Source organism: Molossus molossus, unplaced genomic scaffold (assembly GCF_014108415.1).
Source record: "Molossus molossus isolate mMolMol1 unplaced genomic scaffold, mMolMol1.p scaffold_m16_p_1, whole genome shotgun sequence".
NCBI classification, from domain to species: Eukaryota; Metazoa; Chordata; class Mammalia; order Chiroptera; family Molossidae; genus Molossus; species Molossus molossus.
The window spans coordinates 90,194,772-90,303,399 of NW_023425344.1; the positions used below are offsets into that span (position 1 = coordinate 90,194,772).

The 108,628-nt window shown below is 44.9% G+C and overlaps 2 protein-coding genes and 1 non-coding gene across 5 annotated transcripts; 1 reads left to right on the plus strand and 2 right to left on the minus strand.

Annotated features, from left to right (window-relative positions):
• Window positions 1-44,716: 44,716 nt before the first annotated feature.
• LOC118622311 lies at window positions 44,717-44,875 on the minus strand. Its single transcript, XR_004958044.1, has one exon. It is a non-coding gene; the product is annotated as a small nucleolar RNA SNORA57 (small nucleolar RNA).
• Window positions 44,876-46,048: 1,173 nt separating this feature from the next.
• On the plus strand, window positions 46,049-104,513 carry GTPBP4 (GTP binding protein 4). Of its 3 annotated transcripts, none has more exons than XM_036270056.1 (18): window positions 46,049-46,119; window positions 47,781-47,951; window positions 50,075-50,178; window positions 50,259-50,395; window positions 51,411-51,511; window positions 54,018-54,110; window positions 54,788-54,979; window positions 55,061-55,126; window positions 57,464-57,553; window positions 58,394-58,504; window positions 62,042-62,119; window positions 62,480-62,531; window positions 63,848-63,948; window positions 65,691-65,888; window positions 66,934-66,999; window positions 68,838-68,981; window positions 69,758-69,890; window positions 104,456-104,513. In XM_036270056.1, exons 1-18 carry the CDS (start codon window positions 46,072-46,074, stop codon window positions 104,497-104,499), a joined length of 1,929 nt encoding a protein of 642 aa, XP_036125949.1. In that variant the 5' UTR covers window positions 46,049-46,071; the 3' UTR covers window positions 104,500-104,513. The 3 variants fall into 3 exon arrangements, with proteins under 3 accessions (XP_036125949.1, XP_036125952.1, XP_036125956.1); XM_036270059.1 differs by lacking the exon at window positions 104,456-104,513 and adding an exon at window positions 73,460-73,535; XM_036270063.1 differs by lacking the exon at window positions 104,456-104,513 and having other exon boundaries at window positions 69,758-70,376.
• Window positions 82,154-86,223, minus strand: LOC118635307 (isopentenyl-diphosphate Delta-isomerase 1-like). Its single transcript, XM_036270066.1, is given in 6 exon segments — window positions 82,154-82,628; window positions 82,631-82,715; window positions 84,165-84,214; window positions 84,217-84,294; window positions 85,343-85,435; window positions 86,031-86,223. Coding segments are annotated over 6 exon segments (693 nt in total). The 5' UTR covers window positions 86,173-86,223; the 3' UTR covers window positions 82,154-82,383.
• Window positions 104,514-108,628: the final 4,115 nt, after the last annotated feature.

A 108,628-nucleotide genomic window follows, 5' to 3' on the forward strand; every position in this document is an offset into this window, starting at 1 on the left:
AGCCCAACAGAGACTGCATCCTGGCTGTGAGGCCTTGGGGGACCCAGAGGCTGTATGACTGGTTTTGGGTGCTGTTGACCTCCAGAACACAGACAGCTCCTTTGCTCTGTGTCATTCGTGGTCACTTTGCATATTGAGAAATATCTGAGAAGCTGCAGCATAAGTATCTTCTTTGCAATATTTATTTATTAATTTTTTTCCTACATGTGGCAACTATACATGAAGGACCCATTACACCTGTTCAAAGTGAAAATAGAACACAGATGAAGAATTAAGCTGCTAAAGAAACTGCTTCCAGAATACTGTGGTAGGATATGAGCAGGTTCACTACTGATTGTCTTGGTAGTTTTAGTCCTATCACAGTGAATTAAATATTTACTATGTGCCAGAAATTTAAAGGATGGCAAAGAACTGCTAACTCAGCAGCCAGTAGTCGCCAGCGAGTCAGAAGCTAAAGAAGATCCCATCTCAGTCCAGCAGAACCCTGCTGAGCATGCCTGCCCCATCCTAAATCACTCCTTTCTTTTCAAATAAAAATTATATGTATTTAAGGTGTACACTATCTTGTTTGATATATGTACACACTGGGAAATGATCAACATAGCAACCTAATTAACACTTTCATTGCCGTGTGTGTGTTTGTGTGTGTGTGTGTGTGTGTGTGTGTGTGTGTGTGTTAAGAACACTTAAGATTCAACCTTTGGGAAAATTTCTAGTACAAAATATTGTTAACTATAGTTACATTGTGGTATATTGGATCTCCAGGACCTATTCATCTTGCATAACTGAAACTTTGTACCCTTTGACCAACATCTCCCCATTTCCCCTTCCCTCTATCCCCTGGCAAGCACCTTTCTATTTTCTGATACTGTAAGTTTGACTTTTTTATTTATTTATTTATTTTGTTTTTTTTATCCTCATCCGAGGACACTTTTCCATTTTTTGTTCAGATAGAGTGGGAGGGAGAGAGGAAGAGAGAGAGAGAGAAACATCGACATGAAAGGGACACATCGAGTGGCTGCCACCCGCACAAACCGCAGCCGAGGCATGCACCCTTAACGGGAACTGAACCCGGGTCTCTCTGGACCACAGGCCAATGCTCTAACCGCTGAACCAAACCGGCGAGGGCGTAAGTTTGACTTTTTTAGATTCTATATGTAAATGAGAGAATGATGTATATATCTGACTTATTTCATTTAGCATAATTTCCTCCATGTCCATTTATGTTGTTGTAAATGGCTAGATTCCTTCTTTTTTTTTTTTTATTGATTTCAGAGACAGAGGAAGTGAGAGGGAGACAGAGATAGAAACATCAGTAAGAGAGAACATCGATTGGCTGCCCCTTGCATGCCTCCCACTGGGGATCGGGCCCACAACTTGGGCGTGTGCCCTGGCCAGGAATCGAACCGGGGACCTCTCTGTGCATGGGTCAACGCTCAACCACTGAGCCACACTGGTCAGGCTGGATTCCTTCTTTTTTTTTTTTTTTTTTTTTTTTTTATCCTCACCCGAGGACATTTTTCCATTTTTTGCTCAGGTAGAGTGGGAGGGAGGGAGAGAGAGGAACAGAGAGAGAGAGAGAAACATCGACGTGAAAGGGACACATCGAGCGGCCGCCACCCGCACAACCGACCAGGGCCGGGGACAAACTGCAACCGAGGTACGTGCCCTTAGCGGGAACCGAACCCGGGTCTCTCAGGACCGCAGGCTGACGCTCTAACCGCTGAGCCAAACCGGCCAGGGCTGGATTCCTTCTTTTTTAAGGCTGAATAATATTCTATCATATGTATATACCATACTACATTTTCATTTTTTGTTTTTGTTTTTGTTTTTTTTGTTAATCCTCACTTGAGGATATTTTTCCATTGATTTTTAGACGGAGTGGAAGGGAGGGAGGGAGAGAGAAAGAGAAACATTAATGTGAGAAAGACACATCAATTTGTTGCTTCCTGAACAATCCCAACTGGGGTCGGGGATTGAACTTGCAACCCAGGCACATGCCCTAGACCAGGAATCGAACCCGAGACCCTTCCATCCATAGGCCAAAGCTCTAATGGCTGAGCCAAACCAGCCAGGGCCATATTACATTTTCTTCATTCATTTGCTCTCAGTGGACATTTAGATTATTTCCATGTCTTGGCCATTATGAATAAAGCTATCATGAACATGAAAGTGTGGATATCTCTTCAATATGCTGATTTTATTTCCATTGGATATATACCCAGAAGTGGGATTGCTGGATCATATGGTAGTTCTTTAAAAAAAAAAAAAAAATGTTTAGGAACCTTCATACTGTTTTCCATAATGGTTGTATCAATTTACATTCCCACCAACAGGGCATAAAGATTCCCTTTTCTCCACATCCTCACCAACACTTGTTATCTTTTGTATTTTTTATAAAAGCTATCCTAACTGGTGTGAGGTGATATCTCATTGGGGTGTGGATTTTCACTTCCTTCATGGTTAGTGATGTTCGACATTTTTTCATGTATCTGTTGGCATTTGTTTATCAACTTTCATGAAATGTCTATTCAGATTATTTTCCCATAAAAAAAAAAAAACTTTTTAAAGATTTTTTTTTATTGATTTTTAGAGAAACGAAGAGAGAGAGAGTAAAACATCAATCAACCGCCTCCTGCACACCCCCTTCCAGGGACTGAGCCCGAAACTTGGGCATGTGTCCTGACTGGGAATTGAACCGGCAACCTTTCAGTACATGAGACAACACCCAACCAACTGAGCCACACCAGCCAGGGTGAGTCCTTTGACCATTTTAAAATTAGACTATTTGAGGGTGGGGGAACTGAATTCGTTTATCAGTTCTAACAATTTTTTTGTGAAGTTTTAGGGTTTTCCACCTATATGATCATGTCAACTACAATTAGATTATTTTATGTCTTCCTTTCCAATTTGGACATTTTTTATTTATTTTTCTTGTCTGATTGTTCTGGCTAGAACTTTCAGTACCATGTTGAATAGAAGCACCAAGAGTGGGCATCCTTGTGTTGTATAGAATCTTAGAGGAAAAGCTTTGTTTTTCTTCATGATGTTAACTGTGGTGTGGGCTCTGGTTGTGTCTGGCAGCTGGAGTTTGTGTCCGCCAAGGCTGTGGGGGTGTTTGGTAGTGCACAGGCTGCAGGGTCCTCGGTGATAAAATCTGCTGAGGTCTTCCTCATCGCCTTTTCCCTGTGGGGGAACTCTCAGTGGAGGGGATTCCTTTTGGCACTGAGATGGTCAGTCTGGGAGTCAGTGACATAGGTAAAATGATCCTGTGACTTTTCTATGTGGTCATCCTCAGTTTTTTGGTTTTTGTTTTTATCCTCACCCGAGGACATTTTTCCGTTTTTTGTTCTGGTAGAGTGGAAAGGAGAGAGAGAGAGAGAAACATCGATGTGAAAGGGACACATCAAGTGGCTGCCACCCGCGCGACCAACCAGGGCCGGGGACAAACTGCAACTGAAGTATACGCCCTTAGCGGGTACCGAACCCAGGTCTCTCTGGACCACAGGCTGACGCTCTAACCGCTGAGCCAAACCGGCCAGGACTCATCCGCAGTTTTTGCTGCAGTTTCTTAATTATACCCCATAACTTTCTCAGAACTATTATTGTCTATGGGTAGTTGCTAAATTGTTTGGGGCGGGGGGAGGACAAGGGCTGAGACCACCTAGTCCACCATCCTGCTGACATCACCTACATCCCTACTCTCAGATCAACCTGCCAGTAGCGTAGCCAGCTGGAGAGTCCCACACCACAGGCAACAGGTGCGCTGCGTGATGGAAGATTAGGCTGGTGCCAAACATACCAGTCTTATGATTAAATAAGAGCTTTGGCTTAGGTCACTGCCTTTTCAATAAAATATTTTACTGCCTAGGCAGCATGTCTCTTTACCTGTTGCCTAGGATGTACAGCTTATGCTTTCTACTCCACGGATTTAAAAGAGCTTTTCTAGCCTGCCTGACATACTGCAAAACCTGAAGAGCTTAATACTCTTTCTGCTTTAAGTCGTAGCAGGAAATAAGCAAAGTAAACACGAACCTGTTAACTGGAATAACTTGAAACTGCACAGTTATTTTTTAAAAATATAATCCTTTGAAAACCCTGGCAAGAAGGGAAAATATGTGAGAGTGTTTGGAACCTTGGGTCTTAATTTCACCCTCTTAATCCTGCCTGACACAGCGTGTTTCTGGCTGAGCTAAGAAACCTCTCCCCCTTCACTCGGGCCCCCACAATATGCCTCTCATGCTTTTCGTGCACATGGTGCCTGCTGGCAGCCCTGCAGAGAAGGGGGTCACACACACTGCTCTGCAGAAGAGGCCCAAGTCATGTTTCTGGTCTACCCACCAAACCAGAGCCTTCTTGGTACAGCTGCCCTAAGAGCGGACTCGGACCAATTGTCTACTCCCAAACTTCTGAACCCATGAACCTTGACAGATGAATGACATCCTAACTCTGCTATACTTACACTCAGGATGAATGACATTATATATGCACCAGCAAGGTGTAATGGCAGCTAGGAACTTGATTTGCATCACAAATTACAAACTATGTAGCTGCATTACCAGAGTACGGATAGGGCTCTCCTCTATATGTCCAAGGCTGTACTTACTTCCAGGAGGCACTAAGGAGCATAGTCTAATGCAGAAAATTTTTAACTTACCCTTTTGTTCAGCCTAAAATGACAAGAACCAGTCAGGTTCCAAACGGACTGCTTCCCTGTCGGTGGTAGGCTGTGAGCTGCAGGTAGTCTTGCTGTGTCCCGGAGCTGCAGGTAGAACCGTGACCCCTGTAGCCAACAGGAAAGTCCCTCACGGGCCTGTGGAGTGTGACATGGAGCTAGACATGGAGGATAAATTCTAAACGTTAAGATGCTCTTTATTTTTTTTTATTTTTTTATTTTTTTATCCTCACCCGAGGACATTTTTCCATTTTTTGTACAGATAGAGTGGGAGGGAGAGAGAGGAAGAGAGAGAGGGAAACATCGATGTGAAAGGGACACATTGAGTGGCTGCCACCCACATGACCAACCAGGGCCGGGGACAAACCGCAACCGAGGTACATGCCCTTAGCGGGAACCGAACCCGGGTCACTCCAGACCGCAGGCCAACGCTCTAACCGCTGAGCCAAACCGGCCAGGGCAAGATGCTCTTTAATTGGGAGAGGGATCAAGGAAGGTGATGGAATGAGACTATCATGTAGACAAATATTGAAAGAAGAGCTTGACATTTTCAGGATCCTGGTATTTACTTCTGCCTCATCTGTAGTCTGAGCTGTTGTCCACATTTTGCTCCTTTAGAGTCTCGTTTTGTGAAGAAAATAAACTCCAAAACAAAATACATCTAAGCCTAAAATCCCAAGCCTAACAACCCTCCAGACTGTTAGTAAACATTTTGACAATGGAATAGTAGAAGTTAGTCTTTCTGGTGAGTCCAAAAATGTTTTTTCTCCCAACTGTTATCTGGTCCTGTCCCCTTTCCTCTCTTAGCCACAGATCAATCCTCTTGATCTCCAGCATAAATCAATACATTTCTTCTTTTCTCTTGAAATAATGTTATTGGATTTTTCTGATTACAAAAGCAGTACACATTTATTACCATTCATATGGAAAATGCAGAAAAGCCCAACACAGAAAATAAAAACTTCCTATATCCCCACCAGCAAAAATTAAGCACTCTTCAGTTATGGATATAAGCCCTTTTAATGGTGTGTGTGTTTATAAAAGTGGCACTTACTGTGTGTATAACACTTGTAAAGTGGCTTTCCCACTGTCATAACCAAAGGCACAAAGGTGGGACAAGTTGTGTGGCAGTTTATGGAGTCTTTTTTGTTTTGTTTTGTTTTGCTTTTTCCTCACCTGAGGACATTTTTCCATTTTTTGTTCAGATAGAGTGGGAGGGAGAGAGAGGAAGAAAGAGAGAGAGAGAGAGAAACATCGACGTGAAAGGGACACATTGAGTGGCTGCCAGCCGCACGACCAACCAGGGCAGGGGACAAACTGCAAATGAGGTACACGCCCTTAGCCCGAACCAAACCCAGGTCTCTCTGGACTGCAGGCCAATGCTCTAACCGCTGAGCCAAACCAGCCAGGGCTTATGGAGCTTTTTTACAAGTCCACCTTGGACCAGGAAGACAAGGCCACTGGTAAGGATGGAGGGCCATCAAGGCAGCCTGGCTCCCTGAGCATTTCTGGAGCAGCAGCACGATCAGCCTGAACTGCCCACCTCCCTACTGCTCAAGGTGAGAGAAACACTCTAGATAAGTCAGACCACCGTTCTGCATTTCTTACATCTCACCTAATCCTAACTCTGCTATACTTACACTCAGGAACACCTGTCCTCAACCCCTCAAAAATCTATTAGCCTCTTCTTCTTTTCACTTATCCAGGAGACTTTTATTTAGCACCCACTTTTGTTCATTGCTGTTCAAGGCCCGGGGTACACTGTAGTGAGGTTCTTGTCCTCACAGGTTTACATTCTAGAGCAGGAGACACTACATAGGTGAATCAATAAAATTTTTTGATAGTAATGAGTGCTGTGAAGTAACCAAAATGGGTGAGTGTTATTCTCCTATTACTACTGTCACAGATTATTGCAAACTTAGGTATTTAGACAACATAAATTTATTATCTCACAATTCTGGAGATCAGAAGTCCCAAACGGGTACCATTGGGCTAAAATCAAGGTGTCGTTTCTGCCCTGGCCGGTTTGGCTCAGCGGTTAGAGCGTCGGCCTGCGGTCCGGAGAGACCCGGGTTCGGTTTCCGCTAAGGGCACGTACTTCGGTTGCAATTTGTCCCCGGCCCTGGTTGGTCGTGCGGGTGGCAGCCACTCGATGTGTCCCTTTCACATCGATGTTTCTCTCTCTCTGTCTCTTCCTCTCTCTCCCTCCCACTCTATCTGAACAAAAAATGGAAAAATGTCCTCGGATGAGGATAAAAATAAATAAATAAATAAAATAAAATAAAGGTGTCGTTTCTGGAGGATCCTAAGGGACAGTCCTTTCCTTGCTTTTTCCAGATGTGTTAGAGTCATTGACTCGTGACCCCTTTCTCCTTCACAGCCAGCAATGGCAGACATAGCCTTTCTCATGTCCCATCCCTCTGAGACTGGCTCTCCTACCTCCCTCTTCCACTTTTAAGGGCCCTTGTGATCACATTGGGCCCACCCAGGTAATCCAGAAATAATCTATTTTAATGGCAGCTGGTTAGCAACCTTAATCCATCTGCTACTTAAATTACCCTTTGCAATAATGTACAATAACTTATTCAGGAGTTGCAGGAATTAGGAGGTAGACATCTTTGGGAGTAAGTATTCTGCCTGCCATAGGATAAGTGATGAAGAGATGTGGCACATCCATTTGGTGGCTTGGTGAAGGGAGGCCTCTTTGAGGAGCTGCATCCTGTTCCGTATGAATGAGGAGGAGCTGCAGATATCTGGAGAAAGAGCATTCTAGGTATAGGGAACAGAAAAAAAAAAAAAAAAACAGAGGCCCTGAGGCTGGAATGAAATACTCCTATGTTGAGGAACAGAATGGAGCTTGTGGGTCCAGGGAGCATTCAAGGTGAGGTGGGAGATGGTGAGTGTAAGAACGAGGTGGAACGAGGCGGTGCAGGGTCTCCAGAAGTGCAGGTTTATTGGGAATCAGCCTGCCAGATTGCCTCTAAGGAGAGAGTAGCAACTGGCTTGTACAGACTAGGGATTTTTTTATTTTATTTTATTTTATTTTTTTTATCCTCACCCGAGGACATTTTTCCATTTTTTGTTCAGGTAGAGTAGGAGGGGGAGAGAGGAACAGAGAGAGAGAGAAACATCGACGTGAAGGGACACATCGAGTGGCTGCCACCACACGACTGACCAGAGCCGGGGACAAACTGCAACCGAGGTACATGCCCTTAGCAGGAACCGAACCCAGGTCTCTCCGGACCGCAGGCTGACGCTCTAACCGCTGAGCCAAACCGGCCAGGGCCAGACTAGGGATTTTTAAACTCAGGGTTGGGTGGTGGTTGTTCAGCCAAGGAGACGTGGTCGTCTTTGATTGGTTTGCCTGGGGTCTCCCCAGTTCTTGATTGGTCGGGGGCTGGGGTCTCCCAAGTTCTTGATTGGTAGGGGGTTGGGGTCTCCTGAAACTTGTTTTTCTTGTCGAGCGAACATTTGCAGTTTTGGGTGGGATAGGGTGGTTCCATCATTCTGTTCCTCCTGACTGGAGTGATGGGTTTTAGTTTTATGGAATGAGAGGCTTAGAGAAAGGTTAAATGATAAGAGTGATGTATTTGGTTTCTTGGAATGAGAGGCTTAGGGTACTAATATGGAAGTTAAGAGCTAACAACATGGAGACTGGTAGGAGGGGTGGAGGAGAGGATGGGCTGGTCCCACATCTAGATGTAGTGGATAAAAATCAAAAGGAGCCCTGGCCGGTTTGGCTCAGTGGTAGAGCATCAGCACTCGGACCAATGAGCTGCAGGTTTGATTCCAGTCAAGGGCATGTATCTTAGTTGAGGTTAGTCCCTGGCCCTGGTAGTGGTCCTGCAGGAGGCAGCCAGTCGATGTGTCTCTCTCACATGGATGTTTCTCTCTCTCTCTCTTCTCCTCCCTCCCACTCTATCTGAAGATAAATTGAAAAATATCCTCAGATGAGGATTTTTTTAAAAAGTAAAAATCAGGAGGATAACTCAGCTGGCAAGGTCCTCCCAGAGGAGTGAGGGGTCCCCATCCCACACCAGGCTCCCAGCTCAGCGTTGCAGTACCAGGAAGAGAAGTCCCCATAACATCTGGCTGTAAAAACAAGAGGGAATTGAGGCTGAGGGAGGCTGAAGCTTCTGGAGCCCCAGGCAGTTTCTCTTAAAGAACCTGAGCACAGACTTACTAAGACTTGCTCCCTCTGAGTTCAGAGAGGAGGCAGCTTGAAAGGCACCAGAGACATACAAGGAAGAACTGAGGTGTTTGGCCTCTGGACGGGGGCTGGAGAGGCAGCTTTCTCCTGGACACATGTGCTGCACTACCGGAGGCCAACATTCCTTTGGTGAGCCCTTCCCCCAAGGGCCGGCAGATGGCCTCCTTATCTGGGAGGCCTGCAACCTGGCTCTCACTGTTTGCCCCGCACCCCCGCAATTCCCTGAGGCCCTGCCCCACCCAACCTTTGGGCCCACCCAAGCTGTTTCCAGTGGCTTTACCATAGGATTGGCCTGTCTTGGATCCTGCTTCAAATTTTCATAAAATCTCTCAAGCAAGCAACATCTCGTCTCATCGAGCCCCATACCTCTCGTTAAGTGGCCCCAGGCCTGGCACTAGAAGCATCCAGCCTTGGTTCACAACTTGGCTTTTCCTGGGCACCTCCAAGCCCAGCACAAGAAGCAGCCATTGGCAGATCACTCTGTAGCTTATGCCTGGTGGCCCTGGGTAGAACACCGGCAGTGGCTAACCCTGCCCCAGAGCCAGCACACCAAGTGGACAGCTTCAGATCATGTTGAAGCACCACCACCTCCATAAGTGACACACTCAATGAGTGTATTCAGTGGATACCAGAACCCTGATGAAGTAAGTCTTGCTTTATGTATTGGGCCCTACACAGCTGATCCTCCAAGGTAGTAGGATGCCAGTGGTCAGTGGGCACAGCCAGTCCTTGCAGCTACTCAGCCTGAGTAAATCCCTCCCATTGACATGACAACAGCAATCAAGACTCAATTACAACAGAAGGGTGTACAGTACCTCGAGGGTGCAGCTAGAGTGATCGGGGAGGCTGTACCACTGGATCCTACAGGACACCTACAACAGTAGGCCACCCTACAAAGCCAATAGACATAGCAACTCTACCTAATACATAGAAACAAACACAGGGAAGCAGCCAAAATGAGGAGACAAAGAAACATGTCCCAAATGAAAGAAAAGAACAAAACTCCAGGAAAAGAACTAAACAAAATAGAGATAAGCAATCAATCAGATGTAGAGTTCAAAGCACTGGTTATAAGGATGCTCAAGGAACTTGGTGAGAACTTCAAGGAACTTAGTGAGAACATCAACAACATAAAAAAGGACCAGTCGGAAATGAAGGATGCATTAACTGAGATAAAGAATAATTTACAGATAATGTAAAGGATAAACACATGACCTTGCCCCCTGGATTTTAAGGAAATGGCAAGAACTATCTGCTAATAGATAATCACTGCATTGTATAGATAACCATTGCTTTGTGTACACAGAAACTGATTGTTCCCTCAGGCATAACAGCTAACTGCAGATATCTGCTTTTGTATGTGCTTGCTAGCTCGCATATCCTTAACTCAAATTCCTTAACAGAGGCTAAGACAACTATATAAGCAACCCACCCTCTGAGCTCGGGGCTGCTCTCTCCTCTGAGTAGGATGGAACAGTCGACGCGCGGCTAATAAAGCTTTCTCAATTTGAACGCAGTTCGGAGTCTGAGTCTGGTCTGTCTCGTTGGTCTACAACATTAATCAATAGTAGAGTAGGTAAATCCAAGAAGCAAACCATTGATTTGAAATATAAGGAAGCAAAAAGCACCCAATCAGAACAGCAAAAATAAAAAAATGCAAAACAAGGAGGATAGCCCTGGCCGGCTTGCTCAGTGGTTAGAGCGTCAGCCCGCAGGCCAGAGAGTCCTGGGTTCAGCTGGGGTTGTGTGGGTGGCAACCATTCGATGTTTCTCTCTCTCTCCCTCCCACTGTATCTGAAGATAAATGCAAAAAATGTCCTTTGGTGAGGATAAAAAAAAAAAAGGAGGATAGTGAAAGGACCCTATGGGACAACTTCAAGTGTGCCAACATTCACATCATAGGGGTGCCAGAACAAGAGAGAGAGAGCAAGAAATTGAAAACCTATTTGAGAAAATAATGACAGAAAACTTCCCTAACTTGGTGAAGGAAACAGACATACAAGTCCAGGAAGCTGAGAGAGTCTGAAACAAGATGAACCCAAAGAGGCCCACACCAAGACACATCATCATCAAAATACCAAAGGTTAAATACAAAAAGAGAATCTTAAAAGCAACAAGAGAAAAGCAGTCCCGCCCTGGCCTGTTTGGCTCAGCGGTTAGAGCGTTGGCCTGCGGTACAGAGAGAAAAGCAGTCCCTTACCTACAAAGGAGCTCCCATAAGACTGTCAGCTGATTTCTCAAAAGAAACTTTGAAGGCCAGAAAGAAGCGGTAAGAGATATCCAAGGTGATGGAAAACAACAACCTACAACCAAGATTACTCTATCCTGTAAAGCTGTCATTTAGAATTGATGGCCTTAGAAAGAGTTTCCCAGACAAGAAAAAACTAAAGGGGTTCATCACCACCAAACCAGTATTGTATGAAATGTTGAAGGGTCTTCTTGAAGGAGAAGAACAAAAATATGAACGATAAAATGGCAATAAGTGCATATCTATCAACAACTGAATCTACAAACAAAATGAACAAGCAGTACAGAAATAGACTCATAGATACAGAGAACTTTTTGTTGCTTGCCAGATGGGAGGGGGCTGGCGGGATGAATGAATTAAGAAGTACAAATTGGTTGTTAGACTGATGAACCACAAAGGGAAGCGGGGAGAGAGGGTGGGATGAGATAAACCAAAAAACTATGCATATATGCATAACCAATGGATACCAACAATAGTGTGGGGAAGGGAGGAAGGGGGCCGGATTGGGGAGGAAGGGGTCAATGGGGAAAAAAGGGGGGGTACATCTGCAATACATTCAATAATGAAGGTAAGTTAAATAAATAAATACTTTTTTTTAAAAAGAGTTCTGCTTTGGTGTGTTAAGTGTACGGTGTCTAACACAGTTCTGACCGAGGTAATGAGACCTGTGTGTTTGGTCGGTGTGATTCCGCTCATGCTGCCACAGGTACCACAGAAGGCAGCTTGAACAACAGGCATTTGTTTTCTCACAGCTCTGGATGTTGGAAGTCCATGATCAAGCTTCCAGGGCTGGTTTCTGGTTTCTGGTTTCTGGCCTCTTTCCTGGCTTGTAGACAGCACTTTCTCACTACTATGTCCTCACATGGCGCTTCCTCTGTGTGAGTGGAGAGAGATCTCTGATGTCTCTTCCTCTTCTTTTTTTTTTTTCAATCCTCACCAGAGGACATTTTCCATTTTTTGTTCAGATAGAGTGGGAGGGAGAGAGAGGGAGAGAGAGAGAGAGAGAGAGAAACATCAACATGAAAGGGACACATCGAGTGGCTGCCACCTGCACGACCAACCAGGGCCAGGGACAAACTGCAACCGAGGTACGCTCTCTTAGCGGGAACCGAACCCCGTGTCTCTCTGGACCGAGGCCGATGCTCTAACCGCTGAGCCAAACCGGCCTGGGCTCCTCCTCTTCTTATAAGGACACCAGTCCTATCAGATTAAAGTCCCACCCTTATCTCCATTAATGTTAAGTTCCTCCTTTAGATGCCCTGTTTCCAGATACAACTGCATTGGGACTTAGGACTTCAACAGATGAATTTGGAGAGACACACTTGAGTCCATAACAATGAGAAGTCAGGCTTTGAGGTATAAATGTGGACTTCCTTTGCCCATAGATGACTTTACCTTCCTCCTCTCTCACTGAGTGTGGGTAGAACCTGTGAATATAACAAGTTAAACTATGATTATGTTGCATCATATGGTAGGAATTTTATAGATGTAATCAAGGACCCAAATCAGGTGCCTTTGAGCTAATCAAAAGAAAGATTACCTTGGGTGGGTCTGACCTAATCTGGTGAACTCTTTTAAGAGCAGAGAGTTTTTTCTGGCTGGCCTCAGAGAAAGAAAGCAAAGACCTGTGGAGAGAGGTATCTTCCTGTGGAGAGTCATCTCTTCTAGGAGATGAGAGGCATCCAAGAGCCAGCAGACCTCCAGGTCCTCAATCATACAATCACAAGCAGCCTGAATGAGCTCAGAAGAGTGTTCCGAGATCTAGGTGAGACCACAGGCTCTGCCGACAGTTTGACTGCAGCTTTGTGAGACTCTGAGGAAAGGACCCAGCTAAGCCATCCTCAGGCCTCTGACCTACCAAAACTGATATAATGAACGGATTTAATTTTCAACACTTTAGAGGTAAATTGTTATGTAGTGATGGAAAATTAATACACGCCCTCTCAGCCATATTACAAGCTACATTATTTCTGCTCTTCTTACAGAATCTTCTACTCCCCTGCCCTGCATCCCTGTATGACCCCTGCCTAGAGAGAACCCAGCCCAGGACTAATCCCACTACTTCCTGCCCGTCCCACTCCAGGGCTCCTGAAGGTATTGCTGGTGGAAGCCGGTGGCCTCTGAGACTCTAGGGTCCACTCAGCCCTGATCTGCAGCCTGTCACTCCCCACCCCTGATGCTCCATGACACTGGTCCAGACCTTCCCCCTTCCTCTTCAAATCACTAAGCCCCGCCACCCACTCCACCACTCTTCAATGTCACAGTGAAATAACAGCCACCACACAGCAACTCTTTGTTCCCTGATACATATGCTACTACATTTGTGCCTCCCGTTTCCTAGGAATTGGCGAGGTCTTCCTGGGTCAGGCTGACCACGTTCTGTAAAGAATTTTCTACACTTGTCACCCTTCTCTCCCCTCTTCCTAGTCATCCTCTCAGCCCACTGCCAGCTGGCCCACGCCTGCCTCCGTCTATACAGACTGCACCTGCTGAGTTGCTGACGGCATCCCGAAGAACAGACTTCTGTGCTCAACACTTTGCCTCAGTTGGCCACAGCCTCCGTTCTGAGCAGTGTCTCCCCTTGGCTTCTGATCTCCTTCTCCTTCTCTCCCTCTGGCAGCCCTTCTTTGTTTCTTTCATAGGGCCCTCTTCCTCTCTTTTCTAACTTCTTGCCCCTCTTGGGTTCCTGCTGTGCATCCTCACTCTGCCCACTCGCACAAGGTGGCTGGCCTAGTCATCTCTGTTTCAGTTATTCCCAAACCAGCCTTTGTTCATAGATACCCTGAACTTAAACTCTGTGTCCCCAACTGCCTATTCAACACTTCCCAGAGGGCTGAAGAAAAGCTCATGTTCAAATGAACAGAACTGAATTCTGCCTCTCCCCTACCCCATTGCCCTGTGCCCAAGAGTGGCCCTCTTTTTGTAACTAGTCTCTGTGAGAGGCGCTAGTGACCTGCTCTGCTCCTCACGACCTCTCAATCCCACCATGTCTCTCCACTGGATGCTACTAGTTACTAGTCCACTTTTCTCCCCCACCTGATCACTACAGCATCTATTTGTTCTCCCAACGGTACAGTGTCCCTCAGCAGAGAGGGACAATGTCAACATACAAACATGTTTACAACTCCCATTGCATTGGAGGAGGGGCATCCAAGTCCTTCCCAGGCACCCAAACCCCTTTCTTTTTTTTTTTTTATCCTCACCCGAGGACATTTTTCCATTTTTTGCTCAGGTAGAGTGGGAGGGAGAGAGAGGAACAGAGAGAGAGAAACATCGACGTGAAAGGAACACATCGAGTGGCTGCCACCCACACGACCGAACAGGGCCGGGGACAAACTGCAACCGAGGTACGTGCCCTTAGCGGGAACCGAACCCGGGTCTCTCTGGACCGCAGGCCGACGCTCTAACCGCTGAGCCAAACCGGCCAGGGCCCAAACCCCTTTCTTATCGGGCTCTTATTCTTTCCTTCTTTCTTTCTTTTTTAAAATAATTTTTCTTTATTGATTTTAGAGAGAGAGGAAGGGAGAGGGAGAGAGATAGAGACATCAATGAGAGAGAACATCGGTTGGCTGCCTCCTGCCTGCACCCCACTGGGGATCAGGCTCATAACCTGGGTATGTGCCCTGACCGGGAATCAAACGGGTGACCTCTTGGTGCTTGGGTAGATGCTCAACTGCTGAGCCACACCAGCCAGGCTGGGCTCCTTTTCTTTCTGACACTCACCCCTTCCCACCCCCCTCCTCAAATGTTACATTCCATCCATACTGGGTGCTAACCATTTCCTAAGTGTTCACACCATAGCTCAACTTCAGACTTTCACAAGTGCTTTCCCTCCATCAATGATGCATTGTTGCACCTGGAGCTCAGACAGGAGCCAACAAGGGCAGATCAGAGCCTCCCAGTCTCGACCCAGCAATGGGTGGGGTGGGGAGAAAAAAACAGAGTTGGTTGCAGTAAAGGTGGAAGATTGCTCAGAGGAGAACAAGAACAATATCATGGACAGATTGGATGATGCCGTCCATGCTAAGAATTGGTCTTGACAGGTGAACATTAGAAAGAGGGCAGTCAGCCCAGCTGGTGTGGCTCAGTGGTTGAGCATCGACCCATGCACCAAGAGGTCGCCAGTTTGATTCCCAGTCAGGGCACATGCCCAGGTTGTGGGCCAAATCCCCAGTGGGGGGGTGTGCAAGATGCAGCCAATCGATGTTCTCTCTCATCGATGTTTCTATCTCTCTCTCCCTCTCCCTTCCTTTCTCTCTGGAATCAATAAAGAAAAAAAAATTTTTTTTAAAGAAAGAAGGGCATTCATTCATCTGCAGTGATGTAAAGAGGAGGGGGTGGCAGACACCACACTGAAAGCCTGCTGATCACTCTGGCTAGAAGGTAGACTCCCTCCAAGAAGCAGTGAGAGATGTCAGGCAAGAAGTCACTTTTCCTCTTGAACCCACCTCCACTGTGTCTCCGTCCGTGGTATAAATGATACCGACTGCTTTTATTTCACATTAATCTTTCTCTTGTAGGAAACAGCATTTGTGCTCCAAACCAGAAAACACAGCTTTAAATTATATTTTTTGTTATTGTTGTTGTTCTTTGATTCTTCCATATGCCTTAGTCTTAATCCTCAAAATTCAGTCATTCAATAGCACTTTTTGAGCATCTACAATGTGCCAAACACTGTGCCTAATGAGGTTTAATAAGTAGGTTATGGCCCGAGGTATTGTGTCTGAGTCAGTGAGGAAGACAGAGACAGGACACATGCTCTGGATTTAACAACCAGGGTTCTTGGTGCTGCTGATTGATTGATGGAGTGATGTCAGATATGGGATGAGTGGAAAAAAAATGAAAACCATGACCTTGATACAAATGCATATCCCTAGACCTGCCTCAGACATACACACAGAATTATCTGAAAAGGGTCCTAAGGGTTGCATATTTTATAGGTTATCCAGGTGACTCTTGGATGTATCTGAACAGAAGTGTAGGAAACATAAAGATGACGAGTCATGGTCTCCACCCTCTGGGAGTCCACAAATCCACCCTGATCATGTGCAAAGTGGCAATGTGGGGAGAACACAGTATGTCCCATGAAAGAAGCTCTAAGAAAACAAAAGCGAAGGTGCCCACATTTAGAAACTTGTCCACTAGCTAAGAGGAACTTGGTTAGTTTTTTTTTGTTTCTTTTTATTCCTCATCCTAGTATATTTTTCCATTTATCATTAGATAGAGTGGGAGGGGGAGAGAGAGAGAGAGAGACAGAGAGAAACTGAAGTGATAGAGCCACATTGACTGGTTGCCTCCTGCACAACCAGACCAGGGCTGAGGATGAACCACAACCAAGGTAGGTGCTCTTGACCGGAATCAAAGCCACAACTCATTGGTCTGTGGGCCAATGCTCTAACCGCTAAGCCAAACTGGCCAGGGCGGACTTGGTTAGTTTTTTAAAATACAGCCCAGCCAGTGTGGCTCAGTGGTTGAGCATCGACCCATGAACCAAGAGGTTGAAAGTTCAATTCCTGGTCAGGGCACATGACCAGGTTGTGGGCCAAATCCCCAGTGGGGGGCATGCAGGAGGCAGTCAATCAATGTTCTCTGTCATTGATGTTTCTATCTCTCTCTCCCTTCCTTTCTCTCTAAAAATCAATAAAGGGGAAAAAATATTTTTAAAAAAAATGCAACCTCAGGCCCTGGACAGTTTGTTTCAGCAGTTGGAGCATCAGACCTCGGACCAGAAGGTCGCAGGTTCGATTCTGGTCAAGGGTTTGGTCCCCAGCCTTAGTCAGGAGTCATGTGGGAGGCAACTGATCAATGTCTCTCTCACATCGATGTTTCTCTCTCTCTCTCTCCCCCTCTCCCACTTTATCTGAAGATAAAAAATAAATAAAATACAACCTCAGTAACATTTGTGACATGCTATGTTTTTGTTATGGGCTAGGACACAAGTCCTGGAAATCTGTGGATGAGGGCCAAGGACTACAAAATAACCTGAAACCAGATGTCAAATATTTTTGCAGCAAATCATCAATTTGGGCTATATAAAAACTGACTGGCCCTGGCCAGTTTGGCTCAGCGGTTAGAGCATCAGCTTGCGGTCCGGAGAGACCCGGGTTCGGTTCCCGCTAAGGGCATGTACCTCTGTTGCAGTTTGTCCCCGGCCCTGGTGGGGTCGTGTGGGTGGTAACCACTCGATGTGTCCCTTTCATGTCGATGTTTCTCTCTCTCTCTCTCTCCCTCCCACTCTATCTGAACAAAATATAAAAAAAAAAAACAAAAACAAAAAACTGACTGGCCCTGAAGTGAACCAGAGACCTGGCTCAGCAGACATGACAGAAGTCAAAAGCCAAGTCAAGGTTAAAGGTCAGAGGCCACCAAATGCAGGGCTTAAGGTCCAAGCCCCAGTGACTCCCAGTTTCCAGGCCCCACTGAGGCAGTGCTGGATAATGACGGCATTTCCACGCACAGGTGATGTTGGCCTCGATGATGGAGGCTGCGCAGCTGGGGAGAGAGCAGCTTCTCTCGGCCTGGAGCCCAGCCAGAGCAGGAGCTCAGAAAGTTCAGATCTTGGAGAGGAATAGGAAGCACGAGTGACTACTGTGGGAGAGGGAGCGCTGGAAGCTCTGGAATTGAGGGATGTGAAGCCCGCACACACCTGGTGTGGATGTCCTGACCAGAAAAGGACGCCAAGCAGACCTTCCATCCCTGATCCCCGCCTTCCATGCTGAGCCTCTAAGACAGCCGCTACTGGGGCGCCCGCAGTGAGGAGGGCACCAGGCAAGTTGAATGGATGTTTGTGTGACTGTATATTACCCATTACCCCCGTTCTACACCCATTGGCTTCCTTGGGGCAACTACTCCCTCCTTGGTCTTGTCTTGGTAGGAGTGCCAGGGCAGTTCAGATGCTGTGGCCGAGGGGCATGGGAGGCCCAAGCTCGCTGTCTCTCTGACTCAGTGGGAGTCTCTCAGGCACAGAAGACAGTGGTGCCAAATGATTTCTGTGGCAGATCAAAGGTCAGGTCTCGTCTTGATCCTGAGCCTGAGTTGGTCTGGGCTCTGTCTTCCTCTGACCTCCTTTCCTACAACCTCCATCTTCTTCCCATGGCTCAGGCATACAGGCCTCAGGATGACCTCAGAGGTGCTCAGCATGCTCCTCCTGTTTCAGAGTCTGTAACTCTGAGACCATCCATATCTTCAAACAGCCGATAATCCAGCCAGAGAGACAACGATGCAGCAGAAAATATGAGGGAAGTAGCGAAGTAAATATTTGTATGTAAGCAAAGCAAACTAAAGAAGAAAAAGGGAATAATTGTGTCATTTTGGGTCATTTCTACACAAATCAGTCATTGAATAGTCAAATAATCAATGAGGCCATTGATTATTCACCAAGTTGCTCAGCGGATGTTTGTCAAGCACCCACGAGAGGCTGAACCCTAAAGATAAAAAGGAAATACGGAGACAGTACTGGGTTGAAGGATGACTCTCTTTTGGAAGAGACAGTTATATCCATCGTGAATGTCATAAGGTATCACAGGAGTGTGACAGATGAAATTCTGGCTCAGTCTTATACCAAATAAGCAACAGAAGGAATTCGTGCAAACACTCCAGCCCCTCCCGTCTGCCCAGGAAAAGGCTTTGTGGTGGATCATTTGTTATTTTCACATGTCCCTGAGTTTTGGGCGTGATGTTGTTTAAAAAGTAGAAAGGATCTCAGGGGGCTTAGTGATTGAATACATGGTTTTTCTTTGTTCCCATCTGAAATCTCTCTGAAATCTCTCTGAAATGCCCATAGAGGCAGAGAAGGAAGAGAAGAAAAGGAGAAAGGACATGGGGCAGGAAGTGGAGGGAAGAGTGGGAAGACTGTGGGAGCTAGAAAGCGGGTGAGTGTGGCACCATCACACTGAGGACAGCCCAGCCCAGAGGGAAACCCACAGGTGGCCTGTGTGCCTGAAGCACCCCAGCGGGCACAGAGATAGGAAGTATCAGGGACCTGTGAACTGGGGAGCAGGTGGACCTGAAAAATGAAAGGCTCTTTCGAAGCTTGAAAAGAAGCCCCTCCCTCTACTGCCCACAATAAGGCAGCTGGGGCCTGGAGAAGGCTTGGTCCCTGGACAGGGTCAGAGAGAAGGTCTCTGCTGAGTGGGTTAGGTGAGCAACCACACACTGAGGGGTGAGGCCATCACAAACCCTTTTCCTTTTGCACATGAGTCTCGCAACACTGGAGGCTGCAGGACAGCATCTCCTAGACAAGATGTGGACACACTTTTTTTTAATAGTCTCATTAGTCCTTGAGAGAAGCCCCACAGGTTCTAATGTGAGCACCCTGATGACACCCTCCTGCCCGCCACTCCACACAGTACATTCACAGCGACCATGGCCCCATTACAGCCCTACCCACAGACAGCCCAACCCACCTGACTCTGGAGGAAAGTGGCCAATGTTGAATTCTAACCAGAACAAAGAGAAGGCCATTCAGAGGAAATGGGCACATGCAAGGAGACATACAGATGCTAAGGATTTGCACCCTCAGAGAAAGGAGAATAGATACTGTACCCAAGAAACAAGAACAAAGATATATCTGTGGCTTGGCGAGTAGATGCAACAATTGAGGGAACAGTTGTGGATTGAGGGATGACCCAGACCTTCCACGAGGCATGCCGTCCCAGCATTCCAGAACTTGGGGGTAAGAAACGGTCCTGAGAGCCGCAGTCACAGAGGGAGAGCATGGCCACGCGAAGAACTGCGAACAAATGCCAACAATGACTGTACGAGGTGACGGGGCAAGGCCCCTCACACTCTCAGGGCAGAGCACCTCCCACTCAAGTCCTTATCCAGCCCAATCATCGACCTGGTCACAGGGAGAGTCGAGATTTTAGACGTTCAGGAATCTCGGGAAGCTAGTGGAGATGTGTTCCTATCAAATGAGAAAGTCACCCGGCCAGTGTGGTTCAGTGGCTGAGCGTCAACCCATGCACCAAGAGGTCACCAGTTCGATTTTTGGTCAAGGCACATGTCCAGACTGTGGGCCCAAATCCCCAGTGGGGGGTATGCAGGAGGTGCCAAATCGATGTTCTCTCTCATCAATGTTTCTATCTCTCTCTGCCTCTCCCTTTTTCTCTCTAAAATCAATAAAGAAAAAAAAATTTTTTTAATGAGGAAGCCGACAAGAAACACAGGGACACTGGATCCAGAAGGAAAATCCAACACAAGAGAGAGGGGAAAAGACCCAGAGTCCCTCAGCGGACCCTGAGCAAACCCAGCACAGACCGGAGAGAAAGACCATGGCTTTGGGAGCTCAGCACCAGGAGATGGGACAGATGGGACACAGATGTGATGTGCATGTTGGGAAGATGTGTATGTCCAGGGCCAAGATATGCAGTTGACCAAGGCAGTTGTTCACTTTAGGAGGGAGAAGTGTAGAAGAAAGGAAATGGAATCATAGTTTTCTATGCAAACAGTGTTTACATGGATACAAGTCAAATCACCCAATGTTTACGATAGAGCATGTTGAGAATACAATGGCTGGGGGTGTGTGCGTGTGTGCATGTGTGTGTTTGGTGGTGAACAGCATCCAGGAGTGAATAGCTAACACCCGGGAACACAAGATGAAAGTCAATGGATGACCCTAGAACAAAAAGAGCAGGAGGCAGCAGTGTGAACACTTTCGGAGATGAATCAGTGAGTCAGGCTAATGGGTCCTGGAGTGGCCTGGGCATCACATGATTTAGTGTGCAACCAGAATTAAGATCCTGTGAACAGAAATTTCTGGACAGGCCATGAGGCCCATGAACATGGCTGTAGTTAGTCTGGGCTATCATTTCTGGGTTGCACCTATTTCTCCCTTAACTCCTTCATGGAGAAGCAGACATCAGGATCTTGTGTGTGGGTGTCCCTCTGTCCTTTGTGTTGGTTGGGAAAGGAAGGGGACAGAGAAAATCAATAGTTATTGTTCTACTTTGTGTGTCAAGCACTGTGTTAGGTATTTTGCACATAGCACTACGCTTAGGAGACGTTAAGGAGAGTAAGGGACGGGGCTGCCTAGAGACTGGGTCAAGGCCAGGGAGTCAAAGCTGTGGTCGGCGGGTGCTCAGTGGTGCTCACCTTGCTGCCGTGTTCTGTGGACACCGTGTGCTGTGTGCATGGGGTGCCACCATATAGTGGGCTAAGGAGAGGGAGCAGCAGGCAGATCTGGGGCCCTATTCCTGTCCAGGTAACTAGTGTTATATAGTCTGCGGCAAAAAAAATCATCAGAAGAGATGATTTGTTTCAGAAAGCAAATCTAAAACAGAGAGGTGGAAATTAAGCAGAGGATTTTGGTTCATTTAAAAGAAATTTATGCCCGGCTGGTGTGGCTCAGTGGTTGAGCATGGACCCATACACCAAGAGGACATGGGTTCGATTCCTGGTCAGGGCACATGCCTAGGTTGTGAGTCAAATCCCCAGTGGGGGGCATGCAGGAGGCAGCCAATCAATGTTCTCTGTCATCAGTGTTTCTATTTTTCTCTCCCTCTCCCTTCCTCTCTCTCTAAAAATCAATAAAAATAAAATAAAACATGCCATGGCTTACTTCTCCTTTAAAAAATAAATAAATAAATAAATAAATAAATAAATAAATAAATTCTCTCTCTCCCTCCAGATAATGTATATACATAGCATATTATATTACGTAGCCCACGATCCGGAGAAATATTCAAGCAGAGGCTTTCAGCAATGGATGGAAGTTAAAAGTCAACATTCACTGAGGTTCTGTCTCCAAGATCCTATAATCGTTATAGCATGAAAAACTCATTAAGTTGGAACCTGGTAATTTGCAATAATCATCCAGGGCGCAAGCTACAGTAGACCTGTGAGCTAATAAAAGGGCTTTCTAAAGCAAGTCATGCAACTTGAGAGCATGTGGAGGTTAAACATCACAGACATGCCATACAATTTGTATGCTAATTAAAAGATTTCTTAGAGATAGTTTCCAAAGAATTTTTTTCTACTCAGCAACCCTTCATTAGCATATTTAAATTACCAAATGTACTTCACTAATTCCATTGGCCTTTCCTCCAATTAGCCTACATTGATGGGGTTTTGCTCCATGTGGGCATCTTAACTACGGATGCTGAAGGGAGGTTTTAATGAGGTTCCTCCAATCAAGCAAACATATAGGGAAGACACTTGGGATGGACACTTCCACTTCCTAGATAGCCGGGGTCAAGGGACTCTTCTTTTTTTTTTTTTATCCTCACCCGAGGACATTTTGCCATTTTTTGTACAGATAGAGTGGGAGGGAGAGAGAGGAAGAGAGAGAGAGAGAAACATCGACGTGAAAGGGACACATCGAGTGGCTGCCACCCACACGACCAACCAGAGCCGGGGACAAACTGCAACCGAAGTACATGCCCTTAGCGGGAACCGAACCTGGGTCTCTCCGGACCGCAGGTCGACGCTCTAACCGCTGAGCCAAACCGGCCAGGGCAAGGGACTCTTCTGAAAGCTCAGTACCTGAGTTTCATTTGCTTTGTTGGTAATCTCTCAACAAGCAGGAGTTCCTGTGAGCCACAAAGAAGAGCTTGGCTGAGGAAGTGACGTGACGGGACAGCACTGGGAGGAAGGCACCTTCTCTCAGACCGGCCGCAGACTGTGTCTGAGTCCGCAGCATGCTCTGGAGAAGGCGCTGGGGAGAGCCTGCGCTTCTGTCTCTACTGCAGATTCAGGACAGGCCCACAGTGTGGTGTTTGGGGAGAAAACTGATGTTACCTTAAGCTTTTTGTGCATTGTCTGGACCAAGGACGGTGCCAGCACTACAATCCTCTGCCGAGGTCAGGCCACACCTGGACACTGTGTTAAGGTCACAGCTCCATATTTTTAGAAAGACTTGGGCAAACAATAGCAGGTTGGGATGGGGATTTAAAAACTCCTGAAGGCCCAGCCAGTATGGCTCAGTGTATTTAGGGTTGTCCCATGGACTGAGAGGTCCTCGTTTGATTTCTGGTCGGGCCACATGGCCGGGTTGCAGGCTCGATCCCCGGTGGGGGGTGTGCAGGAGGCAGCCAATCGATGCTTCTCTCACACATTGATGTTTCTATCTCTCTCTCCCTTCCTCTCTTTCTCTGAAAAAATCAATAAAAACATATTTAAAAAAACAACAAGATCCCTGGAAACTATATTTTATGGTGAAGAATTGAATGAAATGGGAATAGTTTCTGAACTGGATAGGATTTTGAGCAAACATCATAGATATTTTCAAATATTTGGAAGGAAATTAAGAAAATGATTCATTTTCACTAGGTGTGGCTGTTAAAACTTGCATTTGGTCTTCCCATGTTTACCTTCCCTATTTGTCTTTCCTGCCACCCCGCCCATTGCAGGTAAGAGTTCAGGCTACATTTTATTGCTCAGGGTCTTGCAGGGAAGTTTGATGACAAGGGCTCCTCCCGACTTTTACAAAATCTTGTGAGAAGTTAAAGGTTTCAAGTGGTAAGAGAGAGAGAAGAGTGATACTTTTGTTAAGAGAAAAAGAGATATTCTGGGAGTTAGGGAGTGGAAGTGGGGGTGCCTTGCTCTGTGATTAAAGGCAACTTGATTCCCTTTCTATGAAGGTGCCCCTGGAAGGTGTGTCAAGGGGCAGCCCACCCCACAACAGCCCCCCCGCACAACAGGAAGTTAAAGGGCCACGACTGATTAAAATAGGAATGTCCCTGATGTTTGACTCTGCACAGGCCCTGGTTATTGATTAGTGACTGGGAACTTTATTATCACTGAGATGGAATATCACCGTCAACACCGCCAGAGGCCCAGATGTGGGTATAAGTTGATTTAAAGAAATGGCAATTTTCTGCACATCTGCATTTGTGGATTGATAACTATACATTGGTATAGCTCAATGACAAAGCAAGGACCACTGGATAGCAGGTTCTATAAGGAGTATTTTAGTTAACATAAGAAAGACCTTTCTAAGCATTGGCACAGCCCGGCAGTGGAACGGACTGACACGAGAAACCAGGAGCTCTGGTCACAGGTGAGAGCTGGTATCTATCTTTCAGGGGTGTTTTACAGGAAAATCTCATGGTAGGTAGGTGGTACAAAATGGGTTAAGTGATCTCTTCCACCCCTTTCAACTCTGGGATTTTCTGGTTTTATGAATCATTGGAATCCCTGGTTCAAAAGTGAGAGCAGGACTGAGAGTCTAAGCAGCGTGTACCTGTTTACACAGGAGGCCGTTGACAGCAATGCTCACATTCTCTGTATCATGACCAGGGACTTTGCACTGGAAACAACTGAAGTGTTTATTTTACTCTGGCACCTAGGATAAGTGATGAAACTCATTTTCTTTTTTTTATTATTATTATTTTATTTTATTTTTGTTACAGATGTTTCTCCTCCCCATCACCCCCGCCCCATCCCCAGCTTTGTCCATGTTCATTGGTTACGCATACATGCATATAAGTTCTGTGGTTTATCTCTTCCCACCCCCCGCCCCCACCCTCTCTTCTGAGGGTTGTTAGTCTGTACCCTACTTCCATGTTTCTGGGTCTACCCTATTCCTCAGACTATTAGATTCATTTTATTCCATATATAAGTGAGATCATGTGGTATTTGTCTTTTTCTGCTTGGCTTGTTTCACTTAGGATAATACGTTCCAGGTCCCTCCATGTCATCTCAAAGGATAAAAGATCTTTCTTTCTTACAGCTGCATAGTACTCCATTGTGTATATGTACCACTGCTTTTTTATCCATTCGTCTACTGATGGACACTTGGGCTGTTTCCAGATCTTAGCTATTGTAAATAGTGCTGCTATAAACATGGGGGTACATATATTCTTTCTGATTGGTGTTTCAGGCTTCTTAGGGTATATTCCTAGAAGTGGGACCACTGGGTCAAATGGAAGTTCAATTTTTAATTTTTTGAGGTAACACCATATTGTTTTCCATACTGGCTGCACCAGTCTGCATTCCCCCCAGCAGTGTACTAGAATCCCCTTTTCTCCACACCCTCGCCAACACTTGTTGTTTGATGATTTGTTGATGGCAGCCATTCTGACATGTGTGAGGTGATACCTCATTGTTGTTTTAATCTGCATCTTTGATGATTAGTGATGTTGAGCATTTCTTCATGTCTCTTTGCCATTTGTATGTCCTGTTTGGAGAGGTGTCTATTCAGTTCCTCTGCCCATTTTTCAATTGGGTTCTTTGTCTTCCTTTTGTTGAGTTGTATGAGTACTCTATATATTTTAGAAATTAACCCCTTATCTGATGTATCATTGGCAATGATGTTCTCCCATACAGTGGGTTGCCTTTCCATTTTGATGATTGTTTCTTTTGCTGTGAAGAAGCTTTTTAGTTTGATGTAGTCCCATGTGTTCATTTTTTTCCTTTGTTTCTGTTGCCTTAGGTGATGTATCAGTGAAAATTCTGCTGCGTATGATGTCTGAAATTTTGATGCCTACATTTTCTCCTAGAATTTTTATGGATTCATGAGTCACATTTAAGTCTTTTATCCATTTTGAGTTTATTTTTGTGTATGGTGTAAGTTGATGGTCTAGTTTCATATTTTTGCGTGTAGCTATCCAATTTTCCCAACACCATGTTTTAAAGAAGCTGTCTTTACTCCGCTGTATGCTCTTGCCATCTTTGTCAAATATTAATTGAGTATATTGCCTTGGGTCCATTTCTGGATTCTCTGTTCTGTTCCACTGGTCTATATGCCTGTTTTTGTGCCAGTACCAGGCTGTTTTGATTACAGTCGCTTTGTAGTATAACCTGATATCTGGTATTGTGATCCCACCTACTTTGTCCTTCTTTTTCAATATTGCTGTGGCTATTCGGGGACTTTTTTGGTTCCATATGAACTTTTGAAGCATTTGTTCTAGTTCTAAAAGTATGTCGTTGGTATTTTGATGGGGATTGCATTGAATCTATAGATTGCTTTGGGTAGTATGAACATTTTAATGATGTTAATTCTTCCAATCCATGAACAAGGTATGTGCTTCCACTTTTTTATATCTTCCTCTATTTCTTTTTTCAATGTCCTGTAGTTTTCTGCAAATAGGTCCCTTACTTCTTTGGTTAAGTTTATTCCTAGGCCCTGGCCGGTTTGGCTCAGCGGTTAGAGGGTTGGCCTGTGGTCTACAGAGACCCGGGTTTGGTTCCCGCTAGGGGCGTGTACTTCGGCTGCAGTTTGTACCCGGCCCTGGTCAGGTCGTGCGGGTGGCAGCCACTCAATGTGTCCCTTTCACGTCGATGTTTCTCTCTCTCTCTTCCTTTCTCTCCCTCCCACTCTATCTGAACAAAATATCGAAGAATGTCCTCGGGTAAGGATTAAAAAAAAAAAAAAAAGTTTATTCCTAGGTATCTTAATTTTTTTGCGTCAATGGTAAATGAGATTGTTTTTTCAGTTTCTCTTTCTGTGAGTTCATCATTGGTGTATAAGAATGCCGTCGATTTCTTGACGTTAATTTTGTATCCTGCTACTTTGCCAAATGCATTTATTAAGTTTAGTCGATTTTTGATGGAGTCTTTAGGATTTTCTATGTATAATATCATGTCATCTGCAAAAAATGACAGTTTCATCTCCTACTTTCCAATTTGGATCCCTTTTATTTTTTCTTCATGTCTGATTCTGTGGCTAAGACTTCCAGTACTATGTTAAATAAGAGTGGCGAAGGTGGACATCCCTGTCTTGTTCCTGTTCTTAAGGGAAATGTTTTCAGTTTCTGCCCAGTGAGTATGATGTTGGCTGTAGGTCTTTCATATATGGCCTTTATTATGTCGAGATATGATCCCTCTATTCCCAGATTGCTGAGCATTTTTATTAAAAATGGATGCCGGATTTTGTCGAATGCTTTCTCAGCATCTATTGATATGATCATATGGTTTTTATTCGTTGTTTTGTTTATGTGGTGTATCACATTTATTGATTTGCGAATATTGTACCAGCCTTGCATCCCTGGAATGAATCCCACTTGGTCATGGTGAATAATTTTTTTGATGTATTGCTGGATCCGATTTGCTAGTGAAACTCATTTTCAAAGAGAGAAAAGATAGCTTTGACTGCTCTCAAAGTTGGGGGTGTATTTTTTCTTCCTTGATGTTTATTGTGGTAGTTATAAGACTGTACTGAGCCCTGGCAGGTTTTGTTCAGTGGTTAGAGCGTTGGCCTGCGGTCCCGAGAGACCCGGGTTTGGTTCCTGCTAAGGGCATGTATCTCGGTTGCAGTTTGTCCCCGGCCCCCATTGGGGTCGTGTGGGTGGCAACCACTCGATGTGTCTCTCTCACATTGATGTTTCTTTCTCTCTTTCTTCCTCTCTCTCCCTCCCAGTCTATCTGAACAAAAAATGGAAAAATATCCTCGGATGAGGACCAAAAAAACAAAGAAAAAAAAAAGAAAAGACTGTACTGAGCATCCAGAGAGAAGAGAGTTAAGTGTAGATTAGAAGTACAACTGGTAAAATTAGGGGCAAAAAAGAAAAGACTGTACTGAGCATCCAGAGAGAAGAGAGTTAAGTGTAGACTAGAAGTACAACTGGTAAAATTAGGGGCAAAAAATGACAGATTGAGAAGGAAGAGTAGAGACATTGCTAATACCATTTCCAAGCCATGTTCAAAGTTTATTACAGGATGGGCTGGTGCTCTTGGTGTTGGGCTTGGCTCAGCTGTTCTCCGGTGATCACTCTGCTGTGTGTCAGAGGAAGCTGTCGGTGTTTGCAAAACCAGTTCAAGTGGCAAAATCACACATGTGCACATACGCACACATGCTAGGCTGCCCACGCAGGGTTCATGCCCAGCTCCTTGGCATTTGTTTAGAAAAGTTATTTGGGTAAACTTTTGGAACAAAAATTTGTTCTTTAATTTTAATTACTCTTCATTTTATTGAAAACTTCAAGAATTCCGTCAGTTCAAATAACAAAGTGTGGAAAAGTACCTTTTCCTTCCCATTGACAAGCTTATAATAATTATTTTTGTCCCTCTCAAGTGAACTATAAATTTGAAAATGGCATATATATTAAACAGGGGCAAAGGAAGATTGTAAATGAGGAAGAAATTACTCTGATTTATTGCTCTTTAAATATAGACTGTGTTAACTAAATTACAACTGTTTGTATTACATAATTTAGGGATATTAAAAAGTTGAAGTAACCAAAGTTATTTTGTAATAACAGTGGGAAAATAATTTTGTCTCAAATTATAAGGATTTATGATCTTGATTCCACATTACCTGACAATCTGAACACACTTCCTCATCAAGAAAATACATGGGCCCTGGCCAGTTTGGCTCAGCGGTTAAAGCGTCGGCCTGCGGTCCGGAGAGACCCGGGTTCAGTTCCCGCTAAGGGCACGTACTTCAGTTGCTGTTTGTCCCCGGTCCTGGTTGGTTGTGCCGGTGGCAGCCACTCGATGTGTCCCTTCACGTCGATGTTTCTCTCTCTCTCCCTTCCTCTCTCCCTCCCACTCTATCTGTACAAAACATGGAAAAATAGCCTCGGGTGAGGATAAAAAAAAAAAAAGAAAATAATGGGCCCAGCCGGTGTAGCTCAGTGATTGAGCATCAACCCATGCACCAAGAGGTCACTGGTTCAATTCCTGGTCAGGGCACATGCCCAGGTTGTGGGCTTGAACCCCAGTGAGGGCATGCAGGAGACAGCCAGTCCATGTTCTCTCTCATGGATGTTTCTATCTCTCTCTTTCTCTCCCTTCTTCTCTTTCTAAAATCAATTAAAAAAAAATTTTTTTTTCAAGAAAATATTTGGGAAAATCTGTTAGGCCATGGCAGATTTGCTTTTATTGGACTAACTCTCCTGCTAATAACAATCATAAACTCTATTAAATATTAAGAGGAATATTTTGAAGGCATCAGAGATGAACAAAAGCAGACAGAAACTAGAAAAACAATCCTGAAAATAGGGTAAGCGCACTAGCAAGTGTAATTTAGCCACATCCATTGGACGTTTCCCCCTCGAGAACATTTCCTGTTCTGTCGGGGCACCTGACAACAGAGTTCAAGCAAAATCCTTGGGAGGAGCAGGACTGCTAAGGGCCAGCTAGCTGCAACCCCTGGCCAGTCAGAGCTGGAGTGGACTCGGGAAGCAGCTGTAAACACCAGGCAAGGTCACCCTTGGCCCTCGTGGGCTGAGTGAGGCAGTGCGTCTGGGTGGGTCTGAGAATCTTCCCACCCTTTGCTATGCTTGCCAGGGGATGCTGATGGTGTGGACCTGGTTTAAGAGCCACTGGTCTCTCTATTCTCACACCCCAGGCTGTGTTAATGCCCCAGAAAGGCGGACATCGAGTTAGCTCCCTGCTCCAGGAGGCAGGCAAAGTAAGAATGGCTAGAAATTCTCACAGGTTCCTCCCCCTGCCTGTGGACCTTGCCAATGAGGAGACCACACAGCGAGGCAGGTGAAACCCTTTCAGTCATCCAGAGACTGTGGACGCTCAATCACGGTGACAGCACGCATGTAAAAGAGTCATGTAATACAGGCTGTGAGCAGATGCTCTAGGCATAGACCATGAACGTTGGTATCGAATTTCTCTCGTCATAGCAGGAGTCCATGTTTAAGTGACACTGGATAGCCAACTAACTAATGGTTAGATGCCAGTTAACCTTTTTTTTTTTTTTTTTATCCTCACCCGAGGACATTCTTCCATTTTTTGTTCAGGTAGAGTGGGAGGGAGAGAGAGGAACAGAGAGAGAGAGAGAAGCATCGATGTGAAAGGAACACATCGAGTGGCTGCCACCCACACAACCGACCAGGGCCGGGGACAAACTGCAACCGAGGTACGCGCCCTTAGCGGGAACTGAACCCGGGTCTCTCCGGACCGCAGGCCGAAGCTCTAACCGCTGAACCAAATCGGCCAGGGCAAGATGCCAGTTAACCTTTTAAGAAGAGAATTTAATCCGGCTGAGGATGGTTGTCCATGAACCACCCCACCAGAGTCTCTAGCACCGTGATTTATTTTAGCACCCACTGAACAAAGTTGCCAGGGCTCTTGGTGACACTCTGAATTCCTGCCCTTGTTAGGGTGGGCCAGGTGGTAAAGAGGCTCCACTGTTCTGGAACTCAGTGGGGGAAGAGGAGGCCCCGGAAGCAGAACTCCCCTCCCCCGGCTGGGAGGACAGGGAGACTCACATCAAGTCCAGGCTGACATGGCCTAAATCAAGTCAGGGCCTAAGTGTATCCACACTGCCCACTCAGACACTCACAGATCAATAGCACAGGCTTGATTAGGGTTAGTCTTGTGTTGCTTCCTTTATATGATTTTACTGAAAAGTGATAAATTCAGTCATTTCGTCTTCTCTCTGTAACACTGGCCGTGGGTTCAATAATATCCCTTTTCCTTGCAACTCTCAGGATAAAGACACTTATCCACCCTGGCATGGGGGATGTTTTCCACCACTGGAGAATGAGTATTGCTTAATGCACCGGATGTTGACTTTGGATTATAAGTTGAGATCTGGCACCAATGTTCCAAATAAGGAAAAAGCAGCCTTTGACATAGAAGAATAAGGAGGGAGAAGCAAGTCCCAAAACACGGAGATCATAAGACCTGTTTGCGCATTGTTGCCAAAAATCAGAGCACTTAATGACATAATTGACTGAGTAGAGAGAAGGAAGGAACAAACTTTAAGGTGCTTTAGGCCCAATGGTATTGTCATAAAATAGCCTGATTTCATAGTTGGTCCTAAGTTCTTTAGAGTTTCCTGACAAGGATATATGGAAATGAGTTAACTAGACACGTTAAATGTAAATACAATTTTTACATTTAACTTGTCTATTTAAAATATAAATTCATCTCACAAAACAATGAACATTTAACCTTGTCAACCTTTTATAGGGCACTTCTCCCGAGGAGATCTCCCTGCTACCTGGTGCCATCCTCCAGGGAAGGGCATGGTCCATCCCTCCCATGGCCTGAATCACAGACCATCCTGGCCAGTTGTGACAGTGGTCCATTTACTTCACAGTGGAAGACTGGAATTTTTTTAGACTCTATTTGTCCTGGGCAGACTCTTGTGAGTGTGCCCCAGGGTATCCTCTCCAGGGTGTCAAACCTGATGGAAGGAACTTATAAGTGCGACGTACACTGAGAGGTTGTGAACATTTCACAGCTGGTAAATTCTCATTCACAGTCTTGTACAGTTGAAAATAAACCACACCAACAAATGGGGGAATAAGGCCCCTGACCAAGAGAGGAACCACCAATCCTATTAACACACTTGCTGCTTCTGCTGAAAACCAAGGAAACTGCTGAGCAGACTGGACCTGGGGAACAAGAACGAAAAAAGGCTAGAATTGTCCAGAGATGGAGAGTAAGATATAAAAAAGATTTTAGCAATGGTCGCCGACAGGTATTGACATTATGAATGATTTTAGTTTTCTTAATTATTTTTCTGTACTTCTATAATAAATGCATGTATTTCGTATTCAGAAAAAGAAAATGATGTTATTAAATTGTCTATCAGATTGTGAGCTCTTCAAATGCACAGTAATTTTTGTATACGTATTTGTATTCCTGACGCTAAGGAGGTCCTGGAACATAGAGGGTGCACCGTAGGGTCTGCTTAGTGCATGAAGTGTGGGCAGTTTCTGCAAGGATTATGACTTGTTTTCGGCATCCCTGACCATGGGCGGGTGGTGGGGAGCTAAGCGGGTAGGACCAGCAGCCTACGGGTATTTGGCAGGCTGCCCACAGAGCTCCCACTGGGTGGGGTCACTCTGTCAGGGCTTTCCAAGGGGAGTCAGCACTTGAGGCCAGTATGCCAGTGAGCAGAAGAAAGGGGATGAGGAATCCGGCTGCGGTTTTTGAGAAGTGCCAACAGCTCTTCCATGTTTCATGGTGATTCCTCTTTATATATCATGCCAACAAGACAGTAGGATTGGCTTTCAGATGGGACCCATGAGCATGAGAATCTTTGCTTTTGAGGGGTGGAAGGAGGATTTGAGGACCCTGACTCCACAGAAAGAGGCGTTGGCTTCCTTGGCCCTCAGATCCCATCACTTAGACTCCCCCGGAGCACACTCATTGTCTGTGACATGTATTTCACACTTTATTCCTTGGACTGGAAAAGGCAAACTATTCAGATTTCCCTGAAATACAAACATTTTAGAGGATAAAGTCTTGTGATGGGGTTGAAGAACACTGGCAACACTCTCTAGGATGAGGCCCAAGACAAAATCATCTCACTTCTAGGGGCTTCGATTCCTTATTTTCCTTTTCACTTTCAGAAGGGATCTTGAGCATTTAAAAATAGAATCAATGCCCGTGGTCTCACCATCCATCTTGAGAACTAACACGTGACAGGGGCACTGAAACATCCTCCCTTTCTGCCGCGGGCACGGGCTCATCCTCCCAAGCCTGCCCCCTCTGCGGCACAACTGCAGATGCGATGCCCGGCATGTGGGCACATCCACCTTCCTGCCAGTCACTGCCGCTGTGTCCAGGTGAGCTCCGGGCTCCCGCCTACCTCTCCTCTCAGCGTGGCAGCCAGAGGTATCCCTGTGAGGTAGGGGCCAGGTCAGACCACTTTTCCGGAGCCCCGCAGGGTTTCCCATCTCACTGGGGCTGTGAATCTCCCAGCCCAATGCTCCAGCCGCAGGACTCCCCAGTTCACAGGCGCGCACCTCACTTGTGCTGTCTGTGGAAACCAGCTCCTCGGTATCCATGTGGTTTGCACCCTCCTTACTGTCAGGTCTTTACTCAAACATCATTTGTCCGAGGGGCCCTCCCCGACCATTGCCCCTGCTCCCCTTCCTACTCCGCATTTCTCTCCACAGCAGTGATGACTGTCAGACATGCCCTCCCCTGGAAGGTTGTCAGCTTTGCTCACTCTTGTATCCCCAGAGCCTTCGATGGTGCATGGCATGTTGTGTTAAATGAACGTGCTGAATGAGTGCAGCTCAGTTGGGAGTTTGAGCTCTGAGCTCCCTGCCCCCAGAACTGGGCTCTACTACAAGTCAGGAATGAAAATCCTGTTTCAGGACCCCAGAGGAGCCAGCCCTGACACCAGAGCCTAGGAGAGAAATATGGCCACAGCAGGCTCGTCCTGTGGCCGGACTATAAATGGAACAGGAAGCTTGAATCACTCAGATGACTCTAAGGAACCAGAAGGAGACTCCTCCGATACCCAGGGACAGGAAGCCATGTGGCCCAGTGAGTCACCACTGCCCCTGGCCTCATTCCTCGGGCTCCCCTGCACCAGGCACCCACTCTGGAGTGGAGAGGTTAGTGCTGCCGGCATCTGGTAGGGAGAGGCCATGGACGCTGCTAAGCATCCTGCAGTGCAAATACTTCCCCCAACGAGGAAGTATTGCCCCAAAGTGTCAGCAGCGCCAAGTCTGAGCAACCCACGTGTGTCCATAAATACGTGTGTGTGAGTGAGTGTGCATCTGAAACACTTACTGCTTACTTGGCACCTGTGACCTCATCTAATTAAACAGTCCTTTGGGGAAGATGTATGTTTCCTGTGGCTCTGCAACAAATTGCCAAGGACTTAGTGGCAGGTTAGCAGCCCAAAGTGAGTCTCACTGGGCTAAAATCCAGGTGTCAGCAGGGTTGGTTCCTTCTCCAGGCTCTAGGGGAAGACCTGTTTTTGCCTTTTCCAGCTTCTAGAAGCATCTGCATTCCTTGGCTCGTGGCCTCTCCCTCCATCCTCGCACCAGCAGTGTCTCATCTCTCAAATCCTACTTTCATGGTCATATGTCTCTCTCTGAACACAGCCGGGAATGATTTCCCACTTCTAAGAACTCGTGTAATTAGACAGGGCCCAGATAAATGGGAATAATCTCCCCATCTCAAGGTTCTGTATAATCTTAATCACATCTATAAAGCCCTTTGTGCGATGGGAGGGCACACTCCCAGGTTCCAAGATTTAGGATGTGGACATCTTTGGGCTCCATATGCTTCCTTCCACTGTAGATGTTACTGTTATGCCCAATTTTATGAAGAGAAAATTGAGGTACAGAGATGCAAACAAGTCATCTAAGCCTCTACTGAATGGGGAGCTGAGTCCAAATCCAGCCCTTTGGCTCCAGAAGGGCTTCTGTCACTAAGTCGGAATGTCAGATGAACAGATGGACAGACAAAACAAAGCAAACTATAGAGTTTTATTTGCCCTGAGTCTCCTCAGGCAGTTCCTAGATAGAAACGCCAGTAAGAAGGTAAACAGTCACAGGAAAACAGAAGGAGATTCACAGTGGGTTTCAAAGTTTGCCCGAATGTCTCCAGCCTGCCTTTCTGCCCCTGCTTCTCCCCATGCCTCTCCCATCCTGAAAATTCCAGTGTCCAACGAGACTCATGCTTCTTCTTTGACAGAAGTGCTCACCGCACACATGTTAGGTGCATAAGGAGAAACACCATTGCCTGTGTGTATGGGGACAGTACGGTGGGAGCTGATGGCCTGCTGGGCCTGAAGCTCAACCTCTTCTAGGCAGATTTATTTTTTATTTTATTTTATTTATTTATTTTGGTTTGGTAGGTGCCCCTAGTGGGAACCAAACCACTCTCTGGTCCGCAGGCCGACGCTCCAACCACTGAGCCAAACTGGTCAGGGCTAGGTAGGTTTAGAGCATGATTTCTGGGAGCAGCTTTAGGGTTAGAGGGGTGCAGACTCTCCTCTGTTTCCTCAGCCCTTACCCTGATCTCTGACAGAGATACTAGGACCTCCAGCCCTCTTTTTTCCCCAATGAGCAAACATACCGAGCTTCCCGTCCCACCCCAGCAAGTGTATGGCCCACAGCCTTGTCTCCCAGTTTTTGCTCCAAAAACCTACCACAGCCCTGGGACTGAGTGGGGGCCCTGCCTGGTGAGGAATAGCATTTGTGTCTTTGGGTGATGGGCACCTACAAGATAAATGAAGCAGGAAAGGCAGCTGATGAGGCTGGTACCATCTATGCATAATCGTTATCCAGCACAATAACAGCTGATTAATGCTGGCATGGATATCAGAATAAGTCAACTCCTGACACGCTGCCTTCTTAGTTGTGTCATCATTCATTCACTGGCTCCTTCCATCAATGAACAGTTTTTGATTGACACAAACCACAAAGCTGGATGTGAATCAGCTACTGTCCTTGCCTCCAAAGAGCAAATGTGCATAGGAGGAAGACATCCAACCATCCCAATCCTATGTGTGATCAGAGCAGACCTGGCTCCTGGGGTGCAGGGAGGACATGGGCCAGGAGGGTGGGAAGTGAAAATCAATTGGGGCCCCAACCATCAGACAGGGATGGGGACTCCCCCTCTGCAGCCCCAGCAGGTTGCTCACTGCTGGGCCGGTGACTTTGAAAGGCAAGTGACACAGTCACCAACACTCCCTGTAAGACACAAATGTCACTGCCTATCACTACCCGGAGGAGCAGCCTAGGCCGGGTGACAGGGAAGGCGGGGAGGCAGAGGCCCATGGAGAACGTCATGCCAGCCCATCTGGACCACACTGTCCCAGAGGAATGTGACACCAGTGACATCTGTAATTTTAGTGAGCTGGTCACCACTTTTATAAAAAGTAGAAAGAAACGGGTGCAACTTAATTATAATAACCCCACATAACTAAAATTTCAGCATGTGAGCAACATAAAAATGAATAAGATTTGTATACCCTGTATATTAACTCTTCTATATGAGGCGGGTTTGTACCCTGGCATCACGCCTTGAGTGCCTGGACAAGGCCCCAGCCGAGGTGCTGCAGAGAAGGAAAGGGAGGGACATGCTGTGGTCCCACTCTGAGGAAGAGTAACGGTCCTTCAGTGCAGGCGGTGGGCCCGGAAGATGGGTCCACATCCCGTACCTTCCACCTTGCACTGGGTGTTCACTGCTCAACAGCGGCAATGTCCCACCCTGGGGTGCTTTGGGCCCCCGTTAATGAAAGAAGTTCCAAACCTGAAGAAAGGTGTAGAGAGTTTGTTTGAGCCAAGGTTTAGAGGCCAGTCCCAGAAGCAAAATCTCAAAGGATTGAGAAAATGCTCCATGGTTCCTATCATGCATTTTTTTTTTTTTAATCCTCACCCAAGGACATTTTTCCACTTTTTGTTCAGATAGAGTGGGAGGGAGAGAGAGGAACAGAGAGAGAGAGAGAAACATCGACGTGAAAGGGACACATCGAGTGGCTGCCACCCGCACGACCAACCAGGGCCGGGGACAAACTGCAACCAAGGTACGTGCCCTTAGCGGGAACCGAACCCGGATCTCTCTGGACTGCAGGCCAACGCTCTAACCACTGAGCCAAACTGGCCAGGGCCATTTTTTTTTTTTTTTAATCCTCACCCGAGGACATTTTTGCATTCTACTTCAGATAGAGTGAGAGGAAGAGAGAGAGAAACATTGACATAAGAGAGTCACATCGACTGGTTGCCACCCACACGACCCCAACCGGGGCCGAGGACACACTGCAACCGAGGTACGTGCCCTTAGCGGGAACCGAACCTGTGTCTCTCTGGACTGCAGGCCGATGCTCTAACCGCTGAGCCAAACCGGCCAGGGCTCCTTTCATGCATTTAGAATCAAAGAAGACGTAAGAGGGTAGGGAGGGTTACATGAAATCGTTGGTGGCAGATTGAGGAGGAAGGAGAGAGTAAAGTGGGAAAATCTCCAGAACTGGACAAAAAGCAAAATGGAGACACATACTTCTTTTACGCTGGTGGGTAGAGAGCTGTTACCATTTCCCACATATAGCTTTTAGGGATTTGTGGGTAAACATGATGAGGACTATTGCGGTTTTCTCGCCCTTATCTCTGTGGGTCTGGAAAAAAGATTGTTCTGACCGTGGACAGGGCTGCTCAAGGTAGAGATTATTTTATCATGTAGGTTTTAGGACAGGACTTCCCACCATAACTCACTCCCCGCTTAGGAATGTTTATGACTGAAACATCCTGTGTGGTTACTTTCAGTTTGTCAGGCCTGCCAGGTAGTCCCTGTTTAGTTCACAGCTCTGAGAAGCTTTACAAAACTGCCTAGATCCAATCCCAGAACACCTGATCCGAGTGTGCTGGGGGTGGCGAGGAAGAAGAATTTAAAGTGCTCAGGTGGGATCAGCATTCCCTGGGGAACCGTCTCTCATCCCCCAGCTGAACCTCTTCCTCTGGAGGCTGCCCTTTGCACTTCACCTGTAACTTCCCTGTTTAATTTATCATGTTTTCTTTTTTTTTTTAATCCTCACTCGAGGACATTTTTTTTTTTTTTTTTTTAATATTTTTGTTCAGGTAGAGTGGGAGGGGGAAAGAGAGAGAGAGAAACATCGACGTGAAAGGGACACATCGAGTGGTTGCCACCCACATGACCCAACCAGGGCCAGGGACAAACTGCAACCGAGGTACATGCCCTTAGCGGGAACCGAACCCGGGTCTCTCCGGACCTCAGGCCAACGCTCTAACCGCTGAGCAAAACCGGCCAGGGCTAATTTATCATGTTTTTGCTCAATGCTTGGGCTTAGATGTATATCTTACTCCATGATGCGCCTTTGTTTTCAAAAACCTACTCTCTCTTATTTTTAAAATATAACTACTAACAGGTATTGGATGTGGGAAATGAGAAGTTCCCTTGCTGAGGGTTTTCCCTCTATGCTCTATAGTCCAAATATGGTCTAGCTGAGGACACTTAAACAGTGCGGCACGTTGGGGGTGAGCGCATAGTAGGTGCTTAACCACCACTGGGTTGGGTGGGCTGGGCGAACCCCCATCCCGTTGGCTATGCATTGACGTCTTTGCCACTGAGCCAAGGAGCAGAAAAGGTCAGGCACACTAGCAGAGCGTGAGTTTCCGTCCTCTGCTCTGGTCTTCACTCCATCCACGTCATGAAGAGGCCTCTGGAGTGTCGCAGAATAATTTCTACCTTCCAGGGAGCAGCACCCTAAATGCTGTCACCACCTTCCTTGTTGTCAACCAGCCGGCATTCCACACCCACAGGGGTGTGTCCCTCTAACCACACCGGAGTTGTCCGCACTCGCACCGCAGGGAGGAGCGGAAGGAGGAGACCAGGAGTGTGAGGTTCCACCGGTGGGAGAGCTGGGGGCTGCTGGTGCTGTTCTCCGTGGTCTCCTCCCCAGACCTAGGGTGTGTTCTGGCCCTGAGGGGTTGCTGGAGGGACCCTGCAGAATGGGAAGCCCAGCTCTGAGCACCTCTGAAAAGCCCAGCAGAAGGGCCAGAGTTCGGTTTTTCAGCCTTGAGCACTGAGTGGACTCAGAGTCCAAGTAGCCGGTAGACCGGGTGCTAGAAACTTTCAGGGACCGGGTCCTGTGATAACTAGGTCCTCCAGGTTCAGACGAAGGGCTGACACGCTGAACAGTCCCCATCTTTATCAGGGCCAGGATGTGTGCTGGCATTCCCTGGACAGTATATCCAAGGATATCCAGAAACCTTGCCAGCCAGAGCTGAGGTGGCCAGGGGAGGGCCTGACAAGAATGCAAAGAAAAGGTCACCAGTGGAATTTGGACCAGTTACTAACCATGTCTGCAGCTGGCCACACAGATCTGTCTGTTCTGAGTCCTGAAGAAGAGTCCTCCACATTTATTCATATTTCATAGATTTGAAAATGGGGTTGTTTAAAATTGAAAACGTAATGGGCACATTTCCATGGTGAGAACTTTGGTGTCTTCCACAATGCGCAGCCGGGCATTGCCTAGTCTACCAAAGACTTGGTAGCAGTTAAAAACTTGGTAAAGGAGCCCTCGCCAGTGTGGCTCAGCCGTTAGAGCATCCACTGGTGCACCAAAAAGTCCTGGGTTCAATTCCCGGTCAAGGGCACATACCTGGGTTGCAGGTTGGATCCCCAGCCTGGTGGGGGTACATGTGGGAGGCAACCAATCAACACATTGATGTTTCTCTCTCTTTCTCTAACTCCTTCCTTCCCTTCCACTCTAAAAAAATCAATGGAAGCTATTCTTCCACAAACTCTTAACAGAATGGAAATAAGGTTGACAGAAAATAAACAGTTTCTAAAAAAAAAAAAAATCAATGGAAAAAATATCCTCAGTTGAGGATTAGTAACAACAAAAACCACTCAGTGAAGGATGAATTCTACTATGGCCCCAGGAATAATCAAACTCGAGAAGACTTTGAGTTCACTGCAAAGTTCAGCATGTAGACCTGGCCTCCCCAGGAAGTGCCTGTCTCTGTTCAAGCCACCTCCCTGGACAAGTGAGTCACACACATGCTCAGAGACCATGTATCTTCTGCAACAAGAACTCTGCCCCCCTTGTTGTAATCATCAGCAAGAATGTAAATATCTTCTTCTGGGAAGGGGCGGGCAGAGCAGCCCTCCCACCACAGGGTGAACAGAGGGGAGATGGAGAGAAAGCCAGGCCCAGCACCTGGCTGACAGCAGTTCCGAACTACTCCGTCTCTACATCAACTTTTCTGGATCCCAACAGGATAATGAAGAAAAAGAAAACCCATGTTCAGATGGTGCTTTTCACTGCCTTTATGTTTAATGGCTCCCTTCTGCTCAGTCAACACACATGTGTAGACATGTACAGACTTCTACTTAACTGTAATTGGTTGTAAATATGTCTCTGCAGGTCAAGAGTCACGTCTTACCTATTTTTGCTTTAGCAAAATAATTGTTGGACAAATTGATAGATTAGGAGGTGCCTTTGCTTTCTCTTGCTGCTGCAACAAATGACCACAAACGTGATTTGAAACAGCACACATTCATTAATTACCTTACAATTCTGCAGGCTGGAAATCTGCAAAGGGTTTCCCTGGACTGACGTGAACAGGTTGGTAGAGTGCGTTCTTTCTGAGGGTCAAGGGAAGGAGCTCTTTCCTGGGCTTTTCCAGCTTCTGGAGGCACCCGCATCCCTTGGCTTGAAGGCACATTTCTCCATCTTCAAAGCTAGCAGTGGTGGTGAAGTTCTTATCTCCTCGAATGGCATTGACGCTGATCCCCTTCCACTTAAAAGGACCCTTGTGATGAATTGGGCCCAGCCCGCTGATGCAGGATCATCTCCCTACCTTCAGGTCAGCTGGTGGGCAAATGTCATTGTCTTGACCTTGATCTTCTTCCTGTGGTATGGTGACATAGTCACAGGTTCCAGGGACTAGGACATGGACGTCTTTGGGGGCCACTATTCTGCCACCCGCACACCATCAGTATACTTGGCACATTGTAGGCATGCAGTGCAAGTTTCTTAAGTAAAACAAAATAAATAAATACACCTTTATATTCAATACTGTGAATGGGGTTCTGAGGGTCTCTGTCTGCTTCCATGTACCGCTGACTAATTCTGAGCCCATCCCCAGCTTGGTAGACAAAAATGAGCCTAAGTGGGTTAAAACCGAGCGGTATTTGTTGGCAATGAGGCAAATGTTGAGGCGCCATGCGGGTAAGATCTGCTTTCCCTTTAAGATCCCTTCTAGAAGTTGCTCCTCTGCCATAATAAGGGACTTAGAAACATTCTTCCCACTGCCACAGAAGGGTGCTATGTGCACCACGAGGCCCTGAGAGCTTGGTTAGAGACACGAATCTGGAAGCTACACAATTAAAAGAAAAAAGCATTCTTTAGTAATGAGTTGATGGCAGGCAGTTTGCAGTGGATGGAAGAGAAATTGCTTTAGGGTCCCATAGGCATAGTCATGGTCAGAGCAGGCAGGGGACCCTGTGCACACACAGATGAAGGCTTCATTTATTTGTTTGGGGCCATGTGAATCAGGAGACTGGAGTCCATGAACCTTCTGAGGCAGTTTTCAAAAATATATGGGAATGAGTATATGTTCTCAACCACAATGGACCTACCCAGCGCACATCACCCTCTGTGCATCATGAAATCATTTGTGTAAAATACTGTTATTTACAGTGGAAACACATGAAATTATTTTTATGACATTTTTGCTTCCCAGCAGCTGGCACAGATGATATCTTCCAACTATGACCTCACATGGTGGAAGAAGAGGGAGCATTCTGGGTCTCTTTTATGGCCCCACCTCCTAATACCATCACACTGGGGGGTTAGCTTTTGATGTATGAATGGGGGGAGGGGGTCATTCAGACCATAGCCGTTGGTAAACGTTTTGGAAAGATGACTCTATTTCAGAGATGGGTTCAGTATCACTCTTAGCAACCTCCTTCTAAATCCTGACCTATTTATTTATTTATTTATTTATTTTTATTTTTCTATTTTTCTTCAGATAGGGTGGAAGGGAGAGAGAAACACGGACTTGAGAGGAACACATCAATTGGTTGCCTCCCGCACGACGCAACCAGGGCAGGACCAGGGACAAACCACAACCGAGGTATGTGCCCTTGGTCAGAATCAAACCTGTGACTCTTTGGGGCCAATGCTCTACCGCTCAGCCAAACCGGCCAGGGCCTGACCTTTTTTATTTAAAAATGTGAAGAGTCCTGACCGGTTTGGCTCAACAGCTAGAGCATCCGCCTGCAGACCAAAGAGTCTCAGGTTGGATTCTGGTCAAAGGCAGGAACTTCGGTTGTAGTTCAGTCCCTGGCCCTGGTCGCCCTGGTCACCCTGGTCACCCTGGTCGCGGTCATGCAGGAGACAACCAATTGATGTGTCTCTCTTAGATTGATGTTTCTCTCTCTCTCTCTCTCTCTCTCTCTCACCCTCCTTCCCTCTCTCCCTCCCACCCACTCCTTCTGAAAATAAATGGAAAAAATATTCTTGGGTGAGGATTAAAAAATAAATAGCCCTGGCCAGTTTGCTCAGTGGTTAGAGCGTCGGCCAGTGGACCAGAGAGTCCCGGGTTCGTTTCCCGCTAAGGGCATGTATCTTGGTTTCAGTTTGTCCCCAGCCCTGGTTGGGATTGTGTGGGTGGCAACCAATCGATGTGTGTCTCTCTCTCTTCCCCACTCTCTCCCTCCGCTCTATCTGAAGATAAATGCAAAAAATGTCCAGGGCCAGGGACAAACTGCAACCGAGGTATGTACCCTTGACTGACATTCTTAAACCCGACATTCTTTGGTCCACGGGCTGACACTCTAAATCAGCTCCACCAACTTGTCAATATTTGCCAAAACAATTTTCTCTATGCCATAGAGAAAAATCTATGGCTTCTCCAATTGTGATTCTGAATAACTTCACATTTCAACATGATGGTCATTTGTCAACCACTGAATGCTTTCCATATAGAGTATTTATGAAGGCTATAAGTCTCTATTGGTCCAAAGAATTGTTCAGTTGAGTACAATGCACTATCATTAGCCTTCAGTTGGCAGAAGCTGCAGGAGCCAAACAAGTGTCATTGATTAAAGAATAACATAAAATGGTGTTTGCCATCATTCCCCATGTGATTTCATGCCTTTCATGCAGATGTGCGATGCATGCCATCCAGTGCTGGTGGGGTCCTTTCTGCCTCCATCAGGGAGTGACATGAGAAGACAGGGCCTGTGCTAGGACCCCGTCCAAGAAGGTCCTTGGCGCAGTGGGGAGTGAAGAAGGAAGCCCTGCCATCAGACTGGATTCAGCTCTGTTCCCACTATCAAGCTGGGGATGGGAGACAAGGTCTCTATGCTTTATTTCTTTATGTGCAACAAACATAACAATAGTGCCCACCCCCACGTTGTGCTCCCATCCTCAGGTCATGGACCTACCCACAGGCCTTCGTGAGGGTTCTATGAGAAGGCACAGCCAGTGCTCAGGGAGTGTGAACATTGTTGAGGCCACAGCAATGACCCCACTTTCGATGTGTTTTGCATACAGTGCTTGAAAAAGCATTTAATCATCATTTAGTCACCTGCCCTGCATGGGTCAAATGCCTTATTCATTAACCCACACACCGAAAAAAACAAAACCAAGCCAACCTCAGTGAACCATGGTGCCATCTGTTCATGCTTTGCAGGAAGGCACTCCCTTCACCTGACCTGCCCTGTCCCTGTTTGAAATAATACCTACCAAGGGGAAGACTGAATTCGCCTTCCTGGAGACACCTTCCTGGTTCCAGTAGCACCCTCACCCATCTTTCTTTCCTGTAACTTTCAGAGGTTGTCTACACAGTGCTCGTCAGCACTCTTTCGCTGTGCTGCACTTCTGTTCAAAATTGTGAGCGTGCAGAAATTCCATTTTTCAGACAAATTGGTCTGTGGGTTATAGTAATTCTTAGAGCACGACTTCTCCTTTCCTAGTCCAGAAGAAATCTCAATGAATGGCAGTACAAGAAAGTCTTCAATTTGCATTTTTATTAATAAAAGGGAAATCACTGCAAACTTGAGAACTTGATAATTAGTAACAAATTGCTTGTAACAAATCTCACACTGACAGTGATGTCAGGATCGTGTTTGTGAAACATCAGTCTCCCTAATTTGACCTTCAAAGTATAGGCAGTTTTCACTAAGTTGCTATAACAGGTTTAAAAGTTAATTTGTCAGTTGGTGTTTTGTACTTTAAAACTTGCTTTCCCATAAGCAGTGTATTAAAAAACAGCCAGGTTCTCAGGATATCCCACCACAGACATGCCACCCCTAATGGACTTGGACTGGAGGCTTAGAAAAATCTGTGTGCTGTGGTGCCTGGACTTGACTCAGAGTACTGAAGTCCACAGTGTCACTGCCTGCCTGGTTCATGTGGGAGTGAGGAGAAGAAAGAAGGTCATTGTGTTGAAGGTATTAAGTAACCAAAGAGAAGAGAGACATCGGGGAGGGGAAAGACATCAAGTAGGAGAAAGGTGGATGCAGGTGGAGCTGTGGTGTTTGGGGGGCAGGAACCCCAGTATCTCTGAAGGAAGAGGTTGGGAGTGACCACTTAGGAATAGATTGTAAAGGGTGTTGGCTTAGACTGTTCTGTATTCGATTTTATCTCCCTGGCTAAAATGAGAAAAAGACAGAAAGTGTCTTTTATGCTACCTTATGCTACATGTAATAAAGCGTTGTACATAATAGCTGCCCAGGCATGTGACATTTCATTATATTTTTTATCAATCCCTGGAAAATTATCCTGATGAATTCTCACCATATTTAAAGACGACATAATGTCATCTTCATATGTGTAGCTAATGTTTTTGATGTCACTTTTTATTTATTTATTTATTTATTTTTTGTGGTACGTGCCCCTAGCAGGAACTGAACCCGGGACTCTCTGGTCCGCAGGCTGATGCTCAACTGCTGAGCCAAACTGGCCAGGGCTGTTGTCACTTTTTAAAAAAATGTTATTGATATTTTTTTTAGAGAGAAAGGAAGAGAGAGAGAGAGAAACATCAATGTGACAGAGAAACATCAATTGGCTGCCTCCTGCATGCTACCCACTGGGGACAGAGCCTATAACTCAGGGATGTGCCCATTGGGAATCCAACAGGGATCTCCCAGTCCATGGAACAATGCTGAATCCACTGAGCCACGTGGGGCGCATTGGAGGCTTTTGTTGTTATTTTTCAAAGAACTAACTTGGATACTACTGTTTAGATCATGCCTTTCATGCATTTGCTAAGATAAACACTGCTTTTGCTATATAAACTTTTGTTTATTTCCTTACACATTTCTTCCTCTCTTCTTGTTGGTTTGAATAATGGATTCATTCTATGGGCCAGGGCTTCAAGAACTGGAAAATGTAGTTAACACTTTAAAACAATTTTTAAAATTTTTATTATGGAAGATTTCAAACATATACTAGAGAAAACAGTATAATGGACCCTTATGTATTAACTATCGCCCCACCCCATCCCCCCTTTTTAACCCTTGTCGCAGCGCTTGAGGATAGGACCGCCAGACTGGGAACTGTGGCATCGAAGACATGACACCGAGGGTGGCACCCATTTTTAACAATGATCATCATGGATAATCGTGTTCCCAATTTAAAACAGAACGTTTTCCGTGTTTCCCCCGAGTAAAGTGTTTGCTGAGTTTTGTTTCCTTTGGTAGATTCCCTGAAGAAGGACATTCTTATTATTCTGCCAAGAGGTTTTTTGTCATGCGTGGATGTTGAATTTTATCAAATACTTGTCTTGCATAATCGTTTACATAACATTTTATTTAAATTTTTGTGACTTTGTTCATGAGTGAGGTTGGCATATAATCTTAGTTTCTTGTGCTGCACTTTCCTTGTTTGGGTCGGGTTAGGACTCTGGGAAAGGGGTGCAGGGAATGCGGAACGCCAGACTCAGTGAAGGGCCTCATTGAGCTCTGAGCGCGGACAGCGCAGGGCCTGTGCGCACCCGCCTTCCTTCGGGGTGCAAGGCCCGCGCCCACCACCTGGAGTCCCAAGAGACACCCCGCCCCAGACCCTCGAGGTCCCCAGAATCCTTGGACCCCTGAGTCCCCGGCGACCCCGCGAGTCCCCAAGACCCTCGATATACCCAGATTACCCCAGACCGCCGAGACCCCGAACCCCTGAGCCCACTGAGACCCCCGGACTCCCCAAGACCCCCGCTATCCCCAGAGAACACCGGACGGCCAAAACCCCCGAGATCCCTGGACCCTTGATTCCCCGGAGACCCTCCTGAGTCCCCAGAGATCCCCATGCCCTTGAGTCCCCGAAGAACACCGGAGAGCCCTGCATCACCGAGTCCCCCGAGATACAAGGAACCTCGAGGCCCGGAGACCCTGCAAGTCCCCAACACCCCCTGAGACTCCCGGATCCCCAGGCCCACCCGTGATCCTCCGGACCCTCAAGATTCCCCTGAATCCCCAGGCCTCTGAGTTCCCGGAGACCCCCGGATCGCGGAGAACCCCCGAGATCCCTGGGCTCTCCCAAACCCTCGAGCCCCCCTCCTTCCGAGCCGAGCCGGATGAAGGCAGCATAGACTCCAAGGGCAGCTTGTGAGGACCCCTCCTTTACCTGGCAAGAACTGAACCCCCGCGCCGCTAACTCCCCGCGGTCCTCCCCAGGCCCCCGCTTGCCCCCAATCGGCCGCGGCTCTGCAACAGCTCTGCCAGGGACCTCCGACCTGGCGGGGGCGCTGTGCGACGCAAAGGCTGTACTAGAAAGACGCAGAGAGCTCCCGGAAGTGACGGGAAGTCGACGGAAGTCCCGCCCCCGTCCTCCGCGGAAGTCCGCTTGCTGGCCTGTGTCCCTCGTGGTTGACCGTCGACATGGCGCACTACAACTTCAAGAAAATCACGGTGGTGCCGTCCGCCAAGGTAGGCGTTCCGGGGCCTTCCGCTCTCGCCTTTTTCCTCGTCCAGTTCGCCGGGAGGGCCCGGGCCTGCAACGCTCCGCTGCCGGGCCCCACTACCAAGGCCACGTCCTCGAGATTAGGGCACCCGGGGTTAGGGTTCTCCCCCCCACCCCAGAAGAGAGGGTTCCTCTCTCAGACGTTAGAGCCCTCTCCAGAGACGAGGGGCTCCTTTCACAGTGGTGTTTCCTCAGACGTTTGGGTCCTCCACAGAGGGGAGCGGTCCTTCCCAGGAGTGGCGGTTTCCCCTCAGACCTTAGGGTCTTCCCTCCCCCGAGATGAAAGGGTCCGTACTCAGACGTTTGGGTCCTCCACGGAGAGGAGGGGTCCCCCGAGAGGAGGAGGACGATCGGAAAACTTTCTGAAGCAATAACTTTTCAGCTGGTCCCTCGAGGATGCATAAAGCTGGTAGGTGTCGCGACCTGCCACCTGTATCCCTGCTGGTACTGACAGTGCTGTTAAATGTTCTCAGTCACCTTACAAACCCTAGGAAATTATAAATAGTGGATTTTCGTTTTGCCCGTCATTTAATGTACTTTCAAAGTCAAAGATACAGGAATTGAAGTTGTAGGATTGTTTCTCTTTTATAAGTATATTTTTCTGATTTACGCTTGAGTTGTTTGACTCTGTGTCAAAGGTTTTTATGTGTTTGGGAATTAAGATAAAAGAACGTTTGGGACAAGATTTATTTCAGCAGCCATTTGCTAAGTATTTATTTATTTATTTATTTATTTATTTTACTCTTTTTCTTTATTGATTTTTTAGAGGGAGAGGAAGGGAGAAGGAGAGATAGAAATGTCCGTGAGAGAGAACATTGGCTGGCCCCCCCTGCATGCCCCTCACTGGGGATTTGGCCCACAACCTGGGCTGGGAATTCAACCAGTGACCTCTTGGTTCATGGGTCAATGCTCAACCACACCAGCCAGGCGCTAAGTATTAAAGGCCACGAACTACAAAGATAAAGTTGTATATAAAAGACTTAGTTAGAAAAAGTGTTTGTAGTTTAAAACTTACACTATTATTACATACTAGTCTTTTTTTTTTTTTTTTTAAATCCTCACCCGAGGACATTTTTCCATTTTTTGTTCAGATAGAGCGGGAGGGAGGGAGAGGAACAGAGAGAGAGAGAAACATCGATGTGAAGGGACACATCGAGTGGCCACCACTCGCACAACCAACCAGGGCCGGGGACAAACTGCAACCAAGGTTTGTGCCCTTAGCGGGAACTGAACCCGGGTCTCTCTGGACCGCAGGCCGACGCTCCAACCGCTGAGCCAAACCGGCCAGGGCGATACTAGTCTTTTAAGAAGGTTTCAAATAGCCCTGGCTGGTTTGGCCTAGCCGTTAGAGCATCTGCCCAAGGAGTCACAGGTTCAGTTCTGCTCAAGGACATGAACCTCAGTTGCGGTTCGGTCCAGCCCTGGTCGGGGTCATGAGGGAAGCAACCAGTCAATGTGTCTCTCTCACATTGATGTTTCTGTCTCCCCCTCTCCCTCCCTCCTTCACACTATCTGAAGATAAATGGAAAAATATCCTCGAGTGAGGATTTAAAAAAAGGTTTCAAATAAAGTGGATGACAAGTAGACGTATTTGTCATAACTCTTGTCTTGTTTTACTTAATTGCAGGACTTTATTGACCTGACATTATCGAAGACTCAACGAAAGACTCCAACGGTTATTCATAAACATTACCAAATTCATCGCATTAGACATTTTTACATGAGAAAAGTCAAATTTACTCAACAGAATTACCATGACAGACTTTCACAGATTCTAACAGATTTCCCCAAATTGGACGTAAGTGACTCTGGGGCCCACAGATGCTTGTTAGTGTTAGTTTTTAGATAATGGATGTTTAACCAGTTTGGTCTACTCATCTAACAGATAATGAAGGAAACAGAAAATAATTGCGTTGTCTTACGTTTATTCAGTGAGTTAGTGGCAAAGTTGGAAGAAAACACGGGTTCTTTATTTTTTAGTAATTTTTCTGCTAACCAAGCCCCATCTAAGAGGGCCTGGAGCTATCTCTTGAGGCTTTGTAATCTCTAGGCTTACAGGGTTCAACTCAGGGTCCCTAAAAGCTGTGACCTAACCTGGAAGCCCAGGGTTCTAACAGCTCACTAGCTTGTCTGATTGACTCTTCTCCTTGTTTCCAAGGCTCCTTTTCCTGGCCTCAGGTTGGGTCAGTGGCCTGAGGTCAACCACTGTTTGTGGTCTTTTTGGTTCATCAGCTGGTGATGGTCAGTTCATTGCTGACTGCCTTTTTCACTGGTGGTAAGAAATCTTGTGGGGGAGCTGTGACTTCTCCTTTAAGCCAAAAATATTGAACTTTTTATTCTGCTGTGTCACGCAGTTTGCCCATTTATTTAGTTGTAGAAAGCAATAGCGACACTGCTTATGAAGTCCATGTGTGGCACATGGATCACATAGTGGCAAAGTTACTTGAGGTGGTGAAGGATGTGAGAGCTTAACTTTGTGGGGAGGAAGGACAGTAAATGTGAAAATACATGATGTGTCAGATAAATGTGGAGAGGAGGGAGTGCCCCAGCAGGGAGTTTGTAGCAGAGACCTGAAGGAAGTGAGATGGTGAGCTGTGTGGTTCCCTGGGGAAAGCAAATGCCAAGGCCCTGGCTGAGGTTCAAGAGTGGTGTCTTCCGGGAGTAGGTTTACCCAGGAGGTGGAGCAGAGTGTGTGAGAACAAGAGTATTGGAAGATGGGTCAGAGAGGTGTAATGGGTGGGGTGAGGTAACTTGTGTAGGGCTTGAATTCTGTTAAGGAAGGAAGCCTTTGGAGCTGAGCCTTGGACTGGCCATGTTCTGGCTTAGTCCTTTGAGGAGGTAGGAGGCCACTCAGGTTAGCTCAGTGACTTGGAGGGCTGGTGGTGGTGAAGGAGTTGAGAGGTGGTTGGCTACAGAGTATCCTTCAAAGGAAGAACTAACAGATATGCTCAGGAAATAGGTGTGGGCCTTAGCACCTTGGACAGTGGGCTTGCCCTTCACCAAGATGGCAAAGGACATGGGTTTGGGGAGTGGAGAACAGTTTATAGGTGTTGATCATGAGAAGTGGGTAAGATGTTCAAGCAGAAGGGCCGAGTGGTCTGAAACTCGTGAGAGGTCCGGCCTGGAGGTGGACAGATGGAACTTGTGAAAATGTAGATGTGTGAAAACCTATGGGAGGTCACCTAGGAAAAGAGTGTGAGAAGAATGCTTCATGGAGCATGAGTGGTTAGCATGGGGGAGAGGGGGTGTGGACTTGAGCCAGCAAGGGAGTTGGAGAAGAAGTAACCAGTGAGAGAAGGTTCCAGAGGCCAGGTGATTACTGAACGCATCAGGAAGTTTGGGAAAGGGTCTGGTGAGATAATGGGAGAACTGGGTGTCACTGGTGATGATGAGCAGTTTCGACAGCCTAGTAGAAATAGTCCTGACTAGTTGTGGGGGTGGGGGTGGGGGACATAGTACTTCTCTTCATGGCAAAGGAAAGGAAGGATTTGGGGGTGGTCCAAGGGAGTTTTAAAACTTAAAATTTTGAGGGGGAAATAATATGTTTGTAGACTGATGGGAATGGCCAGGTGGAGAGGGAAGACTATCTGGAGCTCAGTTCTTGAGTTATAAGGGGGTGAGGTCCAGTACACAGATGGACCAGGCTTTGGTTGGATCTGAGAACAGTTCTCCCACAGGAGTGGGGATAAAGGTCTGTGGATGGGCAGAGGTGACCGCCAGGCTTACTTCCCTGTGACTCCTGTTCTTTCAGAGAACCAGACAGACATTGGCCAGGAGAGAGATTTGGGGAGAGATGCTAGGGGGTTGGGAAGAGAGGGAGAAGTGTGATATATTTCCCTAGGAAGTTACTCTTCAAGTATTGTTTACACATAGGGATGAGAAACCTGTGCCAAACTGACTGCTTTGCTTTTCTCATTTCAGGATATCCATCCATTTTATGCTGATTTGATGAACATTCTCTATGACAAGGATCATTACAAGTTGGCTCTAGGACAAATAAATATTGCCAAAAATTTAGTGGACAAGTAAGGTATTTTCCTAATACATTGTCTTTTAAATTGTCAAAAGTGAAAATATCTTATGTGTTTCTTTTTATTTCATTAAGTGTTGCTAAAGATTATGTGCGGCTTATGAAATATGGAGACTCTCTCTACCGCTGTAAGCAGCTGAAGCGTGCCGCCCTGGGGCGAATGTGCACTATTATCAAAAGACAGAAACAGAGTTTGGAGTATTTGGAACAAGGTACTTCTCATGTATGAGCAAAAACAGTCTGAGTGCATTCTGTTAAGTTGAAAACTTTTGAAATGTTTGTGTTTGTTTGACTTCAGAGATGACAGGGTTAAATTGTTTTTTCAGCCTATCCTATAAGAAATTCTGACAGGCCAATTATTGAATAAGTAGCTAGCATTTATAATACTTAGAAATTAATAGCACTAATAAGAAAACTTAAGTTTCTCATAATTATTAGGTCAGGCATATATATAGTAAGTCACTGGGAAATACCAGAAATATGTAGAAAAATAAAATAACTCATAGTTTTATCTATTATTTACTTCCTATTTTTATAAATGCTTTTCTTTATAACATGTGATAGCATCAAACTACTATTCGGTTTGTTACCTGATAGTTTCATTTACTATAGGACAACATCTGAATTAACATGGTAGGGTTTTTATTGAAACAATCAACTCAGGTGGTTTTGTTCCCCCCCAGCATCTAGCAAAATAATTTGCGATAAGATTGCAGTATTTGGCCGCTTTGACAGTTCTTCCAATAATTTGTTTGACCTTCAGGGTAGCCTGGTGGTGTCACTGGTGCTGTGTGCACTGCAGACGAGCCCCTGTGTAGTAGTTATTACATAGAAGCAGCCCTCTGTCTAGCCAGGGAATGATGGGTTTCGTGCTCGCTTCAAAAGGGAGGATTGAGTTTTTCCACATATAATTTCACTTTAGAGTCACCTGGGCACTTAGACCTGTGTTTTGGCCTTACCCTGGACCCTTGGATAGGAATTCCATGCTGGTACAGCCTGAGAATAGGATTCTTGGTCAGCCGGATTTGGGAAATACTGTCCTTTATACCATGGCACCTCTGCAGATGATCCTCTTTTCATTCATTTGTATATTCTTCATCATGTTATAAATGTTGGAGTGAGGTTGATATAACCATTGGCTTGGCATATAAGTGAAACAGATCTTAAATTTTGAGTGTATTAATTTTTCTTGTGAAATTAAACACATTTAATTTGAACTCCTCACAGTGCGTCAGCACCTGTCCCGTCTGCCAACTATTGACCCGAACACAAGGACCCTGCTTCTGTGTGGGTACCCAAATGTTGGCAAATCCAGCTTCATCAATAAGGTTGGTTTGTCTCTGATAATTACTCAGGTGACCACGAGGACCTGAGGCCAAAGGGCTGCCATGTCTTGACCACATGGGATGGAGTGGGCTAGCCAGTTAGTCCGTTAGTTGGTGCTGCCCTATGTTTAAAACATTGTGTCCTCAAAGGAAGGTTTGAGGTTTTTTGATCTAGATTTATATTCCTGTTATAGAAACCATTTTTTTTTAGTCTTGTGTGTTTTCTACAAATTTCTGAGGGATTTGAGACGTTTAAATACATTTTTGTTAACACACAAGAGCCTCTCACAAGACACGTTGTCTTGGCATGTTCTGGGAGTAGTGGTGCCAGCAGACCTGCCGTTCACTGTGGCAGGCTGAAGTCGCTGAATGGGGACTTCCCGGTCTCCAGAGGTTTTGTTGTTGTTGTTTTTTATCCTCACCCGAGGACATTTTTGCATTTATCTTCAGATAGAGTGGGAAGGAGAGAGGGAGGAAGAGAAACATTGATGTGAGAGAGGCATATCAAGTGGTTGCCACCCACATGACCCCAACCGAGGCTGGGGACAAACTACCACCAAGGTACGTGCCCTTAGCAGAAACCAAACCCGGTTCTCTCTGGTCTGCAGGTGGATGCTCTAACCGCTGAGCAAAATCAGCCAGGGCTCCAAAGGTATTTTTTGAGTGCTGTGCCCTTGGTTGCTATGTCAGCTTTCACAGTTATTTGGTCCATGTAGTGGGAAGTGCCGAGTCATTCTTTATTTGAGTGAGTTTAATTATGACTCAAGGGCCCTATTTAAGTAACTTAGTGCTTTAGGATAATTTACTTAACTTTGAGGGACCTGAGCAGAGGAGAAACAGCTATTAAAATGTTGTTTCACAAGCAGCAATAGCTCAGATGCCAATAAGCAGTTGTTACATTTATGTGGCTATTTGCTACCAAGAACACTTACACCTTTAAGCAGTTCTGTGGGTTTTTATGTTGTCCACAAATTGTGCTGACATGGTGACAAGCCGAAGCTCTGCAGTATCCTAGCTAGTTCTCCAACATCCATAAGCCATTGCTGTGGGGTAGAGACGGGGGCCACTTAATTAATTAAAATTAAACAATAGCCCTGGCTGGTATGGCTCATCAGTTGGTTGGAGCATCATTCCAAGCACCAAAAGGTGGCATGTTTAGTTCCCAGTCAGGACACATACCCAAATTGTGGGTTTGACCCCCAGTTGGGACGCATTCTGGAGGCAGCCGATTGATGTTTCTCTTCTCTCCTCCTTCCTCTTCTGAGATCAATTTTTAAAAAAAATTTTTTAATTAATTAAAAAATTGAGTTCCTCACTTGCAGTGGACCTAATTTCAAGAGTTCATGGGCATATGGCTAGCAGGCCCCATATGGATAGTGTAGATGTAGAACATTTTCATCATCAAAGAAGGTTGTGCTGGCTGTGGCTGTGGCCAAGATGATGTAGGAGAATCTCTGGACCACAGGCTGATGCTCTACCGCTGAGCCAAACAGGCCAGGGCTGGAGTAGGAGAATCTGGTGCGTGTACTCTTACTGGGCTTGCCTCACCTCTGTAGTTCCTGATTTAGGTTCTTCCCCTGTGAATAGCAGATGAGGAAGTGGAGCCTGTCATCTGTCGAAACACAGTAGCTCCTGTCCTGGGCAGTTAAACTATGGAGGTCTTGCTTCTTGTTGTTTTTAACCCTCACCCGAGGATTTTTTTTTTTTTTTTTTTTGCATTTATCTTCAGATAGAGTGGGAGGAAGAAAGCAGTGGTTCTCAACCTTCCTAATACCGCGACCCTTTAATACAGTTCTTCATGTTGTGGTGACCCCCCAACCATAAAATTATTTTTGTTGCTACTTCATAACTGTAATTTTGCTACTGTTATGTCTTAGGTGACCCCTGTGAAAGGGTCGTTCGAACCCCAAAGGGGTCGTGACCCACAGGTTGAAAACCGCTGGGAGAGAGAAACATCGATGTGAGAAAGACATATCAATTGGTTGCCACCCGCACGACCCCAACAGGGGCCGGGGACAAACTGCAACTGAGGAACGTGCCCTTAGCAGAAATCAAACCCAAGACTCCTTGATCCGCAGGCCGATGCTCTAACCACTTAGCAAACCGGCCAGGGCGTTGTTGTTTTTTTTTAAGAGTGGAAGGGGAGCGAAATTGAGACATCAATTGGTTGCCTTGATTGAGCAGAGGATCGAACCTGCAACCAGTTTTGCACCCTTGACTGGGGATTGAACCCATGACCCTTTGGTCTGAGGGCTGACGCTCTAACCACTGACCCACACTGGCCAGGGTGCTTTTTTTTTTTTCCTTCTACCATAATAATCTTTTTAAAAATTTTATCTTTATTGTTGAAAGTATTATAGATCTCCCTCCTTTTTTCCCCCCATTGACCTCCCCTCATCCTCACTCCTGCGCCCTACCATAACAGTCTTAATAACATGTTTGGGGTACTTTTAAGCTGCTTGAGAGGAAATAAAGTGTAGAACCCCGTGATTGTTTTCTTTGGTTTCAGGTGACAAGAGCAGATGTGGATGTCCAGCCTTACGCATTTACCACCAAGTCTCTGTTTGTTGGGCACATGGATTATAAATACCTGCGGTGGCAGGTGAGAGCTCTTATCTTTAAATGGAATAGTCTCTTGGTAGTTTTGTTAATGGAGTGTGATTTTGACCGCTACAGCACCAGAGTGTCTATTTTTTTAGTGCACTTTGTCAGAGGTGGGGAGACTGAGGAGGTGGGAAGTAGACTCTCAGGATTGCCAGGAGCACACTCGTGAGGAGAACTCTTCGGAGCTTTGGGGTTGCATAAGGCCACTTCTCATTCCTCTGATAGGGTTAAGGGGAGCTGCCAGCTACCAGGAAGGTTTTGAATTATGTTAACAGTGCTGCTGAGGAAAGTCTCCTTGTCACCGTTTCTGACCCTGTTATTAGAAATGGTATTTACTAATTATTTAAAAGCATGAGGCAGTCTGTTTCCACAGTTGAATTTAACTGTATCAATGACAAAATAGTTCCTCGTACATGGGTGTGTTTGCTAGTTATTCCAGTTCTGTTTCATGATGTCACTAATGAGTAGAGAGGCATTCTGTCAAGGTCACTGCTAGTTCCCTAATGAGCTCTGCAGGTCCCTCCATCCCCCTTTTTTCCCTTACTGCTTGCTTTTGGCATGGTCAGTTGTGACACATACGTTCAGGGCTACATTGGGTATGTGAGTGATCTCCAAGATGTGCTGGACAGCAAGTTTATGAGCAATGTGCTTTGGAGTGATGAGTCTGACTGTTAGGTTGTAGATACCCCAGGGATTTTGGACCACCCTTTGGAGGACCGGAACACAATCGAAATGCAGGCCATCACGGCCCTGGCCCACCTGCGTGCCGCAGTGCTGTACGTGATGGACTTGTCTGAGCAATGTGGGCATGGGCTACAGGCGCAGTTGGAGCTCTTCCAGAACATCAGACCTCTCTTTGTCAACAAGGTGAGTGCTATGACCAGTACCACATTTATGACCTGTAGTATGAAGGTGGTAATCACCTTGTTGTTTTTCTTCTCACTCTAGCCTCTTATAGTTGTAGCAAACAAATGTGATGTGAAGAGAATTGCAGAGCTTCCAGAAGATGACCAGGTAAGTCACCCTAATGTTTTCAGTATTTCTTACTAATTCTAAATCGTCTCAGACACCAGAGTTTAGAAAGAATTGTAGCGGTGCTAGACTGGTTTTTTTATTTTTCAGCTGAGATAGCATCCTTGGTGGTTCAGTCAATGTGACATTATAAAAACCTTAGTGGCAAACTAAACCTGAGATTTCCTAATGGCTGCTCTGTTAGAGGTCGCGGAAACATCCGTGCATGCAACAGGTCAGTGCATTCAACCTCTGGAAGATATGTTTACATAGGAAGGGACTGTTCTGATATACCAGGGCCTTAAAAGAAATGCAGTGCAGGCCTCAGCAGCCAGGTGCACAGCAGCAGCACTTCACAGAATACATTTCTAGGTAGCAGGGGTTTCATAGTGTTACCTACGTGTCTGCTGCACGGAGTCTGTGATGAAGTCAGTTTGGAAACTGAATGAAGGAAAATGAGCATCTGACACTCTAGAATCGGAATCTGTAGTGTCTGCTGAAGTTTCCCAAGAGACAGGGAATGTGAGCCTTGGTTTGTCAAACTGACTGAACCCTGCAGCCCTCTTTAGTGACATTTTTCAGGGCAGATGCTCTGAGAAGCTTTGCACCAGTATAGTGGTTCTCAGGTCATGGCCACGAGCAGCAGTGCTGCTTTCCTGTGGTAATATGTTTTGAATGCAAGGCCTCTGGAATCAGAAATGGAGGGGGTGGGGAGTATGCCCAGCAACCTGGGCTTGAACAGCTCCCTAGTGATGAGTATACACTCGAGGTTTGGGAGCCACTGCAGTAGAGTGATGACTCCGTCTGGCAACAGGTCCTGAAGCATGCTCCGTTGAGCAGGTCTGAGTAGAGGGTCCCGAGGTAGGGGTATGCTGCTCTCTTCCCAGTGTCTCTTTTATGTTATGTGGACATCTAATGCTCAGTGAGAATTAGGGTTTTCAAACAGTCGTGCTGGTTTCCTTGGAGAACTTCAGTTTATTCTTTAAATTACTAATTATATAAACACTACCATCAGAGAACTCAGTTGTCTTCAGAGGGACCCAAGTACCTATTGAGTAATCTCAGTTTTTCAGTCTAAAAGCACTGGAGGATGGAGAAGAAGGGAAAGTCGGGGGCATCAAGAAGGTTGGGAGTGAATGTTGTACCGGATGCTCAGGCTCTGATATTGCACAGGCTTAAGTTCAGCCTCACTACCTAGCAGCCCTGACTGGTGAGGTCACCTCTCTGGAATAACAGTGACACCATTGGGTTTTTACCAGTGATGTTATTGGGAAGATTTAGTGAAACTGAGAAGTGACAGTGGGCACTATTGCGATACTGTCTAGATGACACTATCTTGTATCCTATATTCATTGGTGCTCTGACTTCATCAGTAATAGTGTAGGTTACTGTGTGATGGACGCTATCTGTCTCCACATGATAGTCAGTAGTGAGACTGGTTCTCTGATGCTGATATTCTTCAGGACCACTGCTTTTTCCAGGAGGGAGCAGTTTTGGTTCATAGAAAGCTAATGACTCCACGACTGGTTACTTGCATCTGAGTGAAATTGTGTATGATGGAGGGACGGAAGCACAAATGAGGTCCCTTCTCTTAGAGTCTTACTGGTTTATAAGGAGCTAGATTCATAAACATTTTTGTGTTATTTTCTAAAGAATTCTCATGAGCTGTGGAGGTGAAATGTTAAAAAGAGCTTTGAGGCCTGGGCGAGTGGCTCTGTTGGTTGGAGTATCATCTTGTACACCAAAAAGATTTCGGGGTTGATTTCGGTCAGAGCGTGCATGGGAGGCAACCAGTCTATGTTCCTTTCTCTCTCTCTCTCTCTCTCTCTCTCTCTCTCTCTCTCTCTGTCTGTCTCTCTCTCTGTCTTTCTCTTCCTCTCTCTCTAGAATCAATAAAAATATCCTCAGATGACAATTTAAAAAAAACCTTTGAGAACATTTTTTTTAAAAGTCTCTATCTTGCCCTGGCCGGTTTGGATCAGCAGTTGGAGCATCGACCTGCGGACCAGAGAGTCCTGGGTTCGGTTCCTACTAGGGGCATGTACCCCCCCCAAAAAAAAAAAAGTATTTTGCCAAGTTTCTTTTAAGATCTCATATTCTAGAAAGCCTCTGGTTTGCTTGCTGTAGTCTTATTTGATTCTGCTAGTAATTTGCATTTTCTTAATCACAGAACAATATAGGAAAAAATAAATATCTTTTTGGGAGATGTCTTTCAAAAGAGGTCAAACAAACCAGAGATAATATACTAAGCAGTATTTTTAACACCCATTTGAGGAACAGAAAGATTGTTCATAAGAACCTGGAAATAATACTTCTCTCACTTTTCCTTTATATTCTCAGAAAATATTTATAGATTTGCAGGCTGAAGGATTTCCTGTGGTAGAGACCAGCACGCTGACGGAGGAAGGCGTTATCAAAGTGAAAACAGAGGTCAGTGCTTCCTCTTAGGCAGGTGTGGAGCCCTTTATTTGTCTTTCTCGTTTTAGAAAAGTCAGCCATGGGGAAAGAGTTTTCTTTCCAAGTGTTATAACACTGAGCACTCATAGTAGCTTAGGCAGGAGGCATAAATGTAGGCATCCTTGTTGAAGCCCTAGTCCCACCTGCCCCGATGAGAGTAGAGCTTCATAGAGATACTGTACTTACACTCCCAGCTCAGATCATTTTAACTTTGCTGCCTGATGTTTCTCCCAGCCTGCCAGTATTTTTGTGGGAGCTATCATGGAACCTGTTCAGAACTAGAAAGAAAAAATTAATAAAAGTGGAAACAGCTTAAGGAGGCACTTGCTGTTAGATTTCACATGATTCCAGTATTCTTACTTTGTTGTTGTTTGTACCTGAAATAAAAAGGGTGACTCTGATACTGTTGGTTTTACTCAGGCTCAGTTGCTCTAGTCAGAGTCCTGAGGTAGGACATGGATCAAGTTAGGGGGCTGACTGGTTAACATGGGATCACCGACTTGGAAGAAGGGCCTAGCAAGGGCCTAGGGTCACTTGGGGCCAGCTGTATGGTGGTGTGGCCTCCAGGTTCTGCCTCAGATTGGGCCCGGCCTGGAAAGGATTAAAAAGGCAGCCTCCAGAATAGGATGTGTCTGCCCCAGGGGAGGTTCTGGACCTTGCCGTGGTCCTGGGGACTTAGCCACTAGATGTCACTAGTGAGCTGAAGTGCTTAGCTGGTTCCAAACCTTTGGGACAGTCTCTGGTTGTTGGTTCCTCCTGGAGGCTGCGGCAGGATGCTTTGTGACTCCGTTCCTTGTTTTCCCACTTATTTAGGCTTGTGACCGGCTCTTGGCTCATCGAGTTGAAACCAAAATGAAAGGAAATAAAGTGAATGAGGTGCTGAACAGATTGCATTTGGCTATGCCAAACAAAAGAGATGATAAGGTAAGATTGCCCTTCCAGAGACCCTTTGAGGTGAGATTATGGTGTTGCTGACACAGTGGACATGCTGCATGCCTTTGTTCAAGGGCTGCAAATCCATTTACACACACATGCATAAATGGATGTCATGAGCTTCAGGTTCTTACTGAGACTAAAAATCATCCCATGTATATTGAAAAGGGAAAAGGTGAGTGTGAGGTGCCAATTTAAAACCTGCTTCTCGTCCTGGCCGGTTTGGCTCAGCGGTTGGAGCGTCCGACTGCGGTCCAGAGAGACCCGGGTTCGGTTCCCGCTAAGGGCATGTACCTCGGTTGCAGTTTGTCCCCGGCCCCTGGTTGGTCGTGCGGGTGGCAGCCACTCGATATGTCCCTTTCACATCGATGTTTCCCTCTCTCTTCCTCTCTCTCCCTCCCACTCTATCTGTACAAAAAATGGAAAAATATCCTTGGGTGAGGATTTAAAAAAAAAAAAAACCTGCTTCTCACTCCACCAGAGCAGTTATTGGTAACTCTATCTTGTTTATCTTCCCAGAAATATTTTTGGTATAAAAGCATATTTAAAAAAAATTTTTTTTAAATACAAATTTTTTTCTGTTTTAAGTTTTGTATTTATTTGCCTTTGTAGACAGTGCTTGAATGCAGACCTTTATATTACAGTTCTTTGTTTTTATTTGCAAACCTATTTGTAGAGGAAATTTTAAGACATGGCATTGAAAATGTCGTCGTCCTCCAAAATGCTTTATGAGTTGTATACTGCGCTGGTTCTCTGCACCTTTGGTGTTGACATCTGGTTAAAGATATGGCTGCTAACTAGGTGGAAAGTGATGAGTACTATGTCATGTGTACAAGTATCAAATCAGGATGGTGTACATGTGAAATACATATAATTATCAATTGCACTGTAATTTTTTAAAAGATGGTTCTGTTGTGATGAATTTCTTTAATGATTAGTGCAGCTGACCTTTCTTAATTTTTTTCCCATTGATTTTTAGAGAGAGGAAGGTGGGGGGAGAAAGAGAAACATCAGTGTGAGAAAGACACATTGGTTGTCTCCCACATGTACTCCAACCGGGGTTGGGGATTGAACCTGCGACCTAGGTACGTGGCTTTGACTGGGAATTGAACCTGTGACCCTTTGGTACATGGCCTGGTGCTCTAACCACTTGGCAACACCAGCCAGGCCAGTTGAGCATTTTTCATGGGCTTTTAGCCTTTTCAATTATTCGGGTTCTTTATATTTTACTCGTTGGCTTACCATTTTTAGATTAAGAAATTACACTCTTGTAAATGTATATTTTAATATTTTAAATTAGTTAACATGCAACATTATTTTGCATTAATTCCAGGTATACAGCATAGTGATTAGACAATCATATGTTTCTTTTTTTTTTAATATGTTTTTATTGATTTTTTTTTTTTTAGAGAGAGAGGAATGGAGAGAGAGAAACATCAGTCGGCTGTCTCCTTCACACCCCCTACACGGGATCGAGCCTGAAACCCGGGCTTGTGTCCAGACCAGGAATTGAGCTGGGACTTCTCAGTCCATGGAACGACACCCAATCTACTGAACCATACCAGCAAGGCTAACATTTTTTGTTTTGTCATTTGCCTTTTGCATTTGGAGGATTTTGTGTATTTATTTACTCAATCCTCACCCAAAGACATGCTGAGAGAGAAGGAGGGAAACATCAACGAGTTGCCTTTCTATAAACCCAAACTAGGTATTGAGCCCACAACCCTGGTATGTGCCCTGACCAGGAATTGAACTTGCAACCTTTCTGTGCATGGAACTACACTCCAACTTACTGAACCACTCCAGCCAGGGCTGGAGGGATTTTTATTTTTTAATATTTTTTCTTTATTGATTTTAGAGAGAAAGGAAGGGAGTGGGAGGGAGAGATAGAAACATTGATGAGAGAGAACATAGATTGGCTGCCTCCTGCATGTCCCCACTGAGGATTGGGCCCACAACCTGGGCATGAGCCCTGACTGGGAATCGATCCAGCAACCTTTTGGTGCATGGGTTGATGCTCAACCATTGAGCCACACCGCCAGGCTGGAGGAAATTTTTTTTTAATCTTTTTTTTTTTTATCTTCACCCAAGGACACTTTTGCATTCATCTTCAGATAGAGCAAGAGGGAGAGAGGGAGGGGGAGAGAGAGAGAAACATCGATGTCAGAGAGACACATCGACTGGTTTCCACCCACAAAACCCCAACCAGTCAGGGACAAACTGCAACCGAGGTATGAGCCCTTAGCGGGAACCAAACCGAGGTCTCCCTGGACTGTGGGCTGACGTGCTAACCGCTGAGCCAATCCAACGAGGGCAGATTTTTAAAAAATCTTTATTGTTGAAAGTGTTACAGATGTCCCTTCTTTTTTCCCCTCATTGATTCCCCCCTCCTCCCCACTCCCATCTACTGTGCCCTGCCCCACCCCCTCCCAGCCTTTACCCAACTATTGTCTATGTCCATTGATTATGCACATATGCATATAAGTTCTTTGGTTTATCTCTTCCCACCCCCCTTCCCTCTGAAGTCTGTCATTGTGTTCCCTACTTCCAGGTCTCTGGATCTGTTTTGATTGACAGCTTATTTTGTTCATGATATTTCATAAATAAGTTAGATCATGTGGTATTTGTCTTTTTCTGACTGGCTTATTAAACTCAGCAAAATACTCTCCAGATCTGGAAGATTTTTTTTTTTAATCTCAGAGAAAACAGATTTTTAAACTGTTAGCATATATGAATATTTCCTTAGTGGTTGCTGGCTTTGGTGTCATGCATATCAGTGCTCACCTCCATTCCAAAAATAGATCTTATTCTGTACTTTGATGGTTTAATTTTTTTTTTTTTAATTTTACCTGTTTTGAATAAATCTTTAGTTTTGAATTTATTTTAGAAAACATGGAGGTAGTTATCCAGCTCTACTTTTCAACCAGCTAGTCATTAATATCATGTTTATATCTAAGTTCTTCCATTTTTTTTAATCCTCACCCGAGGACATTTGTGCATTTATCTTCAGATAGAGCAGGAGGGAGAGAGGGAGGAAGAGAAAAACATCGATGTGAGAGAGACACATCTAGTGGTTGCCATCCACACAACTCTAAACAGGGCCAGGACAAACTGCAACCAAGGTACATGCCCTTAGCGGTAACCAAACCCGAGACTCTCTGGTCTGTGGGCTGACGCTCTAACCACCGAACAAAACCAACCAGGGCTCTCTTTTTCTTGATATGCTTTATTTCTCCTGTGTTGCTTTCTTTACTTATAATTTTTCTTGGTAATCTTGATGTTTATTTTTTTCTAAATGAACTTTAAAATCTGCTCCTGGAGTCCTCCTGGCTTTGTTGCTCAAATTGTCCCTGCACCCTCCTCTCTTCCCTTGAATCATATGTTGGTTTTGTATTGATCTGGGTGTGGTTTTATTAATTTTGGTTTTTTTTTTGCAGATGGAGAATTTACTCTTAGTTTTTTATTCCTTTGCTTATTTCCCAATCAGCAAGGTGTTTTACATAAATATTTCCCATAATATCTTCCCAGGAAAGGCCCCCATTTATCCCAGAAGGAGTGGTGGCTCGAAGGAAGAGAATGGAGATTGGGGAGCCTCGGAGGAAGAGGGTAGGTCACTGTCAGCCTCACTGGGTTTACTTGTGGGGAAAGGCAGAAAGGCTTTGCAACAAGGGATGTAGACATAGAGCATGAGCAGGTCGACAGAACTGGTGTCATCACCTTTATGCTGTATGAGAACACAGCCGAGAAACTCAACAGTGGTTCCCGCCCTTGTGTATATGGCCCTCCAGATGGTCACAATAGCTCTCCTACTGGAAGGAAGTAGGAGCTGAATATCAGGGTTGGAAAGGGTTGGTCTTTAGGTTGGAGAGGAGGTTATTTCACAGGAACAAGGAGGGGACTCAGCATTTGTGGACCTGAAGGGTCAAATGGAGCTGATCATAATCTTTTTTTTTTTTTTAATTGCAGGAACGCGATATCGAATTGGAACTGGGAGATGATTATATTTTGGATCTTCAAAGTAAGGACCTAACATGTACTAGTTGTATTTATTTATTTATTTTATTTATTTATTTTTTTTAATCCTCACCCGAGGACATTTTTTCCATTTTTTGTACAGATAGAGTGGGAGGGAGAGAGGGGAAGAGAGAGAGAGAGAGAAACATCGATGTGAAAGGGACACATCGAGTGGCTGCCACCTGCACAACCAACCAGGGCCGGGGACAAACTGCAACCGAAGTACGTGCCCCTAGCGGGAACCGAACCCGGGTCTCTCCGGACCGCAGGCTGACGCTCTAACCGCTGAGCCAAACTGGCCAGGGCTGTACTAGTTGTATTTATTTATTTATTTTTTTTATCCTCACCCAAGGACATTTTTCCATTTTTTGTTCAGGTAGAATGGGAGGGAGAGAGAGGAACAGAGAGAGGGAGAGAAACATCGATGTGAAGGGACACATTGAGTGGTTGCCACCCACACAACCGACCAGGGCCGGGGACAAACTGCAACCCAGGTACGCGCCCTTAGCGGGAACCGAACCCGGGTCTCTCAGGACCGCAGGCCGACGCTCTAACCGCTGAGCCAAATCGGCCAGGGCTGTACTAGTTGTATTTAAATAGGGCTTTAATGAGCACAAGTCTTTTAGCATTTTGTTAGTTTAATTCCTTAAAGGTGACAGCTTATGTGATGGCAGGGCTCTGAGATTTCTTCCTTTCCAGTAGTTTTCTGTCATTTTAGGATGCAGGATTATTTCTGTAGCTTTCATAGCAGGTAAAGGTTGAGCCAGGTTGATGCTGTCAGTAATGTTATCAATGCCTTTATCTTTTGGGTATATCTTACTGGTTTTATTTTTGTTTTCCTTCTGTGGTCACTATTTTATCCTGAGGTACTGATAGACCTTGGGGGATATTTGGGGATAAATCTTTTATTTTGTTCCTTTATTGATTTGAGAGAGAGTGGAAGGGAGAAGGGAGAAAGAGATAGAAACATCAATGAGAGAGAACATTGATTGGCCTCTTCCTGCATGCCCCCACAAGGGATCAGGCCCACAACCTGCGCATGTGCCCTGACCAGGAATCAAACCAGCGACCTCTTGGTGCATGGGTCCACGCTCAACCTCTTAGCCATACCGGCTGGGCGGGGATGAATCTTTTATAAACAGGTGGCTTTGCTTACATAGTGTCAAAAATAGACACGCTGTTGTCTCACTGAGTGGCATGACATGCATGAGTTATAACTCATTTTGGGGATGCGGTAGTTGATATTAAAAACTCATTTTGGGGATGTGGTAATTGATATTAAAAACTACTGTAAACATAACTTATTTTTTCAAACTTTAGAGTATTGGGACATAATGAATTCGTCCGAAAAGTATGATAAGATACCTGAGATCTGGGAAGGCCACAATGTAGCTGATTACATTGATCCTGACATCATGCAGGTTTGTATCGCTTGGTAAATGACATGATTTTTATTCCTTTTTAATACAAGCACAAGCACAACTTTTAACTGGTCTCATAGTAAAATGGTCAGTACTCTGGCCTGTGACTCAAGCACAGCTTTTGGCTCACCTTCATCTGTCATTGTCCTTCCTTCTATACCCACAAGCCTCCCGTCCCCAGTCACGACAGCCTGCTCCGGCCGAGTGTCCTGGAGACCCCAATGCTCTGCCCATTGGCAGCACCATTCATCATCTTCCCTCAGAGGCCTTTTTTCTTAAACTCCTGCTCTAATTCCCTCGTTCCGTCTCAGCAGGCGGCCTACTTTTGTGAAGAATGTGCAGCTCTGGGTGTGAGCACTGTTTTTGCACAGGTGCTTCTTGTTGGTAGGTACCTCTGGGTACAGTGCCGGTGGTTCTCCAGCCTGCTTGCTTCTTACCTTCTCCAGAGTTTTGTTCCATCATTAGCAACTCCCTCCTGTTTCAGTTCCCTCCATTTGCTTCCTCTTAGCACATGGACGTCTTTATAAAACATATCCTGTGTATTCCTTTAATTGCTATCCTGTCTTTCCTCAGTCAAGGTTTTTGGAAAAATAAAACTATAAATATTTGCCGTCCACATTTCCTCTCCTCATTTCCCAAATGATGCCCTTATTTATACTTTCAGTTTCCAGGTATCAAGGGAATGAACCCTAACATAAGTCTCCTTAACATTTTGTTTTTTCCACTTTTTGAAGTTCTGTTCTCTGTTGTCTGATTTTCATCCTTGCTGCCTTGGCTTCAACTGGTGTTTTGCTTTTCCCCTCTCTTCTTCTCATCCTTTTGTCCACACTCCCACACATAGGAAGTTACGTCGCTGTCCTCTACATTCTTCAGTTGTGCCTCTTGTTGTCATCTCTTAGTGCGCAGCATCCAGTGTCCTCAGTGTGGGTTCTGGGTGGCCTGTGATTGGCCTGGCCATGCCCTTCCCAGCTTCCACTCCCACCCTCTCACATAGTCATGCAGACACATCTGAGTGCTGCATTCCTGCCGGTTATTTGTTAGGTTATGATACCCATTCATGTATTTCTTAAATTTCATCTGTACAGCCAGTGAGGTGGCGTTTGGCAATGGCATTAGGATGGTTAAATGCCACTATAGTACAAGATCAGTATAGACTGGCGATTTAAGTTCTTAAAGAATCCATGTGTTTTCTGGGAGTGAAGGGACTGAGGTTGATGCTGTCTCCCTTTTTCGTTGTTCTTAATCTTCACCTGAGGATATTTCTTTTTCCATTTATTTTTAGAGAGAGTGGAAATGAAGGAGGGAGGGAGGGAGAAAGAGAGAAACATCAATGTGAGAGAGGCACGTCGATTGTTTGCCTCTCACACATGGCCCTGACCAGGGATGGGGTTGAACCTGCAAGTCAGGTATGTGCCCTTGGTCGGGAATTGAACTGCAGCCCTTCGGTGCTCTGGCCAATGCCCTTACCACTGAGCCACACCAGCCAGGGCTGCACTCATTGGTTTGCAAGACGAAAAAGACCTGGCTCCAAGTACTTAAACTGCTGCCAGTTCAGCATTTGTGCAGTCTTCATTTTATTCCCAGAATCTTTGCTGGAAGGTTGGTTCTGGCATGTGGAAAGGCCTACATGAGACAACCCTGCTGTCCATTGCATATAGAAAGGGAAAACCTAGTTCCTGTATAAAGTTCCTACACTTACTTGAGTTTTTGAGTATTTAAATGAAATTTATGATATTTTAAAGAAATTGGAAGAGTTAGAAAAAGAAGAAGAGCTAAGAACAACTGCTGGAGAGTATGACAGTGAATCAGAAAGTGAAGATGAAGAAATGATGGAAATCCGAGAGCTGGCAAAAGAAATCAGAGAAAAGAGGAAGTTGAAAATTCTGCAGTCCAAAGAGAAGAACACACAGGGACCCAGAATGCCACGAACTGCTAAGAAGGCAAGTTTTCTGTCTTTTCAAGGAGGTGACTTAATAATTTGCATCCGGGATTCTTGTATAGTCATTGCTAGATAAAACATTTCTACCTGTGTGTAGCCATAACATTGTACATGTTTTGCTTTGTTGGTATGTATGACTTTCAAGGTTGGATAAGTCTGTGGTCTTTTATATTCTGATTGTGATGCTTTTTCTTGGTGAATTTCAAAGTTTATAACATCATAGCTATGATTTGTAGCTCTAAAGCAAGCCATGAATAAACACGCTCTTATTCTTTAATTATTTTATTAGTCAGGATTCTTTTGCAATTAACAGAAAGCTAACACAGTCTAACAAATCTCAAGGTAATTTATTGGCTCTTGTGACCTGCTAGGATGGGAGAACCACAGTTTAGGCTCAGTAGTTAGTGAGGTCAGATTCTGTTCAGCTCTCAGCTCTGTCTCCATAGGCATCTTTCACTACTCAGGTTCTTCTCAGGGTGGGAGGTGAGGCTAGGTCCTATGGTTATAGTGCATGACCAAAAACTGGACAGGGGGCAGCTCCCCAAAGAAAGAGGAAGACGTGCAGGGCAGTTAAAGTTCAGTGGGACAGGAAGGAAAATGACAGCAGTACACACACCTCATGGGTATTCATGTGCTTGAAACTGTTTTCATATGATGGCAAATGAGTGGTTCTTGGCAGACGCAGACATCTCTGTATCCCCCAGTGGTGCTTGGTGGGCCTGAAGGGATGCTGGCCTGGGGTGTGTGTCATCCAACCTCTGCCTTAGTGACCTCACCTGCACACAGGAAATCGCAGAGTTGTGTAGAATCCAGGGATGAAGTGTATGCTGTTCTACACATGGCGAGTGCCCAGGAAATGTTACTTTTTGTGGGATTTAATGAGCTGTCCACAAACATTAGTATGAGCCCAAGTAAAATATGTAATTTGTAAAAGAGGTGTATCACAGATAATTATACAAGGCACATTTTGTCTTGACTTTTTTTTTTTTTTTAACAATTCATCAAATTGATTTTGCTTAAAATAAATATTCTTTCCCCTTTTTCAGGTTCAGCAGAAAGTCATGGAGAATGAGATGCGCAGCCTTGGTGTTGACATGGACAATAATGACAATGTGAGTGTGCTGAGATGGTCTCAGATACTTTTGTAATTGGATACAGTTTTGTCCTAGAAAACCAGGTGATCAGAAACCTGTAGGATCACAGAGTTCATTAAAAGGAAATTATAACCTCCAGTCTTTCTGTTGAGGAGCTTCACTTGGGATTTTGGTTGGAAGTGGCTGGTTGAGGACAGATTCTGTTAGTTACACTGTTGCCTGTGTCCCTCTCAGAGAACAGGTTGGGCATTTGGCTTAAGGAGCCATGCTGTTAATGCAGGATGGTGTTGCCAGACTCAGTTCTTGCTGTTCCTATTTGAGAAGAATTTAGGAAGATCTTGGCCACACCACCATCCTTAATTAGTACTCATCCTTGTGGGCAGGTAGAATAATGAAATCAAAGTGTAGTATTTGTTTAACTTTCCAAAAGGGCTAGGCTGCTTTGGATTTTCATCAGCAATGAGTGAGAGCACCATGTTCACTTGGAGTCTCATTTTATTTTTTTTTATTTTTATTTTTTTTATAAACAACTTATAAGTTTTATTTATTTTTATTTTATTTTATTTTTTGTTCAGATAGAGTGGGAGGGGGAGAGAGAGAGAGAGAGAGAGAGAGAGAAACATCGATGTGAAGGGGACACATTGAGTGGCTGCCACCCACACAACCAACCAGGGCCGGGGACAAACTGCAACCGAGGTACGTGCCCTTAGCGGGAACCGAACCCGGGTCTCTCTGGACCGCAGGCCGACGCTCTAACCGCTGAGCCAAACTGGCCAGGGCTGGAGTCTCATTTTAATGTGCATATGTAGCTTCTGACTTTTGGGGTCCATTAAGTGGTGGGCTTTACTGCCTTTTGAGGGAGCTGGGTTATCCTTAGCTGCAGACAACTGGGCAGGGTGAGCCCCAGAGCCCCCACCAGCAGGAGCAGGGCTGACAACTGGGGGCTACAGAACAACCCATTGGTGGCCGTCTGCGTATCTTTGCTGAACCCCAACCTGAGCTTTCTGATGGCCACCACAGTGTTCAGATACATAACCCAGAGTGGAGGGGTAAAGGAGAGAAAACTCTGTGTCTGAAGTGGAAATTGTGGTGCTGAGCTAATGATGTAGGTTAAGGGAAAATAGATGGGCAGTCCTGAGTACATTTAAAAAATATATTTTTATTGATTTTTAGAGATAGAGGTAGGGAGAGAGAGAAACATTGATGTAAAAGCAGAACATCAATCAGCTGCCTCTTGCATGCACCCTATCCAGGACAGAGTCCACAACCCATGCATGTGCCCTGACCAGAAATCAAATGGGCAATCTTTTAGTGCACAGAATGATGCCCGACCCACTGAGCCACACTGACCAGGGCTCTAAGTAAATTGTTTTGTTCTCACCTGAGCATATTTTTTCTATTGATTTTTAGAGAGAGTGGAAGGGAGGGAGGGGAGAGAGAAATATTGGTGTGAGAGAGACTTAATTGGTAGCCCCCTGCATGCACCATGAGCAGGACTGGGGATTGAACATGCATCCCTGGAATGAAATATTGACCAGGAATTGAACCCACAACTCTTCAGTGCAAACCCTGATGCTCTGTTCACAGCCAGTTGGCCAGGGCTAAGTAAAATTTTTTAAATAGAGTAAAATTAGCTTTGTAACATAAAGGAGCTGTATGAAATGAAAAAGAATATTTGACCAATAATTAATGTGAAATTAACTCTGTATTTTACAGGTCTTTTTTTTTAGGTTATTTCATAATAGCTTTGATAAAAGCTCCCGATTGCCCTCTGCAATTGTCGGAGTGATTTCAGGTTTGTTACTAAGCCTGAAAGCCAGGCTGAGATCCTGAAGTGTGCTCTTTGTGCTTTTCAGGCCCATTATGTAGTCCAGGCCAGAAGGTCTCGAAGTGTCACTAGGAAAAGGAAGCGGGAAGACTCTGTCCCGCCCACGTCCGTTGCCCGGAGTCGCAGTTGCTCTCGAACTCCACGTGATGTGTCTGGTCTTCGGGACATCAAGGTTAGACTCTGTCATGTGCAATTAATGACATAATAGCATCTGCTTTTGGCTACCCGAATGCTCAGGGCTAACCCCCTCAGTCCCCAGCTGTCATTTGTGTGCTGTACCCAGAGAGCTGCGCTTGGGCCAGTTCAATTGGGTGTACCTAGACCTTTGCCCTGGGAACACCATTCCCTCGTGGTGTCCTTTCTCCCAGTAAACAGAAGCATGGTGTCATACAGCACCAGGCCATCTGAGCCTACATCCTGGCCATTTAAGGGTGTGCTAGGAATGATCCCTGTTGAGCAGGGGCACTCACACACAGTGAGCCACGCTGGGAACCAACTGAGCTGCTTTGGTCAGTCTTTTGGATAAGACGCTTTGGATGTATACACTGTCTCTTGCTGAAACTTATTTTTATTAAATAAGCCCCTGAAATGTTAGTTTCAGCATTTTTAAAATTCTGGTAACAGAGAAAGTCTGTATAGAGCAGGCAGTCTACTTCATGGAATTCTTTGAGTTTTCCATCCCACCATGCCGTCTCCATCTAGAAGTCTGGATTTAATACCAGCATGGCCACTAGTTAGTCAGATGTGAGTAGTACCATTTCATGGGTTCAAATCTGAGTTTCTTTGTTTGTCTAAGAGGGAGTTAGAATAGATATACCCTAATCTTCCACGCTAAACATTTCTGGTCCTTGTAACCAGATCGTAAAGATGATTATCAGGTCATGAAAATGCACATGGAAATTTGGTCCTCAGTAGCTGACGTGTTTTATGTTTTCTCCTCTTTTGTAGATGGTGAAGAAAGCCAAGACTATGATGAAGAGTGCTCAGAAGAAGATGAATCGCTTGGGGAAGAAAGGGGAGGCAGACAGGCATGTGTTTGATATGAAGCCCAAGCACTTGCTCTCTGGGAAGAGGAAAGCTGGTAAGAAGGACCGGAGATAGTGTTTGTCCTTCTCAGCTGAAGCAGTTTGGCTAGACTGTTGTTTGTGTCTTGGTTTGATATGGTAAGGTTTCGCAAAATTGGAGTCATGATCTGTAAACCAGAGACAACAGTAAAATAACTATAGCACCTGCTGCTTTCCTCAAAACTATGGGTAACCCTCAATGATACAGGTGTGAGCAGTTTCTATCACTGCGTAATACTGCAAACATTTTGAGTAGACTGGTTTCTGCATTTAATGGACTTTTGATTGCATCAGATTTGCAGAAGTGGAAAGGGTTATTGGTGAGATTGTTCTTTTTGATGGAGAAAAGTCTTGTTCTCTTTAGTAAGGGGGAACTTTGGTTTGGTTCCCTGCCTGAGAAGAGTCCTTTTTTGCGGTGGGCAGTAGGATGCCAGCACTAAATTATTTTCCAGTCTTTTTGTACAATGTACCATTGTAATCTATCTTCAACTATTTTATCAGAATAAAACTCTCAAAAAAAAAGTAGTTTTGATTGTGTATTTCTTTTTGTTTAGTTACAAATTACTGCCCGTTTGGCTAAATGAAAAGGCGGGGGAAAGACCTTTCTCTTTTTTTTACCTTTATTGTTGAATGTATTACAGATGTTTGTCATTTTTCCCCCATTGACCCCCTTCTCCCCACTCCCGCCCGCCTTTTCTCACACTGTTGTCTGTGTCCATTGGTTCTGCATATAAGTTCTTTGGTTTATTTCTTCCCACCCCCAAACCCCCTTCCCATTGAGGTTTGTCAGTCTAGCAACCAATTTGTACTTAATCCCTTCATTTTTTTCACCCATTCCCCCAACCACCCTTCCATCTGCCAACCAAAAAAATGTTCTCTGTATCTATGAGAATGTTTCTGTTCTGCCTGTTCAGTTTGTTTGTCAATAGCTATTTATTCATTGCCATTTTGTTTGTTCATATATTTTATCTTTTTCCTCAAAAAGACCCTTCATTTCATATAATAATGGTTTGGTGGTGATGAACTCCTTTAACTTTCTCTTATCTGGGAAAGTCTTTATATGGTCATCGATTCTAAATGACAGCTTTGCAGGATGGAGTATCTTGGTTGTAGGTTCTTGCTTTTCATCACTGAATATTTCTTGCCACTCCCTTTTGGCCTGCAAAGTTTCTTTTGAGAAATCAGCTGACAGTCTTATGGGAACTCCCTTGTAGGTAACTAACTGCTTTTCTCTTGCTGCTTTTAAGATCTCCGTTTGTCTTGAACCTTTTGCATTTTGATGATGATGTGTCTTATTGTTGGCCTCTTGCTGTTCATCTTGTTTGGGACTCTCTGTGCTTCCTGGACTTATATGTCTGTTTCCTTCACCAAGTTAGGGAAGTTTTCTGCCATTATTTTTTCAAATAGGTTTTCGATTTCTTGTTCTCTCTCTTCTCCTTCGGGCACCCCCAAGATATGAATGTTGACACGCTTGAAGTTGTCCCAGAGGCCCCTTACACTATCCTCATTTTTTTGGATTCTTTTTTCTATTCTGATTGGGTGTTTTTTGCTAGCTTATATTCCAAATTGGTGATTTGCTTCTTGGCTTTACCTACTCTACTATTGAATCTGTGTAAATTATTCTTTATTTCAGTTAGTGCCTCCTTCATTTCTGACTGGTCCTTTTTTATGCTCTTGAGGCCCTCACTAAGTTCACTGAGGTTCTCACTAAGTTCATTGAGCATCCTTATAAGCAGTATTTTGGGGTTTTTTGGTTTTTTTTTGTTTTTTTATCCTCACCCGAGGACATTTTTGTTCAGGTAGAGTGGGAGGAAGAGAGAGGGAGAGAGAGAAACATCGATGTGAAGGACACATCGAGTGGCTGCCACCCGCACGACTGACCTGGGCCGGGGACAAACTACAACCGAGGTACGTGCCCTTAGCGGGAACTGAACCCGGGTCTCTCGAGACTGCAGGTTGATGCTCTAACCGCTGAGCCAAACCGGCCAGGGCATAAGCAGTATTTTGAACTCAGCATCTGTTAGGTTGCTTATCTCCATTTCGCTTAGTTCTTTTGCTGGGGTTTTGTTCTGTTCTTTCATTTGGGACCTGTTTCTTTGTCTCCTCATTTTGGCTGCCTCCCTGTGTTTGTTTCTGTGTATTACTTAATGAGAGGTATGGGACTATCTGAGACCAGATGCTGCTTGTTTGAAAGGATTTAGGAAAACCTGAAGCAAGATCCAAGACAGGCCAATCCTATGGTTAACCAACTGGCAACAGCTTGGGTGGGCCTAAAAGTTGGGTGGGGCGGGGCAACCAGTATGAGCCAGGTTGTTGGAGTCCCAGATATAGAGGCTGTCTGCCGCCCCAGGGAAGGGCTCACCAAAGGAACAAAGGCCTCTGACGGCATGTTTGTCCTGGAGAAAGCCCCCTGTCCAGCCCTCGCTCCAATGCCAAACAGCTCAGTTCTTCCCTGTATGTCTCTGGTGCCCCTAGAGCTACCTCCCCTCCAAGCTTAAAGGAAGCAAGTCCGAATAAGTCCGTGCACGGGCCCTTTAAGAGTTGCTGCCTAGGGCTCCAGCTGCCTCAACCTCCTTGAGCCTCAGTTCCCGCTGGTTTTTCCAGCCAGAAGTTATGGGGATTCTCTTCCTGCACTGGAACCCTGAGCAAGTTGCCTGGTGTGGAATGGGGACCCCTCAGTTCTCAGGGAGGACCTTCCCAGCTGAGGTATCCTCCTGATTTTTATCCATCACACATGGGTGGGACCAGCCCCTCTGCCTCCGCCCCTATAACCAGTCTGCATGCAGCTGCTTCTTTAATTCCGTAGTTGTAGGACTTCCCATTCAGCTCGATGTCAGGCAGTTTTGAATGATGGTTGTTCTGTAGTTTAGTTGTAACTTTGATGTGGTTGTGGGAGGATGCGATACCGTGTTTACCTACGCCGCCATCTTGACCAGAAGTCCCTTTCTCTTTTTTTAAAAGCAAAAATACATTTTTTTGGAGGAAAATGGAGCCTAAAGCAGGCACTACAGCAATTAAATGTTGGCATGTCTTGTTTCAGTAGTCTTTGGATAAAATCATGTGTTGAGGAAAACATAGACACCCCTTCACTACCACAGAAGCACCTCCTACTGCTCTGTTTTTAACTATTTTAAATGGAAATCATTGGGCCCTGGCCGGTTTGGTTCAGCGGTTGGAGCATCGGCCTGCGGTCCTGAGAGACCCGGGTTTGGATCCCGCTAAGGGCGCGTACCTCGGTTGCAGTTTGTCCCTGGCCCTGGTCGGTTGTGCGGGTGGCAGCCACTCGATGTGTTCCTTTCACATCGATGTTTCTCTCTCTCTGTTCCTCTCTCTCCCTCCCACTCTATCTGAACAACAACAAAAAAATGGAAAAATGTCCTCGGGTGAGGATAAATAAATAAATAAATAAATGGAAATCATTGGGAGGCACATGTCAACTCAAAACCATCGAACAGTACAATGTAGGAAAATCAACATGTTAGAACATTAAGTGTGTAAAACATGACTTCTTGACCACAAAACAGTACTATTCTTACCATTTAGCAAGTCTAATTTCTAATTAAACCTGTGCATGACAATCTTCTAGTCTTTTGCAGGTCCTTGAATAATGTCATTTCATTTTGAGATGCTGTGTGAACCTGTCGATGATGTTAAGTGAAGACAATATTATTCCATATACCTGTGCTGGAGAAGATTATGTTAAGAGAATCTCATACTCTAGTAATGTCAGGGAAGATGGTGGAGTAAGAAGCACCAGGAATGCCTTTGTTCTAGTTGTGGCACAGGCACAACTGTCTGAAGTAAACTAGTTTAGAACTCTGGAGTCTGACAGCTTGCTTCTTTTAGGGAAAGTCTTGGCCGGTATATCCCAGTTAATTTTGGTAAGTTTTGGCCTTTACAGGTTAGTGTTTACCGCCCACCCCCAGCCCTATTTCTCTTTGTGGGAGTGGATAGCCCAAGACCTTGTCCTCCACACATTTGGGATTCCGTGTTTTGATTGCTGATTGCTGCTTATAGCAAAGGTGGATCCCTATTCTTGGAATTTCCATACGCTCAGTTGGATTCAGGAGGCTCAGTGCCATTTTTTTCCCCTTGCGTTTTTTTGTTTTTTAATTTTTTTTTGATGGGGCTAGACATTTAAGTATTCAGACTTTAAAGACCAATTGTGTGTTCAGGGGACTTTAGAAAGCACCCTTGGCCAGGGAAAGACACATTCTTAGAATAGACCTGAGAAGACCTAAGGTTTTTTTATTTTTTTTTTAATCCTCACCCAAGGACAGGTTTATTGATTTTAGAGAGAGAGAAAAACATTGATGTGAGAGAGAAATATTGACTGGTTGCTTCCCACCCATGCCCCGACCGGAGATTGAACCTGTAAGCCTTGCATGTGCCCTGACCAGAAACCTTTTTGTGTATGGGACAATGCTTTAACCAGCTGCCACCTGGCCAGGGCAAGACCTTAAGTTTTTATCTCAGGCTAGCAGAGAGATACCCTACAATACCCCCCTCCCAAAACAATTTAGCCACCCAAGTAAAAGGAGATAATCTGATACATAGAATTAGCACATTATATGAGTCAGATGCCTAGTTTTCAACAAGAAACAGAAAGCATACAAATAAATAGGAAAGCATGGCTGAAACAGAAACAGTTCCTTGCTAGACAAAGTGTTTAAAACAGCTGTCTTTTGCCCGGCCCATGTTGCTCAGTGGTTGAGCGTTGACCCATGCACCAAGAGATCCGGGCATGCTGGAGGCGGCCAGTCGATGTTCTCTCTCATTGATGTTTCTATTTCTCTCCTACTTTTCTCTCTCTGTAAAATCAATAAAAAGAAAAAAAAAATTTGTAGTAGCTGTCTTTTTAAATTAAATGTATTGGGGTGACAGTGGTTAATAAAATTATGTAGGTTTTACCCTGGCCAGTTTGGCTCAATGATTAGAACGTCAGCCCGCAGACCAGAGAGTCCCGGGTTCGGTTCCCACTAGGGACATGTACCTCAGTTGCGGTTTATCCCCGGCCCTGGTTGGGGTCGTGTGGGTGGCAACCACTTGATGTGTCTCTCTCATATCGATGTTTCTCTCCTTCCCTCTCTCCCTCCTGCTCTATCTGAAGATAAATGCAAAAATGTCCTCAGGTGAGGATAAAAAAGAATTATGTAGGTTTCAAGTGTACAGTTCTAATACATCACCTATATATTTCATTGTTTACCACCCAAAATCAAACCTTCTGTTACCATGTATTTGACTCCCTTTAATACCTTTCTCCCACTCCCTCCCTCTCTGGTAATCACACTGTTCTTTGTGTCTGAGCTTTTGGGTTTTTTTATTTGTCTTGTTTGTTCATTTGTTGCTTTTAGTTTTATATTCCACATATGAGTAAAATCATATGGTTCTTGACTTTTTCTGTCTGACTTATTTTGCTTAGCGTGATATTCTCAAGATTCATCCATATTGTCGCAAATGGCTGATGGAATCTTCTGGCCAAGTGGTATTTCATCGTATATATGTACGACATCTACATCCAATAGCGTATTGAAGCACACTTTTGTTTGCATGTCTGGGCCACCATGAGTAATGCTGCAGTGAACATAGGGGTGCATATATCTTTTCAAATAAATGTTTTCTTGATTTTTTGAGGAACTTTCATACTGTTTTCCATAGTGGCTGTACCAGTTTACACTTCCACCAGCAGTGAATGAGGGTTTCTTTTTCTCCACAACTTCTCCAACACTTCTTATTACTTGGCTTGTTGATAATAACCTTCTAACAGGTGTGAGGTGTTAATCTCAGTTTTGATTTGCATTTCATAATAGCTAGTGAACTTGAGCATCTTTTCATACATCTGTTGGCCATTTGTATGTTTTCTTGGGGTAATAAGTGTTTGGGTTTTCTGCTTTCTTTTATTTGGATTTTTTTTTATTTAGTTGTATGAATTCTTTATGTATTTTGGATAATAATCTCTTATTGGAAGTGGTGTTTGCAGATATCTCCTCCTCTTTGGTTGGTTGCTTTTTTGTTTTGTTGGCAGTTTCTTTTGCTGTGCATAAGCATTTTAGTTTGATATAGTCCCATTTACTTATTTTTGCCTCTACTTCCCTTGCCTTTAAGATCAAATTCATAAAATCTTATTTAAGGCCAAAATCCAGTGTTTTCTTCTATGTGATTTATTGTCTCAGGTCTGATTTGTTATGAGTTCTTTTTTTTACAAGGAGACAAATCTGTAATCTAGTTTCATGCTTTTACATGTGGCTTTCCAATTTTCCCAGCACCATTTATTGAAGAGGCTTTCTTTTCTCCATTGTATGATTCTTGGCTCATTTGTTAGAAATTATTTGCCTGTGTACATGTGTTTATTTCTGGGCTTTCAATTCTGTTCCATTGGTCTATGTGTCTGTTTTTCTGCAAATACCATGCAAAACAACTGTCTTAAAGATGCTCAAAGAGCTAAAGGAAGATATGGACGCGGCAAAAACAGTGTGAATAGAAATATCAATAAAGGGATAGAAAACAAAGGTACCACAAAAGTTCTGGAGGTGAAAAGACAACAACAAAAGCAGAAGGAGATAAATGGGACTAGATCAAAAAAATTTCTACACATCAAAGGAAATAACAGGGTGAAAAGACAGCTTACAGAATGGGAGAAAATATTTGAAACATGAGATTAATATTCAGAATTTAAAAGGAACTCCTACAGCTCAACTACAATAATATCTATTTTTAAATGGGTACAAGGCTTGAATAGACAAGTCTCCAAAGAAGATAAACAAATGACCACATGTATGAAAAGATGCTGATCATCACTAATTATAAGAAATGAAAATCAAAACCACAATGAGCTTACTCCCATTAAGATGGCCACTATCACCTGGCCCGTGTGGTTCAGTAGTTGAGCATCGACCCATGCACCAAGAGGTCGTCGGTTTGATTCCTGGTCAGGGCACATGCCCAGGTTGTGGGCCCAATCAATCCCCAGTGGGAGGTATGCAGGAGGCAGCCAATCAATATTCTCTCTCATTGATGTTTCTATCTCTTTCCTTCTCCCTTCCTCTCTCTCTAAAATCAATAAACAAAAATTAAAAAAAAAAAAAAAAGGCCACTATCAAAAGAACAGAAAACAAGTGCTTGTGAGGATATGGAGAGATTTGAATCCTTGTGCACTGTTGATAGGCATGTAAAATGGTACAGCCACTATAGAAAACAGTATGGAGGTTTGTAAAAAAAAATTTTTTTAATGGAATTATCATGATCCACCAATCCTACTTCTTGGGATATATCTAAAAGAAATCGAAGCAGGTTTTCAAAAAGTTATCTGCACTCCCATGTTTATTACAGCATTCACAGTAGTCAAGACATGAAAACAACCTGTGTCCATTCACAGTACATAGAAAATGTTGTATATCTAAAACTGAATTTATTCAGACAAAGAGGAAATCGTGCTCTTTACAATAACATAGATGGCCCTTGAGGTCCCTATGCTAAGTAAAATAATCCAGAGGAAGACAATATATGATTTCACTTATAGATGGAATCTAAAAAAACAAACAGCCCTGGCCGGTTTGGTTCAGCGGTTGGAGCGTCGGCCTGCAGACCAGAGAGTCCCGGGTTCGGTTCCCACTAGGGGCACATACCAAAAAAAAGGCAGAACAAACTCAGATACAGAGAACAGATTGGTGGTCGCCAGAGGTGGAGTGGAGAGTGAGCGAGATGGGTGACAGAAGTCAAAAGGTACAAAATGCCCATGTAAGATGGGGATGTAATGTATAGCAATAGTGACTATAGTTTAAAATAAAATTCTGTATTGCCCTGGCCAGTGTGGCTCGGCTAATTGGAGCGTTGTCCCAAACACCAAAAGGTGGCAGGTTTGATTTCCAGTCAGGGCATATAACGCAGGTTGTGGGTTCAGTTTCCCGTTGGGGTGCATATGGAAGGCAACCGATTGATGTTTCTCTCTCTCTCTCTCTCTCCCTCCTACTCTGATGATAAACGGAAAAATATCCTCGGGTGAGAATTTAAAAAAAGATGATCCTCTTTCTAGATTTCACATTTCTCCATCCCAAATTACATGTAGCTGAACTCCCATCAGTACTGGGAGGCCTTTAAGGCAAATCATTTCCCAGATTAAATGAAATTACTCCTAGATATAACAATATTTTGTTGTTGTTAATCCTCACCCAAGGATATTTTTTCCATTGACTTTTAGAGAGAGTGGAAGGAAGGGAGAAAGGAAAAAAGAGAGAAACATCAATATGAGAGACACATTGACTGGTTGCCTCCGGCATGTGCCCCAACTGGGACTGGGATGGAACCTGCAAGCCAGGTATATGCCCTTGACTGGGAATTAAACCTGTGACACTCCGGTGCCTGGGCTTATGCTCTAACCACTGAGCAACGCCAGCCAGAGCTAACAGATTACAGTTAAATCTGAGCTGATGTTCTGGGTGTAAAACATCCCTAATCAGTAAATTATGACTCACCAAAGTAGTTGGAGGAAAAGTCCTTATAATAATCCTGAATGTTACATACTTCTATCACTGATGTCTTTTGTTTTTAATCACTATGTTTTTGATGATATTTATAATTACAAAGTTTATCTCAATTTAAGAAAGGAAATATGGGAAAGAAGGTCTTGGGGTAAAAATGCTCAACTTCAGCCCGGCCAGTATGGCTCAGGGGATGGGCATCAACCCATGCACCAAGAGGTCGCTGGTTCAATTCCAGTCGGGGCACGTGCCCAGGTTGTGGGCCCAGTCCCCAGTGGGGGGCATGCAGGAGGCAACCAATCAATGCCCTCTCTCATCAATGTTTCTATCTCTGCCTCTCCCTTTCTCTCTCTAAAATCAATAAAGAAGCCCTGGCCAGTTAGGCTCAGTGGTTGGAGCATCGGCCTGTGGACCAGAGAGTCCCGGGTTCGGTTCCCGCTAAGGGCACGTACTTCGGTTGCAGTTTGTCCCCGGCCCTGGTTGGTCGTGCGGGTGGCAGCCACTCGATGTGTCCCTTCATGTCGATGTTTCTCTCTCTCTCTCCCTTCCTCTCTCTCCCTCCCACTCTATCTGTACAAAAAAAATGGAAAAAATATCCTCGGGTGAGGATTAAAAAAAAAAAAAAAAAAAAAAAAAATTTTTTTAAATGCTCAACTTCAGAGGCCCTCCTTTTCTGAGAGTAAACTGCAAGGACTCTACCTCAAATTAGTGTGTGTAAGCAAATTCCTGCTCTTTGTCTTGAAAAAGTGGCTGATTTCAGGACTTGGGCATGGAAAGTATACATGGACCAAGAACATCTGATTGTGTTGGGAATGAAAGGTGTGACCTAAAACTGATGGAAAAAGATCAAAGAATACAGGAGTGGCTTTAAATAGGCTCCCTCAGGCCCATCTGGTACAGTTGGAGCACCATCAAAAGGAATGATATAAATGAATTGTAACAACTTTTAAAAAGTATTCATGAATCTCTACTGATTCTTAAATAAACAAATGTAAGAAGAAAAAACCTTCTCTTGCCCAGCCTGTGTGGCTCAGTTGCCAGGAGGTTGCAGTTCCATTCCCAGTGAGGGCACATGCCCTGGTTTTGAGCTTGATCCCTGGTAGGGGGAATGCAGAAGGCAGCTGATAGATGTTTCTTCTACTTTTTGCCCCTCCCCCCCGAATTAAGAAATTAATTTGTTTTTAAAGTTTTCCTATAGAGCCCTGACAGGTTTGGTTCAGTGGTTAGAGCGTCAGCATGCAGACTGATGCGTCATGGGTTTGATTCTGATCAGGGGTACGTGCCTCAGTTGTGGTTCGTCCCCAGCCATGGTCAGGTTTGTGCAGGAGGCGACCGGTCAATGTGTCCCTCTTGCATCAATGTTTCCCTCCCTCCCTCCCACTCTAAAGCTAAATGGGAGAATATCCTTGGGCGAGGATTTTAAAAGAATTTTTTTTTCCCCTAGTTTTATAGGAAGAAGCAACAGAAGACCTAGAGGGGAGCAAGCTTGGTGTTCCCAGGGTGGCTGTGCAGAGCAAGCAATGAAGGGTTGAGATCAGTGGGGTAGACATGTCCTGGGGTCTGGAGGCTGCTATGCATTCTGAGCAGAGGGGTGAAACGATACACGACCACTAGCTGCCTGATTGAGAGCAGATGTTGAGGTGAGTGTGGCCGTGCCACCCACTTGGAGCAATGCAAGGATGGCCTGGACTCAGAGTAGCGGGGAAGGGGCTTATTCCAAGGACTAATTGGATATACAGTGTGAGAGGGAAGGGGAGACTCCAAAGTGTTTAGCAATGGGAAAAGGGAAACTGAGGCCAAGTAGGGGAGGGGCACCTGTCAGGACTTGGTTTGGAACCGAAGTGTGGGAGATCTACTTATACACACAAGCAGAATCGTCTTGAATATGAAATGGAATTCCAATGGAGACTTAAATCTGTGAGCCTAAAGAATGTAGATGATAAATTGTGAAAAATTGTCAGGATTCTTAAGTTTGTACAAATGTACACTCAAGTTCACTCTAAAATGTGGGTACAGGTTTAGGACTCAAAAAGCATCCAATTAGGTGAGAAAGGTATAGCAGAATACCTACGCTGTCAGAAGAGATCTGGGTTACCCAAATGTGGGTGTGGCCATCCACAAACTCACAGGAAGATGGGCCCTCAACCCTGGAGAGGGTAGACCCATCTGAGGAATGAACCATCAGGTTAAGTGTTCCCCAGGGAGAAGATGGAAGGACAGTTTCCACCTGAGAAAGACCTACTTGGACAACTACCCGAATGTCATTTCATCTCTGCCTGACCCTTCTGCTAGGACCAAATAAGAGAATAACATGGCCCCCTTCCACCCACAATCTTTTTTTGCTTTTTCTCTGGGTAAAAAAGATTTGGGGACAGAATGAATTGAACCACCTCAGGCCCTTTCAGGAATTCTTTTTAGTCTCAACTGAATGAGTGAGTTGTAAGGAGTTCATCAGGTCAAAGAAAAGGAGCATTCTAGTGTGGTAACAGTGGAATATGTAACACTTGCTGAGCACTTACAAAGTGCCAAGTGCTGGTCTAAGGCTCCACTGTCTAGTATAGCGGCCACTAGCCATTGTAGCTGAGTAACAAGTCACATGTGACTTTCAGTCTAAAACTTCCTGGAAAAGAAAACTAGAAATAATGTTATGACTGTACTTTGAAGCTATATGGCATTATGTTTAAGCTACCATACGCAAGTTAACTTATATTAAAATTTCAACTAGACGAGTATTATAGTTTTTTCATTGTTTTTATTTTTCAGTAAAATACTTACGACCATCTTCCCTGAAATTATTAATTAATTTTGGTGTTAACAAGAAATGGATTATTCTATTGAATTTATAAAACATTTAGCTTGTAAGAAACAAATTTTTCTTTTTCATTATTACATAGCAATCAAGAATAAAGCTGTCTTGAGATTTCAAATTTGAGAAATCTATGCAAGAGTTTTAAAAATGCATGAAGATACAGTTTAACTGTTAATACATACATATCCCAAACCGCAATGCCATTTAACATGGGTATTAACCATTCTGCTTAATGCCCTGGTTCCCCCCACTTTTCCTACATAGCATGACTTTGTAGAACAGTGGTTCTCAATGGGAGCACCTTTGCCCTCCAGCTCACATTTGGCATCTGTAGTCAGTGACTGTGATGGGGGGATGGGTACCAATGACATTTAGTGGGTAGAACCCAGGAATGCTGCTAAATATCCTTTAATGCACAGGATGAACCCCACAACAAAGAATTATCCAACCCAAATGTCAACAGAACCAGTGGTAAGACCCCCTTGTGGTAGAGTATGACACAATTTCCATTTTACAAATAGCCTGTCTGTCTGTCCCCTGTAATTCTGAGAATACAGACTTTGATAGAAGTCAGGACATACATCATTTAATTACCTTGGACATGCTCCTCCTAGTTTAATATCTTATGATGGAAGGTTAATTTGAGCTGTTCTGAAGTAGCTAAGCAAACAATTTCTGTTGTACATTTTTCTGGGAGATCTTTTTTTTTTTTTGTACGTGCCCCTAGCAGGAACCAAACCCAGGACTCTCTGGTCTGCAGGCTGATGCTCCAGCTGCTGGACCTATTGTACATTTTTCTGGACAATAAAAATTTAATGATATGAAAAGCACCTGGCAAATAAAGTGCTCTCAGGTGTTCTGAAAATGTTTGTCTCAACACATTGAAACTGACGAGCTTCACATATTTGTCCCATTTGTCAGGACCGTGTGTGTGTTCAGACAGGTTTAGTTTAGTTTATTTACTCTCTCTTTTTAAAAATACTCTATCTGGAAAAATACCCTCGGGTGAGGATTAACAACAAAATAATAATCTCTCATAAATGTCCTTTACAAATAGCAGTGCATATATGTGGGGTGTGTGATACAAATAAGTCAGCTGTCTTTTCCACACAAATTCTGGTTGTAAAGTATTAATGTATCCAATAAGAGTTAAATGGGAAACCAAATTTTTAAAAAGTCATTTTAAGTTTTACTAAGTAGAAAAATTTTTTAGTACTTTACTAATTATTCATCTCCACGTTCACATTCTGTGTATTTTCTCATGGTCAACAAATGATTCAAATTATTTAAGTTATCCCACCATTTAAAGAGAAAAGCCTCTGCAATACTTTGAAACCATGGAGTTATCTTAATTTCACCACTGGCTGCCTTTTTCAGCATTTCTCCCACCTCTTCCTTTGACACGTATTCATAGCTTTTAATCTCATTGGGGTCTGGATTCAAAGTCACGTTCTTTCTCACAAACAAATGTAATCAATTTCATGTTCTCCCCAGATACTATCAGACTGAGCCTTGTAGTGAATTCGGGTCAGATAATTTATGTCTTCTGGAGGAACCTAGGATGAAAGTGAAGCAGTAACAACATCAACAAAACAAGTAATCTAACCAACCACATTTTAGTACTATCTTGAACAGTAGAGTTTTAGTTAGGACTTTTAGAATATTAATTTTCTACTAATGATATATGGAAATATTACGACATAGTTTCAAGCATCTAAATTTTTTCCATAGGACCAAAATTACAAGTTGATTTATTGAATTTTACATTAAAAAAAAGTCAGCCCTGGCCTGCTTGGTTCAGCGGTTACAATGTCAGCCCAAGGACCAGAGTCGCAGGTTTGATTCTGGTCAAGGGCACATACCTCGGTTGTGGTTTGGTCCCCAGCTCCGGTTGGGGTCCTGCAGGAGGCAACCAATCGGTGTGTCTCTCTCACGTCAATGTTTCTCTCTACAACTCTGTCTGAAAGTAAATGAAAAAAATATCCGCAGGTGGGGATTTAAAAAAAAAAAGTCACTCAGCCCTGGCCAGTCTGGCTCAGTGATTAGAGTGTTGGCCTACAGACCGAAGGGTCTCAGGTTTTGATTCCCAGTCAAGGACATGTACCTGGGTTCCAGAATTGATCCCCAGCCCTTGTCGGGGTCTTGCAGGAGGCAACCAATGATATGTCTCTCACATCGATGTTTCTCTCTCCCTCTCCCTTCTCCCTCTATCTGAAGATAAATAGGAAAATATCCTCAGGTGAGGATTACCAACAAAACAGTCACTCAAACTGGAATAGTGATATTCTCCTTCACATCTTTTTTTTTTTTTTTTTTAATCCTCACCCGAGGACATTTTTTTGTTCAGATAGAGTGGGAGGGAGAGAGGAATAGAGAGAGAAAGAGGAACAGAGAGAGAGAGAGAAACATCGACGTGAAAGGGACACATCGAGTGGCTGCCACCCACACAACCAACCAGGGCTGGGGACAAACTGCAACCGAGGTACGCGCCCTTAGCGGGAACCGAACCCGGGTCTCTGGGGACCGCAGGCCGATGCTCTAACCGCTGAGCCAAACTGGCCAGGGCTCCTTCACATCTTAATATTACTTTTTGGGAAAAAATATTTACCATTTAACTAGATGAGAAGTACTTTGTTTATTCAAGTCTTACCTAAAGGAAACAATACTGGGGGGGGGGGGGCATGGGATGATTTCAGTTCACCCAGAGTTGTGGTTGATATTCCTAAGGATTTCCACAATATTAATCTTTGCTATGATCAATTATAAAAAGTCAACTTTTATACTGGTTAACAGATCAATCTGTTTCTATACTGAGGTATATTCTGACAAGTAATATTAAGAAATAAAAATTTAAATATTCTTTATTGAAGGTGGTTTTTGGGGGCCAATAACTCAAGAGGTTACAAAGCAGAAACCTACACTTGAGTTTAAAATTTTAATGAGAAATGTTTTAATATGTTTAGATTTCACCTTGTATGGGTTGGCTGTACAGTCAACCTGTTTACCTGTTCCATGGGAATTCCCAATTCAGCCTTTAAACGCCTCTGTGCTGCTGCCTTACTCCAATTGCATCATTTTCTTCATGCTCTCCTGGGTTACTTAAAGGATGGCTACAACAAGTATTGGTAAAACAACCTGGAACATGTTAATACAGATGTAGATTAACTTTTGTTCAAAGTAGGTCTAGATCAAGAAAACCCAAAGTTTTAAAAGTAATAAAAAAATTAGCCCTGGCTGGTTTGGCTCAGCGGTTAGAGCATTGGCCTGTGGTCCAGAGAGACCCAGGTTCGGTTCCCGCTAAGGGCACATACCTCAGTTGCAGTTTGTCCCCGGCCCTGGTTGGGTCATGTGGGTGGCAACCACTCAATGTATCCGTTTCACAATGATGTTTTCTCTCTCGGTCTTCCTCTCTCTCCCTCCCACTCTATCTGAACAAAAAATGGAAAAATGTCCTCGGGTGAGGATAAAAAATAAATTAATTAATTAAATAAAATAGAAGTAATAAAAAAAATTAAATGAGTCTTTTTTTTTTTTTATTTTTGTAATAGATGTTTCTCCTCCCCCCCCCCAAAATGAGTCTTGAGGATTGATTTCTAAATCAGTTATAATGAACTATTAGTCATCATTTTGTGAAACAGATATGTGTAGATAAGTTCTTTATTAATGATTTCTTTCTTTCTTTTTTTTTTTAATCCTCACCCAAGGACATTTTTCCATTTTTTGTTCAGGTAGAGTGGGAGGGAGAGAGTGAGAAAAGCATCGACGTGAAAGGAACACATCGAGTGGCTGCCACCCGCACAACCGACCAGGGCTGGGGACAAACTGCAACCGAGGTACGCGCCCTTAGCGGGAACTGAACCCAGGTCTCTCAGGACCACAGGCCGACGCTCTAACCACTGAGCCAAACCGGCCAGGGCTATTAATGATTTCTTAACCAAAAAGATCAAAATATGTGTAAGATGGATTAAAAAATATATATATGCATATATACACCTAGCAGTTTTTATCCTTTATTGCTATTTTATTAAGTTGCACTTACTGTATACGTTTCTTTTATGTAGAATATGAAATTATGTCATTCACAGGATTTCCCTTTTTGACAGTGACAAACCAGAAAGTTCCAAGTGACAAAGTCAAATTAAATATCGTTCTCAACAAAATACTGTACATCACGCACACTAACCTGGAAAGGTAATTTTAGCATCTGATCTCTGTTGTAGCAGGAGCTTATTTTCAGTATTGAATAAGAAGACACTAAAAGCTCGATGCAATAATCCTGAAAGCAAAAACAATACTATAAATGTAGTTTTAAAACACCAGTTATGTGCCTGATCCTATACTTGGGATTCAGGGTATTAGTAACTTGCTGGTATTTCTGCTTTTTCCCATTGTCTTGTATTTCGTGAGTCTCCCCATGGTTACAATGGAGAAGAGCTCTGGCATACCAGCAAAGAAGTAGACCACCAAGTGAAAGAAATGGTGATCTGTCAACCAGTCTGCTAATGGCCAATCTCCCCTCCAAGGATATTGGGCTTAGTAAGCCTCCTCCTGAGAAAACTGGGAAGGCATGTGCTTCCTTTTCTGACACTTGTCTCTTTCTCCATTCACTAGAAAGAAAGCATTATAGGCTTGACAAGTGCTACTCTTCTAGGGTTAGTCTATTCTCTTTTTTACAAACCAAAGTAATCGCAAAGAAGCTGGGTAAAAGACATGAAATGGGGCAGCAATGCAGGTTTTGTCACTGCACCACCCAACTAACTGGAACCAGAGATAAAATATGATTAACATCACATTGTTAACCAACATACTTTTCTCAGCTACCATAAAATGCGTAGGCATGTCATTTCTCACAAAGTATTTTAAAACAGTACCTTTCTCAATGTTTTCATTCAGGTGACAATTCTTTTTGGTCTCAGCCCCAATTTTATTGTCATTTTCATCAATAAGAATACACATCTCCGCCAGGAGCTGAACCTGTTGCTTATCAAGATTGTCGGTGTTGATTTCAGGCATTGTTATAACATGTCTGATGGTCCTAGAATCCTAAGAGAAAAGAAAAATAAAGGCCATTACATCACATTTCTCAAATCCTCACATAAAAACAGTGACAAGCCCTGGCCGGTTTTGCTCAGCGGTTAGAGCACTGGCCCAAGGACCAGAGTCCCGGATTTGGTTCCTGCTAAGGGCACATACCTCAGTTGCAGTTTGTCCCCGGCCAGGGTTGGGGTTGTGTGGGTGGCAACCACTCGACGATTCTCTCTCTCTCTTCCTCCCTCTCTCCCTCCCACTCTATCTGAAGATGAATGCAAAAATGTCCTAGGGTGAGGATTAAAAAAACAACAGTGACAAATCAATTCTGAATCCATGAGCCCAGTAAGCAAGTAAGCCACTTCAGAGGGTTAAGAACTGTGCTTGCTGCTGTTGGCATTCCCACTGCTCTTATTCCCCATCATTCAGCCCCATCTTGGCCATCATTTCTCCCACAGGCCATGACCTGTCCTATCACAGCCATTCTGAACTGCCAGACCGTGTCCTGGGAGACCCTGTGCAGCACTTGACAGGCAGCCCTCTCCCTCTGCACACTTCTCTTCCTTAGGCGTCTGTCCATCTGTGATCTAGTCCCAACCTCACTTTTCATCCTACTTGTCAACATTTCTGTATTGTCTATGATAACCCATGTTATAAATTACATACATTAATGTGGCTTATACGGCAACACATTACAAATGTGTTGTCATTCTCTTCTATGCCACATATCGATCTCTGTTCAAATCCATTTCTCAAGGTCCAGTCTCTGTGCCCAATACTTTTTAGCAATACCCCAGTAAGGTTTAACCCATTGATCTCAACCGGGGCTCCGGGCTCCCAATAAGGCCGCGACTGCTGCGTCCCTTCTCCAAGGGCAGCACAGTAAGTGCCCCCACCGCTGGTGCAGCTGGTGCAGCTGGTGCAGCCGGTTCACCGTGGCGGCGAGCATCGCCCCTCCCGGCCGTGCCACCGCCGCTGCGGGCCGCGAGTGAACTGTTCACGGAAACGCCGCTGGTGGACCGTGAAACTGGCCTTTCACTCCATTTCCACAAACTACCAATGTTTTCTTCTCCCGCCTGCCTCCTGTAAACAACTAAGCCTGAAAACCACTCTGCACGCGATGTAACAGGCGGCGGGGCCGTATTTGTGCACAGGCTGAAGTTGGTGCCTCCCGACCGAAGCTCACTGAGCTGTGCTGAGTCTCCGGGACTCTCGGGACCTGCCCCCCGATGTGTCCCCCTCGAGGACCCACCCCGTCTCTCCCCTCGGGGACCTCCACGACCGGTCTCTCCCTCGGGAACACCGTGAGCCCTCAGTCTCCTCTCGGGAACACCCATCTCTCCACTCCTCGCCTTCCCCCCTAGGGACCAGCACCCCCTCTCTCCCTCTCGAGAACCTACCCCGTCTCTCCCCCTGGAGACCCTAGGAGCCCCTCTTCTCCCCTCCGGGGTGCACTGAACCTGAGGCGCCAACAGTCCGTAGGCTGCCGCTCTGCCTCCCTCGGGCTCAGCGGCGCTGCCCAGAACCCAGACGCCAGGCGCCCAATTACCCGCGCCCGAGCCCACGCCCACGCCCGAGCGCTCCACATGTCGGCCGGCCAATCGCGCGCTGCCAAAGCCTGACGTCACGGTCGCGCGATGGCGCCACACCCCGCTCGCGCGGGGACTCCTCCCGGTGCCTCAGGCCGCAGAGCCGCGTGTGCGCCAAGGCGCAGGGGCCTCGGCTGCGTCTCTAGTGCCCCTCCACTCCGGAGCCTCCTGATGGGGGCTGCCTTGGAGACGGTGGGCGCCGGTCTGGGCGGAGCGCCGGAGCACGCCTGGGAAGATGGCGCTGAGGCGTGGGGCCGCGCCTGCGCTCTGCGGTCCTGGCCCTGAAACTGAACGCACGGAGGCGCGGCTCGCTGAGCTTGGCTCCGCCCACTTCCTAGGCCGGAAAATGAGATTAGGGTCACTCCGGAGGTACGGTGGACCCTTTTTGTGGCGTCACTCTATGGTGGCTTTTAAAAATATATTCATTCAAAAGTTGATCGAGACAGTGCAAATGATATAGCACAAGCTCGTTTTCTGAGTCAATTATACACCCCTGTATTACAATTACAATTAAAATTACTGTACATTTGGACTGTAGCCCTATGTATTCAAGCACCCCAGGAATCCTTCAGTGCCAGGTGCAACCACTAGAGTCTGGAACGGATTAACCGCGATAAACTTAGGTTTCACAAGCGGCCAGGAGATGCCAAGACGTCCCCAAAAGATTTAAGGAGACCTGGTAAAAAGTCTCCAGTGCTGAGTTTTGGGTGACCGGTCTTTCTGGGTGAGAGTGAGAGGGCCGGACCAGCGCAGCCTCTCCTCTCTGTTATAGCTCACGATCCTTGGAATTCAGTAAAGAAAAGCAACTTGTCCTTAAGCTGCCCTGATTGACAGCCTCAGGGACAGCAAGGTAAACAATGGGGAATGTTACAATGCCTTTTAGCCCCATAAAGGTTAACCAAAGTTTGACCTTCACTGGGAATTTGAGGGGCAACATTCTCCAGAAAAAGGGAGGACAGAAACAGAAAAGGCCCTAAGGTCAGAGGGTCATGCATGCTCTGTAGATGGGCTGATAGGGAGAAACTGAAGCTCCCTTTTGCCCCATAAAACTGTAACTGTTAAAAATATATGTATTGCGCCTGGCTAACTGTTGCTATCCATCTCTGTCACAAGCTTGCTTAATCCTGATTATAAAAGGCCTGAAATTCTGCTGCTCCGGGCTGCAGTTCTCTGTGTAGGCTGGCTGCAGTCCCTGCGTAGGTAATAAAGCTTACCTTTAATTCACCCAACTTTGTGTCTGAGTGAGGTCAACACTGATTACCTCCCAAGGGAGTTTTTGGAGTGTGATTGTGTGTGAATGTATTTGTGTGTGAATAACCATGTTCCACAACACTTGTTACGCAGCCTGTGTGAGTCCATACCTGTGGTTCTGTGACGACCTCATAAGGCTAAGTAAGGGCAGTATCAGGTTCTTGGGGCATTCTGGTGTCCCACCTGTGAACCTGACCTGTGCTGGGGGGTTATACTGGCCTGCCCATGCCCAGAGATGCCTAAATCTCCGTGAGGAGAGTGGCCAGGTGGACGAAATGAAAATTTCTGTCTTGTGTGTCTTCCCTTGTTTTTGTCCTTGTCCATCTCCCTACTGTGTCTCCCTCAACTTTGTTACGGTTAGTCTAATCATGGATAGCAGCCATAGTGCCCAGAAGACCTTATTGGGTTGCAGATTGAAACATTTTTTAGAGAAGGATTTGAGGAAGGTATAAGGAATCGGGGGCGCCGCCGAATAACACAGAGAAGAGACTGAGAGCCAATCAGCCGAATAAACAGGGATCAGGCTTTATTGGGTACACTCCGGGCGGGTTCACAGACTCCGGGGCTCGAGTCCTAGAAGCGGCGCCCGATGCTGGGGTTTGTGCTTTTTATATCTGCCCGTTGCAGCAGGAATTTGTCCCTTAGGGTTTGGCCCTGCGGGGGCTATGCATGGAGCCTCTGGAATGTGAATTGATAAGAGCAAGATGGGAGTTAATCTACAAGCTCGAGGCAGGCTGTTCAGGGTGGGAGACAAGGCTGAGCAAGCAAGACAATGGTCGAGCACTTTGCCTGGCGCCAGTCCCCAGGCTATCGGACAGAAGGTTCTGATTAGAGCACAAAAATATCTAAAGGAGCCCTGGCCGATTTGGTTCAGCGGTTAGAGCATCGGCCTGCGGTCCTGAGAGACCCGGGTTCGGTTCCCGCTAAGGGCATGTACCTCGGTTGCAGTTTGTCTCCGGCCCTGGTCGTGTTCCTTTCACATCGATGTTTCTCTCTCTCTCTCTTCCTCCCACTCTACCTGAACAATAAATGGAAAAATGTCCTCGAGTGAGGATAAAAAAAAAAATATATCTAAAGGAAAGTTAAGGACCCTCTGTGAATTAAATTGACCCACATTCGGGGTGGGCCGGCCTGACACGGGATCCTTTAACCCTGAGTTAATGCAGGCAGTTTGGAATCAGGTCACAGGGGATCCAGGACACCTTGACCATTCCCCTATATTGATCAATAGCTTAATTTAGTGAGACATCCACCTCCATGGGTAAAGAACCTGTGCACTCCAGACCAGGGCACAAATACTGGTAGTGGGGCCCAGAGAAACCTGAGGATGGGACCCCCGTCCTTCCGCCCCCTTTCAGAGGAGTCAAATCCCCCTCCTTATAATCCTTGGGCTGCTGCACCTAGCAGGGGGAGTGGCCCCACAGTAGCCACCAGCAATACAGCCTCCAGGAGCCTGCCACAGCTGCAGGACCTCCAGCCTCCCTCCCACTCTGGGGAGGCAGAGAGGGACGCCCTGTGACCAGGCATGCGGGAGTTGGGGGGCTTCTCCGGGGAAGGCCATCTTACCTCTGAGGGAAGCTCCCCTGGCGGATGGGAATCTTGGGGGGGAGGTGATCATTCATAGTCTTATGGCCCATTCTCTACAAGTGATCTTTATAACTAGAGAGCTTGGAATACCCCCTTCTCCGAAAAGCTGCAGACTCTCATCGGCCTCCTAGAAATTATCTTTCACACCCTCTTTACTTCAGAAGAGAGGGATAACATTAAACCAGAGACCAGAAAGGCGGATTTGGGCCCTGGTGGAAGGATCCTTAGAAGAAAATGGGGATGGAATTGATGGCGTGTTTCCCAGATGGGATCCCAATACTACTCACCGGATCTTATTAATGGGATTAAAAGCGGCTGCTAGAAAGTCTACTAATTTATCCAAGGTGTCAGAAGTGATTCAGAGACTGCAGGAATCTCCTGCTGCTTTTCTGGAGCGACTTTGTGAAGTATACTGGGTATATACCCCAACAGACCCGGACACTTCAGAAAACCACCAGCCTATAAATGTGGCCTTTGTTACTCAGTCAGCCCAAGATATTAGATAAAAGCTCCAAAAGCTAAAGGTTTCGAAGGAATGAATTGCTCCAAATTGGTTGAGATCGCTCAAAAGGTATATAATAATAGGGACACCCCTGGGGATAAACAAGATAAAAGAATAGCAAAGGTAGTGATAGAAGCCTTAAGGGAAACAGGGCCCATGGAAAAGAATCACCCTAGGAAGGGAAACATGAGGAAGAGTCAGGACAGCAGGCCTAGGGCCCAACTATGGAAGAACCGATGCACCTACTGCAAAAAAGGACATTGGAAACGAGAGTGCCCAAATTGGTCAGATAGGAAAGACGAAGGAAATACATACACCCAGGCGTCCTTAACTTAGAAAAATAATGGGACCAGGGCTCCTTTCAATTCAGCCCCCAGGAGCCCAGGATCATTGCACAGGTAGGGGGCAAGCCAGTTAATTTCTTAATAGATACAGGGGCTACACATTCAGTCCTACCTGAGCCTCTGGGTCCACTAACAACTAAGAAGACCTCAGTTCAAGGAGCGACAGGTCAGACTGTCCTCTATCCTTGGACAACTAAGAACTGTAAATCTTTGAAAGGGCACCATTACACACTCCTTCTTAGTTATGCCTGAATGCTTCTATTCTCTGTTGGGACATGATCTCTGAAAGTTACAAGCTACAGTATCATTTATTGGAGAAGAAGCATTACTTTTGACTTGGACTGAGACAGAACAGAAAGCCTTCAAGACTTTAAAGAGGGCCTTAATTTCAGCATCTGCTTTTGCCCTACCAGATGTCACAAAACCCTTCCATTTGTATATAAGCGAGGCCAGAGGCATAGCAAAGGGCATCCTCACCCCAAATTTGGAACCCTGGAAAAGGCCGGTAGCTTACTTACCCAAAAGACTAGACCCGGTAGCAACTGGATGGCCGACCTTCCTAAGAGCAGTAGCTGCTACTGCACTCCTAGTAAAGGAGGCAGACAAGTTAACTCTAGGGCAGGAGTTAGCTTTAATAGCACCACATGGGGTTGAAGCCCTCCTCTGGAGTGCTCTGGAACGCTGGATGTCAAACACTTGAGTCACCCAGCTCCAATCGCTCCTCCTGGGTCAGCCCTGCCTCAAGTTTCACAACATATTGGCCATCAATCCTGCCAGCCTGCCTCCAGAAGATGACCTGAAGAAACCTCTACAGGACTGCCTAGAGGTAATTGACACAGTGCAGACAGCCCTCAAGGATGTCCCACTGCCATCATCAGATGAGGTATTGTTCACGGATGGGAGCAGCTATGTCCAGGAAGAAATCAGGTATGCTGGGGCAGCAGTAGTAACTCTGGACTGTGTCATTTGGTCACAGTCCTTGAATAGGGACCTTTGGCTCAAAGAGCCCAACTAGTTCCTCTAATCCAGGCTCTCCGATGGGGCAAGGGAAAGTTGATAACCATCTACACTGACAGCAGATATGCATGTCTGTAAAGAAGTTCACCACCCAAGGACTAACTCTAACTTGGAGGGGACCATACACTGTCATCTGACCACCCCAACGGCAGTAAAGGTTAACGGCATTTCAACCTGGTTATACTACTCTTGGCTGAAGGCAGAAAAGCAACATGGACAGCAGAAGAGACATAGGAGCCCCTAAAGTTAAGACTCTTGCATTCATTGGGACCTTAATCTCTCTAGTCGTGACTGTTCAGGGGAATCCTTATAGACCTGGGCCCCAATGGAAATAGGAACTTAGAAGTGGAATATCGGGGGAGGTCTTAAGAAATGTCACTACAAAGGGAATAGAAAAACCTGTTTTCAACCTTGATCTATGTGACTTCTTGAGGGGGACTGTCAGGGTCACAAGGATTCCTGAGGTCTGGGCCATATACGGAGGGGTTGGCTCCCAACTAGAAGGTACCCCAGCATGGGGCTGTGGAACATCTGCTGCAGAATGGGGATTACAAGGGATATGAATTTATATTTACTCAGGAGGTGGCAAGATTACTGCTAGTTGCCTAAATGCTAATAAATATTTCTGTCCCTCTTAGGGTTGTGAAACCATATCTACTGTTACAGGCTATCTAAAAAATAGGGATCCACATATAAATTTTAAAAGGCTGACCAACCTCAACTATCTACAGCTGTGGGCACTATTGCCCTAATCAAGAATGACCAGAATCTCAGGGACCCCATCCTCCAAATAGATACAGATCTCAGCCACTTTGAAAACCCCTTAGCTGAAATGGTCCTGCAGAACAGGAGAGGATTAGATCTCTTATTTCTTAAGGAAGGAGAGTCAACGATTTGACTTGTTAGGAAAACCAGTGGGGAATGAGCTGGGCCCTGAGCTGGGTCCCTTGGCTAAGGTGACTAAGCGACTCCATTCTTATCTAGGCCCCTTGGCTAAGGCAACTAAGCTACTCCATCTTTATTGGCATTGGCCCTTCCTCAGTATTTTTCTAATAATAGGTTGATTACCCCTAGAAGTAAAGGAACTTTGCCTAAGGCTATGGTTGACCTATGTAATGGGATGTATCTTGCAGTTTCTAAGTATCAGGAACTGAAAATCATGAGCCCAGTGACTAATGATTATCTTGGCTTATGTAATAACCTTTTACACCACCATTGTTCTCTGAGGGGGAGCCAAAAGGGAATGTGGCCTCTGTCTTTAAAAGCAGACGAGCAAGACGAGCTATTTATTTGGAGAGACTATGTCCTCTGCAGCCCGCCAGTGAATAAAGTGCTCCTTTCATTTACAATTCGGCTGTGTGTCTCTGGTTATCTCACTGGCTCATTATAACAGTGACTGTCATTTACTTATCCATATATTCATTGAAGGTTATATGTTAGTAATGCAGACTTCATGTGAAATTATCTTTCATTATTTAAATATAAAGTACATGTAGTTGAAATGAAGTTTAGCCTGATAATGAAGAAAATAAAATGAAGTAAGCATTGCTAAGAGAGTCACTTAGAGTCCAAAGGATTTTAGGGAACCTGGGGCTATGCAGATCTTGTCCCTCAGTTCTAATACCTGCTATTAAGTTGCTGAACTCAGCTCAAGGCTGAGCCATAAACAAAACAAACATCCTGGAACAACCCTTGTATGAACACATGAACTTGTTAAAACACAAAATTCAACTGGGAAAATTTTAAGATCTGACACTGTTGTAATTAACCTAGTTATTAATAACAGGAAAGGAACAAAGGGAAGATAAACAGATGACCAGTAAAGTCGGGATGGCGTAAAAAAGGTCCTTGACTGTCATTCATACCTGGGAACAGGTCATTGGCTAGGATAGGCATGGCCACTGCAAGGTGAGAAATTTGGGATATTTAATCCCCTAAGAAATTCATTCCCTTGACTCTCCTGGGACTCTTGTTGCAGGGAGTGCACTCTCTTGGCTCCCCTGCACTCTCCCACATGGCCCATAGCCATGTGGACCTCCACACACAATGGACTAATGGATTGCAACTAGCCTGATGCTGAATTGGACCTGGCTGTAATATGGAACAGAATCTCTGGACACTGGCTTTGCTTCTAGGTCTACAGAAACCCCAGCTACACTTCTATAACTGGAATACAAGAAATGGGGCTTTTGAAACCCAGGCATATAATTTAACAAAAATAAAAGTCACTTATTCTCCTGTGTGAGTCTCAGGAAATTCTCTTTTAGGACCTATTGTAAGGACTCCGCCCTCAGTACTCAATGGGGAAAAGGATACCCCAGTTTCCCTGATAGCAGGTCTACTTGGCTTTATCAAACAATTCATGAGCCTGGTAGCATCTCATCTAGCATCTAACAAGAGTTGTACAAAATGGAAGGATTTTATAGGAAGAAGAGTGGGGCAAGGGAGCTATTAGGGAAAGAAAATGAAGGATTGTTTGGAGGGGGCAGGGCTTCTTTAGGGGAAGAGAAAGGGTGGGTTTTTGTTATGTAGATTACCTCTTCTTTCACTGGGGCTTGGAGAGCGTCCATGTGACAGATTACTGATGCTGGACCAAGAAATTACATACTGGTTGGTTAAAATTTTGTTTCTGATAATGCTGAAATTGCAATTAAACCAGGTATTAAATCTGGGTTTGTTTCTCATGGGGTTTTACACCAGTGCTGCTATTCTGGGACTGTGATGTTTTTTCTTTTTTTTGTTTTTAAAATTTGTATTGAATTTATTGGGGTGACATTGATTAATAAAAGTATATAGGTTTTAAGTGTACAATTCTGTATCTGTATATTAGTTTGGCATGTACCACAAAGACACATCTACTGTTACCAGATATTTGACCCCTTTTATTATTTATTTTTATTTTATTTTTTAATTTTTAAAAATTGATTTGAGAGAGAAACACTGACTAGTTGTTCCACTTATTTAAATATTCATTGGTCGCTTCTTGTATGTGTTCTGACCAGAGATCGAACTTGCAACCTTGCCATTTTGGGATGATTCTCTAACCAACTGAACTAATCTGGCTTGCTTTAGAGCTACTGTACAAATCATGAGTTACAATCTTATGAACTTTGAAAATCACCAAGAAAAGGCATCATAATCAGAATACGAAAGACCAAGATTCTTTTTAAAGATTTTTAATTGATTTTTACATAGAGCATGGAAGGGAGAGGAATAAAGAGAGAAAAATATCAATGTGAGCTAAACACACATAGGCTACCTCCTGTATGCCCCCTTGTAGGGTTGGGGGTTTGGTAGATGAACAAAATGTAATCTTGAGGTATGCATTTTTGGGGCCTGGCCAGCCAACGACAAAGTGTATGTGAGAAAAAACAAAGGGCTGGAAAACCACCTAAGGGAATGAATGTGTTTGTTAAGAATCTCAGCTGAGCCCTGGTTGGTTTGGCTCAGTGGTTAGAGTGTTGGCCCGCAGACCAATGAGTTGCAGGTTGAATTCTGATCAAGGGCAAGTACCTCGGTTGCGGTCTTCAGCCCTGGTCGAGTCATGTGGGAGGCAACCAGTTGATCTGGCTCTATCACACTGATGTTTCTCTCTGTCTCTCTCCCTCCCTCCCACTCTAGCTGATAATAAGTAGAAAAAAAAATATCCTCAGGTGAGGAATTAAGCAACAACACAAAAAGAATCTCAGCTGAGGACAAAGTGTGCCTGAAGAGAACTGGTTGGAAAACCACCCAAAGGAGTGAATGTGCAGTTGGAACAATAAGACTAATGGATTGACAGAGACCTTATCTCAAGGACATGATTACCTAAAGCACAGTGTAACCAAGGACACTGTTAAGAAAATAAATCAGCCCTGGCCGGTTTGGCTCAGCGGTTAGAGCGTCGGCCTGCGGTCCTGAGAGACCCGGGTTCGGTTCCCACTAAGGGCATGTACCTCGGTTGCAGTTTGTCCCCGGCCCTGGTTGGTCATCACTCGATGTGTCCCTTTCATATCGATGTTTCTCTTTCTCTCTCTGTTCCTCTCTCTCCCTCCCACTCTACCTGAACAAAAAAAAAGGAAAAATGTCCTCGGGTGAGGATTAAAAAAAAAAAAAAGAAAATAAATCAGGTTGCACCCAGAGTTTGGGAGCATTTGCTCCCTTGTGATACTCCCCCTCACTCCAAACCGTGTCTGCTTGTAGTTTATTGTGTTGTGATGACCCCAGGCAGGCCCAGAGTTGGCAAGTGGTGACCCTGAAGTGACCAGCAATGTAACGGTACGGGAAAGGGAATTAGAAAGGGAGTTAGCGATCCGGATCAAAAGTAAAAGTACGATCAGTTATCTGGAGTCAGCAGCGCCTGGTTTGGGATAGCTGCCAGCATACCTAGTGAGAGTGAAGGCATTTTCAGTAAGACAGCATGGGGTTGGACTTTCCAAAGATCAGCAACTATATGTGCAAGTCTTACAACAGTTGTTGAAAGCAGCTCAGTGTGTATCCCCTACCAGAGATCAAGCCCAACCAGCAACCCTTTGGTGCACTGGAAGATGACCAACCAAGCCACACCGCCTGGACTGCACTCATTGTTTTTCAATGCCCAGTAGGGGGCGTGCAGGAGGTAGTGGATCAATGTTTCTCTATAACATCCATGTTTCTATTTCTCTCTCCCTTCCTCTCTCTATAAAAAAATCACTAAAAACATTTAAAAAAAAGAAAGACCTCACCCGTCGGTGTGGCTCAGTGTATGAGTGTCGACCTATGCACCAAGAGGTCGCCAGTTTAATTCCCTGTCAGTTTGGGGGGCCGATCCCTAGTGGGGGGCGTGCAGGAGGCAGCCAATTGATGTTCTCTCTTATTGATGTTTCTATCTCTCTCTCCCTCTCCCTTCCTCTCTAAAATCAATAAAGGAAAAATATTTTTTTAAAAAAGAAAGACCTGGCATTGCTGTCAGTTCAGCATTCATGCAGTTTTCATTTTATTCCCAGAATCTTTGCTGGGAGGTCAGCTCTGGCATGTGGACGAGGCCCACATGAGACAATCCTGGCATCCACTGTGTACTGAAAGGCTCAAGGGAAACCTAGTTACTATATATATATTCCAACACTTATTTGAGTTTTACATTGTTGATTTTGTTTAACTATGACTTCTTAAATAAATTGAAAGAGTTAGAAAAAGAAGAGCTAAGAACAACTGCTGGATAGTATAAATCAGAAAGTGAAAATGAAGAAGTGGTGTAAATCTGACTGCAAAGAGGAAGTTGAAAATTCTGCAGTCCAAAGAGAACACACAGGGACCCAGAATGCCACGAACTGCTAAGAAGGCAAGTTTTCTGTCTCTTTAAGGAGGTGACTTACCTTTGCATATGGATTCTTATATAGTCATTGCTAGATAAAACACCTGTGTGTAGCCATAGTATGGTACCTGCTTTGTTTTGCTGGTATGTATTGGCTTTCAAGGTTGGTTGAATCTTGGTCTTTCATATTCTGATTATGATGCCTTTTCTTGGTGATTTTCAAAGTTCATAAGATTGTAACTTATGATTTGTAGCTCTAAAGGGAGCCACAAATTAACATGTTCTTGTTCTTTTATTAGTCTGGACTCTTCTTTTGCAATTGACAGAAACTTAATGCAATCTAACATAAATCTGAAGGTGATTTATTGGCTCCTGTGACCTGTTAGGATGGGAGAACCACAGTTTAGGCTCTAGTGGGTAGTGAGGTCAGGGTTCTATCCAAATCTCAGTGTTGTCTTCATAGACATCTTTTTCTACTCATGTTCTCATCAGGGTGGCAGGTGAGGTTAGGTCCTGTGGTTGTCCCTGCACCACAGGGCATGACCGAAAATGGGGGGCAGCTCCCCAAAGAAAGAGGAAGACGTGCAGGGCAGTTAAAGTTCAGTGGGACAGGAAGGAAAATGACGACAGTGCACACACCTCATGGGTATTTATGTGCTTCGACAGTGTTTATTTCTTATCCTCACCTGAGAACATTTTTCCATTTTTTGTTCAGATAGAATGAGAGGGAAAGAGAGGGAGAGAGAGAGAGAGAGAAACATCGATGTGAAAGGGACACATTGGGTGGCTTCCTCCCGTACGACCCAACCAGAACTGGGGACAAATTGCAACCGAGATATGTGTCCTTAGCGGAAACCAAACCCAGATCTCTCTGAACCGCAGGCTGACGCTCTAAGCACTGAGCAAACTGGCCGGGGCGCTCAAAAGTGTTTTCATGTGATGGCAAGTGAGTGGTTCTTGGCAAACCCAGACATCACTGTATCCCCCAGTGGTGCTTGGTGGGCCTGGAGGGATGCTGGCCTGGGGTGCGTGTCGTGTAACCTCTACCTTAGTGACCTCTTCTGCACACAGGGAGTCCCCTGTGGAGTTGTGCAGAATCCAGGGGTAAATGTACACTGTCTATATGTGGCAGGTGCCCAGGAAATGTTAGTTTTTATGGGATTTAATGAGTTGTACATAACATTAGCATGAGCCCAAGTAAAAGATATAATTTGTAAAAGAGGTGTATCATTATAAAAGGCATATTTTCTCTTGAAATTTTTTTTAACATTTCATCAAACTGATGTTGTTTAAAACAAATATCCTTTCCTCCTTTTCAGGTTCAGTAGAAAGTTTTTTTTTTAATTTTTTAATTTTTTAATTTTTTAAAATCTTTATTGTTGAATGTAGAATGTATTACAGATGTTCCACATTTTTTCCCCCATTGACTCCCTCCTCCCCACTCCTGCCTCCCTCCCGCCTTTTCCCACACTATTGTCTGTGTCCATTGGTTATGCATATAAGTTCTTTGGTTTATCTCTTCCCACCCCCCCAGCCCCTTTCCCTTTGAGGTTTGTCAGTTTAGCAACCAATTTGTACTTCTTAATCCCTTCACCTTTTTCACCCATTCCCCCAAACCCCCTCCCATCTGGCAACCAACAAAATGTCCTCTGTATCTATGAGAATGTTTCTGTTCTATCTGTTCATTTTGTTTGTAGATTCCATTGTTGATAGATGTGTATTCATTGCCATTTTGTTTGTTCATATATTTTATCTTTTTCTTCAAAAAGAACCTTCATCATTTCATATAATAACAGTTTGGTGGTGATGAACTCCTTTAACTTTTTCTTGTCTGGGAAAGTCTTTACATGGCCATCGACTCTAAATGACAGCTTTGCAGGATAGAGTAATCTTGGTTGTAGGTTCTTGCTTTCCATCACTCTGAATATTTCTTGCCACTCCCTTCTGGCCTGCGAAGTTTCTTTTGAGAAATCAGCCTTATGGGAACTCCCTTGTAGGTAACTAGCTGCCTTTCTCTTGCTGCTTTTAAGATTCTCTCTTTGTCTTGAACCTTTTGCATTTTGATGATGATGTGTCTTGGTGTGGGCCTCTTGGGGTTCATCTTGTTTGGGACTTTCTGTGCTTCCTGGACTTGTATGTCTGTTTCCTTCACCAAGTTAGGAAAGTTTTCTGCCATTATTATTTCAAACAGGTTTTCGATTTCTTGTTCTCTCTCTTCTCCTTCGGGCACCCCCAAGATGTGAATGTTGGCACGCTTGAAGTTGTCCCAGAGGCTCCTTACACTATCCTCATGTTTTTGGATTCTTTTTTCTTTTTGCTGTTCTGATTGGGCGTTTTTTGCTTCCTTATATTCCAAATCGCTGGTTTGCTCCTTGGATTTACGTACTCTATTATTGAAGCTGTGTAAATTATTCTTTATTTCAGTTAAAGCCTCCTTCGTTTCTAACTGTGCATCGATCATTTCTGACTGGTCCTTTTTTATGCTCTTGAGGCCCTCACTGAGTTCATTGAGCATCCTTATAAGCAGTATTTTGAACTCAGCATCTGTTAGGTTGTTTATCTCCATTTCGCTTAGTTCTTTTGCTGGGGTTTTGTTCTGTTCTTTCATTTGGGACCTGTTTCTTTGTCTCCTCATTTTGGCTGCCTCCCTGTGTTTGTTTCTGTGTATTACTTAACGAGCGGTATGGGGCTAGCTGAGACCAGCTGCTGCTCGTTTGAAAAAATTTAGGAAAACCTGAAGCAGGATCCAAGTCAGGCCAATCTTATGGTTAAGTAATTGGCAACAGCGTGGGTGGGCCTGAAAGTTGGGTGGGGCGGGGCCTCAGGGAGTCAGCAGGGCGGGGCTACCAGTGTGAGCCAGGTTGCTGGAGTCCCAGATATGGCGTCTGTCTGCCGCCCCAGGGAAGGGCTCACCAAAGGAACAAAGGCCTCTGACAGCACGTTTTTCCCGGAGAAAGCCCCCTCTCCAGTGCCAAACAGCTCAGTTCTTCCCTGTATGTCTCTGGTGCCCCTCGAGCTGCCTCCCCTCCGAGCTTAGAGGGAGAGAGTCCGATAAGTCCGTGCGCCGGCCCTTTAGGGAGCTGCCTGGGGCTCCAGCCGCGTCAGCCTCCCTGAGCCTCAGTTCCTGCTGGTTTTTCCAGCCAGAAGTTATGGGGATTCTCTTCCTGGCACTGGAACCCTGAGCAGGGCACCTGGTGTGGGACGGGGACCCCTCAGTCCTCAGGAAGGACCTTCCCAGCCGAGGTGTCCTCCTGATTTTTATCCGCCACACGTGGGTGTGGGACCAGCCCCTCTCGCCGCGCTCCTCCTACCAGTCTCGATGCAGCTGCTGCTTTAATTCCGTAGTTGTAGGAGTTCCATTCAGCTTGATTTCAGGCGGTTTTGAATGGTGGTTGTTCTGTAGATTTGTTGTAAGTTGGATGTGGTTGTGGGAGGATGCGATACTGCGTTTACCTGCCCACCATCTTGACCGGAAGTTAGTAGAAAGTTTTGGAGAACGGGATGCACAGTCTTGGTGTTGACATGGATGATAATGACAATGTGAGTGTGCTGAAATGGTCTCAGATACTTTTGTAGTTGCATACAGCTTTGTCCTAGAACACCAGGGGCTTAGAAACTTTTAGGATCACAGAGTTCATTAAAAAAGAAATTAGCCCGGCCAGTGTGGCTCAGAGGATTGAATGTTGTTCTACAAACTGAGAGGTCCCAGTTTGATTCCGGTCGGGGCACATGCCCAGGTTGCAGGCTCGATCCCCAGTAGTGGGCATGTAGGAGGCAGCCGATTGATGTATCTCTCTCCACATCGATGTTTCTATTTGTCTCTCCCTTCCTCTCTCTCTCTCTCAAAATACCAATAGAAAACATTAAAAAAATTTTTAAAGTAATTATAGCCTCCATTCTTTCTGTTGAAGAGCTTCACTAGCCTGAAATTTTGGTTGGAAGTGGCTGATTGAGGACAGACTATTAGTTACACTGTCGCCTGTGTCCTTCTCAGGGAGCAGGTTGGGCATTTGGCTCAAGGGGCCATGCTGTTGGTGCAGGATGATGTTGCCAGACTCAGTTCTTGCTGTTCCCATTTCAGAAGAATTTAGGAAGACCTTGCCCACAACATCATCCTTAATTAGAACTCATCCCTGTGGGTGGGTGGATGGTTTCCCTGGATGGCACTCTGACATCCTGTTTAGTTAATGTCAGGTGTATGAGGCGACTCGCGTGACTTTTCTTTTACTCTGTTTTTTTTTTTTTGTCAATGTTTTATTATATTTGTATATACATTTTCTTTTGTTCCTGGCTAATGAAATATTTAGAAAATTCTGAAAACTAGAATGAAAATAAATCACTTGTGGTTACAGCACACAAAAAGGAACTAGGCTGCCATGAGTGGACACCTTTTTATTCAGTGTTTTTGCAGAGGGCTCTCATCTTTCTTTGAAATCTGTTTATTCGCACATGCCACATGCCGCATCTACTTTTCATTGTGCTACAGGCACTTTTAATGTTAGGGAATTGTCTCATATTTGTATTCATTTATTTTAATCCTCACCTGAGGACATTCTTCCATTGATTTTTAGATAGAGTGGGAAGAAATGAGGAGGGGAGAGAGAGAGAGAGAGAGAGACATTGATGTGAGACAAATCAATTTGTGCCTCTGGCATGACCCTGACTGGGGTTGGGGATGGAACCTACAACTGAGGTACGTGCCCTTGACCAGGAATCAAACTGGTGACTCTATGGTCTGACGGCTGGCGCTCTAAACAATGAGCCAAACCAGCCAGTCTCATATTTTTAATTGATTAAAAAATTAGGCTGTTCATTTTAGGCATTTTGGATTGCTTGCAGTTTAAAAATTCAGTTGCTGTTGCTTCAAAGAATGTATAATTTGATGTGTAAAAAAATACAATAAGCCCCGGCCAGTTTGGATCAGCGGTTAGAGCATTGGCCTGCGGACTAGAGAGTCCGGGGTTTGGTTCCCGCTAGGAGCACGTGTGTGTGTGTGTGTGTGTGTGTGTGGGGGGGATACAATAAAAACAAGATTTGTTGTCAGCGAAAAATACAAATTGGAAATGTTAGAACAGAACAAATTTCTGTTGTTCGTCCTACACAGTTTTTTTTACTTGAACTTTGATTTTGGTGACTAAAGCTTATACATGGTGCTTTGATTAGTTCTAGTTTAGTTATCAAATAACTAGGAGGTGCTGCTGAGTTTCTCAACATGAGAGGAACTTAGGCTGCAAATCCAATTTGTTTGAAGCCGGTTTTCTGGAATCATAACAATTAGAAGGCATTTCAGGTACTGGCTAGAATTCCAATGTTTTTTGCTTGGTGAGTAGTACTAGAGGCTATACATTTTGTATAAAAGCTTTTTTCCATATTATGGGTTATTTTCTCATAACAGATTCCCAGAGGTGGAATAATGAAATCAAAGGATAGCATTTGTTGAAGTTTCTTTCCAAAGAAACTTTGGAATTTTTGTATTTTCATCAGCAATGAGTGAGAGCACCCTGGTCACGTTGAGTCTGAGTTTATTACATTTTTTAAAATATGTGTTTATTGATTTTTTATAGAGAGAAGAAGGGAGAGAAAGATAGAAACATCGATGTAAGAGAGAAACATTGATCGGCTGCCTCCTGCATACCCCCCACCAGGGATGGAGCCCACAACCCAGGCATGTGCCCTGACTGGGAATTGAACCTGGACCTCTCAGTCCATGGGACGACACTCAATCCACTGAGCCACACTGGCTGGGCATGTGGAGTCTCAATTTAATGTGCATATGTAGCTTCTGATTTTGGGGGTCCATTAAGTGGTGGGCTTTACTGCCTTTTGAGGGAGCTGGGTTATCCTTAGCTGCAGACAACTGGGCAGGGTGAGCCCCAGAGCCCCCACCAGCAGGAGCAGGGCTGACAACTGGGGGCTACAGAACAACCCATTGGTGGCCGTCTGCATATCTCTGCTGACCCTCAACCTGAGCTTTCTGATGGCCACCACAGTGTTCAGATACATAACCCAGAATGGAGGGGTAAAGAAGAGAAAACTCTGTGTCTGAAGTTCAAATCACGATGCTGAGCTAATGATGCTGAGCTAGGTTAAGGGAAAACACTGTTGAATGGGTAGCTCTAAGTACATTTGTTTTTTCTTTTTTCTTTTTCTTTTTTGGTATGTGCCCCTAGCGGTAACCGAACCTGGGACTCTCTGGTCCGCAGGCCAACACTCCAACCGCTGAGCTAAACTGATTAGGGCTCATTTGTTTTTCTTTATTGATTTTTTAGAGAGATTGGAAGGGAGAGGGAGAGAGATAGAAACATTGATGAGAGAGAACATTGATTGGCCACTTCCTGCATGCCCTCCACTGGGGATTTGGCCCACAACCTGGGCATGTGCCCTGACGGTAACCAAACCAGCGACTTCTTGGTGCATGGGTTGACACTCAACCACTGAGCCACACTGGTGGGGCTCTAAGTACATTTTTAAAAATGAAGTAAAGTTAGCTTAACATAAAGCAGTTGTATGAAGTGAAAAAGAATATTTGACCAATAATTACTGTGATATTAACTGTGTATATTTTAAAGATCTTTTTTAGTTTTTTTGATAATGGCTTTGATAAAAGCTCGCGATTGCCCTCTGCAATTGTCGGAGTGATTTCAGGTTTGTTACTAAGCCTGAAAGCCAGGCTGAGATCCTGAAGTGTGCTCTTTGTGCTTTTCAGGCCCATTATGTAGTCCAGGCCAGAAGGTCTCGAAGTGTCACTAGGAAAAGGAAGCAGGAAGACTCTGTCCCGCCGCCCACGTCCATTGCCCGGAGTCGCAGTTGCTCTCGAACTCCACGTGATGTGTCTGGTCTTCGGGACATCAAGGTTAGTCTCTGTCATGTGCAATTAATAACACGATAGCATCTGCTTTTGGCCACCCGAATGCTCAGGGCTAACCCCCTCAGTCCCCCAGCTGTCATTTGGAATAGGGACAGCGGGTGGGGGTTTAGCTGAGTGCTGTACCCAGAGAGCTGCGCTTGGGCCAGTTCAATTGGGTGTACCTGGACCCTTGCCCTGGGAACACCATTCCCTCGTGGTGTCCTTTCTCCCAGTAAACAGAAGCATGGTGTCATACAGCACCAGGCCATCTGAGCCTACATCCTGGCCATTTAAGGGTGTGCTAGGAATGATCCCTGTTGAGCAGGGGCACTCACACACAGTGAGCCACGCTGGGAACCAACTGGGCTGCTTTGGTCAGTCTTTTGGATAAGACGCTTTGGATGTACACTGTCTCTTGCTGAAACTTATTTTTATTAAATAAGCCCCTGAAATGTTAGTTTCAGCATTTTGAAAATTCCGGTAACAGAGAAAGTCTGTATAAATGAGCAGTCGGTCTACTTCATGGAATTCTGAGTTTTCCATCCCACCATGCTGTCTCCATCTAGAAGTCTGGATTTAATACCAGCATGGCCACTAGTTGGTCAGATGTGAGTAGTACCATTTCATGGGTCCAAATCTGAGTTTCTTTGTTTGTCTAAGAGGGAGTTAGAATAGATATACCCTAATCTTCCACGCTAAACATTTCTGGTCCTTGTAGATACAAACCTTGTCTGCATATACTTTCCCTCCTGCCTTTACACCCAGGTATCAGCTGAGTTCCTGCAGATACTGCAGTGGGTCCAAAATAGCATTGAGGGAGACTACCTGGGTTTTTCAACACAGAGCACACCAGATTGTAAAGACGATTACCAGGTCATGAAAATGCACATGGAAATTTGGTCCTCAGTAGCTGACGTGTTTTATGTTTTCTCTTCTTTTGTAGATGGTGAAGAAAGCCAAGACTATGATGAAGAGTGCTCAGAAGAAGATGAATCGCTTGGGGAAGAAAGGGGAGTCAGACAGGCATGTGTTTGATATGAAGCCCAAGCACTTGCTCTCTGGGAAGAGGAAAGCTGGTAAGAAGGACCGGAGATAGTGTTTGTCCTTCTCAGCTGAAGCAGTTTGGCTAGACTGTTGTTTGTGTCTTGGTTTGATATGGTAAGGTTTCGCAAAATTGGAGTCATGATCTGTAAACCAGAGACAACAGTAAAATAACTATAGCACCTGCTGCTTTCCTCAAAACTATGGGTAACCCTCAACGATACAGGTGTGAGCAGTTTCTATCACTGCCTAATACTGCAAACATTTTGAGTAGACTGGTTTCTGCATTTAATGGACTTTTGATTGCATCAGATTTGCAGAAGTGGAAAGGGTTATTGGTGTGACTGTTGTTTTTTGTTTTTTTTAATCCTCACCCAAGGACATTTTTCCATTTTTTGTTCAGATAGAGTGGGAGGGAGAGAGAGGGAGAGAGAGAGAGAGAGAGAGAGAGAAACATCGATGTGAAAGGGACACATCGAGTGGCTGCCACCCGCACGATCAACCAGGGACAGGGACAACCAAGGTACGCGCCCTTAGCAGGAACTGAAACCACGTTTTTCTGGACCGCAGGCTGACGCTCTAACCGCTGACCCAAACCAGCCAGGGCGTGATTGTTGTTTTTGATGGAGAAAAGTTTTATTCTCTTCAAAGGGGGAACTTTGGTTTGGTTCCCTGCATGTGAAGAGTCCTTTCTTGCTAAGAAAACCTCTCCGCTTGTGGCCGTGGGCAGAAGGATGCCAGCATGAAATTAGTTTCTAGCCTTTTTGTACAATGTACCATTGTAATGTCTTTAACTGTTGGATCCAAAATGAACTTCTAATAGAAAGTAGTTTTGATTATTTATTTGGTGTTATTTTTTGTTTAGTTATAAATCACTGTCACTTTTGCCAAATGAAAAGGCTGGAAAAATACCCTTTTTTTAAAAAAGCAAAAATACTTTTTTTGTGGAGAGAAATGTAGCCTAATACAGGCATGACAGCAATTAAACGTGGGCATGTCTTGCTTCAGTAGTCCATGGGTAAAAATCACGTGTTGAGTAAAACACAAACACCCTAACACTACCACGGAAGCTCAAAACCCCCAGGCACAGTCCGGCTGTTGTGGCTTAGTGGATTGAGTGCCCTCCCAGAGACTTGAGAGGCCCCTGTTGATTCCAGGTCAGTGCACATGCCCTGGTTGTGGGCTTGATCCCCTGTGGGGGGCATGCAGGACGCGGCTGGTCAATGTTTTGTCTCATTGACGTGTCTGTCTCTCTCTCCCTCTCACTTCTTCTTCCTCTCTCAAATCAATAAAGGAAAAAAAATATTTTAAAATATACTAAAAACAAAACAAAACCCAAGCACAGCACAATGTAGGAAATGAACATGTTAAAATATGAAGTGTGTAAAATATCACCTCTTAACCACAAAACAGTGCCATTGTTACCACTTAGCTGGTATGCATTTAGCAAGTCCTCTTTGCTGACTCTTGGAACACTTTATTTCTAATTATATCTGTGCATGACAGTCTTCTAGTATTTTGCAATATATAGCAGGTCCTTGAATAATGTCATTTCCTTATGAGATGACATCATTTCTCCCATAGGCCATGACCTGTCCTTCTATCACAGCCATTCTCTGAACTGTCGGACTGTGTCCTGTGAGACCCTGTGCAGCACTTGACAGGCAGCCCTCTCCCTCTGTACACTTTTCTTCCTTGGGAGTCTGTCCATCTATGATCTAGTCCCAACCTCACTTTTCATCCTACTTGTCAACATTTCTGTATTGTCTATGATAACCCATGTTATAAATTACATACATAAATGTGGCTTATACGGCAACACATTACAAATGTGTTGTCATTCTCTTCTATGCCACATATCGATCTCTGTTCAAATCCATTTCTCAAGGTCCAGTTTCTGTGCCCAATACTTTTTAGCAATACCCCAGTAAGGTTTAACCCATTGTTCTCAACCGGGGCTCCCAATAAGGCCGCGACTGCTGCGTCCCTTCTCCAAGGGCAGCACAGTAAGTGCCACCACCGCTGGTGCAGCCAGTTTACCATGGTGGCGAGCACTGCCCCTCCTGGCCGTGCCACCGCCGCTGTGGGCCGCGTGTGAACTGTTCACGGAAACGCCGCTGGTGGACCGTGAAACTGGCCTTTCACTCCATTTCCACAAACTACCAATGTTTTCTTCTCCCGCCTGCCTCCTGTAAACAACTAAGCCTGAAAACCACTCTTTGCTCACAGGACGTAACAGGCGGTGGGGCCAAATTTGGTCCACGGGTCCAAATAAACGTTTAAATTGTTTTATAGCCTCAGATGTTTATTGGTGTATAGTATTATTATGAAATTAATTTTGACCTCATGGAGTCCCTGGCAGGGTCTTAGAAATGCCAGGGGTCCTTGGACCACTCTTGCTGGTATAGTGGGAAGCCCACTGAACTTAGAAGACCTTACTTAGTTTTTATCTGGTCTTTGCCACTTGTTGCTGAATAATATTGTGGTAGAATTCCTCATTACTTTCATCTATAATAGGAGAAAGTTTAGATGGTCTTTAAATTACCTTCCAGTTTAAATCTGCCTGCATTATGTACTGTGCTAGGAGCTTTATACATGTATTTTTTCACTTTATCCTTACATGTAAATGGTATCCCTACTGATATAAAGAAACAGAAATTCAGAGATTACATATTTCTTTTATGTTCCCCTTTATAACATAACTAGGCTCACGTAACCACAGTTCTAGACTTAACTAACAGCACAGTATTTGCATTTCAACACTCTACTTTGATATCTAATATTCCAAGTTATACAAAGTGTTGTCATCAGATTGGGGACAGTGATTTTCCTATCAGGAAATCTTTGTGTATAATCTTTTTTTTTTTTTTTAATCCTCACCCGAGGACATTTTTTGCATTTATCTTTAGCTAGAGCTGGAGGGAGGGAGGGAGGAAGAGAGACAGAGAAACATTGATATGAGAGAGACACATCGAGTGGTTGCCATCCACA

Coding starts and splice junctions, on each gene's coding strand:
- GTPBP4 (XM_036270056.1), top strand. CDS start 46,072: ATGGCGCACTACAACTTCAAGAAAATCACGGTGGTGCCGTCCGCCAAG. Junction 54,980..55,060: donor GACCTCTCTTTGTCAACAAG/GTGAGTGCTATG, acceptor TTCTCACTCTAG/CCTCTTATAGTTGTAGCAAA. Junction 69,891..104,455: donor CTCTGGGAAGAGGAAAGCTG/GTAAGAAGGACC, acceptor TGTGCTTTTCAG/GCCCATTATGTAGTCCAGGC.